Source organism: Nicotiana tabacum, chromosome 14 (genome assembly GCF_000715075.1).
Source record: "Nicotiana tabacum cultivar K326 chromosome 14, ASM71507v2, whole genome shotgun sequence".
Lineage (NCBI taxonomy): Eukaryota > Viridiplantae > Streptophyta > Magnoliopsida > Solanales > Solanaceae > Nicotiana > Nicotiana tabacum.
This window is the reverse complement of record NC_134093.1, coordinates 116,525,241-116,637,221: the sequence shown is the minus strand read 5'-3', so window position 1 is coordinate 116,637,221 and position 111,981 is coordinate 116,525,241. Positions and strand designations below refer to the sequence as shown.

The 111,981-nt window shown below is 38.1% G+C and overlaps 7 protein-coding genes, 1 long non-coding RNA gene and 2 other non-coding genes across 13 annotated transcripts; 7 read left to right on the top strand and 3 right to left on the bottom strand.

Annotated features, from left to right (window-relative positions):
- The first annotated feature begins 9,913 nt into the window (after positions 1–9,913).
- LOC107814015 (uncharacterized) lies at positions 9,914–10,495 on the top strand. Its single transcript, XM_016639338.1, has one exon. It carries the CDS (start codon positions 9,914–9,916, stop codon positions 10,493–10,495), a length of 582 nt encoding a protein of 193 aa, XP_016494824.1.
- A 4,808-nt stretch (positions 10,496–15,303) lies between these two features.
- Positions 15,304–20,475, top strand: LOC107774126 (uncharacterized). Its single transcript, XR_001645441.2, has 3 exons — positions 15,304–15,746; positions 18,407–20,082; positions 20,246–20,475. It is a non-coding gene; the product is annotated as an uncharacterized LOC107774126 (long non-coding RNA).
- Positions 20,476–27,028: 6,553 nt separating this feature from the next.
- Positions 27,029–28,287, bottom strand: LOC142169105 (uncharacterized). The gene is made up of 3 exons (XM_075230316.1): positions 27,426–28,287; positions 27,268–27,368; positions 27,029–27,124 (listed from the first exon to the last, which is right to left on the bottom strand). Exons 1-3 carry the CDS (start codon positions 28,285–28,287, stop codon positions 27,029–27,031), a joined length of 1,059 nt encoding a protein of 352 aa, XP_075086417.1.
- A 1,505-nt stretch (positions 28,288–29,792) lies between these two features.
- LOC107774124 (uncharacterized) lies at positions 29,793–33,420 on the top strand. The gene is made up of 7 exons (XM_016593594.2): positions 29,793–29,947; positions 30,101–30,141; positions 31,440–31,497; positions 32,126–32,219; positions 32,435–32,519; positions 32,595–32,660; positions 32,954–33,420. Exons 1-7 carry the CDS (start codon positions 29,869–29,871, stop codon positions 33,065–33,067), a joined length of 537 nt encoding a protein of 178 aa, XP_016449080.1. The 5' UTR covers positions 29,793–29,868; the 3' UTR covers positions 33,068–33,420.
- Positions 33,421–33,552: 132 nt separating this feature from the next.
- Positions 33,553–33,653, top strand: LOC142169227 (U6 spliceosomal RNA). The gene has a single exon (XR_012698939.1). It is a non-coding gene; the product is annotated as a U6 spliceosomal RNA (small nuclear RNA).
- A 2,005-nt stretch (positions 33,654–35,658) lies between these two features.
- Positions 35,659–39,299, top strand: LOC107774123 (50S ribosomal protein L27, chloroplastic). 2 transcript variants are annotated; one of them, NM_001405188.1, is made up of 4 exons: positions 35,659–35,763; positions 35,888–36,178; positions 38,743–38,844; positions 38,918–39,280. In NM_001405188.1, the coding sequence occupies exons 2-4, from the start codon at positions 35,897–35,899 to the stop codon at positions 39,104–39,106; spliced, it is 573 nt and encodes a 190-aa protein (NP_001392117.1). In that variant the 5' UTR covers positions 35,659–35,763; positions 35,888–35,896; the 3' UTR covers positions 39,107–39,280. The 2 variants fall into 2 exon arrangements, with proteins under 2 accessions (NP_001392117.1, NP_001392118.1); NM_001405189.1 differs by having other exon boundaries at positions 35,762–36,178; positions 38,918–39,299.
- LOC107774122 (protein NUCLEAR FUSION DEFECTIVE 4) lies at positions 38,916–43,392 on the bottom strand. 3 transcript variants are annotated; one of them, XM_016593592.2, is made up of 3 exons: positions 42,570–43,392; positions 40,757–41,691; positions 38,916–40,677 (listed from the first exon to the last, which is right to left on the bottom strand). In XM_016593592.2, exons 1-3 carry the CDS (start codon positions 42,903–42,905, stop codon positions 40,170–40,172), a joined length of 1,779 nt encoding a protein of 592 aa, XP_016449078.1. In that variant the 5' UTR covers positions 42,906–43,392; the 3' UTR covers positions 38,916–40,169. The 3 variants fall into 3 exon arrangements, with proteins under 3 accessions (XP_016449078.1, XP_075086029.1, XP_075086030.1); XM_075229928.1 differs by having other exon boundaries at positions 40,757–41,767; positions 42,570–42,700; XM_075229929.1 differs by having other exon boundaries at positions 40,757–41,749; positions 42,570–42,691.
- A 2,699-nt stretch (positions 43,393–46,091) lies between these two features.
- TRNAS-UGA (transfer RNA serine (anticodon UGA)) lies at positions 46,092–46,173 on the top strand. Its single transcript has one exon. It is a non-coding gene; the product is annotated as a tRNA-Ser (tRNA).
- A 19,458-nt stretch (positions 46,174–65,631) lies between these two features.
- LOC107774121 (nuclear transport factor 2A-like) lies at positions 65,632–69,005 on the top strand. The gene is made up of 2 exons (XM_016593591.2): positions 65,632–66,074; positions 68,680–69,005. The coding sequence occupies exons 1-2, from the start codon at positions 65,778–65,780 to the stop codon at positions 68,752–68,754; spliced, it is 372 nt and encodes a 123-aa protein (XP_016449077.1). The 5' UTR covers positions 65,632–65,777; the 3' UTR covers positions 68,755–69,005.
- Positions 69,006–98,600: 29,595 nt separating this feature from the next.
- Positions 98,601–100,880, bottom strand: LOC107774128 (uncharacterized). Its single transcript, XM_075230315.1, has 3 exons — positions 100,076–100,880; positions 99,725–100,006; positions 98,601–99,445 (listed from the first exon to the last, which is right to left on the bottom strand). The coding sequence occupies exons 1-3, from the start codon at positions 100,878–100,880 to the stop codon at positions 98,601–98,603; spliced, it is 1,932 nt and encodes a 643-aa protein (XP_075086416.1).
- Between the last annotated feature and the right edge of the window lie 11,101 nt (positions 100,881–111,981).

Sequence of the window (111,981 nt, the reverse complement as noted above, 5' to 3'; positions counted from 1 at the left end):
AGTCTCTTCTTCATGTACAATTTATTTTGACTATTTTTCTTCAAAAATTTATCCTCCAGTGCTTTCCATAATTTACTTGCAGAAATTTCCTTTGTGTATGGATATTTCTGCTCTCTAGCAAGGTAGGATCGAATGGTACCGCAAGCAACACGATTGATAATTTTCCAATCTTCTTCTCCAATAACATCTGGCTTCTTTTCTTGAATGGCAAGATCTAGCCCTTGTTGAAAAAGAATATCTAGAACCTCGCCTTGCCACATCCCAAAATGTCCTGACCCGTCAAAAATTTCTACCGCAAATTTCGCATTTGACACAATTCTTGTCATAAGCGAAGATGCCAATGATGACGTATTATTGACACTTGATGTAGATTCTTCTTGTTTACTGTCTCCCATTTTGACACAAATATTATTTAGTAGCTGACGACACAAATCAAGATTATTTCCTTTCTGGTGTGGAAGATCAGACTAAGCTGCAACCACAGAGCATACTCAGATAGAACCTTGACTCAGTTACCAAGATAGATCTTTTCTGATGTGGAAGATCAGACTATGCTGCAACCACAGAGCATACTTAGACAGTACCTTGGCTTTGATACCAATTGTTGCGGAAGCCAAATGTATATAGTGTGAATGAGTCACAACTACCATACCAAAAATTATGACAACCACTAAATAATAAACAAGACAATAAGACAACAATAAAAGAACACCAGAATTTACGAGGTTCGGCCAATTTTGCCTACTTCCTCGGACACAATCAATATTTTATTCCACTCCAAAATTACAAGTGAAATAATACTAAAGAGAGAAGATACAAATGCCTTAAGAAGATAAAAGGCAAATGAGAGGTGTATATAAATCCTAAACATTAGGCCTCCTTTTATAGGGTGAAATTCTCATTCAAAAATTGTCATCCACCGATGTGGTACTTTTGCCAATTTCAACAGATATTGGTGTGCTATTGGGCATTGTTTCAAAACTATGTAAGAAATCAAAAAGGACTGCATCTTCCTTTTAAAAAATAAAGGATAATAAAACAGATTCCTGCAATATTAAATTTAGTCTCAATTCTGTTTCATGTGCTCTACAGACTACAATGTTCAGGCCACATCCATTGTTCCACATGTTGATGAGCTGGGGAGTGGTTGGGGCATTATATAATTTTGTTAAACCCAAGTTATTCCTTAAGCTAGCATTATATTAGTGTTATTATTGGTTTAATCTTAAGTTATTAACCATTAATCGGTGGGGATTCGAATAAGAATATAATTGCGCTTTATAAATTACATTTCATAAATGTGATATATGCTGAATTTATATATGCTTATAAATAGCAGTTGATGAATGCGGTTTATAAATCGCAATAATTAAATGCAACTTATTTATAACTTATAAATTTCAACATATTTAAATCGCAATAAGTGAAAGCGACATATAATCGGAGATGTTGAATGCAATTTATAATTGCAATAGACTAATTAGATTTATAAATTGCAATTGACTAATGTGATTTATAAAACGTAATCGTCAATACGATTTATAATCTAATCGATGAATGCGATTGATAAATCAACAACAACATACATACCCAGTGTAATTTCACATAGTGGGTTTAGGGAGGGTAGTGTGTACGCATACCTTATCCCTACTTTGTGGAGATGCAAAGACTGTTTTCAGTGTACCCTCGACTCAAAAGCATATGCGAAATGCAATTTATAAATCGCTATCCATGAATGCGATTTAAGATGCGATTTAAAAATCGTAATCCATTAATGCGATTCATAAATCGTGATGGGGAATGCGATTTATAACTCTGCAATTACAGCATCCGGCTTATGGGTTGCTCTCTACAAATGCGATTGCGTTGACACCCCAAATTAAAGTAGTCTGAGCTCTGAAATACTTTCAGCTGGAGGAAGTACTTTCTTGTTATTTACTTTGTAATTTTGTTGTTTACTGCATGTATATATTGACGCTATACTAAACCTGGAGAAGCATTGGAGGTTAATCCAGAAAAGCATGACGCTTTGTGGTGCTTCGCGAATGCACATACATCTCATGCATTTTTAAATCCTTATCAAGATGAGGCCAAGGTTTACTTTGACAAGGCATCTCAGTGCTTCGAGCAGGAAGATGATGATGTTATCAATCTATTTTAATTATAAAATTAAGAAACGGTAAATTTTTCTGTAACAGAAAACAGATACAGAAAATCAGCAGTAAAACAGAATCTGGAAAAATAAATTTTGGAATAAAATCGAACCCGTTGAATGCACAGTGTGTCCTTAAGGAAATTATTCCCCTCAAGTACCCGAGGTGTATGAATATTATCCTCCCAGAATATAATGATTTAACTCACCAGTGTATCGGTACCTAAAACTCTATTGAACTGCGAACCACTTAATAATTGTAAATCATACTCGAATTTATTTGTGCAAAAGAAGGAGAAGAAGTTCAGAAAATTTCGTAAGGAAAAATTCTAGGATCAAGGCGAATTTATAGCCATTTCCTGACACTGTTTCTGAAAATTTGCAACCTTTAAGAAACAACCATAGTTGTTGGAACAGGCGAGAACGTTAAAAATATTCCGGGAAAAGAATTTAAAATAATTCGGAAAAAGAAACGGATCAGGTCGCGTCGCGCACGGGTCCTGGGTTTATTCCGGGTTGACTTTTCGATAATTAATTAAACAATTGAAAAATATTTGTCCAATCAATCTTTGACCAAATCCGAATCTGAATCCAAAGGCGAAGCCGAGCCCGAGCGAGTGACGGCGCGATGTTTACTTTTTTTCCAACTCATTTAATACCAAGAGAAGTGCTTTCTTAATATAAGCACATTCTCTCTTTTTTTCACCGTCAATGAGGGACAATTGCTCTTTCCAAAGCATAAGGGAACTCACTTTTCCTTCATATTTCTTCCCTCCATTTTTCATTCACGAACCTTCAATCCCAACATTCCCCCACATGAATGGGGAATGGCTATAAGACAAAGGAATGCACGGACGAGTGTGTAATTTATAAGTAAGGATTAATTGCATCTGGATAAGTAGGTTTCCCTTTGAGTTTTATTGAACTTATATCGGATATACTCGGTCAATCGGTAGATTTGATATCTTTGAACCGTCGAGCTTTGTTGTATACCTAGACAACATGCGTCACACAATCAACCCTTAACCATCTATGGTTCTCACGGTTATGTTCATTTCAGCCATGAACACCGCCTGATTTTATGAGTTCTTAGAGAATGGGCCTCTATTTTTATTCCCCTTGAAGCGGCTTACACTTCACACTCACATAGGTGATTTCTAAACGTGTAGTCCTATAGACACACTATTTGGTCATTTTCTACCAGACTTAGCAAATCATTAAGAAGCTTTAAGCTTTATTGACTCATCAAAAAGCCTTAATGTTTTACCCTGATTTATGAACATTGTCTTCATCACGAGAATAGGTTGAGTTATTTGACAATGTTGAATCGTTATTCATGACTTTGTTTGATCTCTTTGAACCTAGCTCTTGGGATCTCCAGTCTGCTAGGTAGAGTTACCGCCATGATGACTTGTCCTAGGCCTTAACCTCATTCCCTTCGATTATCTTTTAACTGCCTCTCTAGATAGGCCTTTGTAAGTGGATCCGACACATTATCCCTTGACTTCACGTAGTCAATTATGATAACACCACTAGAGAGTAGTTGTCTAACGATATTATGTCACCGCCGTATATGACGAGATTTTCCGTTATACATAACGCTCCATGCCCTACCTATTGTTGCTTGACTATCACAATGTATACATATAGGTGCAAAAGATGTGGGCCAAAATGGAATATCTTCCAAGAAATTCCGGAGCCATTCAACTTCTTCACCGGCGTTGTCTAAAGCTATGAATTCAGATTCTATCGTAAAAAGGGCGTTGCACATTTGTTTGGATGATTTTCAAGACACTGGTCCACCCCTAATTGTGAAAACATATCCACTGGTGGATTTAACTTCAGATGATTCGGTGATCCAATTTGCATCACTATATCCCTCAACCAAGGAGGGATATTTGTTATAATGTAGAGCATAGTCTTGGGTATATTTCAGATACCCCAAAACTCATTTTATTGCCATCCAATGTATTTGATTGGGATTACATATAAACCGACTCAGTTTTGTAATAGCACATGCTATATCGGGTCGTGTACAATTCATGATATACATCAAACTTCCCAATACTCTTGCATAGTCCAGTTGTGAGTCACTTTCACCTTCATTCTTTTGAAGTGCATAACTCACGTCAATTGGAGTCTTGAAAATCTTGAAATCCAAATACTTGAACTTATCAAGTACTTTTTCAATGTAGTGAGACTGTGATAATGCTAGACCTTGTGGATTCTTGTGAATTCTGATTCCTAAGGTCACATCAGCAACTCCTAAGTCTTTCATGTCGAATTCGCTAGCCAGCATGCGCTTAGTAGCATTTATATCTGTCATATCTTTGTTGATTATCAATATGTCATCAACATATAAACAAACAATGACTTCATGACCTTGAGTGTTTTTAATGTACACACATTTGTCACACTCGTTGATTTTAAAATCATTTGCCGACATTGTTTGGTCAAATTTAGCATGCCATTGTTTGGGTGCTTGTTTAAGTCCATAAAGCGACTTAACTAGTTTGCACACTTTCTTTTCTTTACCAGGAACCACAAAACCCTCAGGTTGTTCCATGTAAATTTCTTCCTCCAACTCTCCATTTAAGAAAGTTGTTTTAACATCCATTGATGGATTTCAAGACCATACACGGCCTCCAGTGCCACTAAAACCCTAATAGATGTTATCCTTGTCATTGGCGAGTAAGTGTCAAAGTAATCAAAACCTTCCTTTTGTCTATAACTTTTGACAACAAGTCTTTTCCTATATTTGTCAATAGTGCCATCAACTTTCATTTTCCTCTTAAAGATCCATTTCGAACCTAAAGACTTCTTTCCCGGAGGAAGATCAACCAATTCTCATGTATGGTTATCCAAAATTGATTGAATCTCACTATTGACTGCCTCTTTCCAAAATGTCAAATCAAAAGATGACATAGCTACTTTGAAAGTTTGAGGCTCATTTTCAAGCAAGAATGTCACAAAATCTGGTCCAAAAAAGGTAGATGTTCTTTGACATTTGATACGCCTTGGATCCTCTTCACTTGGAGTATTTTCCTTTGGTTCTTCCCGTGGTCGTTTAGATCTTTTACTTGACTACTCACATTCAGTTTTATACGGATAAATATTTTTACAGAATTCAGCATTGTCCGATTCAATTACCTTATTAACATGAATTTCGGGATTATCAAATTTATGAACCAAAAACTGACATGCTTTACTATTTGTAGCATATTCAATAAAAATACAATCCACAGTTTTTGATCCGATTTTTACCCTTTTGGGTAAAGGTACTTGTACCTTTGCTAAATAACCCCACACTTTGAAATATTTCAAGTTGGATTTTCTTCCTTTCCATTTTTTATATGGAATAAACTGTATTTTGTTGTGGGGTACTCTGTTGAGTATTCGGTTAGCTGTAAGGATAGCTTTCCCCCACAAACTCTGCGGTAAGCCGAAACTTATTAATAAAGCATTCATCATTTCCTTTAATGTCCGATTTTTCCTTTCCGCAATTCTATTGGATTGAGGTATGTAGGGGGCAGTAGTTTGATGGATAATTCCATATTCCAAACATATTTCTGCAAAAGGAGATTCGTATTCTCCACCCTATCACTTCTAATCATTTTAATCTTTTTATTCAATTGATTCTCTACTTCATTCTTTTATTGCTTAAATGCTTCAATTGCTTCATCCTTGCTATTAAGTAAATAAACATAACAATATCGAGTACAATCATCAATAAAAATTATAAAATACTTTTTTCTACTACGAGATGGTGTTGACTTCGTATCACAAATGTTAGTATGAATTAAGTTTAAAGGATTTAAATTCCTTTCAACAGACTTTTAAGGATATTTGATAAACTTAGATTCTAATACATATTTGACATTTTGATTTATTACACTCGAATTTAGGTAATACTTCTAAATTAATTAACTTCCGTAAGGTTTTGTAAATGACATGTCATAAACGAACATGCCATAAATCATTTGACTCTAATAAATAAAAAGAAGCTGAAATTTTATTAATAATGTCAACAACTATTACATTGAGTTTAAAAAGGCCTTTTGTGAGGTAACTCGTTCCAACATACATATCATTCTTGCTTACAAATATTTTGTCAGATACAAATACACATTTGAATCCATTCTTAACAAGTAGAGAAGTTGAAACTAAATTTTTTCTAATAGTAAGAACATGAAGAACGTTGTTGAGTGCTAACACTTTGCCGGAAGTCATCTTCAGGAATATCTTCCCATAACCCTCAATCTTGGCTGTTGCAGTATTTCCCATGGAAAACTCTTCTTCGGGACTAGCAGTAGAGTAAGTAGCAAATGCTTGTTTTATAGCACAAACATATTGAGTGACTCCAGAGTCAATCCACCACTCCTTCGGATTTCCAACTAAGTTACATTCTAAAAGCATTGCACGCATATCATCAATGTCATCATTCTTCTCCACTATGTTGACATGTCCCTTTTTCTTATCCTTTTCGGGGGAGAAGACAGTCATGGGCTTTGTGACCAGCTTTTCCACAATTATAGTAGTTGCCCTTAAATTTTTTTTTGTTCTGCTCCTTTGTCTGTCCAGAAGACCTTTTCCTTTTCTTACTTTTTGGAGCAGCCTCTTCAACGATATTCACTCCTATAATCGTTGAATTTCCATGCGATTTCTTCTCGGTTGTTTTGTTATCTTCCTCAATCTTGAGGCGAATAACAAGATCTTCCAACTTCATTTCTTTGCACTTGTGCTTTAGATAATTTTTAAAATCTCTCCACGAAGGAGGCAACTTTTCAATCACTGTAGCCACTTTAAATGCTTCATTCACTACCATGCCTTCAGTAATAAGGTCGTGAAAAATAAGTTGAAGCTCTTGAATTTGAGCTCCAACTGTTTTGCTATCTATCATTTTATAGTCAAGAACCTTGGTAACCACAAACCTTTTCAAGCACGCATCTTCAGTGTTATACTTCTTCTCAAATGCATCCCATAATTCTTTCGAAGTATTCATAGCACTATAGACATTGTACAAATCATCTTCCAAAGCACTTAGGATATAGTCTTTGCAAAAAATATCTGTGTGTTTCCACGCCTCAACAATCATAAACTTTTTATTGTCTTGCATGTCGGAGGCATGCACTGGAGGGTCTTCACTGATGAATTTCTGTATACCAAACATGGTAAGCCAAAAGAACATCCTTTGCTGCCATCCTTTGAAGTTGGCTCCAGAAAATTTTTCCGATTTTTCGGCCGGTGTCACAACAGCTCGGCTTAACGAGGCGATTGTCGTTGCCGCAACGGTCGCAGAAGGATTTTCATTTTCAATTGTAATTTCTCACCGTCAACAATAGAATAATTCAATTAATGGAAGAAAATAAAACAGTAAACAGTATTGTAACTAACAATAAACAGTACGTTTAATAAACAAAAATCGAAGTTTTTATATACCGTTTCATAAGAAAACGATGAATTTTTTATGTTCTTCAAATCGTTTCTGAATTTTAATACTCGGATGAAGTTTTTATATCTTCAAATCAAAAATAGAAAAATTCAAAAGGAGTAGAAAACCACAAAGGTTTTAATCTTGAAAAACATAATACAGATTATAGTATAAATATAATTTTTTTAAGATTGTTATCAATCTTTATTAATTATAAAATTAGAAAACAGTAAATTTTCTGTAACAGAAACCAGAAACAGAAAATCAACAGTAAAACAGAATCTCGTAATAATCAAAACAGAATCTGAAAAAATAAATTTGGAATGAAATTGAGCCCACTGAATGCACAGTGTGTCCTTAAGAAAATTATTTCTCTTAAGTACCCGAGGTGTTGGAATATTATCCTCCCAGGATAGAACGGTTGCAACCTTTCAGAAACAGCCATGGTTGTTGGAACATAAATGGACCAGGTCGCGTCACGCGCGGGTCCAGAGTTATTTCGGGTCGATAATTAATTAAATTATTAAAAGAAATTTTGTCCAAAAAAATTAATCAATCCGAAGCCAAATCGAGCGAGCGACGATGACGGCGCGGGACTTACCTTCTTTCCAACCCATTTAATACCAAGAGAAGTGCTTTCTTAATATAAGCACATTCATTTTTCTTTCCACCACCAATGAGGGACAATTGCTCTTTCCAAAACATAAGAGAACTCACTTTCTCTTCACATTTCTTCCCTCCATTTCACATTCACCAACCTTCAATCCCATAAGATGAGCCTAAACTTTTTGTTCTCTTCGATTGCATGATATATCCAAGCAATGACCTGTACCGCAAATCTTTGGAAGTTACGTTGCTGCTAAGGTAATTTGTCTCATTTTAGCTAATAAGGTTTCTTAAGTCAAGTGTGCTGCCTGAAATATGGCATTTAAATATTCCCCATGATTGCCCAAAATTAATGAGTTATGAGGAGCCAGTAACTCTGACGTTTCGATCTATTAGTGATATGACTCTCTCACTTAGCTTCGCAAGCCAGCTTTTAAGTGTGGACTAGCACATGAATTAAGGCATTAGCTTATCTCACACATTATATTTCGTTAATCAGAAGTAAAAAATACTAAATTATTTGTATGAGTTAAAAGGAAAATGTTTATATGAACTATTGTTGAAGAAATGGCTTAAAAATAGTGATTATTTGCAAAGTGTGTCAAGGAATTGAGCCTTGCAAACATGAAGTAACTAGAGAAGGATCGATGTAGTATGAAGTTATATATATGGATGGAAAATGAGAAGGTTAAAATGGATGAGTAAATGAATGAAGGAAGAAGCAATTTGGAAGATATCAATGTATTGATGTGACCTCGCTATGATTAAACTGAAGCAAAATTATGTTAAAATATGGACAAATAAAGATTGTTTTAATAGTATTGTCATGGATATTAATCTAATTAATGAACTTGTTTGATTGTGCCTATCATTTGAATTATGAAGAAGAAGAAAAACAAGAAAAAGAAGATATTGTGCCTATCATTGTATTTACTAACATAGTAATGAGAGATACTGAAAAAATCTCGGTATCTATGGCTAGTCAAAAAACTCTTTCTAACGTGAGCCTCTAATCGGGATGGGGATAGGAAGACCCCGGTATAGCGTAAACAAGGTTCCAAGTACGGATCCAAGGCTGACTGATGAACGAAAGCTAGGGAAGGGCATAACTACATCTCCAAAAGGAGTAGTACTTGAGGTGGGTGGAGAAAAGGGCTCACCGATGGCCATGGTGAATGAGCAAAAAATCCAACATGCATGAGCAACACCTAGTCCAGGGAAGCAAACTTCAATCATAATTGGGAATAATTCCAGTTCAACCGGTGGTAATTCATCAAGGGAAGTAATAGGAGGAGGAAAGAATATACTAGCGCTCATGATAAAGGAACAGGACTGTTCAGTCCACAGAGGTGGAGACAAGCATAGGAAAACTGAAATTGACTACGACTGAAGGTAATTCCAGGCCGATTGATGCTAAATCAGTGGAGAAAGTACATAGTGGACTAGGGATTAAAGCTGGAATGGGTGGAGATAATTGTAAAACAAGGGCAGGCGAGGTGCAAAGGAAAACTGAACTGAACCCTACTAATTCTGGTACATAATCATGGGTTGGTGTGGTTACAAGTAACAAAATGGCTTCGAGGGGTATGAATTTGTAATTTATAGCGTCGCTGATTCACAAAGGGGAAAAAATAGTTCAACTTGATCCAGAAGACATTGAGAATGAGAAGTGGAGCTCAGCTATAATCCTATATGTTATTGGAGAATCTCTAACAATATGAGCCATGGAAAGGTTTCTGGTGTCACAGTGGAAATTTGCAATGAAGCCACAAATTTACTACCATAATGAAGATTACTTTGTGATTGGATTCCAGAACTTGGAGGAGAGAAATGAGGTATTGTACTCGAGGCCTCACACTATTAACAGCCGACCAGTAATAATGAAAGCTTGGACTCCAGATTTCAATCTATACGAGGAAGTTTTAAATACTATTCCATTATGGATTAAGTTACCAAACTTGCCTCTTAATTGTTGGACCATGAAGTCTTTTAGCAAGATTGGTAGTGCGCTTGGCAACCCTCTATATGCAGATGATTGTACAACTAGCTCTGCTAGAATATCATATTCTAGGCTATTTGTGGAGATGGATGTTACAAGACCCTTGCCGAAAAGTGTTAAAGTACAAGATCCCAATGGTGGAGCATTTAAACAAGAGGTTGCGTATGAATGGGAACCTGCTTACTGTGTTACTTACCTAAAAATTGGGCATACTTATGCTCTTGAGAATAACCAAAAACCCCGAATTCACCCCGCGGGAAGAAGAAATGACAGACCTAAGCTAGCTTGGAGGAATAAGGAAACATGAGTAACAGTGAATGTTGCACCCATAGTGAAATCATGACCTGTTAATGTCCAAACAAAGCAAATGAATAAAGAGAAGGCATGGGAAGATTCTGGTTTGAAGTAGGGAGAGGGGTAGCAAATTGTTACAGTCAAATCAACTGCTAAACCTTTTAAAACAACCACAACTGATGAAAGAAGCATTTAAGTAATGTCTTTAATCTTCTGACTGAACCAAAGAATCAACTCGCAGGAACTAGCAATACTAATGGTGTAGCAGTGGACTATAATCAGCGTGTTACTGATTATTATAGAGGAATTGCTGAAATGAAGTAGTAGTAATAGAGGTTCTGAGGGGTTGGCTAGTTCTTCATTCATTCCAACATCAATTTATTTACATGAAATATGAGAGGTGAATAAGGCATAATAGCAGAAGGAGTTGAAAGTAGCTACTAAAGAGAATAAAATGGATCTATTTGCCATCCTAGAACATAGAGTAGCAACACAAAATGAGACAAAAATAATCCAAAAAATAGTTTCTGGGTGGAAATGGATATCAAACTATAGTATGAATAATAAAGGGAGAATCTGGTTAGTTTGGGATCCTAGAGTTGTGGAGTTTACACTAATTGAAATGGATGCACAATATATACATAGTCAAGTAAGAATCTTTGAATTGAAGCTGGACTTTGCTTTTACTGCTATATATGGGCTTCACACAATACAAGACAGAAGACACTTATGGGATAAACTCCAGATATTGGTGAACACACAACAAGGACCATGGATTGCCATTGGCGATTTCAATGTTGTGCTGAATCAGGAGGACAGATTACATGGGACACAAGTTCAAGATTATGAAACAAGGGACTTTAGGGAGTTCATGGTGGATAATGGTTTGGTACAACTGCAAACTATCGGTAGGGAACATACTTGGACAAATAACCATACTTTTAGCAGGATCGACAAAGCTATAGTAAATGCTGCATAGATGAATAATATGACAACATTGATAATCTAGATATTAGAGCCGCATATTTCTGATCACTCTCCTTTGAGGATCAACTTTGCTGGACAAATAGATAGAAGAGGGAAACCATTCAAGTTTTTCAATTGCATAGCTGAGCATAAACAATTCTTAACAGTAGTAGAGGAAGGTTGACATACATATACCGAAGAAAACCACGTGAAAAAAGTGTGGAATAGGTTGGAACTAATTAAACAAGGGTTGAAGAAACTCAATTTTGAACAATTTCATGGAGTGGATAGAAGGATGAAACAAATAAGAAAACAGTTGAATGAAGTTCAGGAGAAGCTGGGATAATCTATCCAGGAAGGTGATTCAAACTCGGCTTATTTCTTTGCAAATATGAAGAGTATATATTTCTAAAATTACACTAGAAGTCTGACAAACACTCAAGGAGATATAATTCATTCTGAAGCATAAATAAAAGATGAAGTCATAGAATTTTACAAGAAGCTACTTGGGACAACAACATCTACACTATTTGCTATTAATCCTACTGTCATGAAACAAGGTCCTGCATTGAATAGGGAACAACAGAGAGATTTGATCAGACCAGTTACCAGAGATGAAGTATACCATGCTCTATTGGATATAGATGATATGAAAGCCCCTGGCTGTGATGGATTGAATGCTTTCTTCTTCAAAAACGCATGGACAATTATAGGTAATGGGGTTACAGAAGCTGTCTTAGATTTCTTCAAGACTGCTACTATATTTAGAGCTGCGAATTGCACTTCAGTAACACTGATTCGAAAGGTAAAAAAATCCAGCATCCATAAAAGAATATAGGCCTATTTCATGCTGCGCTACCGTATACAAACTCATTTCTAAGATATTAACGAAGAGTCTACAGATAGTTATGAATGATTTGGTGGACAATTGCTAGTCGGCTTTTGTGCCAGGCAGGATGATCACAGATAATATAATACTTAGCCATGAATTAGTTAAGGGTTATGGAAGAAAAGGAATTTCACCAAGATGCACGATGAAATTGGATATGCAGAAGGCGCACGATTCTCTTGAGTGGATGTTTGTAGAACAAATTCTAATTGGTATGCCATTCCCGGATATGTTTGTAAAATGGGTTATGAGTTGTGTCAATACAGTGTCTTATTCTATCCTACTGAATGGAAAACCAACACCACATTTTGATGACAGGAGAGGACTAAGACAAGGAGATCTTTTGCCGCCATTTCTCTTTTGTATTATTAATGGAATACCTAACCAGAAACCTGAAGACCTTGAGGAAAATACATGATTTCAACTATCACCCAGATGTGATAAATGCAAATAGTGCAGCTTGGGTTTGCCAATGATCTTCTCTTGTTTTGCAGGGGTGATAGAGGATCAGTAAAATTATTATATGACTGTTTTCTGCAATTTTCCCATGCCTCACGTCTAATAGTCAACAAGCATAAAAGTTTCATCTTCTTTGGTAGAGTTTCTGATGATAAGAAGAAGGAAATTATGGAAGTTTTGGGAATCTCTGAAGGCGAGTTACCAGTAAGATATCTAGGAATGCCCCTCAGTACTAAGAGATTATCAGTTTCACAATGTCAGCCTTTACTAGACAAAATGGTAGGAATAATCACTTCATGGACTTCAAAATTCCTGTCATATGCGAGAAGGCTACAACTGATAAAAAGTATTATTTTCTCTAGGCAAACGTTTTGGTGCCAGATATTTATCATGCCAAAAAGGATCATACAACAAATTGAAGTTGTGTGTAAAAGATTTCTCTGGACTGGAGGAAACGAGATAACCAGGAAGGCATTAGTTTCATGGGACAAAGTCTGCCCAAATCAGTTGAAGTTTTTAATGTGATTGATATCTATATATGGAATAAGGCTTCTATATGCAAATACTTTTGGGATTTATGTAAGAAAAAAAGATAGATTATGGATCAAGTGGATCCATAATTACTATGTGAAGAGAAAACACTCATGGGAGGTTAAACCTAGAAATGCTTCTTAGATGGTGGTCAAGGTGTTTAAGGCAAAGAAGACTGTTGAAGCTGCTGGCTACACATATGAAGATCTGATGGATTGCAAGGCCCCGTAAAATTTAGTAAAAGAATTTAAGGTTTCGTGGTGCAGAGGTAGGCTTACGTATTTGAGGATTGTAGAAATTCTTCGCGGCTCGCAAGCTCACCGCGGTACGAACTTTTTGGGTTGAAGAATGCACTGAGAGTTGATGGAAATTTTTTGGCAAAAGAAAGCGATTCTGCGGTCACGTTTGCGACCGCAGAATAAGTTTGCGGGCCGCATAACGATCGCATAGTTGAGCAAAGAGTTGTTGGATTTTGAAAGTTATTTTGCGCCAATTCTGCGGTCGCATAATTCATTTTGCGACGACATAAGTGGTCTGCGGACTGCAGAACGGTCGCAGACCTGACCAGTGCAACCCAGTTCTGGGCATCAGCTTTGCGGTCCATTTTGCGGACCGCATACCTATTATGCGGTCCATTCTGCAACCGCAGACCTGAGTTCGGAGGGTCCATTTTCTGATTTTTATAACCCGACCTCATTTTTATAAATAGCCTTTGGGGCTTATTTTTGGACGATTATGTGATGATTTTAGAGATAAGTGAGAGTGTTGTAGAGAGAGGAAGAAGCTCAAGTTCTTTGTTCATCAAGATCTTGTCCAAGCTTTGAAATCCAACACAAAAATCTCATAAGATCTTCACTCAATAGGTAAGGTTCTAACCCTAATCTTCAATTTCGAGTTTAGGGTAAAAGATTGGTGATTGGGAGTATGATTCTTGGGTGTGAGAGTATTATGTATACACGTATGTACCAATAAGGTTTGTGGGAAGATTGTTGAGCTCAAATAAGTAAAGATTGTGTTGTAGAATGAAGAAAATCTTGTAGAAGAACCTTGTGGCCAAATGTGCACACCTAGTGTTTGATAAAATGCTCAAATGAGCTGAAACAATGAATATCTTCCTAATTTGTGTTCAATTTTGTTATGTCTCAAAATAGATTGGAATTTCTAGGATTTTCGGAATGTTGTAGTAATTTAAGGAAAGCTCAAAGCGAGGTATGTTGGCTAAATTCCTCTCTTAAAAACTGAATCACACGGTATTCGTGTAATTTATGTAAGTCCCGAGTTGTTCATTATAAAATTAACTATTCTGAATAAGCTTGTGTTGAAAGATATATGATCAATATGTATCCCAAATACTTTTATCGTGTTATGTTATCATTTGAGAATGTGTTCAAAGTATGGGTTGTGCATTAAAAATGTTTCGACTTCAAGTCAAAGTCAAACGAAGGCTATTATGACAAACCTCTACGTGCTTAACTCTTAATTGCTCATATGTGTACTGAAAACTGTAAGCACGTAATTTTTGATCCGGCACGTTTTTGAGCTATTTTAGTGTTTAAAATATTTATTTAACTTAACTTTAATTTTTATAGAGTTTCAATCAATTTTTACTTCAAATTACAATTTAAAAACTCAAAAATATTTTCATTTTTAGTTTAAGGTCAGTTAGTATATTTATGTTTATAGTATTTTAATTTTACCATGACTTTAGCCTATTTTCTCTATTTTTACTTTATTATAACATTTAAAAATATAAAAATATAGTTTTACTTTTAATATTTAATTTTATTTTAGTAGTTTATTAGGAGTGATTTTTATAAATACATTACATTATTTTAGTCTTCTTAGCCCAAAATTAAAACCCAACAAGACATGGACCCAACCCAATTTCCTAAATCCAAGCCCAATCCCTTAACCATAAGTTCTCCCTACCTAAAGATAAATACACACCTCACCCACAAAAAAAGAAAAAGAAGGACTACTATCTCACCCTCACCATCTTCAACATAGAATCAGAGACCCCCCCCCCCCCCAAAAGAGGGACTCCTCTTCTACACTCAAAAAACCTGAGTCGTCCCCTTAATCTCATCCCTCACCTCGCGATTCACAGACCTCACTCCCACACTCTCCTCTCCTCTTATACACAGAAACTCACAATCAAAAAAACTTTGGATTTCAGATCTGGAAAAATACAAAAAAGAAAAAGAAAAAAGGAAACAGATTAGAAAGGGAAATTATGAAACTCTTGTTTCCGTCAAACTTCAGTTCATCTACTTGTTAGTTTTGGGGTTCTTGAGTTTAAGTTGTTGAAGGTTGATTTTGCCGTGGACTGCTTCCGTTGCTGTTGATGTCTTGTTGATCTTCATTTGGCCCTTTTGTCTAGCCTTTATTTGGCGTTTCTAGCCAATTCCTAAGCGATTAGGTACACATCTCCAACTTGTACTTTTTCCTTGATTTGCAATGAAATTTTGGCTTTCTCCTCCTAAATTCTCTTGTCGTGAATGATTGAATCTGTTGTCAATTTTGGTTTTAATATAAGTGGAACGTGTGTGAACTTATTTGAAATGCTAGATCTAGCTAATACTTAAATATGCTATAGATTCAAGTGACATGGCAGAATGTTTAGGAAAATCATTTTTGTGCTTTATGTGAATGATTCGTGGCTTAAGATGATTTTTAGCATGAATTGAGGCATACTGTTTTCACATGTTTAGCCTAGACTCAATCGAGACTTTTGTGTTTAGCATAATGATCGAGTATATGATTTGGGATGTTATTATTTAGGACCTGATTTTAACATTGAGTAATTAATCTGTGCTTGCCCAAAGATTTTGTAAGCTATGAAGTGTGACTGGACTTGTTTGAGTAGGAATTTGTGGATTTAGCTTTTCCCAGTATGGGCCTATTAATTGGCCTAACGAGGCTGCATGCCCAATTTGGGGCCTAATGGTTTCCACACTATATTATCATTTGGGCTCAATTGTAAGCCCACAAACGTTTACAACAGACCTGGTTAAGGTTTAAATGTGAGTCTTTCCTCATGCATAACTCACGATTTTGTGAAAACCAACTATCAACCATATTATTAATAAGGTAAATCCATCGAAGGCATTTGAACTCAAGACCTTCACATAATCCCAAAATATAGGAAGAAATAATCATAAATGCGCTAGTTGCTTTAGGCGCGATTAATAAATCATTGTGGCTATGGGTACGGTTTCCGTGGCATAGTCACGATACATAATCTCCAAGTCGAGTGTGCGTTTCACGTGACTCGACCATCACTTCAAATAATAATAAAAATTAACATGTTGTAAATCGCGGGTGCGTTTCATGTGGCGCGATTCACAATGTGTACAAAAACAAACGAGTGCGCGACATCGCGACTTGTTCAAACAAATTCCATAAATACCAAAAGCGGTTTAAAAGGTAAAAATACACGATAGGTCTCAAATATGTATTAAATCAGATAATTTGGCCAATTATTAATAGTTGAGCGACTATGCTAGAACCACAGAATTCGGGAGTGCCTCACACCTTCTTTCGGGTTAACAGAATTCCTTACCCGGTCTTCTGTATTCGCAGACCATAAATAAGAGTCAATTTCCTCGATTTGGGATTTAAAATAAACCGGTGACTTGGGATAACATAAATATTCCAAGTGGCGACTCTGATTAAACAAATAATCCCATTTCGAACATTGTCACTTTAATTGAAAAAACTCCCTATCCCCTAATACCCCCTTCGGGAAAAAGGAGGTGTGACAAAAACCTTGATTGAAACGCCTTGTTATTGATGATGATGATGATGTTTGAAAGTGAAAAAGGTGAGCATGAAATACTAAATACGGTCGGCGTGCCAAGAATAATTTTATAATTGTGGCTAATAGTGCTAATAAAATGAAAGAATGTGTGAAACATTATGAGATGAGTTTTGACTCCTTTTTATAATAAATGTCATTAATGTCCTATGATCACCCGTGATTAGTACAAGTACGGGGTAGTATGAACATGAACTGTGGCAGTTGCGAAAAACAAAAAAATCATGAACTTAGTTAGTGACCCAAGATGACAAAGAGGTATATAATGAGGTGTAAAAGAGACGTCCTATACTAAATGATGACGAACCTTAAGGAAAGAAATTGGGTCTATGTACCATTGAAATCTACTTAATGATTGGCCATGCATGTATTAATGTAATGAGCTATGTTTTTCCATGATGAGCATGAACATGAAGTGTTCCAATGATCCGGGAACTTACGACCTTAAAAGTAGCGTTAGTCATGTCGCTTGAGTTTATACACAGTTATGTGCATAATGATGTGTTATGAACCCTATGGACAGTCTATGAAATGCATAAGTATAATGTGTTATGAACCCTATGAACTGTCTATGAAACACATAGGTGTATTGTGTTATGAATCCTATGGACGGTCTATGAAACACATAGGCGCATTGTGTATGGAGTCCTATGGACGGTCTATGAAACGCATAGGTATATTGTGTTATGAATCCTATGGACGATCTATGAAACGTATAGGCATATTGTGTATGGAATCCTATGGACGGTCTAAAAACGCATATGTATATTATGTATAGAACACTATGGACGGTCTATGAAATGCATAGGTGTATTGTGTATAAAATATATAGGTGTACGGTATGAATAAACACTATAGATAGTTTATGAGACACATAGGTGTATAATATGATATGTAAATGTATGGTCGTAAAATAAGAGAGGGATATGGACGATCTAGTGAGACGCTTTATTAACACAGGCATAGGTGCCACTTTCATTGGCGTTGTTCGTACATGTTGTTTCAATAAAATTATATTATGTATTCCACGTATAGTTCATATGGCTCGGTTAATCCTAAAAGAGGTTTAAAATGATGTAAGTATAATAAGACTTGAAATTTAAATCTATGTGATGTTTCGTAGTTCCTTGATGTCCTTTATTTACCTCTTATTTGAGTTACCGTATTTTCATATGTTGTTCTGTCTGCCTTACATACGAGTACTATTCCACATGTACTCACGTATCTTTTGCCGGGGGCGCTACATCTTTTAATGGATGCAGGTGCTTCCATAGCAGGTGACATCGATCTGTGATAGCAGTATATTCTCCTCTCAGCTACTTGGTGAGCCCCATTTCATATCGGGGTCATGTACCATTTGTTTTCTCATGTATTGTGTTTTGAGGTATAGCCGGGGCCTTGTTGCCGATATTATCCTAGCACTCTCTTGTACCCGTTAGAGGCTCCGTAGACATGGTGTGGATTGTACATTGGTATTGGGAAGATGAAGCTAATGATACTGTAATTGTATCACATGCTCCACTTCTAAACTAAGGATGTGTAATGTACGATTTTGAGGACTTTAAAATGAAGTAACTAATGGTAATGAATTGGTATTGTACACATGATCTCTTTATTGTCTAATTAATGAAAATGTATCTTTATTCATAAGTGAGTTTGGGTAGAAAGTATCTAACATGCTTGCTTGATCGGGTTCACTTGGTTGAGCGCCGGTCGCGCTCCCCGAGTTCGGGGCGTGACATGGATGTTACTCAGTTCTCAATTAAGAAGTTCTATCACATGTTAAGAGGTGACTTTCACAAGGTTAGCTGGAGAAGACTAGTATGTAATAATCCTGGATGCAACAAATGGACATTTATCGTGCAACTCGTAGATCTTGGGAGAATATATACGAAGGACATGTTGCTTAAGTAGGGTGTAGTAACAAACTTACAGTGTCCTCTATGCAACACTGAAGATGAATCCATAGAACATTTGTTCTTCAACTGCAAGTTCTCTGCAGAATTATTGACCAAACTGCTCAATTGACAAGGCATCAACAAATTACCTATGGGATGGAGTCAAGAAGTTAACTAGGCAGTCAATCATGCTAAAAGAAAAAATGCCAAAGCTGGTATATTTAGGATGGTGATGGCTGGTTGTATCTACTATTTATTGCAAGAGAGGAACCAAAGGACTTTCTTGGGCAAACAAAGAAGTGTTGTAGGCCTTGGTAAATTGATAGTACAAGACATGCATGGAAGAGGACAATGGAACAGTAGGATAGTTGAAATTTTGAGAAATATGAACTATTACCCCTAAGTTTGCTCGGAAACATGTTGTAAAAAGGGATGGGGGATGTTAAGGAGATAGTTGTTCTAAAGTTGAGGCTGTCCAGCTTTAGGGGTTTCGATTTGTTTGTACATATTTTTTTCCTTAATAAAATTTGACTAATTACCAAAAAAAAAAAGAAGAGATAATGACATTTTCTAGCTAATCTTTCATGATCTTAATTTTTCTTGAGTAACTATTCATATCATCACATGTTGCATGCTTAAAGTCGATATACTTTTTTTTTGATAACTAACTTAATTTTATTAATCACCAAAGAAACAGTTACAAAGCCACAACTAAGCCAACAAAGCTAGCTATTTAATAAAGGAAAACCTATGTATAGTGACTTAGCCCTAACTCCTACTTATCTATCAGTTCAGTTCAAAATTAGATATTTCAATAGCTTAGTTTGGTGTGCATATGTTTCAATAGTTCTCCATCCGACATGACTTTCTTAGGGTCCGAGATGGCAAAGAAATTGAATGTGATCTTTCCTTGAATTTTTTGATGTTTGTGACCTATTCTTAAATTGCATTCCTCTTTCTTGCTTTCTTTAATTTTTTGTTGCTCAGTTCACAAAACATAATCGCTTTGCTTTATTAATCCGTTCTCTCTTTCGTAAAAGGTATGAAACTGTACTCATCATCCTTTTTTTGAAAAGAAAAGCTATAATAGGCCGTTTAAGAACAAGTTCTAAAGATAATTTTTGAGTGGGGTGGAAAATTTAGTCTCAGTTTTTCATATTTTTTTGTTGTTAGTTAACAATTCATCTGCTCTTTGTATTCCAGAGTTCAAAGAAGAAGAAGAAGAAGAAGAGCAGTGTTCTCAAGTATGACACTTTTGGATGGATAATACTTGCTCTTGGCTTTGTTGCATAGGTAGGATTATATTTAAAACCAGAATATGCACTTTGCGGGTAAAAATACATACTCTAGTTTCTCCTTGCATTAGGAGCTTTAGACGTTCATACATGCCATTTAGTTCCTAGCTGTCGGCATTTAAGCTAGTTATGTAATTTTAAGATTAATAACTTAATTGTAAAAATTATATATATATATATATATATATATATATATATTAATGCATCATTTTAAACTTATTTGGGTCCTTTTTTTGGTTTCTTCTTTTTCTTTCTTCTATTCAATAACTATAGTTGGGTAGGATTATATTTGTGATGTTCTATAATTTTCACATAACTTTTATTTTATTTAGCAGAAAAGAAAGAAAAAATAAAAAGGTGAGAAAGTTGTGCGATCATTGCAATATCTATAAAAAAGGAATTATGTACAGTGGCTTATCAATTTACTGCTGTCTGTTCCTTGTTAATTTGGATGTTTTTTGAGTCAAGAATTGCGCCTAAAAAAATGTCAAAAACAGCTAATCTGCACTTGGAGCCTCAAGCTCGACAAGGAAACTTCTAGAAAGAAGAAGAAGAGAGCATTTTGGATAAAATGAGTGTATGTCTTCATTAGCAAATCCTCCGAAAGACTATATACAAAGCTATACAAAGCTCCACTAACTCCACTAACTAACTCTTAACTTACCAATAGGCCGCTGCCATGTCACCTCTAACTAACCAATCTGCCAACTAATTATCAGCTAAAAAACTATTAACAGACTATATGTGATGACCCAAAATATCATCTTTAAATTTAATAATTAATTATGTGATATAAGCACTATTTACCATTACTCGACTTGCATGTGCAGTTCGCAAAAATTTTTCGGAAAGTTTTCAGGTGAAAAATAGATTAAAATGTGAATTAGATGTTTAAAACACAACTGAGTTGACTTTGGTCAATATTTTGAGCAAACGGACTCGGATCAGTATTTTGACAGTTCTGATAGGTCTGTATCGTGAATTGGGACTTGGGCGTATGCCCGGAACCAAATTCCGAGGTCCCTAGCCCAAGATATGGAATTTTGATAAAAAGTTTAAAGTTTGAGTTTAAATAGTGACCGAATATCGAATTATATGCAAATGACTCCAGAATAGAATTTTGATGATTCCAACAGCTCCGTATGATGATTTTGGACTTAGGAGCGTGATCGGAATTTTATTTGGAAGTCCGTAGTGAAATTAGAGTTGAAATGGCTAAAATAGAAATTTAAAGTTTGAAAGTTTGACCGGGGAGTTGACTTTTTGATATCGGGATCGGAATCCAGTTCTGAAATTTTTTACAGCTCTGTTATATCATTTATGACTTGGGTGCAAAATTTGAGGTCAATCGGACTTGATTTGATAGGTTTCGACATCGAATGTAGAAGTTGGAAATTCTAAGTTTCATTAAGCTTGAATTGGAGCATGATTCATGATTTTAGCATTGTTTGATGTGATTTGAGGTTTCAAATAAGTTTGTATGATATTTTAGGACTTGTTGATATTTTGGGTTGAGGTCCCGAGGGCCTCGGGTGAGTTTCGGATGGTTAACGGATCAAAAGTGGGACTTAGTTGTTGCAAAAGCTGCTGCAATTTTTCTGCTGGAAATACTTTCAAAATCGGGATGCCTGTCAAAATCGAGCTCCCTGAATAAATCGAGCTTTCGATCCCTGACAAATCGAGGTCCCTGACAAAATCGAGATCCCTGACAAAATCGAGGTCCCTGATCGAACTGGACAGATCGAGCTCCCAAGATCGAACTGGACATATCTGTAAGTTATAAAAATAATGGCATTCAACATTTGCCATTTTTGACAAACTTGAGCTTGAACAGAGGCGACCTTTGACAGATTTTCAAGGAAAGACATTTGGGGTAAGTGATTCCAACTCGGATTTGGTCTATATACACAAAAATATCATTGTTTTCACCATTTAATTAGTGTTTTGAGATTGAAATTTGAAAAATTTTAGAAATCTCATAGAAATAAATTTTTTAGATTTCGGTGTTGATCCGGAGTTCGATTGGAGTGAAACTGGTATAGTTGGACTCGTAATTGAATGGGTTGTCGGATTTTATAAGTTTCGCCGGATTCCGAGATGTGGGCCCCACGGGCAAATTTTGAGCTAATTTCGGATTTTATTGAAAAATATAATATTTTCTTATGAAATTGATTCCTATAATTTTTGTTGATTGTATCGAATTACTTATGACTAGATACGAGTCGATCGGAGTCGAAAAATTGAGGAAAAAGCATAATACTTGGTTAAATTGGAGCAAGTCGAGGCAAGTGACTTGTCTAACCTTGTGTGAGGGAAATTTTCCTAGGATTGGTATTAATTGTAATGTGATGAAAGTCATATACACGAGGTGACAAGTGTGTACACGGACCTAATGTGAAGGATTATGTGTTCAAATTATGAAGATCACTGTTACATATTAATTAAATTATTAAATCTTGTTATATTCTCCATTAATGATTTGATTTGTATACCTTAAATTTTCTTGACATTTTCCTGCTAATTATTTTACTTGTTTGATTAAAACTTGGTTTCTTTTATACTGTGCATTATTTGAAGGTTGATTTTCTTTAAATTAAGTATTATTAATATGAAATATTATTTTCCTGAATTATTTTATTCCTGATTATTTTCGCAAGATTTTTGGTACTCATTGTGATGGAGCCGTGAGCTCTTTATTGTGGAAAATATTATTTTTGGATTATTTTGGCATGAGCCGTGAGCTCTTTATTATTGAAAAATATTGTTGTTGATTTATTTTTGGAAAATTGAAATATTGGGCACTTGAGGTAAAAATTGTGATATATTGTGATATTGATACGCATGCGGTGGTATAAGGTGTGGGGATTGAAACGCATGCGGTGAGATAAGGGTGGCTTGATACGCGTGACTAGTAGGGGTGACTACTAGAAGTCATGCGGTGTGATAAGGGAGGCTAAAATGCGGGATGCTATTTCGGAAAAAAGATTTTTTTAAAATAAATTGTGAAGGCTCCCGCGGTGATATAAGAAAATGAGATATTGTGAATTTATTTATGATTTGGGACTACGAGGTGGTACCTCAGTAGTGCCCTTGTTGATATTAATTTATGGTCATAGTTGCCTTCGATTAATTGTTGTGATTTTCATAAAGCTGAAAGGAAATTCTGTTTTGATTCCACGAGATATTATTTGCAATTAATTGGTGTCATTAAATGTGACATACTATTTGATTCATTTTCTCAGTCATTTTTATCTTATTAAATTGTTTAAATATTTTTCCATGTCATTATCTATTCTCCAGTAGGGCTGACCTGACCTCGTCACTACTCTATTGAGATTAGGCTTGGCACTTACTGGATACCGCTGTGATGTACTCATACTATGCTTCTGCACATCTTTTTGTGCAGATCCAGGTACATCTTACCAGTTTAGACGTCAGTGAAGCTACCTGCGCACGGAGACTTTGAGGTATATCTGCCAGCGTCCGCAGACTCCGGAGTCCCCTTCTATCATTTTATGTTGCTTCCTTATTTTTCTTTAGACCTTGATACATAAAAATATTGAGAATAAATTTTAGAAGCTTGTGACTTATTTCTACCGGGTTTTGGGAGTTGTAATTATTTGAATTGTAGTTTATTTATTTCAGATATTTATGATTATTCCGCATTGATAGGCTTACTTAGTCTTAGAGACTAGGTACCATCACGACCTCCTACGGAGGGAATTTAGGGTTGTGACACTATCACTAACAACTAACAATACAAATCATATCAGCTAAGAAACTATTAAAAGACTATCAGTAATAACTAACAATACAAATCATAGTAGTCCCCCTCAAGTTGAAGGGTGCAAAATGTTTAGCACACCAAGCTTGCCTAGAAGATACAGGTGCTGAGCTTGACATAACCCTTTGGCGAGCAAGTCAGCTAGTTGGTCTCGAGTGATCACATAAACTGTCTTGACAACACCATTTTTTATCTTGTCTAGAAATGAAATGACAGTCAATTTCTATATGCTTCGTACGCTCATGGAAGATGGGGTTAGCTGCTATTTGCATAGCAGACTTGCTGTCACTAAACACTGTAATTGGGGTCTGAATGGTCACTCCGAGCTCCTTGAACAAACCAAGCAACCAAGTAACTTCCGCTAGAACTGAAGCCATGCTTCTATACGCAGCTTCAGCAGAACTTCTGGACACTGTTTGCTATTTTTTTGACTTTTAAGATATCAAGGATTCTCCAAATTTAATGGCATAGCCTGTGATTGATCTGCGGGTATTTGGGCATACTGCCCAGTCTGAACCACACCAACAACTTAACTCAGTAGCAGCCCCAACTTTCAGCCACACACCTTGACCTGTAGCATTCTTCAAATATCTCACCACTCGTAGTGCAGTTTTCCAGTATGATCTCTTAGGATGCTGCATGAATTGGCTCAATGTTTGGATAGTATAACTGATGTATGGCCGTGTAATTGTAGCATACATAAGCTTCCCAATCAGCTTCTGGTACAATGTAGGATCATGCAATGTTATATCTCCCATAATGGCTGTGATCTTATCATATTCCACTGTAGTCAACTTTAGATTGGTTTGCATATGAGTGATAGCAGGTTTGGCTCCACTGAGGCCCATGTCAGAGATTAGCTCAAGTACATATTTTCTTTGGTTTAGTATAATGCTAGATTTTGATCTAAGAATCTCAATGCCCAAGAAGTATTTGAGTTCCCCTAAATCCTTTAGTTTGAATTTCTGATGGAGCACCTGCTTGGCTTCAATGATCAAGTCTGCATTGCTGCCTGTAATGAGCATATCATCTATATAGACTAAAATGACCACTATGCCACCCTTTTTCTTCAAGGTGAATAGGGAAGAGTCATGACTACTCTAAGCAAATCCTGCTTCAAGAAATGCCTCTGTCAATTTGATGTTCCATTGCCTAGAGGCTTGCTTAAGTCCATATAAGGATTTGAGTAACTTGCAAACCTTCTACTCCCCTGTCTCCTAAAACCTTCAGGTAGTTTCGCGTACACTTCCTCACAGAGATCACCTTGCAAGAAAGCATTGTGCACATCCATTTGGTACAAATACCATCCTCTGGACACTGCTAGTGCTATCACAGACCTGACTATGACCATCTTGGCCACAGGTAAAAAAGTGTCATGATAGTCAAGGCCTTCCTGCTGACTGTATTCTTTGGCAACCAACCTAGCCTTAAACCTCTCAACTTCTCCATTGGTATGATATTTGATCTTATATACCCAGTTAGAGCCCACAATGTTCTTTCCTGCAGGTAAATCAACAACTTCCCAAGTGTGATTGTCCTGTAGAGCTTGGATTTCTTGTTACATAGCTTGAATCCATCTAGTGTCTTTGGTTGCTTGTCTGAAAGTCTTTGGTTCCACCAGGCTTGAAATTTTAGACAAGTATTTGCAGTAAGTGGGGGGCAACATTATCATAAGAGAGATAATTTACCAAAGGATATTTACTGGAAGCTTTGTTTGGTGCTATGTAGTCCTTCATCCAAATGGGCTCTTTGGACTCCCTAGCAGATCTTCTAACAACTGCTGGTGGTGTTGGTGTTGTTTCTGCTACTTGTGGTGCCATTTCCTGCATTGTCTCTTCCTGTGATGCTGTAACATGTTCAGGTTCAGCACCTTCAGTGACTGATTCTGCAGGTTCAAGATCATCAACTGTATTAGGTGTGTGAGTTGTAGTAATAAGTGTTTGAACTTCTTGCACATCCTGACTTTGTACATTATCAGGCATGTCAAGAAACCAGGATTGCTCTATATCTAAGTTTGCAGCAAAAGGAAATTCTGATTCCTTGAAAACTACATCCCTACTCACAAATAATTGTTTGCTATCCAATTCCAGTGATAGATAGCCTTTCTGTCTCTCAAAATAGCCCATAAGAACTGTAGATCTAGCTCTTACAACAAACTTATCACCTTTGGGTACAATGGTTGCATAACATAAGCATCCAATTACCCTCAAATGCTTCAGAGATGGAGACTTGGAGTGTAGCATTTGATAGGGACTTTCCTTTGATGGCTACAGATGGTAGCCTATTAATCAAGTACACGACAGTTGTAACACAAATGCCCCAGTACTTAGTTGGCATTTTGGACTAAAACTTTAAAGCTCTTGCTACCTCTAATATATATCCATGTTTCCTCTCCATAACACCATTCTGTTGTGGAGTATGTGTGCAACTACTCTGATGTATTACACATAGATCTTGCAAGAGTGATTTACACTGAGAATTAAATAATTTTGTTCCATTGTTAGATCTTATTATCTTCACCATAGTCCCAAACTGATTTTTAATCATCAAGAGAAAGTTCTTAATAACAAAAATGACTTCTGGTTTAAGTTGTAGTAGATGAATCCATTTATAACGACTAAAATCATCTACAATAGTCAAGAAGTAGCATTTCTTATCATAGGTAGCAACTTTATAAGGGCTCCAAAGATCCATATGAACAAGAGCAAAAGGGAATTCAGTTCTGGAATTGCTAGTAGGAAATACTAGTCTAGCTTGCTTAGCTAGTGGGCAAACAGGACACTTATTGAACACTTTATTATTTTCAGCACTTTCTAAGTTCATACTCTTCATAGCAGTTGGTGAGGGATGTCCAAGCCTCATATGCCACAGTCTGCAGTCTTCTCCTTTTACTGCAGCAGCCAACCTCTAATTCTCGACCTTATTTTTGCCAATTGCTTCTCTCAAAATGTACAGTCCAGCATTTCCCTTAACAATCCCCTTCACCCTGCCACTGGAAAGGTCCTGAAACAAGACAAAGTCAGGGAAGAAATTGACTGAACATGAGAGCTGCTTGGTTAACTTGGATACTGACAACAAATTGAATTTGAAGTCAGGTATGAACAATACATCACTAATGGATTCAGTTCCAAACAAACGAGACTAACCTTATCTTCTGTAGGCCGATGTACACTATCCTTAGAGGCTTTCCTAGTATGAGCTTCATCTTTTAATAAGTTTTCAGTTGCTGTTATGTGGTGTGTAGCACCTGAATCGACAATTCATTCATTTGCAAAGCTACTAGTCATTAAGCAAGTAACAATACCTGCTATATTAGCTTGAGCATCAACGCTGTCTTTGCTTAGCATTCCCAGAATTCGTTTGTATTGATCCTCAGTGAAGTTTGGTCCTTTTCCAGCTAAAGTAGTATGTAAATCATCACTTGTTGAAGAACTTTGGGATTGAACCTCAGCACTTGCAGCATTTCCACATACATTATTCACAGCATTGATAGATTGTTGATTTCCAAATTGTCCTCTAAAATTGCCATTACCTCTACGAGGCTGTCCACCAAAGTTGCTATTATTAAACTTCTTCTTTCCTTTAAAATCTTCAGGATATCCTATGATTTTGTAATAGTTTTTCTTTGTGTGACCTCTAAGCCCACAATGCTCACACTGTATAAAGGGCTTCTTTCCCCTGTAACCTTGACCCCTGCCAACTTGCATTGCCATTGGATCAATTTTTTCATTCAAACCAGAAGATGAGTGTTGGGACTCATCCTCAATTACCATAGCATACGCCTGATTAAGAGATGGCTCATTTGATTGTAGCAAAAATTGTCTCCTGACTTGGTCATATGAGTCATTTAGGCCACTTAGAAATTGTAGCAACCTTTGTTGTTGTAAGTGTTCAGCATACTCTCTCGAATTAGAGGCAGGTACTATGTCATCATACTCTTTCCACAAACCTTTCAACTTAGTGAAGTAAGTAGAGACAAAGTTTGTACCTTGAGATAGAGTAGCAATAGCTCTGTGAATCTGAAAAATCCTCATGCAATTGACCTTGTCAAACCGTTCTCTTAGATCTTCCCAGACCAAATGAGTATTTGAAGCATACACAATTCCACTAAGGAGCTCTGTCGATACTGTGTTCATGAGCCATGAGAGAACAATTGCATTACACATTTCTCACTGTTCATGCAATTCTGTCTCACATGACTCCTTTGAGCAGGTGCCAGTCACAAACCTTAGCTTTCTCTTCCCAATAATGCGATCTTCATTGTCTTGCTCCAAAGACCATAATTCTCTAATCCTACTAACTTCACAGAGATTAGAACAATGCCAGGAATGTCGGATGTACCAAGGTATAATGGATGTGTATAGGAGATTGCTGTTTCTGCCAGTGAAGAATTCAATTTTCAAAAAACACTCAGTGAATGAAGGATCGATAGACTCGAGGATGCCGTAGATTACATTGATAAACATGCACAGATTATCAGTAGCTCCTGCTCTGATACAATGTCAAAAATAGTGCTAATCTACACTTGGAGCCTCAAGCTCGACAAGTCCTCTAATGGAGGAAGCTTCTAGAGAGGAGGAGAAGAAGAGAGCATTTTGGATAAAATGAGTGTATATCTTCATTAGCAAATCCTCGAGAAGACTATATACAAAGCTATACAAAGCTCCACTAACTCCACTAACTAACTCTTAACTTACCAATAGGTCGTTGGCACGTCACCTTTAACTAACCAATCTGCTAACTAACTATCAGCTAATAAACTATTAACATACTATCATTAACAACTAACAATACAAATCATATCAGCTAACAAACTATTAACAGACTATCACTAACAACTAACAATACAAATCACTATAAAAAAATCAGTGAAAAAGTATAATCTTCCACGCCTGAGATTCAACTACTAGGAAGTACTGCAAATGTGTGTTATAAGTCGCAATTGACGAATGCGATATATCGCAGTCGATGAATACTAAAATTGACTAATGCGATATATAAATCATAATTTCGGAACGCGGTGTATAAGTCGTAATTGATGAATGCGATATATAAGTCTCAATCGATGAATGAGATTTATAAGAAAATTGACTAATGCGAGCTATAAATCGCTTTTACAATTGCGACTTATAAATCGTAAATAGTAAATGTGCCTTATAAATCGTTATTGGTAAACGCAACTTATCATCGCAATACTTGTACTTTAAGCCACTATTAAGCTGGTCACAATAAATGTAACTCGGAAGCTTCAATGTCGACGCTTAAAAAAAGAAAAATAAGAGAGCGATCAGTCCTCCGGGCTCCGGCAATCACTAACCGTCTTTATAAATCACAATTGAATAATACGACTTGTAAATTACTATTGAGAAATACATCTTATAAATCAATTGACAAGTGTATTTTATAATTTGCAATCATAAACGCGATTTATAGTAATTGACAAATGAGATTTATATATCAAAATCGCATATTCTCATTAAAATAGTCAAAATCGCATATATTAACTTATAGTAATCGTTATTATAAATTACATTAAATAAAAAAAAGAGAATGTGGAGGAAAAGGATTTTGAAGAGTGGGCCCCGCTGGACGCTAACATTGATTTCAGTTTGCCTTGGGCCACACAAGCGCAAAAGGCTAATATGAAGCAAACGAAACGTCGTCGTCACCCTGGAAATAGTCACTGTACTTGAGCTATACATTCCAATTTTAGTCTCTGCTTTTTTTCTGGCAATCGGCGCACGAAAATGGCAGCCTCAGAAATGCTATCAAAGGAGCAATTGCTTCATCTTTTTGATCGCTTCGCGTTCCTCACCTCCCAACCTGGTACAGACCTCTTCCCTTCTTCAACTTCATTTGCATCTTCACCTTTTCCTTGTTTTTTTTATTTTTATTTTTATTTTTTTATAACTATATGTAAGAGATGTGTCATTTATCCTTACTTTTCTTACTGCTAAGAGTATTTTAATTCCTCAACAGATGTCAAGAAAAGGATTGCTGATGCTGTCAGCGACAAGCAGGTGAAAATTTCGTCTTTGAAAATTACTGTTTCTTCAACTTTATTTAAGAGTAATTAGATTGTTGAATTTATGCATCTGTATCAGCTTAAGTTTTAAGCAGTTGATTCTGTGTAGCTATATATATCAAAGGTGCTTTTATAAGTTCTATTAAGCAAATGCTGAAGCAGCTAAAAACTCAAAAAGGCTTATATGAAAGAATTTTGGTAATTGTTTGAAACAGAATGTTGCTATGTAGTGAAAGAATGCTCTTCTTATTCACTTTTGGCATGCTTTTGAAAAAAAAAAAATTCTTTCTGCTTTTGTTACTTTGTGCTCGATTCTTAAGAAATAAGGTTTCTTAAAGGTTTTATCTTTATGTGAAGTTACTTTACCATTCATAAAGTTTTTCCTCAATATTCAAATTAACTTTTTTATTGCAACATTTTTGCTAGTTAAGTTTTTGGATATAATTATAATTGGGCCCTGAAACTGCAGTATGCATGTGGAGTGTGGACGAAATGAGTTGTGCAGATGTATGATAAGTGAAGAATGATAACTTATTAGTTTACTATTTTACTGTACTAGAGTCTTTTCTAGTTAACAAATGGTTGATTTAATGATTGATTTTGCGGGAAATGCTTGTGGCATTTACTATGAGAAGGTCCCGTTTTTGAATTTCCTTTTGAAGGACCTATTGAAATAAATGAGTGGACAAATTATCACATAAGATATGCACAAACATTTGTTTCCACATCCATGAATTTAATCAAACTCCTTTTGGAAAGCATCAAATCTGTTTCTCCGCTTGGAAAAGGCCATAATGAGCCCCTGAGCCCAAGTGTATATTCCCCACTCCTAAGGGATAGGACGTCATGGGACTTCTGTTCATCTTGTATGTACTACATTGGCGCATGAACTACCTATGCACTCAAAGGAAGTCCCTAGTTGGTTTTGTTCCTCTCGATATCCTCTATTGGGGAATCAAAACCTAAATGGAGCATTATAAGGTGCAACAATGTATTGCCAATGGTGCCTTAATGGAAAATGTTAGAACAAGAGTATCTCATGTGAACTCTTAAGGAAACAGATACCATGTCATGTTGGACTTGGGAGGATCATTTGTGAATGGCTTCTTATTTCTGTATCAATACGGTAAGACTTGATTTTTGGAGAGTCAAAAATGCCTTTCTCATGAATATCATAGTTGTGATCTCCATTGACTTGTTTAATGTCAATATCTTCCATATTCTATCAATAGTTAATTTTCTCCATTTACGGCTGTGCTTTGAAATTGAAAGATGGAACATCGTTGTATGCAGGAGGCTGTTGCTGTTACCACTGCTATCCAAGAGGAGATATTTTCCGAGATGGGAATTGGTGAGCTTTAAATTACTCGTGCTTTACTTCAAGGACGGTTCAACTTAGGCAATTGTTGAGTATTAAAGAGCAAGTGCTCTTTTCTGCTGTATATCATACGTATGTTCGTCTGTACATATGTTCGAGCATGCGTGCAAAGACGAAGCACTTTTTACTCTAATCTAGTTGAACCGTGTCGCTTGGTCATTATATAGTGGTCCTTGTTTTTCAAAAAAGAGATGCCAAGCACCAGTTTTGCAGATAGAGCTGGGCAGAATTGCAGATCTGTTACAATGTGATTTTGCAGAAGTGGTTAATATATACTTGTGATGCTGATGGTGTTTCTGCTGTTTCATAAAATTGTATGTTTAGCTTGGAAGAAGAACTGTATTGCCCACTTTCTACAGGATGATAATCTTGTCATTTTTCTTGTTTCTTAGTTTAATTTGATAAGAAGTTAGATTGAGTTTCTGCTCTCTTTTTGTTATTTTCATTGGTTCAAAAACTAATACTAAAGTTTACCATTGGTGATATGCGGTGTCATCTAATAAATGCGGAAAAAACATACCTCCAATCGTTATTCATGCGTCATATAGTTATATCATTATAATACTATAACCAACGGGAGATCTTTATTTCTCTGCTGCAGATCCAAGATTTGGTCTTACTTGCTTGGGGAAAATAAACATGACCTATGAGAGTGATCGAGACCTGATGATTCGTTTTTATGAATTTGTTGCAAAGTAAGATTAGCCTATTCCATCTGCGTATTGTTAAGATGAACTTCCATTTTGTGTTTATTTCTCCTTTATACCTTTTGAAGAAAATTTCTTGGCACAGTGTTCAATAGGATATTGAGGCCATTCTTGCTAACAAATCCAATACAGATGTAATGAATGTTGAGTTCTCTGAAGAAAATAACTTGGATTTTGTTCCTTCTATTTTACTGGCCATGAAGAGAAGAAATGGCTTGTGAAGAGGCCGAGTTTGGTCCAGACAGGTTTGCTGAAAGATTAAAGATGCAACAAAATTTACAAGAGCAGGTAAGAGATCTCTTCTCTTGATGCTTAATGATGCTATAGATGTGGTAATAAGAGTGGAAATAAACATTTTGACAGCAACTGGAGATGCTGAAGTACATGCGCAACTTTCACATGGATGATCAGTCTGCAATACTTGAGAAGGTAATGATGAAAAACTACATATTAAGACGATCTCCCCATGAATGAAGATGCTGGTTTCATAAATAGAACATTAAAAAAAATGAAATCTCTGCTTGAATAAGTCTAGATAACATTTGTAGAAGTTAAAAAGTACCTGAAGCAATGGGGTTTGTTGACCACGAGCTTTTGTTGTCAGAGTTTACAACTCCATAAAAGTGATGGAACTTACAAAATTAGATTTCCATACCAATTAGCAACTTATTTTGCATGCTGTACCTATGTTGTTCTTCCAAATTGACTGGCATGTTTGACAGATTCACCAGCAGTTGGAGAAGGCCAACTTTGACACTGAAGCTTCTGTGCTGACAGTGGAGCAGATGCAGGATGTTGTTCGACGGAGAGTATCACCTTTGTTCCAGCCCAGATAATCACGGAGCTTTCGTGGAGTTTCTAGTTTTTACTTGCATTTTAATTCGACTGTGCCATTAGATGTTGAACCATGGCCCCCCCTGTCACACCAAGAGGAAGAAGAAATCGAGTGAAGAATAGCAGCTGCTTGCTTTGCTGCAATGAAATGGTTAGGGGAAATTTTCTGCTCTGCTGTCTAGTATATACTGGCTGAAACCCAGGAAGCTGAGGGCTGTAGTTTCAGTTTGTTTACTTGAAAGTAGCGTGACATTTTACTTGAATGAAGTAGTAGTATTAATTTCGTCTGTATTTCAAAGTCTATATGATGTGGTTTAAGTAGACATTTGTTATCTATTTAAGTAAACATTTGGAACAATAGGGACTTAAGATAACTATTAGAGATACGAAAAGCAATCGTTGCGGCATATAATCCAAAAGTAGTTGAACTGAAACAATGTTTTTGCTTGTGAATTCCATTTATTTAGCGATTCTAAAGGAAATATTGGTCCCTTAAGACATCCAACAAAATTGTAACGATACGGAGAATATTAGCATGGCCCATGTGCAACGATCGCAGGCACAAATAGAGAAATAGTCCAAATTTTTTAAAAAAGAAAATATTGAAAGTGGAAATTGGGCAATCTCAACGAGTGATTAACGCAACAAAGAAATGATGACGATGATGGACATTCTTAATTGAACAAAATTCATTTATAGCCACTCGGGCCAAACTTATATCACCCAATAGTCACAAAATGACCCATACAAGTCATAGCCTAAAAACAATAAACGGCTAGTAACTGAAAAATTTGAAAGTGGTGCCACTAAGGAAAATCGGAGCCGCGGCGGCAAGAATTAGTAAACATGAAGATAGCAGAGGCAAGAGAGAAGCAGAAGGAAGCAAATCGGAAGACGATAATCAAAATATTGAAACGCCGGACCTTGTGTACGGACACTGTAAGTGAAAGTGTGACGGCGACGGCGACGACATATCACTATATTCAAGAAACAATGACAGATTAAGAGACTTCATAGTTATATGTAGGCAACAAAATCTTATCTAGTACTCAAAGAAAGATGCACACAACAAAAAGAAGATCTTTTTCTTCCGTTTTCCTTTTGGGATTAGTCTTTTATTCCAGAAAAATGATGATCATGCCACAGAAAAAGCTAAAGGAACAAAGAGTTCGTGAATCTAATACCAAAGACGACACCTTTTTCTTTACAATGAAACTTTTTCAAATTTTCATCTTGTAATCCAGTATATGCATCTCAATCTAATTAGACAACAAGACACCCTTTGCCAAGTCTTATTATAAATGTACACATAATTCTGAACAAATAAAAATTTCCAAATACTAGGAAAAAAGGGAACTGAAATTTAAAGGGGGTTTTCCAAAAAGAAAATAGAAACTCATCATCGTCTTTTTCTTTTCTTTTTTCTTTATCTTTTAGTGAATTAACGGTGCATTGATAAATAACATGAAGAAATGGAAAAGTAAGAAGCTTTTAGTGTTGTATTTCAATGGAGCTGCAGGGTTTTGAGTTGGGAGTTTGAAGTCACGGGAAATAACAGGAAGTTTTATGGTTGTTCTTTCTCACATAACTATGTATAACGTTGAAATATATACAAAATAGACTGTCACTATATAAAATATATATTAAATAGACTGTCACCATACAATTTATATACAATAGACTGTCACTATACAAAATGTATACAAAATAGACCGTCACTATACAAAATGTATACAAAATAGACCGTCACTATACAAAATATATACAATAGACTGTCACTATACAATTTATATATAATAGACTGTCACAATACAAAATATATACAAAATAGACTGTCACTTTACAAAAAAATATATAAAATAGACTGTCACTGTACAATTTATATACAATAGACTGTCACTATAAAAAAATATACTAAATAGACTGTCACTATACAAAATATATACAAAATACACTGTCACTATACAAAAATATACAAAATAGACTGTCAGTTTGTCACTATACAAAAAATATACAAAATAAACTATCACTATATAAAAAATATACAAAATAGATATTTCGAACTATTAGATGTAATATGTTTGGGCATGAGGGACATTTCGTGTCAATGAAAAAAAATATGGGCTATTAAAATTTTGAGGGGCTATAGACAGCGGCGGAGCCACCTTATAGGAAATTTGACACCCATTCGCGGAAAAAATGCATTGTGTAGGTAGGTAAAAATAATAATTGATATATATATATACTATGTGTTGACTCCCCTTAATTTTCTGGTATGTTTACTTTTATATATTTTGACACTCCTTAACCAAAATTCAGGCTCCGCCACTGGCTATAGAGGGTCATTTTCTCTTCTTAATTGGCAACAACTTAAATAAGATCACACCTCCGAATCTCGGGTCTTATTAGTAATAAAAATTATAAGTGTAGCTAAACCACTTTAATAATCTAGAAATTGAATGGAAAATCATATGAGTTAAAATTTTCTTCTATTTTTCCTTTCATACTCTTAAAAAACTTGAACTTGCAGGCTGTAATTTTGCCCAAAAAAACAGTGCGTATAAATCAATTGGGAGGGAGAAAAGGATTTGGTGCGACGAGGTCACACATCCATAAGTGGATAAGCGATAAGGTCTTTTAATATCACTCACTCTCTCGTCTTTTCTTTTGGCAACGTCAGTCCCTTCCCCCTCTGAGAGTAAGCTTCACAATTCCACTTCCCCCCCACCCAACCAAAAAAACCAAAACCCCAAACCCCAATCTTCGACCTCCATTTACGTACTGAACAATTTTATCTTCATTTGTTGTTTTTTCTTTTGCAGCGTGTAAAAATGGCAGTGAGTTTTAGTTTAGTTGGAGCATTCAAAGGACTCTCTTTAGCTTCTTCCTCTTCTTTCCTTAAAGGTGACTTTGGTGCTGCTTTTCCCGTCGCTCCAAAGTTCTCGGTCTCCTTTCCGTTGAAATCTCCGTTGACAATTGAGTCTGCTCACAAGAAAGGAGCTGGTAGCACTAAGAACGGTCGAGATTCTCCTGGTCAGAGACTTGGTGTTAAGATTTTTGGTGACCAAGTTGCAAAGCCCGGTTCTATTATCGTTCGTCAGCGTGGTACCAAGGTCTCAATTTTACTTCTTTATTATGGGTTTCCTCTATTTTCTGCCAATTTTTGCTAAAAAGTTCATATTTTTGTATGTATTTTCACAACTCTGTCGGGTTATTCAGACTTAAAATCACTCATTCTTTGTGCTTAAAAAAGAATCGAAATGCAATTAAAGAGATATAAAAATGGGGTAGTAGTCCAATGCAGAGGAGAGCTAGGATTTTAACTATATGTGTTCTGGATTTTAGAACGACGACTTTAAGTGCTAATAATTGGGTTCTAAAATTTAATATTGGTACATATTTAAAGAATTACTTATCAGAAATACACTGTTTGAGCAGAAGCTATTGGGTTCGGTGGAACTCATAGCCGGGTTTCTAGCTCGGCCCCTGGTCCAACGTTCTACAATTCAAAGAAACTGGGTGGAGCTTGTAGCTCAGTGGATGAGAGCATGTGGCTACAAAGCACGGTGTCAGGAATTGAATCTGATAAGCAATGAACCTTGGGCCTAACTCAGCCTCAAAAGCTAGCTCATGAGGTGAGAATTGCCCAAGACTGAATAAGGAGTCAAATTATCCCATCCCACACCAATGTGGGACTCTAACATAATCCCTCCATGTTCGAAACAATATATATCATCTGAAAAGAGGAAAAAACCGAGTCTTTTTGTGTAAAGAATCACCCTTTGTCATTCTTGGACAAATTTCTCCTTTCATTTTTTTGGTTTGTCTTGCTGGAGCCTGGACATATGTTGTTTCTACCTGTAATGTTCTGTCTCTATAGGTATGAATATCTCTTTATATCTTTCGTGTTTCTCCTTCCATGAATTTGAAAGTATATCTTTCTATCTTTTTTATACGTGATGCGCACAAAATGAGCCATTGCCTCAACTAGTGCCTCCAAAATGTTAGTAGTATATTTTTTGGAATGAGGATGGTCTCCCTTTTGCAATCAATCGTGATTTCTAGGGATGTCAATGGGGCGGTGTGGGTTTGAACGTTAGCGGGGCGGGGCGGGTTTGGGAGTTTGCGGGGAGGGGCGGGGCGGGGCGGGTTCAATTTTTAAATTAAAAAAATCATGCGGGGCGGGGCGGGTCGCAGGTTGTTGGACTCAAGATCTCCACGATCGATTTGTTGAGTGTGTAAACCGCTTTGGAGGCGCTGACAGTAAGTAATTTCAAAGAGGCCTTTCTATTTTCAGTTTGGTCCTGACCATTTTTATTAAGAATTTGATTCATTCATCTTATCAGAGGCAACACCAAAGGCAATACTGAAGCTGATGGAGTCAGATGGCTTGACCATTTTCCATTTACTGGTGTCGAGGTTCTATATACAAATTTAAGATGTTGTGTAGATGTTTGTGGCGTCTTTATATAATGCAACTATTAGCAAAAAAACCACAAAAAAAGAGAGAATTTTTATTAAAAAAATTTGCGGGGTGGGTGAACGCGGGTGGAGTGTGGGCCGGGTGGATGCGGGTTTAAATCCTATGCGGGGCGGGGCGGGTTGAAATTGTGCGGGTTTAAATCCTATGCGGGGCACCGCCTGCCATTCCTAGTGATTTCAAGCCTGCGTGAGCTATAACTCTTCGGTGAAGTCTTTAAAAGACACGAGTAATTGATGTCTAGCTACACATAATAAGCTAGTAGGTGAGTAATGAACAAGTAGGTCATCTATAATGCAATTCCTTCTTTTGCAGTTAGGGATTTGCAAGGAAGAACGCTTACATCTTTCTTATAAATGGTGTTCTGGAAGTTGTGATATTTTCTGTTAAAAAATAGATTTTGGGACTAACTTAACCCCAAAAGCTAGCTCAAAGGGTGAGGATTGCCCCAAACCATATAACGAGACAACAACCCATTTACTCCACCAATGTGGGACACTTAACAGTTCCTTTTGTTGTTTAATGGTGATTGAAATGAATTCAGATGGACCAGTTCAAGTGGAGTATGTTTCAATGTAGTTCCAGTTTTGTTGCCCAATGTCTCACAAACATATATGTGCCTATTAAGTTCTGATGTCCTGATTAGCATTTGATTAAATTTTATTTGTTGGCAATCTGTGGATTGCTTATGGGCGGATAAATTAACTACAAAATGAGGTATTAGAGGGTTAACTGGATACTTCTTTTGCTGTTGTCATTTGAAGGAACAAATTGCTAGAATTTTAAGGTTCTGAGCTCTGATATATCTGACCTTACATGAAAACATAAAATTGGAAGTTTCCTGAAACAAATGACAGAAGGAAGTGTAAAGCATATGTGATTCTTTTGGTATTTCAAGGCTCCACACTTGTATATAATTGCCGAATTGAGTTGTTCTTTTATCAGAAGTGCGACTTTCTGATAATAAGATGCTTATGTTGAGCTGCATAAATTAGTTTTGGGTATATTTATATCTATCAGTTAGGTAATAAATGGGTTAGTGCCAATGATTGGTATTATATTTTGCTCAGAATGACCCCTGTTATAGTTGGCTTGTTCGATTTAAGATAGTTCAGAAGTTGTATTTCTCCATCTAGCATTGCCCTGTATTCTGTTTTCATGATGATTTACTAATTGTCCTCTTGGTGATGCTTCCAGTTCCACCCAGGAAAGAATGTTGGACTTGGCAAGGATCACACAATCTTTTCTTTGATTGATGGACTAGTCAAATTCGAGAAGTTTGGGCCTGATAGAAAAAAGGTTGAGTTCTCTTGCTTACCGCTTGTATATGTGGCACACCAGTGCGATTAACTGGATATGAATAATTGTGCAGATAAGTGTTTATCCACGTGAGGTGCAACCTGAAAACCCCAACAGTTATAGAAACCGAAAGAGAGAGTCCTTCAGATTACAGCGTGAACGCAGAAAGGCACGACGAGAGGGCGTCATCCTTCAGCCTCAGTTGATACTTGCTTCTGCTGCTGCTGAATCCTCTGAGGACAATGCAAGTCCTACTTGCTGATATTGGTCTTTTGATGTTTAACAATTCTGTTGTCATTTTGGTTATTTGTTAGCATTCACTTGGGAACATATGTAGGCCACGTTTCTACATTGTTCTTCTTCCATTGGTCTCTTTTGTTTGTAAATTGCATTACTATAAGCATGAGTAACAATTCTGTTGGTCTTTTGATGTTTAACAATTCTGTTGTCATTTTGGTTATTTGTTAGCATTCACTTGGGAACATATGTAGGCCACATTTCTACATTGTGCTTCTTCCATTGGTCTCTTTTGTTTGTAAATTGCATTACCAGAAGCATGAGTCCTTGTCACAGGTTGCATAAGTAAAGAATGAAATGGCTGATCTGGATTCTTTACTCCTTTACTAAATTGGCTCCATAACTCTAATTTCCTTTCTGTCTAGGGCTAAATTCCCTTCAAATGCAAGACACCCAACTGATAAAAGTCATAAAGACAATGATATTTCGAGGTGGCCACAAGCTCAGAGGATAACAGGAGGCTTAAGTTTTTCTAGGACATATCTTTTCAGCAAGCTAGTATGATTAAATACAGTAAGGTGGTCAATACAAGGGACCGAAACACAAAAATATGCCTTAAGATCAGCTTATAGGCTATAAGCTAAGAGAATAAGACCCTTGGTCTAATGGTCCAGAACTTAATTAATGAAAAGATCTTAAGATATGCGAGAGATAATACTGACAGTGTATAGTTGAGGGAAGTAACATTTAAACGGAAATCATACAATGTTGGCAGCAGAAAATGATCAGCACTGCGTGAAACAGTTGGTGGAAGTCGACAATCAACATTCCAAAGTTTCAAGTTTGACAACAAAATATACAGCAATCAAGACTTGCAAGACAATCTTTTATCTCACTCAAAAACAGAGAGCTTCCAACAGCAAAGGCAGCTGTCCCGTCTCCTTTATCGCTTGACCTCAGCCTGGAGGAGTGCTAATAGTGTTGGCTTGCAGTTTCACCTCCCTAAAATGGTCTCGGAAGCATAAGTTCATTGATAGTGTGTCTTCTGAAAACTAAATTTTCTACCCCTGTTTCACGCGATGGATGAATTATCCACGAGATTTTCCATAGAGATGAGCATATACAATCTTTGTCCGGTGCACCAGAATCATGCTTAGAACAACTGCAATAATGCAGAGTCCAGACATTATCATGGAAGTAAGGAAGAAGCATATAGCACCTTCACACTTCAGAGGTTCATCTACAGAAAGAAAGCTAGACAAAACTGATGCCAAATTTGATTCAGTGCCACGATACTCATGAGCTTGCTTTGCAGCTTCCATATCATATATACTACTAGCAATAACACCTGAGAATACCATTGAACCAGCAGGATTTGCAAGAGTGAGGAAATTGTATAAAGCCCCAAAATTTCTCAAGCCAAACAATTCAGAAGCTGCAGCTGGTACGATTGCCCAATGAGCTCCATAACCAAGTCCAACCAAAAGAGTACCAATGTGCATAGCTCCAGGCCAACCCATTGCAAAGAAGAAATGCCCAATGGCCATTATGACTTGAGCAACAGCCATTGCTGCATGTCTCGGATAGGCATAATCCCTGTCGTAAAAAGAACAATGTTATACGAGGAAAAATTTCTTAGGACTGAACATTCATGTAAGAAGTGAATGTTATGTACCTGACGATTATTTCAGAAAAGTAACCACCGCCAATACGACCAAGGAAGTTCCATATGCTGATCATAGAAACAAATACATGTGTGTTATCATATCCTAAAGATTGGCTTATCTGACCCAAGTTATCGATCACAGTCAAACCAGATCCAGAACCAAAAAGTAGTGAGAAAAACATAAGCCAAAAATCTGCCTTTATTAAAGCCTGCATTAAGGTGAAGTCCTCTCCCCTATGAGGTCCCCTTCTTCTTTTGATCCTCACTGCTCCTTTTGCAGCTGCCTGAGCTAGTTTTGCTTGCAGTTGTGCAATTCTTCTTTGCCTTTCTGAAGCTGGAAGCGCGTCCACTTCCTTAGGCTTCTCGTCTTCCACTTCACTAAATATTATTTCATGACCATCACCAAGCTCAGATTTGCTAGTTTCTTGTTTCTTTGACTCAGATAGAAGTCCCTCTTCTACTGGTTCTCTTGGATCTTGAAAAAAACTCGAGGAGATAGGGATCACGATAGGAATTGCCAAGAGGATAAACAATATAGCCGTGAAGATTGTAATGACAATGTGGCTTAAATCAATAAGGTCTTCAACAAGCATAACTCCCATCAAGTAAGAAGCCAAGAGGAGGCATATGCTGTAAATAAACGAAAAGTTTAACCCATCCGAAGGCCTGACTTGTTTGTGGCCTCCAACAGGCCTGATTATAAACATGAGCGCGATAATTACCATTGCCGGTCCAACAGCTATCATAAATATAAGTGAAGCATGATCTGGAGAATGGATCACTGCATATATCTGAGTCAAAATTGCACCACCCAATCCTGCAAATCCCTTGAGTATCCCCACCACAGGGCCGCGACTTTTAGGGAAATTTTGCACACATGATACCAGAGCTGCTGTGTTAAAGTAGGTCTCGCCATTTGTTCCGATAAATATCAGAATACACATCTGGAAGGAAGCAGCTAAAACTATGTCAATTGTTAGACCAAACTAGGAGTCCACAACACTGCATGATCAACATGGTCTGTAAATAAGTGAGTTTGCTCCAATCAGAATAGAATATCTAACAGAACATCTCCAAATGAATGATCAAATAAAAAACCTTCTTACATTCTAAAGATTGTTGATAAACAAGAAAATAAGCATAGTTCTTGTCAGATGAAGAAAATTGGATAACTATCAAGATCTGAAACACTTTCTATAGTTAATTGATGCAAAAGAAAACATGACTACAGAAGGGAAAAAAACACTCCCAAGGGGATTTTCATTAATCAAAATTTGTCACTCAGTTAAACAGCTGTGCAACCTTATACCTTCTTGGCCCATAATTCAATGTATAGCATCCAAAATAGGCTATAAAAGGGCAGCCCGGTGTACTAAGGGGTCCGGGGAAGGACCGGACTACAAGGGTCTATTGTACGTAGTCTTACCCTGCATTTCTGCAAGAGTCTGTTTCCACGGATCCAAAATAGGCTATAGTAGACTAATAAAGAATGGATTTAAGTTTTGTACACCGACGGTATAAAAAAATTCTTCATACTATCGGTGCAATTTAGCAGATTATCAATCTATTTACTATATTAAACTTGATATGAAGAATTACTAATTGTTGCAGGTCATATTTACCTGATAGGGTAAAAAGTTAATACAAACTTAATTCATAAAGAATTCAATAAACGGATTTACCATACCATAGTTAATAGAAAGGATAGTCAAACAGAGCAGACCTTTTCAACTAAAAACTACTAGAAATTAAGCAAGAAAGTTTGGCACTTTTGAAATCAGAATTAAACAGATTGGATGAAGATAAAAGATGGGGTACTCACAGCCCATAATGGCAAAGAAGGAGCACGAGAAGTGACAATGAGCCAAACCCAACCATAGCCAATGAAGTTTTGAATAGCACCCACAAGAAGTGCAGCCCACAAAGGCAAGATTTCACACAAAGTTCCAGCCAAGAATCCAACACTATCACCCAAATCTTTAGCCACACCCAACCTCGCAATTTGCCTCTGATTATAATTCAGAGACTTCTTAATCGTTGGAGAAATGCTGCCGAATAAATATCCAATGCCAGCACATGTCTGAATCCACATTGCAGCTACAAAAACGAGCCATCTGTTGTTAAAGAGGAAACCAACACTCTCTTTCAAATGAACCATTATTACAAGAGTCTTGAGATAGATATTCTTAAGCTTATGATCAACTATTGTTTTTAATCAAAGGACCACAGACCTTGCTTTTATCATGTATGTACGGTCACTTTCTTAACCTTTTTTTTTCTTTCTTATAGCAGTGATTGAGAAGAGCAGGGGATAAAGGTCGGGGACAGAGTATATCAGTATTACTTTCTAGTAAGTATGATGTTTTGTCGGGTTGTAATGTACCATAATTTATGTAACTGAAAAGAAAAGAATCTAGCGGAAAGGGTGGGAGATAAAGATCGAAGTACTGCTCTTTATCTATGATCCATGTATTTAGTACTTGAGACAGTAAAGGTTTGCACTAATTTCGCGGAATTCAAGAAAAGACCAGAAGACCAAGGAACTACTTGACACAGTAGAAGAAAACAAATTAAAGAGAGGGCAGTACTTCCGCATGTTACAACTAACAAGAAGAGAGACGACACAGTTAAGTGGTGTGCCCCGCGCCAAACATTACCGCAGCTTCCTGCATGCTATACTTAATTTGTGTTTACGTGGGGGCTTATATTGGCCTCCTCCTCATCACTAGTCATCACTCACCATATGTCTTCAGCAGTCTAAAGCTTTTCTTTTTTCTTTTTAATTTACTATTCGTGTCTTGGATTAACGTTAAATTGTCTCTTTATGACCTACAGGTTACAAATTCAGCCAATAATACTTGCATTAATATAGACTATTTACATCATTAGTCGCTTGTTTTCTCTCTCTATATGCTCTAGTACAACTCCGAATATCGTAAACTTATTAGAGATTGAAATATCTTATTGCTCTATTCATTTCAATTAATTATGTGAACCTATTTAATTGAATACAGAGTTTAAGAAAAAATTAGTAAGACTTTTAAAATATGTGATTTTAAACAAACCACAACAATTGTGTGAATATAATTCTTTTGATAGTTGTGGTCTTAAATATGTCATAGTATTTGTGTGACTCTAAAATCATCTTATTAAGGGTAAGTTTAAGTTAAATTATTTTTAAATTTATAAAAAAAATTACTATTTTTGGAACAGGCGAAAAAAGAAATAAATTGACATAAACTGGAGAAATATAATTATTTTAAGTTCAATGGGTATTTTGCATAAATTGCTCAATATTTTGAGCTTCTGCATAAACACGTTTACACAATTCAACAATTTCAAAATGAGCAATTTATGTAAAATACCCATTGAACTTAAAATAATTATCATTCTCGAAAACTATTTACAATATATGTCTATCTAGTTAAAACTAATTACCTAACTTAATTTAGCTTGATTTGGTTTGGCTTGAATCGGCTTGGCAATTAGCAATTTAGTAGCTTAGTCCTTTGGGTGCGTTAAAAAAAACTGAGTAGGGGAAAAGGGCATGAGTAGGGCGGGTAATTATTTTCCATGAGATGGGTATTTGCTAAACTTCCCCCCAAATAATAAGAGGTGAAACTTTTATCCATTTATTTTATCTTCAAAATTTAACGTAAAAACAATGCATAAAGCTTTGACGATACTGAGTTGCTTCTTTTCCTTTTTGTTTTCAAATAATTTCCTCTTTCGTTGGCTAACCACGCCTAGCTGACAGGCACTGATGAAAAAACCAGGATAAAGTAAAAAAGATCAAACGTTACATTTGGATCTGAAGCTAATAATAACGTAGAAAAAATATGTTCATTAAAACTCTTCGAGGACAGATATCTCAAACAGATAATGACTATTAACTAAGAGAATTTTGGTTGTTAAAAATAATTATACAATTATCGAAGGGACTATCGGTCGCTAGCCGAATTGACTTAATACATTGTTGTCATTCGAGACTTTTAACAACCGGATAACAAATTAGCGACATGTATAACGATCGAAAATTATGCCGTCGCTAAAGAACCTTTAACGACCAAATTGTAAACTGGTCGTTAACTTTTAACGTCGGAACTTTTAACGACCGATGACGATCGGATTTTTTCCGGTCGTTATCAATTTATAACGACCGGAATCGGACTTTTAAGGACTAGGCTAAAGTCCCATTTTCTTGTAGTGATACGTAACTCATGCTGTTTTTCTTTTCTTGGACGATTCTTAACTCGTGCTGTTGATTCTCCAATGTATATAGTAGCTATCAGACCTGTTGAATCAGATTCTCCCTCCTTAAAAAACAAGAATTGGCAAGGTCTGCAAAGAAATAAATGATCATATACGCAATAAAATATTGTTCCTTCTCTTTCGATTTAGATAACATATTTTGTTTATCGAGAATTAGTTTGATTAAACTTTAAAGTTAAATTAGATTAGTTCAACTCATAATTTTAAAATTTAAATTTAAATATTCAAAAACTATACGAAAAGTACTATAATTAAGTTGCAACTTTTCTCATGTCAATATGATAAAAAAATTATTTTAAAATATTGGTCAAACTTTACATAATTTGACTCTGGATATAAATGTATCATCCAAATTGAAAAGGGAAATAAGTAATAATGACGCATTTTAATTAAAAATCTATGAACCATTATTCGAACCTAAGCTTTTCTTGAAACACTTGTTGTTTGTGCGGTTTTGAAGAAAAGAAACAAAACGAAAAGTGAAAAAGAGAACTGAAAAGAATGTTTTTCATCATATCATCAGCTCACTTTAATTTCACTTTTAAAAAAAAGGAGTATTAAAATAATTTTAGAGGATGGTGCATGCCCAGCTGTTAATGAACTGCTATTTGCAAATACGCATAGCATAAAAATTCAGCATAAGGCGTTGCGGTTAGCAAAATTAGGAGGTTGGAAAAGTCTGAATACAAAGGAAAATTAGAAAGAATTAAAAAGTTAGAATAGTGTATAACTTTAGAACATTTAACACCCAATTCATATCCTTAATTATTCAAAATCCATTTCACTGGCCAACTTACTTAAAAATGCCCCACACATATAAGTAAATGGAACATATATCGTACAACTGTATTATATGTTAAGTTATTAAACATTGATTCATTGCTAAATTTGATTATTACTAATAAACGATCAATAATATCAAACATGAATCATTTCATCTGGCCTATACTTGTCTCTAAACTCAAAATTTTGATAAACTAATCAAGGATGGCATTTGATAAATCGTATTGTTGTAAGAACTTTACACTATATTTGTAAATATATAATTATAATATTGAATGTAACCTCAAAAGTCGATATGTCCGAGTGGTTAAGGAGACAGACTTGAAATCTGTTGGGCTTCGCCCGCGCAGGTTCGAACCCTGCTGTCGACGCATTTATTTTCTTTTACATTATCTTAAAGCTTTTAACGTGGTTAAATGAAAAGCCATTTTCAGGGAAAAATAACAACATGATTATCAGTCCCTTGGATTGAAGAGTTAAACCTTCATCAGAAAAGCAAAAGCAGAAGCGGATCAATGATTTAAGTTTTATAAGTTCAATCTTTAAGGTTTTTAGTATTAAATTCATTTTTTATTTTTTTTATAATTATGAGTTTATATTGCTATATATTATAATATTAATGATTGTTTACATATAAATTTATACTCCATATTAAAAATATTATTTTCAGTTGAACCGGTGCCGATACATTTCATCCGCCTCGATTCATGTCATGAGAAACATTCCACCATTATTTACACCCAAAAGTTCCTAAGTGACTTTCGATTGATAGATATTCTAAGTTTTAGTCATTGACAATTTTTGTATTTATTTAAATGAAAATAACTTTTGTACTTGTTTAGTTCACACGATCTACTCGGAGGTTTATATTGCTATATATTATAATATTAATGATTGTTTACATATAAATTTATACTCCATATCAAAAATATTATTTTCAGTTGAACCGGTGCCGATACATTTCATCCGCCTCGGTTCATGTCATGAGAAACATTCCACCATTATTTACACCCAAAAGTTCCTAAGTGACTTTCGATTGATAGATATTCTAAGTTTTAGTCATTGACAATTTTTGTATTTATTTTAAATGAAAATAACTTTTGTACTTGTTTAGTTCACACGATCTACTCGGAGGTATTTCACTAATAAAATATCACAAAGCAAACAAATAGAAAAAAACGGTTATAAAATAAAGACTATAAAGTAAAGACAAGTATAGAGAGAAATTGATATATTATTCAATTTCAAACTGATATACATAATGAACTGAAATCTCCTCTATTTATAGAAGAAAGGAAGTTCCTGTGTAAGATGCTATTAGGGGTGGCAAACGGGCGGATCGGGTCGGGTCGGATATGGGACGGATCAAAATGGGTAATGAAAAAATGGATAAATTATCCGACCCGACCCATATTTAATACAGATAAAAAACGGGTTAACCGGCGGATAATATGAGTAACCATATTATCCATGGATTCTTGAATATGATCACTTTTGGGAGAATTTCTAGTCTCCCAAACTTGAGGAACCCCCAATTTGAGGTTTTAGAAATGTAAAAGTTAAACTCATTAGTTATCCATTTTCTAAATGGATAATATGGTTCTTTATCCATATTTGACCTGTTTTTTAAAAGTTCATTATCCAACCCATTTTTAGTGGATAATATGGATGGTTAACTATTTTCTTTGAACCATTTTGTCACCCCTAGCCGCTAGTGCAAGCTGCTACTGCAAATTGCTATGTAAACTGCTACTGCAAACTGTTGTATAAGATGTTATTGTACCAGATATAGATAATCTTCTACCGAAGGTAATATTTATCCAGAATGGAGTACCGAAAAAATAAGTTTCTTCAGGAGACTTATTTCCAATAGAGTAATAAATAGATAAACATATTTACGGCGGAGTTCCATATGGATAAGCTTCTCCAAGAAGCTTATTTACAACAGAGTACTAAATGAACATCCATAATATAATATATTTATAACACTCCCCCTTTGATGTTCATTAAAAGATAATGTACTTCATTAAAACCTTACTAGGAAAAACCTTGTGGAAAAAAAAATTCTAGTGACGGAAAAAGAGTACACATATTTAGTAATACACATAACTAGTTGTCGCGTTAAAAACCTTATAAGGAAAACCCTATGGAAAAAACCTTAGTACGGAGAAAAGAGTATAACGCGTATTTTACTTCCCCTGATAAAAATTTTATTTTAAATATTTGAGTCTCCGCATTCCATTCTTGTATACCATCTTCTCAAAGTTGAAGTTGGCAAAGATTTAGTGAATACATCTGTCAGATTGTCACTTAAACGGATTTATTGCACATCAATGTCACCATTTTTCTGAAGATCATGTGTGTAGAATAATTTTGGTGAAATGTGCTTCGTTCTATCTTCTTTTATAAATCCTCCATTTAATTGGGCTATGCATGCAACATTGTCTTCGTATAAAATTGTGGATCTTTTATCACATTCCAAACCACATCTTTCTTGAATAAAATGAATCACTAATCTCAACCATACGCATTCCCTACTTGCTTCATGAATAGCTATTATCTCGACATGATTTAAAGAAGTAGCAACAATAGATTGATTTGTGGAGCGCCATGATATGACAATACCTCCATATGTAATCATGTACCCGATTTGAGATCGAGCTTTATGTAGATCAGATAAATAACATGCATCTGCATAACCAACAAGATCTGCACTACCTTTGTTAGAATAAAATATACCCATATCAAGAGTTTCCTTTAAATATCGCAATATATGCTTAATCTCGTTCCAATATCTCTGTGTAGGAGAAGAGCTATATCTTGCTAGTAAATTAACAGAAAATGCTATGTCAAACCTTGCAGCATTAGCAAGATTCATAAGTGCAACAATTGCACTAAGATAAGGTATTTTGGGACCAAGAAGTTCTTCTAGAGGTCAGAACAAATCCTTATTCACTTCAAGTGATTGAACAACCATTGGTGTACTCAATGGGTGTGCTTTGTCCATGTAAAAGTGTTTTAAGAGCCTTTCTGTATAGGCAGATTGATGGATAAAGATCATGTCTGCTAAATGTTCAATTTGCATACCAAGACAAAGTTTTGTCTTTCCAAGATCTTTCATTTCAAATTCTTTTTTAAGATATTCAATTGCATTTTGGAGATCTTTTGGAGTTTCAACAAGATTTATGTCATCAACATAAATTGCAAGTATAACAAATTCTAATGCCATTTTCTTTATAAAAATACATGGATAAATAATATCATTTGTGTAACCCTCTTTCAGCAAATATTCACTAAGGCGATTTTACTACATGCGCCCAGATTGCTTTAAACTGTACAAAGATCTTTGTAATCTGATTGAATATATTTTTCGAGATTTTGAATTTTCTTTAGGCATTTTAAATCCTTCATGTATTTTCATATAAATTTTATTATCAAGTGAACCGTACAGATAAGTTGTAACTACATCCATTAGATGCATTTCAAGCTTTTCATGTAGTGCTAAACTGATGAGATAACAAAATGTTATGGCATCCATAACAGGTAAATATGTTTCATCAAAATTACTCTAGGTCGTTGTGATAATTCTTGTGCAACAAAGAGAGCTTTGTATCTTTCAATTTTATTTTTATCATTTCTTTTTCGCACAAAAACCCATTTATGACCAATTTATTTTATACCAGCAGGTGTTTGGACTTCTGGTCCAAAGACCTCTCTTTTAGCAAGTGCGTTCAATTCTGATAGAATTGCCTCTTGCCATTTTGGCCAATCAGATATTTGTCAACATTCTTCAATAGATCGGGGTTCAAGATCCTCACTATCTTGCATAATATTAAGTGCAACATTATATGCAAAAATATTATCCACTGCTATTTCTGATCTATTTAAATTAATCCCATCACTAGTAGAACTTATTAAAGTTCCTCACTCACTTAAGTCTCGGGTTCATTGATTTCTTTAGGAATCTCAGAACTAATCAGATCTTGGGTCTCTCCAGGAGATCCCTTCATAGTATCGTTTTTATCATTTGTCGATTTTCTTTTTCGAGAATTTCGATCCTTAGAACCCAAAGTCCTACCACGCTTCAAGCGTGCTTTAGGTTCACTAGCTCTCATGATAGTAGATGGTCCTGTTGGGACATCAATTCGGATAGGCACATTCTCTGTAGAGATATGTGACTTAGTGATCCTTTTCAAATCAGTAAATGCGTCTGGCATTTGATTTGCTATATTTTATAAATTGATGATCTTCTGAACCTCCTGATTACATATACGGGTGTGTAGATCAAAATGAGATAATGATGAAACTTTTCACACAATTTATCTTTTGATTTTCTTTTTCTCCCCACCTAATTGTGGGAAATTTGTTTCATCAAACTGATAATCTGCAAATCGAGAAGTAAATAAATCTCATATCAATGGTTCAAGATAGCGAATATGTTTCAATTATTCGCTATCTTGAACCACACAATTTCTCTTTTGATTTTCATTTTCTCCCCACCTAATTGTGGGAAATTTGTTTTATCAAACCGATAATCTGCAAATCGAGAAGTAAATAAATCTCCTATCAATGGTTCAAGATAGCGAATAATAGAGGGTGATTCAAACCCAACATATATTCCTAGCCTTCTCTGTGGGCACATCTTACTGCGATGTGGTGGTGCTACTAGCATATTTATTTGGTTCATGACCAAAAAATAATTATGACGGAGAATATTTATTATAATGTGTCGGTCTGAGACGGATAAATGATGCTACATTCAAGATAGCATGGCCCCAAACAGTAGTGGACAATTTTGTTTTCATAAGTAGTGGTCTTGCTATCAATTACAGACGTTTAATAAATGACTTTGCAAGGCCATTTTGAGTATGAACATAAGCTACATGATGTTCAACTTTTATCCCAACTGATAGACAATAATCATCAAAAGCTTGAGATGAGTATTCTCCAGCATTATCAAGGCGAATAGCCTTTATAGGATAATTTGGGAATTGTGCCCTTAATCGAATTATTTGGTCTAATAGCTTTGCAAACGCCAGGTTGCGAGATGATAGTAGGCACATATGAGACCATCTTGAAGATGCATCTATTAGGACCATAAAGTATCTAAATAACCCACTTAGTGGGTGAATAGATACATATATATTCCTATATATATGTTCTAAAAAGGCAGGGGATTCAATGCCAACCTTCATTGGTGATGGACTAGTGATCATTTTTCCTTGATAACAAGCATCACAAGAAAATTCATCATTTGTAAGAATTTTTAGGTTCTTTAATGGATTCCCACTTGAATTTTCAGTGATTCGTCTCATCATTATTGATCCAAGATGGGCCAAACGGCCATGCCAAAACACAAAAATATTTGAATCAGTAAACTTCTGGTTTACGATAGAGTGTGCTTCAACTGTACTAATCTTTGAATAGTATACGCGAGAAGATAAAGTTGGTAACTTTTCTACAATGCACTTCTGGCTAGAAACATTCTTTGTAATACAAAGATAATCCACATTCATTTCATCTATCGTCTCAACATGATACCCATTTCGGCGGATATGTATAAATCTCAACATGTTTCTTTGAGATTTGAAGGAGAATAATGCATTGTCTATAATAACTTTTGTTCCTTTAGACAGAAATATAGTGGCTCTTTCAGAGCCTTCAATCAAACTTATATTACTAGAAATTGTTGAACCATTTGCTTTTTCCTTATGCAAATAAGAAAAATATTTCTGATCTTTGAATATGGCATGAGTTGTTCCACTATAAATTATACAAATATCTTCATAATTAATTGGTCTTTGATCCAAACATAATTTGAGGATTATCCATATTCTTCAAAATGATATATACAAAAAACATATGATAGTAAATATCATTATTAATGCACAACTTTTATTTATGTACAACAATTACATAACCATACTATCTACTACAATCAACAAAAATTAAAATATTTACATTTCTTCATATTCATCACCGATCGCATGACTTGTTTCTCCACCCGGGAGTGCAAAGTAGTCAGCTACATTCAAATGCATCAAGTCTAAATTATCTTCAGAAATAAAATTTGTTTCAATATTTTTCTCTGTCTTCTTTAGGGAGGCTTGATAAAACTCAACTAGGTGCTTTGGCGTACGACAAGTACGTGACCAGTTCCCTTTTCCTCCACATCTATAGCAAGCATTTTCTACATATGTTACTTACACCGCTTCATGCTTTTATTCCTTCCTTTTACACTGCTGGTGGTGATGAGGGTTCTTTGGTGTATTATTATTACCATGATTAGAATTTCTTTCCCGACTACGGCCATAACCACGACTGGGGCCACGACCTCTTCCACGCTTAGCTTGGTGAAAGTTCGTCTCATTTACTTTAGGGAATGGATAAGAACCAGTAGGTCGACTTTCATGATTTTTCATTAATAGCCCATTATGTTGCTCGGCTATAAGAAAATGTGAGATAAGTTCAGAATATATTTTGAATCCCATCTCTCGATATTGCTGCTGCAGGAGCATATTTGAGGCATGAAAAGTGGTGAAAGTTTTCTCCAACATATCATGATCAGTAATATTATCACCACATAATTTTAATTGGGAAATAATTCTGAACATAGCATAATTATACTCACTGATAGATTTAAAATTTTATAGCCTTAGATGAGTCCAGTTATAACGTTCCTGTGGAAGAACGACCATCTTCAGGTGGTCATATCTATCTTTCAAATTATTCCACAGTATGACTGGATCTTTAACAGTGAGATATTTCATTTTCAAGCCTTCATCAAGGTGATGACGTAGGAATATCATTGCTTTGGCACAGTCTTGGTTTGATGCTTGATTTTTGTCCTTGATGGTGTCTGCGAGACCTATCGCATCAAGATGAATTTCAGCATCAACCACCCAAGACATGTAGCTTTTTGCCCGATATATCCAGGGCTACAAATTCAAGTTTAGAAAGATTTAACATTATTTAGAAAAACAAAGTTCGTACCTATGATACTTTCAAAGTATTTGCTCGAGATGACAGAGTCTCGTGCTGATATCGTGTTATAAAATAAAGACTGTAATGTAAAGACAAGTATAGAGAGAAACTGATATATTATTCAATTTCAAACTGATGTACATCATGAACTGCAAATATCCTATATTTATAGAAGAAAAGAACATGTTGTGTAATCTGCTACTGCAAGCTGTTGTGTAAGGTGATATTGTACCATATATAAATAATATTCTAACAGGGGTAATATTTATCCATAACGGAGTATCGAAAGGATAATCCCATTGTACTAGATATAGATAATCTTTTATCGGGGATAATATTTATCTATAACGGAGTACCGAAATGATAAGCTTCTTTACGAGGCTTATTTCCAATAGGGTAATAAACAGATAAAAATATTTATGGCGGAGTCCCATATGGATAAGTTTTCTTAGGAAGCTTATTTACAACAGAGTACTAAATGAACATCCATAATATAATTTATTTATAACAAAACTAACTTTCAGTAATATTTTTTATTTTATTTTACTTAACTAAAATTAATATTGGGATTTATGGTTGTTTACCCGAAAAACGGATAGAGTTGAATTTGTACGTAGTTCTAAGAATACATGGTATAACTTAACACAAAATTGTAAAGATAAATAAAAATTATCAAATACAGATTGTAAAGAATGGAAGATACACAAGGTTGGAAAGAAGATGATTTAAGGACTAAGCAAGATGAATCAATCTATGAAGCCAAAAAGAATAATCCTTCGATATAAGAGTGTATGATATCTCAGTTACAATGTATGCCAAAACTTGGTACTTACAGAAATAATAACCATCCCCTTTATAGTAGAGGGGTCTTACTTTAAATATAATTAAAAATATATAGTGGGAGATCCATGATAAATCAACTTTTTCATAATTCCTGCCAAGATTCTCTCCTCTAGTGGGATTGCAACGGCTCTTGTCTATGAGCTCGATATTGATTCGAGCTCTCGGTCTTGACTCGAGCTCGATTCTGACTCGGATCCCTGTATTGATTCGGGGTCAGTGTTGGTTGGTCTCTGCCTCATAAGCTCGATAATCTTCACTTTGCATCATAGTTCGACTTGGATTCGAGCTCGATAATGACATCGAGCTCGACATTGATCGGTCCCTTGGGCTCGAAGCTTGGTGATCTGACTTCGGAGCTCGACCTGATACTATGAAGACGCTTCTCCGATCCAATGTATTACCATTTAAACCAGTTCATACGAAGGACTAGCCGGTTTTTACCGTATACAGATAGTCCCATTGTTTCTCAGGAAGGATGTAGCGAGAAACGACATGATTTCACAACGGCTCGATTAGATATAAGTTGACGTTCATATTGGGCTCGATCATGATGCACATGATAGTTGTCCCATCGGTTTAGTTTTTCAAGGCATTTAATGTGTGTCAAACGATGGTCGGCCATTATCGAAATTGAACCGCCATTGCTATACCTATAAATAACCCTTTTTCACTTTTAATTACTTTTACATCTTCAAACTCTAAGTTTTCTAACTTCTTTCTCATACTTTCTAAATTCACTCACAAATCTGTGATTCTTCTCTGCAAAAACCTTTCTTCAAAAATACCAAATCTTTGTCACCTCATTCAATTCTTGATCTTTAAATCCAAATAATGGAGAAAAAATCAAAAACCACTCCTCAGAAAGAAAAAGCTTCTTCTTCACAGCCTGCCTCCGACAAAACACTGATGGAGCCACGACCTGAGGAATGCGTTCCTGGGGCGTGTGTTCTTATGTCTGATTTTAAGGTCGACAAAGGCTCGTCGGTTCCCGGCTGATGTGAGCCTGTCTCAAGGTATATGTATTCGATAACCGAGAGGCACCTCGAAATGGTAAAGAAAGATTGGAATTGGGAGAACAAAGAAATAGTAATCCCGTCTTCTGAAGAAGATATCACCACTTACGTGAAATGGTTTTTAAGTGTGTATACTTACTCTTTCACGTTACGTCCCCTTGACCCTGTTATTATTGACTTCTTCCGTCAATACCAAATAACCCTAGGTCAGATCCATCCTTCCTTTTGGAGGAACGTTATTTTGATCCGTTACTTCGTGAACAAAATCGAGGTGATGCCTTTCACCCTCGACTATCTCATCCGATTGTACTATCCTCGTCTCTTTCGAGGCAGGTTAATAAAACTTTAGCGTCGGGCTACCAAGGTTCTGTTGTCGAGTATAGATGAGGATAGGGATCGAGGCTGGATGGGCAGGTTCATTCGAGTAAAGACTTCAGGCCTGATTTCGACTGAAAAGATGCCCTTTCCCGAGGAGCGGAACATGAAGCGTAAGTGCAATTCTACTGTTATCTCCTACTGTTTTGCCTCTTAATTTCTTTTCTCATCGATATCCTCCTTCTTGTGATGTAGCGGTTCCCTGGATGCCTGATGCAGTCCCCGATCTCAAGAATTGGGTACGGGATCTAGCTTCAACCTCCACACATGTCGAGCGTTTATGGCGTGATTTGTCCAAGGGCCGATGGGAGGCCAAATATCATGGTGAGCCTCTTTCTTGTATCTTTGGTAGTTCGAACGAGATGCTTTCTATATGCTTAAATCAATTTTCCCGTATGTAGGTGTGGGCAAAGATGCGGTTTTGAGGCCCTCATCCGTTGAGGAAGAGGCTTCAGCCTCTGATCCAAAGCCGGTGAAAGATAATAAGAGAAAAATGGTCTATGCTTTCGAAGACCCAAAACTGAAGACGAGGCTGGCTCGTAAGTCGAGGAAGAATACCATCCCTTTAACCATGGAATCATTTCTGCGTCTAAGGGATGAAGACGAGGAAGAAGAAGAAAATGATGAGTCTGTGCTGGTGGCCCGAACGAAGAAAACCGTCGATGCCCCTAAGGAAGCCGCGTCGATGGTGATATATAAAGCTCTTCCTCGGGCTGAGAAGATATCCGAGGAAGGTTCAGTCAAAGTCCCCAAACCGTTAGAGATCGAGGATGCTTCCTACCGAAGTCAACAATCGGGGGGTATATCAAAAGCGACCGATCCTGAAGCTCTCAAAACTGAGGAGAACGCCCCAAGCGAGTCGCTTGTGGCAATAGTAATCGGGGACTCGCCTAATCTCCCTGTTTTTTCCGAAGGGGCGATTTGTGATGTCCAAGCTTTAGGGGCCCATGAGATAAACCGATCACATAAAGGGGAGGACCCCTTCTGTGATTTGTTTACTGGTGTCGAGGACGTTGTTGGCCCCAGTGATGTTTCAGGACTTTTTTGTGAAGTGCAACAAGCTCTAAATGGGGTAAGCTCTAACTCCCTTCGTAGATACCACTTTCATGTTCGCTATTCTATTATAACTTCTTTTCTTCTTTCTTCGTAGGACGCAACAGCTCATTGAGAAGTATGTTATCGGTCTCGAGACGAGCTGCGTCGATACGAGGCCGACCTTCAAGGGGTCATGGGGGAGAGGAACGCCCTCAGACTCCTTTCCGATCAAAGAGAAGAAGAGATCAAAGGCCTTCGAGCTGAGCTGGCCAAGGCTCATCAAGACCAGACCGAGCAGGTAATTATAATAGTAAGAACTCATGAGTTTGATTCAGGATCAGAGGCTAATATTTCGATCTTAGAGCTGCAGCAGAAACTCGAGACGATCGGGCAACTTTGTGAAGAAGTTGATATAATAAGGGCGGAGACCATGGGATGGAAATATGGCATGGACCGTCTTACTTCAGAAAAGGAGATTGTTCGGGCCCAATTGTCATCGACTGTAAGCTAACTTCAAGGCATGAAGGAGAAGAGCTCGGTTCAAGCAAGAAGAATTGAGGAACTTGAGGCTCAGTTGGCCTTCGAACTTGCCAAGGCCAAATCTGATGCTGAAAAGGCAAAGGCCTATGCGGATGCATTAGTGGCCGTCTATCGAACGGATGCTGAAGCTGCTCAGGTACAAGAAAGAGAGGCAGCCGAGTCTGCCACTACTCGAGCATATTGGGTTGCCGAACTTGCTAAATGCCGATCTTAGAGGGAGATCCTCGAAGAGGTCCATGCTCGAGGCTTCAATCTTATTGAAGAGATAAAAAGAGCAAAAGAGCTTGAAGCCGATGCTGAAGCCTTGGCTTCCGATGATGATGATGGCAATGATGGGAGCAAGAGTGGGTCCGAGAGCGGGGAGGAGCCCGATGAAGAATAGACTGCCCCCGTAGATAACCAAGAAACGTAGCCCTTAGTTTTCATTTTGTTTTGTGTAGTGTCCTGTTCGGATATTTTAAACATTCTTGTATATATAAAGATCTTTTCTTTTCCTGATTCACCTCCGTTTTATTCTCTGCCTTGCGAAGATTTTGTTTTATTCATGCCTTATGAAGGTTTTCATAAGGTTTTAGGCAATTTGATCGAATTTGGATCTTATAGCCTTCATAACCGAGTGAGTGTTTGCTCAAAACTCGAAATAAGGTAGCCCATAGGCTTAGTAGTCGAGTTGAGTGATTGTTTGAACTTGAAGTAATGTAGCCCTTAGACTTGATGATCGAGTGAGAGTTTTGCTCGAACTTGAAATAAGAGTAGCCCGTAGTCTTAGTAGTCGAGTGAGTGATTCGAACTCGAGGTAATGTAGCCCGTAGGTTTATTAGTCGAGTGAGTGATTCGAACTCGAAGTAATGTAGACCGTAGGCTTAATGGTCAAGTGAGAGTTTGCTCAAATGCAAAATAAGAGTAGCCCATAGGCTTAGTAGTAGAGTGAGTGATTCGAACTCGATGTAATGTAGCCCGTAGTCTTATTAGTTGAGTGAGTGGTTCGAACTCGAAATAAGAGTAGCCTGTAGACTTAGTAGTCGAGTGAGTGATTCGAACTCGAGGTAATGTAGCCCGTAGGCTTATTAGTCGAGTGAGTGGTTCGAACTCGAAATAAGAATAGCCCCTAGACTTAGTAGTCGAGTGAGTGTTTGCTTGAACTCGAAGTGATGTAGCCCGTAGGCTTAATGATCGAGTGAGTGATTCGAACTCGAAGTAATGCAGCCCGTAGGCTTAATAATCGAGTGAGTGATTCGAACTCGAAGTAATGTAGCCCGTAGGATTAATGGTCGAGTGAGTGTTTGCTCGAACTCGAAATAAGAGTAGCTCGTAGGCTTAGTAGTCGAGTGAGTGCTTGATCGAACTCGAAGTGATGTAGCCCGTAGGCTTATTAGTCGAGTGAGTGATTCGAACTCGAAGTAATGTAGCCCGTAGGCTTAATGGTCGAGTGAGTGATTGCTCGAACTCGAAATAAGAGTAGCACATAGTCTTAATGGTCGAGTGAGTGATTTCTCGAACTCGATATAAGAGTAGCCCGTATGCTTAGTAGTATAGTGAGTGATTCGAACTCGAAGTAATGTAGCTCGTAGGCTTAATGATCGAGTGAGTGATTCGAACTCAAAGTAATATAGCCCGTAGGCTTAATGGTAGTGAGTGATTGCTCGAACTCAAAGTAAGATAGCCCTTAGGCTTAATATTCGAGTGAGTGATTGCTAGAACTCGAAGTATTGTAGCCCGTAGACTTTATTGTGTAAGTTTTTTCAAAACTCCTTCGGTAGTGGTCAGTCCTTAAGCCTATTTGAATCATGAAGCAGAATGAAAATTTTCAAAATATGAGTTATCGGTAAAGAGGTCGTTATACATATGTTCGTATTTTGTGCCAGGGCTCGAGCAAAACAATGCGGGCATGGTTTATTTTGACCATTTGGCCCTTAAACGTTTTCCCTATCGATACCCTGTTTGATATGACTTTGGTACGAAATAACTTTCTTGTATCGAACTCGATTTATTCGATGGTAAAGATCCCCATTATTCGAGGTTGATTGTAAAGAAGCCTTGGATACTATTGAAATGTCCTCAGGTAGTACATAGTTGTTGTCTCGTTAAAACCCTTGCCGAAAAAATCCGGTTGGGACAAAAACCAATCTAAGGGAAAAAGAGTGCAACACGTACTTTAAAACCTGAGGTCTCGATGTTTTTGGTTGAACTCCTGCAATGCGTTAGTATCCAATAAATATAGACGAAAGAAGGGAGAAAATCGTACCTTAACAATAATATCGTTTGAGGTGTGACACGTTCCAATTTCTTGGTAGTTGTTCGCCATTTATAATACCGAGTTTGTAGGATCCTTTATCGACGTTTTCGAGTACTTGATACGGTCCTTCCCAGTTCATTCGTTTGGATTTCGGGTATTGAGGGTGACTTTCCTTAGCACTATGTCCCCGATTTTAAAATGGCGAAGCTTGGTTCTTCGATTATAGTATCTTTCGATCCGCTGCTTTTGGGCGGCCAATCGGACGAGAGTGGTTTCTCGTTTTTCATCCAATAATTTGAGGCTAGTATTCATAGCCTCGTGATTTGACTCTTCTGTTGTATATCGGAACCTGGAACTGGGTTCTCCAACTTCGACTGGAATCAAGGCTTCGGAGCCATATATTAAGGAGAATGGGGTTTCCCCCGTACTGGATTTTGATGTTGTTCGATATGCCCAAAGAACTTCGGGTAGGATGTCTCTCCATTTCCCCTTAGCGTTGTTCAACCTTTTCTTTAGATTTTGAATGATTGTTTTGTTCGTCGATTCAGCCTGTTCGTTCCCACTAGGGTGATACGGTGTTGATAATATCCATTTTATCTTATGGTCTTCGAGGAATTTTGTCACTTTGCTGCCGGTAAATTATTTTCCATTGTCACACACTATTTCGGCGGCTATCCCAAATCTGCATACGATATGATCCCAGATGAAGTCTATAACCTCTTTCTCTCTAACTTTTTCGAACGCATGTGCTTCAACCCATTTAGCGAAATAGTCAGTCATAAATAAGATGAATTTAGCTTTACTTGGGGCTGATGGCAGAGGGCCGACGATATCCATACCCCATTTCATGAATGGCCATGGGGATAGGACTGAGTGAAGTTGCTCTCCGGGCAAATGGATCATCAGTGCAAACCTTTGACATTTGTCACATTTTCGAACAAACTCATTTGTATATTTGTCCATATCGATCCAATAATATCCTGCTCTGATTATTTTTCGGACTAATGAATCGGTACCGGAATGATTTCTACAAGTGCCCTCGTGAATCTCACGTAGGACGTAATCGGTGTCCCCTGGTCCTAAACATACTGCCAATGGTACATCGAATGTCCTTCAGTATAATGTTCCATCTGCAGTCAATATGAACCGAGCAACTTTGGTTCGTAGGGCCCTCAGAGTTTTAGGGTCTGATGGGAGCTTTCCGTTCTTCAAGTATTCAATATACTTATTCCTCCAATCCCAGGTTAAGCTTGTAGAGTTAATCTCGGCGTGACCTTCCTCGATCACAGATATCGAGAGTTGAACGATAGTCCTCGAGCTGATCTCATCTTCCCCGACCGATGATCCCAAATTTGCAAGTGCATCGGCCTCACTGTTTTGTTCTCGAGGTACATGCTGTAAGGTCCATTCTTTGAAACAATGCAAAGTTACCTGCAGTTTGTCCAAATACCTTTGCATTCTATCTTCTTGAACTTCGAAAGTTTTGTTTACTTGATTTACCACCAGCAAAGGGTCACACTTAGCTTCAATGACTTCTGCTCCCAAGCTTTTAGCTAGCTCGAGACCTGCAATCATGGCCTCATACTCGGCCTCATTGTTAGTTAACCTAGTAGTTTTGATAGATTGTCTAATAGTGTTGCCCGTGGGCGGCTTTAAAACTATGCCTAACCCAGACCCCTTCACGTTCGAAGCCATGTTCATGAAAAGGGTCCATACCCTCGATGATGTACCCGATTTCAATAAGAGTTGTTTTTAAATTTTGGGTACGAGGGTCGGCGTGAAATCGGCCACGAAGTCCGCTAAAATTTGAGACTTGATGGTCATACGAGGTTGATATTCGATATCGTACCCATTGAGTTCGACGACCCATTTGGCCAATCGACCTGATAGTTCGGGCTTGTGCAAAATATTTCGAAACGGGTAAGTGGTTAATACGCATATGGGGTGACATTGAAAGTGCGGTCTTAACTTTCTAGAGGCGCTTATCAGTACAAGTGTCAATTTTTTTAGGTTTGGATATCTAGTTTTTGTTTCTCCTAAGGTTCGACTTACATAATAAACGGAAAATTGCGTACCTTGCTCTTCTCGAACTAGGACACCACTTACCGCGATTTCCCATACTGTCAAGTACAAGCAAAGTTTTTTGTCTATTTTTGGAGTATGAAGCAGTGGTAGGCTTGATAGATAATTCTTTAATTCCTCTAATGCCTGTTGGCATTCCGGGGTCCAAGCAAAATCGTTCTTCTTTTTTAGTAGAGAGAAAAATCTGTGACTTCGATCTGACGACCTTGAAATGAATCGGCCTAAGGCAACAATCCGTCTCGTTAGCCTCTGTATGGCTTTTACACTGTCCACGATGGCGATGTCTTCGATTGCCTTGATTTTATCGGGGTTAATCTCGATCCCCCGATTTGATACCATAAAGCCGAGGAACTTGCCCGAACCGACCCCGAAAGCATATTTCTCGGGGTTGAGTTTCATGTTGTATTTCCTTAAAATTTCGAATGTTTCCTGCAAATGAGCCAAATGGTCCTCTGCGCGCAGGGACTTAACTAGCGTTTCATCAATATAAACCTCCATTGATTTACCTATTTGTTCCTCGAATATTTTATTTACTAGGCATTGGTAAGTAGCTCCTGCATTTTTTTAGCCCGAAGAGCATCACATTATAACAATATGTTCCATACTTGGTGACAAATGAAGTGTTTTTCTGGTCTTTCAGGTTCATTTGGATTTGATTATACATGGAATAGGCATCGAAAAATGTAAGTACCTCGTGGCCGTCCGTGGCATCGATCATGCGATCGATGTTGGGTAGCAGAAAAGAATCTTTATGGCATGCCTTGTTTAAATCCTTATAATCTACACACATTCTAAGTTTGTTCCCCTTTTTTAGGGACTACAACTACATTGGCTAACCATTCGGGATATTTCACCTCCCGAATGGACCCTATTTTGAGAAGTTTAGTTACCTCGTCCTTTATGAATGCGTGTTTTACCTCGTACTGGGGTCTTCTTTTCTGCTTCACCAGTTTGAACCTAGGGTCCTGTTTTAGCCGATGCGTCATTATATCTGGTGGGATCCCTGTTATATCTAAATGGGACCAAGAAAAACAATCTATGTTATCGATAATAAATTGAATAATCCTTTTCCTGAGTTTGGGGGTTAATCTCGTTCCCAGGTATACCTTTCGTTCGGGCAAACACTCGATTAGTATGACTTGCTCCAATTCTTCAATCATTGATTGGGTTGCGTCGGAATCATCAGGAATCACGCAGGATCAATGGATCCTTTGATCATCATCTTCACCGATCTTCTGATTTTTTGGTTGGGTTAAAGCTGATGTTTGTGATTGCTATTTGGCATCTCGTTCCCCTTTTGAGTCCGATCCTTTTATTGACGAAGGTGAGGATATCAGATTCGCTTCCTCGACGGCAAACATTTCTCTTGCGGCCGCTTGTTCTCCGTACACTGTTTTGACTCCCCTCGATGTTGGGAATGTAAGAACCTGGTGTAGGGTCAAAGGTACAACTCTCATGTTGTGGATCCATGGCCTTCCAAAAAGGGCGTTGTACCTCATGTATCCTTTGATTACATGGAACTTCGTTTCCTAGATAGTCCTGGCCACATTTATCGGTAGAATTATCTCGCCTTTGGTGGTTTCACATGCCATATTGAATCCGTTTAGAACTAGGGTTGCAGGTACGACCTGGTCCTGTAGACCGAGTTGTTCTACAACCTTCGATCTAATGATGTTGGCCGAGCTACCTGGATCAATTAACACACGCTTAACTTTAGTTTTATTCATAAGTACGGATATTACTAGTGCATCGTTATGAGGTTGTATGACTCCTTCTGTATCTTCATCATTGAAGGACAAAGTTTCTCTGGGTGTGTAATCCTGAGTTCAAGGTCATTTTTCTCTCATAATCGATATCTTAGTGCGTTTAAGCACCGGCCCTTGAGGGGTGTCGACACCGCCGATGATCATGTGGATGACGTGTTGTGGTTCTTCTTGTTCGTTGTGTTTGCCGAAATTCCTGTTTTTGAATGGTTCTTCGCCCTATCGCTTAAAAATTCTCGAAGGTGCCCTTTATTGAATAACTAGGCTACTTCCTCTCTTAGTTGCCTGCAATCTTCCGTTTTGTGGCCATGAGTGACATGATATTTGCATATTTGATTGGGATTCCTCTAGGCAGGATCGGTCTGCATGGTCGAGGCCATTTAGTGTCTTTGATACGTCTGATATCGGACACGATGGTGGATGCATCAATACTGAAGTTATACTCCGATAACCGTGGTGCTTCCTTAGATCTGGTAGGCCTGTCGAACCCACTTCTGTTCATCAGCCCCCGAGACCCTTGACCTCGATCACTTCTTTTATTGCTTTGTCCGAGGTTACGTCTTGATTCATTGATTCTGTGGTTTCTACTATACGGTCGGTATCGGTCCCTGATCGGACCTTGTTCTCGATTGATATCCCTTCGAGCAGCGGGTACAACCCCCAACTGATCATCTTTGACTCTAATTTTTGATTGGTACCGATTGTGCATGTCGGCCCAAGTGATAACTGTGTACTCGATCAGGTTATGCTTCAACCGTCGTGAAGCCATCGAACTTAGTTTGTTCAAACCTTGAGTGAAAGCCTGAACAACCCAATCGTCTGTGACTGGTGGAAGATCCATTCGTTCCATTTTAAAACGAGATACGAACTCCCTTAGCATCTCGTTATCCTTTTGTCTTACCTTGAACATGTCCGACTTCCTGGTCCTGACTTTTATGGCTTCGGCGTGTGCTTTTACAAAGGAATTTGCAAGCATAGCGAAAGAATCGATAGAATTAGATGGCAAATTATGATACCATATAATTGCTCCATTTGATAGGGTTTCACCGAATTTCTTCAATAATATGGATTCGATCTCATCATCCTCTCGATCGTTTCCTTCGATGGCACATGTGTATGAGGGGACATATTCGTTGGGGTCGGTAGTTCCGTTATATTTAGGAATCTCGGGCATGCGGAACTTCTTTGGGATCGGTTTAGGAGCCGCACTTGGGGGGAAAGGCTTTTGTATGAATTTTTTGGAATCTAAGCCCTTCAATATTGGTGGTGCCCCCAGGATCTGATCAACCCTGGAGTTGTATGTTTTCACCTTTTTATCGTTTGCTTCGATCCTCTTTTCTCCCGATTCTATTCGTTTTGTCAGTTCTTCGAACATCTTAGCAATTTCGGGATTAGTCCCCGACTCCTGCTCACTCGATTGTATTATAGCTGGTTCCGTTGCATGGGCGATTTCTCGGAGTTGACTGGGCTCCGGCCTGCTCGGTATCTGGGTTTGACTCTGCAACTGAGCTATCGCTGCCTGTTGAGCTTGCAACATTTCGAAAAGCATACGCAAGCTGACGCTGTTTTCCTCGACGTTATGGGTATCTCGAGCTGCAGATCGGGTGCCACCATGTATGTTATTTTCAGGTTCAGAATGCAGGTTCGCCTCAATGGCCACATGCGAATTGATGTCTATCGGCACTTCGATTTGAGCTCCAACGGCGTTGATAAGCGGCCTTTCGGTACTGGGTGTCAAATTGTTGTTCTCATCTTGAAGACCAACTTCGTTGTCGATAGGTAAGACCATTTAATTGATAGTTTAGTCGTTGCTAATCCGAAATCAAAGACACTTCCGGAAACAAGCGCAAAACGGCGTATTTTTGCAGATTCGTATCAAATAACCACTGTTATCCTTAGCCCCACGGTGAGCGTCAAACTCTTTATCCGAAAAACGGATAGAGTTAAATTTATACGTAGTTCTAAGGATACATGGTATAACTTAACACAAATCGTAAGGATAATTAGAAATTATCAAATACGGATTGTGAAGAATGGAAGATACACAAGGTTAGAAAGAAGATTATTGAAGGACTAAGCAAGATGAATCAATCTATGAAGCCAAAAAGAATAATCCTTCGATATAGGAGTGTATGATATCTCAGTTACAATGTATGCCAAAACTTGGTGCTTACAGAAATAATAACCATCCCCTTTATAGTAGAAGGGTCTTACTTTAAATATAATTAAAAATATATAGTGGGAGACCCATGATAAATCAACTTTTCCGTAATTCCTGTCAGGATTCTCTCTTCTAGTGGGATTGCAACGGCTCTTGTCTATGAGCTCGATATTGATTCGAGCTCTCGGTCTTGACTCGAGCTCTCGATCTTGACTCGAGCTCGATTCTGACTTGGATCCCTGTATTGATTCGGGGTCAGTATTGGTTGGTCTCTGCCTCATAAGCTCGATAATCTTCACTTTGCATCATAGTTCGACTTGGATTCGAGCTCGATAATGACATCGAGCTCGACATTGATCGGTCCCTTGGGCTCGAAGCTTGGTGATCTGACTTCGGAGCTCGACCTGATACTATGAAGACGCTTCTCCGATCCAATGTATTACCATTTAAACCAGTTCATACGAAGGACTAACGAGTTTTTACCGTATACAATGGTTAAACAAGTATAACATATACTTCGTATAACTCAATAGCCAGAATTTGACAAATGCAATTTACAAATCGCAATAGTGCGACTTACTTCATAAATCTCAGTTATAAATTATAATTGTAATATTAGCGACTTATATTCTCTTTGATTAAATTCGACTTATAAATTACATTGGCGACTCGCATTAGAAAATGCGACTTATAAATGGCGTTAGCCGACTTATAAATCACACTAACTTATAACTCTATTAGGCAATTGCGAGTTATAACTAGCATTTGCCAATTACTTCTTACGTGTTTGCTTTATGCCGCTTCTCGTGAGAGTCCCTTCCGATCCAAAACACTTTAGCGTAATATCGCAGCGACACCAGAGGGGGTAATATTCGAATTTTGTGTGTTTAAAAAGGAGGAGAAAAGAAAAGGTAGAGGCGTAGTGCGAAAACCAAATTGCAAAATGGATCCAGATGATGTGGCGACGGCATTCGTGAAGCACTACTACTCCACCTTCGACTCCAATCGGGTCGGGCTTTCTAACCTCTACCAAGAAGGCTCCATGTTAACCTTCGAAGGCGAGAAGCATCAGGGCTCTCAGAACATCGTCAACAAGCTGACCGGTCTCCCTTTTCAGCAGTGCAAGCACAATATCAGCACCGTCGATTCCCAGCCCTCTGGTCCCGGTGGCGCCATGCTTGTCTTTGTCAGCGGTAATCTCCAACTCCCTGGCGAACAGCATCCCCTCAAGTTCAGTCAGGTATTTTCACAAACACTTCCCCTACATGTTGTGTACTATAGTGTGCAATGTGCTTGCTTTCCCGGTTCATTTTCTGTTTACAGTAGTTTAACTCAGTTACATCGATGTGTTTGCACCCAAGCGTGTGGCCTTGTGATCAATGAAATGGGGAGAACCATGAGGTCTTAAGTTTGAATCCCAAGTCTAAAAGCACTAGGTTATTTCTTCCCATGTGTCCAAGCCTGGGTGGTAGCAGGTATAGTCAGGTGCACGCAAGCTAGCCTGGACATCGCTATCATAAAAAATAATTCGTGTGCGATGTGCTTGTTTTACCATTTCTATTAGATGTTATCTGTCGACGTGTTTTAAGTAGTTTACTCAGTTACATCGATCTGCCATGTGATTTGGATTAAAGTTGCTTTTGTGTGTGAGACGTGATTTGGTTTAAGTTTGTTTTGATTTCTGTTTGGTTGTTGTATATGGAGGAGAGGTGAGCCGATATGAGATAAGGCATTTCAGCTTAGCACTTGAGATGCTAAGTGAGAAGAAACGTGGCTTAATGTGAACATATGATGCAAAATACCTGTAGTAATTTTTTATAACCTGTAATATTGCTTTGATCATTCTATAGTTTTAAATAGTTGCTAGAATGGCTATGGTGACAATGGTCTTGCGGTGTTATTAAAGGCTTAAGGAGCCAGAAAAAGGTCTTTTGACATCCCTAGTTGTTTTTGGAATTATGATATACTAACCTACCTAGATATTCTCCTATATCATCTCGTGCACTCAAGTTTTGTCCTTTGGCCCTTGGTTTGTATTATTCATTCATTTGGGATGTTAACCAATGATATTATAAAAATCAGGCGTAGATTTTGTTTGTATTTTGATTAGAAATGCCTGAGATGTCACCAATCATATCTCTTATCTTTCGGACCATTTTGTTTTGAAGCGTACAAGTTGCTTACTAGAAGAAGACTACGGTCAACGAGATAGCTTGTTAGATACGCAATTACACGTGAATTCTGCTGTATCGGAACACAAGTCTAATTCATATGCTTAATGCTCTTTCTCCCTATAGTTTTCTTTGTCACTATCTTTAACTAGGCCACTAAACGTGTCTCTTTGAAAAGGTAAATAGTCATATGACTTTACAAGATTTGATTTTGCTTGTTGGAGCATGGGGCATCAAAATCTGAACAAACAGTTGGAATGATGCAACTTGAAAGAATTGCTAATATATTCCTGCCAGAGAAAGAGCAAAACTACAAATTCTTGGCTCTCGACATTGTGAATACCTTGATCATCTTCCTTTTTCACTTTTTTTGTTTCGGCTAAGTTTACAGCCTCTTTGAGCAACCCAGAGTCTATTGGAAAAAAATATATGTTCCATTAGGCCAGATGAAAGAATGTCAACCACAATCTTTTAAACATGCATTTTTGATAACCGTGTTGTCCGGGTCAGTTTACGAGCACCTCGACTAATTCCACGCGGTATCTGCTACCTCTCATCATTGGATAACTCTAGTCCACCAAGATCTTCTAAACATGTATTTTACTTGAAGTTAGTTATAAACTGCTCAAGATTCTCTTGTACATGTTATATTTTGGAATGAGCACCGCAGGGTATCATACATCAGCCTCACGAGAATCTATATACCTCTGGGATTGGTGAGACTATTGTGTTAGAACATTCAAGCCCATATAGATTTCGCCCTTTGGAAGCTTATGGGCATTATGACCGTTGTAGGTGAAACTTGTTGAGGTCATGTGGCAGTGATACCTCATTTATACAACAGTTGTACACGTGTGGAGAGAAAAAAAAAAACCCGAGGGTAAAGAGTGGTTTGGCAGAGCTTTGGAAGTATTAGCTTCATTCGCTAGTCAAAAGGGTTATTTGCACTTGCCTTCCTGAGTGTGGTGCAGGGTGAGGTGGGTTTTGTAGCTTTGCTGACTGTCAACCTACTGGGTTTTTTTAGGAGCCCGAGCAGATATGATTTTATGGACCCGGTTTTGTTTTATCATCTTTAATTTGATAGATGGTAGAGAGAAATTAAAAGTTTTAGACTACCTTCAACTATTATCTTTCTTTCTTTGTTGAATACCTTCAGTGGCTATAATTGGCAGACGTGATTTGACTGGGTTTTGAGTTATTCTCGTGCACTCAGATCTAGCATTAACTCTCTCATGTTCTTTTCTGACATAGTGGGAGCTTAGTGCACCGGGCTGCCCTTTTTTGTCTTTTCTGAGAGAAGTCTGTTTATTTTCTTCTATTCTCATTTTAGAGCACCCTCATCTGCGTTTATCTTGCATTTTATCGTCTACACACTTAACGAGATAAGAAAATAAAGGATATTTGATTGTTTATTTTCTTTTTTCCTTCCTTCTTCATGTCCAGTCTTTTTTAATCATTGTGAAAGTTTTTGCTTCTCAATAGTGACAATGCTGCATTTGGCGGGGATATGTGGAGAGAATATGGCCATTAAAGGCTCATATGGGTTCTGGGATTTGAAGTTTAATTCTATGCAACTGCGCGTTTTTGATCCCTTCATACTTCGTGAACATTAGACTTCCGAACTTTGCATCTCAAATTTCTTATATGACTAATTTCTTCTTTCTTGGCCTGCAGATGTTTCATTTGATGCCAACACCGCAAGGAGGTTATTATGTGCTCAATGACATATTTCGTTTGAATTATGCATGAAGGTTGCTGGGTTGAATTGACTCTTCGTCATGTTTTCATGATTGATTTGTCCAAAACTGAACAAATTTACAGAATATCATATCATGATTGATTTGTCCAAAACTGAACAAATTTACAGAATATCATATTCTAGGAGTTGAAAGACATCAACCTCTAAAAGACTAGTTCTTCTGTGTTGTGGGGCAAGTTGATAGATGGACTCGGTTATGCTTTTGAGTTTTATGAAATTTAATGAGCTCTACCTTGTTGCATTATGTCATTCACATAATTCTCTCTCTCTCTCTCTCTCTCTCTCTCTCTCTCTCTCTCTCTCTCTCTCTCTCTCTCTCTCTCTCTCTCTCTCTCTCTCTCTCTCACACACACACACACACACACACTCTCTCTACCTTTCTCTCTTTACAATTTTTTTTGTTAGATGTTGCTTCCCTCTTCACACTTTTTGATTGGATCTTGCTTTTCTCCTTGTTCTTATTGGTACTTTAATCTGTGGGAGCTAGATGATTAGTAGATTTTGAAACATGAAAAGTGGTATTAGAACTTTTGATGCCTAAATTTGGTGGTCCATTACCACTAAAATAGTGGTATTGAATAGCCTTTTAAAAGGCTTTTCTGGGACTCGCATCGAGGTTCGTCCTGGGGAGGGCACTATCAAAACGCCTTGAGCCTCATGTGTGGGGCTTAGTTTTGTGAGGCTTACGCCCCCAAGTGACCGACTATACGCCCTAAACGCGCCTAACGCTCAACGCTCGGGACTCGCCCAACAGTTCTTATGTTAATCATGTGTTGAATTCACTAATTAGCACTGTTGACTTTCAAAATTCTTTAACAAATGAATGATTAGAGTTATTTTTATACTTAGAAATATGAAGATTGTGAATAACTCAAATAATGAATCATAGTATTGCAATTTACCAATTGAGAATATCGAGAGGGTGAATATCATTTGAATATTTCTTCCGAAGATAGATAACGAAAATTTATATCTTTACTTGATAGATCTTCATGTCTTAGTTCTATGTCTCTCAAAATTATTATATATTTATTATTTTACTATTAAAAAATAATTTTATATTTACTCATGAAGGAGTAATATTTTAAATTACAGTATGGATAAAATTTATTGAGTATTCACTTTTAAGGGGGAAAATATGTAGTTTGATAATATTTGATAAGAAATTATGATTTTTAATTGTTTGAAAGTTGAGACGCCGTAGTTTATTTATATTTTATAGTAACTTTAGTAGTATTGCATTATTTATACTTGTAAAACATGCTAGATATTTTATTTTATATGAGTTTGTTTAGTTCTTTTTAGTTTTCTTGAACTTTTAATGTGTCTTTTATATTTTTTTGTATTATAATACTGTATACCCTAAAATTTCGAGTAACAATTAAACTTATTTAGTGGTTTCAAGGATAAGTGATTTAATCTAATACTAATTGATAAACAAGGAATTAAATAGATAATTTGAATAGTAAAATAAATCGAACCGTGTTCTAGTAGTGGTTTCGACTTCGATTCAAGATGGTCTCGAGGTTGGGTAACAAGAATGATAAAGAACAGAAAATAAACAGTGGTGAGCAGTAGTAGATAGTAAGTGAAATAGAGAAAGCAGTGTATGTGTATATGTTTATCAATAAATCAATCCCCCTTACAAATGAATGGGGTCCCTCTTTTTATAGTAGAGGAATGCTAAATAAGGTACACTTCTAATAACAGAAACAAATTCCATGATTGGCGTCAATAACCGCTTGATTCGATCTGTTCCGGGATTTTTGCCGAGATCTTCGGTCGGTTGCTAATATCTCGCCATTCCGTTATTTTGCCTTACTCGAAGTCGGTCATGCACGGTCTCGATCTTCAGCGAGCACTTCGATCTTCATGCTCCATACTCTGCCATTGGGCTCGAGCCTGGTCTATTACGAGCTTACTCTCGAGGCAGCTCCTCGTGTCTATGAAATCGGACATGCCCGATTTCGACCGTATACAGATAGTCCTCGTGTTTCTTGGAATAAAATGATAAGAAACAGTTTGAGCCTTGATTTTTCAAAACCTCGATTATGACGTCGTCCTCATGACGTAAGTGACATATATGATCAAAGCGTCCCGTCAGTTCAGTTCCCCAAATCATTCATGCCTATCAGTTAGCGGTCGGCCACTAGCGCCACAGAACCGTCGCTGTGAGCCTATAAATACCCGCTCCTTCATTGAATCAAACTTTACTTTTGCTCTAATCAAACCTCTAAGTCTTCTCACTCTTTCGTCTCCTCCTTTTCGCCGTCTGTAGAGCCACATTCGTTAGCACCGAAACCTCCAACTTTTCATCTTCTATCGCTCTTCTTTACTTATACAAATGGCGAAAACCACAAAGACCGTACCGCAGAAGGAGAAAGCTTCCTGCTCCTCTTCTCGGCCGTCCGGCGGCAAGGCGCCGGTGGAACCGCTTCCCCACGAGTATGTTCTCGGCCAATGTACTCTAAAATCCGATTTCAAGGTCGAAAACCCTTCATCGATCCCGGGTCGATGTGAGCATGTGTCGATGTACATGTGCTCGATAACAAAGAGCCATCTCGAGATCGTGAAGAGGGACTGCATATGGGGTTCCGAGGTGGTGGTGCAAATTCTTGTTCCCGAAGAGAGCATCACCGCTTATGTCGAGGGGGTTCCTAAGTGTTTGCACTTACCCCTTCACATTGGGTCCCCTCGACCCAGTGATTATTGATCTCTGTAAAAGATATCAGGTCACCTTCGGCCAAATCCACCCCTCTCTATGGCGCATAGTAATCATGCTGCGCTTCTCTAGCAAGGCCGATGGGCTAGAGTTTACTCTAAATCACCTCATGCGGTTGTACCGGGCAACGAAGGCCTTGATCTCGAGCATCGATGAGGACAAGGATCGGGGTTGGATGAGCCGTTTTATACGGGTGAGGACCCGCGACATTATCCCGGAAGAGAAGATGTCGTTCCCTGAGGAGTGGAACTTCGACCGTAAGTGATCTTTTAAACTTTGTTCTTCGTACCTTCTTTGACTTTGCCTGATATCCCCTTTCGACATGCAACTATTCCTTGGATGCCTCAAGCGGTACTTGACCTCAAAGATTGGGTTCGGAAGTTAGCCTCAACTTTCACTTATGCCGAACGCGCATGGCGTGATTTGGCAAGGGGCAGATGGGAGGCCAAGAACCACGGTAAGGATCTCCTTTTTCACGTTCTGAAACACTTTTTATACTTCATTCATCACTAATTTCCTTTCATGCAGGCCTGATCAAGGATGCCATTTTGAGGCCTTCAAGTGGCGAGGAAGAAACCAAGTCCTCGGTTCCGAAGCCGGGGGAAGACAAGAAGAGGAAAACTACCTCGGAGTCCGAGGACCCCAAGCCGAAACCTCGAAGGATGAGGAGGAAAGTAATCGCTCTCACGATAGACTCGGTCCAAAAATTGAGAGATGAAGAAGAGGAAGAAGAGGAAAATGCCTCGGCACTGACAGTTCGACCTAGGAAAGCCGTCGAGGTCACCAAACATTCTGAGCCGACGGCGGCTACTAAAATCAAGCCTCGTGTCGAGGAGGATTCCAAAAAGAAATCGGGTGAGGATCCCGAATTGCCAGAGGTCGAGATCGTTTCTCGGCCATCTGCAACTACATCTGACGGGGCCGGTTAAGAGACCCCGAAGATCGATTAGGGAATCTCGAGCGACTTGCTTGGGACCATGACAACAAGTCACTTGCCTTCTCTTCCGACTTTTTCTGAGGAGGCACTAAGGGAAGCTCGAGATTTGAAGACCCCTGATATAGGCGGAGGCTCTAGTATAGGGGATCCCTTTCGGGATTGCTTTACTGGAGTCGATGACGCCTCTGATATTAGTGACACTTCTATTCTTTTAGAAGAGGCCCAACGTCTCTTATCTCAGGTAAGAATCAGTTTACTGCACTTTTTTTCTTTACTCTTTTTTTTTTCTTTCTAAATCTGACCTGTGTTTTCCTTTTTTGTATAGGCCTTCACCAAGTTTCGAGCTGACCTCAGCCAATGTGAAACCGAGTTCCAAAAGGTCCCGGAGGAGAGGAACGCTCTGAAGCTTCTTTGCGGCCAAAAAGACGAAACTATAAAGGACCTTCAAGCGGATTTGGCCATGGCTCGTGAGGAAGAGCCCGAGCTAGATAAGCAGGTGAGTATACTTTTGATAAAGTATGGACTCGACCCAACTGTGGAGGCTAATACTTCATTATCTCAGCTGCAACAAAAGGTTGAAAGGATCGAGCTGCTTCGGAGAGAAGTCGATCAGGTAAAGGCCGATTGTGATCGGTGGAAGGAGAATATGGATCGCCTGGCTGCGGAAAAAGAAACTACCTTGGCCAAAATGTCATCGGCCGAGGTTCAACTTTGGGGCATCAAATAGAAAAGTTCGACCCAAGCCAAGAGAATCAAGGAGCTTGAAACGAGGCTTGCTGAGGCCAAGGCGGAGATCGAGAAGACAAAGGTCATAGTGGACAAGTCCATTGCCATGTACCGGGCCGATGCTGAGGCTGCTGAAATGCAGCTAAGAGAGGCTTCTGACCGAGAGCAATGAATCATTGACTCGGCAAAGTGTCAATCCCGGAGGGAAACCCTCGAGGAAATCCATACTCGAGGTTTTGATCTCTCCGAGGAGATAGCCCTAGCCAAGGTGCTTGAAGCTGAAGCTAGGCAGCTTGCCTTCTTCGATGACGAAGACGATGATGAAGAAGGCAGTCGAGGCGGGTCCGATGAGGGGCCTGAAGGAGAAGTTGCTCCCGGAGAAGAGGTCGAAACCGGCCGTAGTTAGGACTTAGTTTCTCTTTTTGTAAGATCTTGATCGGTCTCTTGTACATAACCGATATATAATAGAAAAACTTCTTTTGAATGTCTTCTCAGTTTTATGTTCAAACGTGTTTTGTGCTTTTGGCTTGTGAAAATTTTGTTGTTGCAGCCTCTGTAATCGAGTGAACACTAATTCGAACTTAGAACAAACCCTTATATTTTTTTTAGACACGCAAGGGCGAGTCTCCGAGCTCAATAATATGTTCGAGATTTCGGATGGCTTGAACGATGTCATGACTGCACTATTTTTATAACTAAGTTCGAGTATGTTTCGAACTTAGAATAGAACAAACCCTTAGGTATTTTTTACCAAATAATGGGTAATTTTCGAACTTATAGTAACATACCCCTTAAGGTTTTATGGCGGATCCTGTAGCTAAATTCAAGTCAAATTTATTTGAACTCGGAATAGTGAAACCCTTAGGTCCGAGTTGAGTGAGAACAAAGTCTCAAACTCTAAATGTATTGGCCCTTAGGCCCTTTTAGGCTGGGCCCATATGACCTCTAAAAGACGGCTATTATTTGCCCTTTTCGGCTTAAAAGCCTTAGCATGTATTTTTTACCCATTGGGTTTTTTGAGGGTCCGATGTCGGTTGAAACCCTTTTGCTTTTTGTGCCTTATCACGTTTGTGTTAAAGATAATTTGATACCTCTTAAGGTTTTTCGAGAGCTAATTTTATCGAAGCCCTTTTGATTATTTGCCGAGGGTAGCCTTTTTTAACCGGATTTTTAGAGAATTTGAAGGCATATCGTTATTGCGGAATTCGGACGTCTCCGAGCCGCGTTATTTAGGCCTTAGCCTTTAGTTTGGTTGTAGCCTTTGAGTATGTATTTTGACCGTAGCCTCTAGTTTGGCCGTAGCCTTCGGGTATGCCTCTTGGGCTTATTTCCCAATAACATTCGAACTTGTTTGAAATGTCAGTCCCCGAGAATGGTGGCCTTGGCCTATAGATCGAGGGGTGCGTCTTTGAGGTCTTATGAATTTGAGTTTAGATAACTCGAATATGCTTATCATCGATGGTAGTCCCCGAGTGTATATTTGCACTTTGGCTTTTGAGCCGTTTCTCACAATATCACAAGCATGAGGTTTGTATAGTAGAGGATTTTCTTCGAGACACAAAATGTTTAAATGAAGAGAGAATGCTTCTTTGAATAGTTTACACATGTGCACATATTTTTCCATCGGGGCTCAACTAATTTATATGGACACGGTTCACTTGACTGTTTGGCCCATTACAAAGCTTCCCTATCGAGGCCCTTTGACATGAAGTACTATTCTCGAGAATATAACATTCGAGGGTGATGCCCTCCAGTATTCGAGGTTGATTGCAAATAAGCCTTGAATACTGTTGAATTGTCCTCAGGTAGCACATAATTGTTGCCTCGTTAAAAACCTCGCCGGAAAACCCATTTGGGATAAAAACCGATCTAAGGGAAAAAGAGTGCAACGCGTACTTTAAAACCCGAGGTCTCTATGTCTTTGGTCGAACTCCTGAAATGATAGCGTCGAGTATATATAAACGAAAGAAGGGAGAAAGTCATACCTTAACAATAATGTCATTTGAGAAGTGATATGTTCCAGTTGTTTGGCAGTGGTTCATTGTCCATCGTTCCGAGTTTATAAGACCCTTTTTTTTGACTATATCGAGGACTTGATAGGGTCCTTCCCAATTCGGGTCGAGCTTCCCTTCATTAGGATCTCGAGTGTTGATGGTGACCTTCCTTAGAACTAAGTCCCCGACCCTGAAGTGGCGAATGTTGGTTCTTCTATTGTAGTACCTTTCGATTTGTTGCTTTTGTGCAGCCATTCGAACGAGTGCCGCTTCTCGTTTTTCATCTAATAATTCGAGGCTAGTATTCATAGCCTCGTGGTTTGATTCCTCCGTTGCATGTCGAAACCTGACGCTGGGTTCTCCAACTGGAATCAAAACTTCTGAGCCATATAGTAAGGAAAATAGAGTTGCACTTGTACTGGACTTCGATGTTGTTCGATATGCCCAAAGGACTTCGGGTAGAATTTCTCTCCACTTCTCTTTAGCTTCGTTCAACCTTTTCTTCAGGTTTTGGATGATAGTCTTGTTCGTTGATTCGGCCTGTCCGTTCCCACTAGGGTGATACGATGTTGACAATATCCTTTTTATTTTATGGTCTTCGAGAAATTTTGTCACTTTACTACCGATAAATTGTTTACCATTGTTGCATACTGTTTCTGCGGGTATCCCAAATCGACACACGATGTGATCCCAGATGAAGTATATAACCTCTTTTTCTCTCACTTTCTCGAACGCATGTGCTTCAACCCATTTAGAGAAATAGTCAGTCATAAATAAAATGAACTTAGCTTTACCTAGGGCCGATGGAATAGGGACGACGATATCCATCCCCCATTTCATGAATGGCCATGAGGATAAGACTGAATGACGTTGCTCTCCGGGCTGATGGGTCATCGGTGCAAACCTTTGACATTTATCACATTTTCAAACAAACTCCTTAGTATCTTTTTCCATGCTATCCCAGTAGCATCCTGCTCTAATGATTTTGTGAATAAGTGATTCGGTGCTGGAGTGGTTCCCACAAGTGCCTTCATGGACCTCTCGAAAAATATAATTGGTGCCTCCTGGTCCCAAACACACTGCCAATGGTCCATCGAATGTTCTTCTGTATAATGTTTCATCTTCAACCAATATGAATCGAGCAACTTTGGTTCGTAGGGTTCTTGACTCTTTAGGGTCCGACGGGAGCTTTCCATTCTTCAAAGTTTAATTATATTTATTTCCTACTTGTTATTGAGTTAATATTATTACTGTGAGACCCCGGGTGTTTCTCTCTTCTCTTACGTAATATACGTAACGTGGCGTGGTTATATTAGGTATATATGATTGGGTATAGCACATTGGGAGAATAAGACTGAAAATGTGTGGTAATATCAAGGAACTAAGCTAAAGCTTTAAGTCAAAGGAATCCCTTAAACAAAGGTTCATGGTTAAAGAAATGGCTCGGGTAGCACCCCGCGCGTTCGGAAGGTTTAAGTTAACTTGCACCTGTGGGATAAGACTAAGAGTGTATAATATGCTAAGAATAATGTGTTATGAGGTATTATAATATCACACTGGTCACATGTTAAGTTTTGGAGTCAAGCAAGTTGCGAAATAAAGGTCGGCAAAAGTTATCGTAAATTTCTCTAATAAATTTTCTAAACTTTGGGTCAAATGTATCAGATCATTTCTCCCAATATATAAAGAGTTATGGGACCCACAACCTACCAAATCGAAGTTCTACGAGTCTATTTTGCAATCAAAGAAATCTCACATCAAACCGACATTGAAGTAAAACGTTATGACTGTTTTACCACGGACTGTCCGGGCTGAAATCGGGTCGCGAACCGGGTCGGGTCAAACAAGTGGTATAAGTCGAAAAATCCGACTTTTAAGACCCCAAAACATTTCATCTTCGTCTCAAAACAGTGAGAAAGCTTAAGAGAGGGTTTCATGGTGTTCTTGAGTGATTAAGGTGCGTTTTTAATGATTTCTATCGTTAAAGTTTGCCCTCGTGCCTAGAAGCGCAATCTCTACGCTTTGCAATCGTTTTTCCCTTCTATTAGCTGTGTTTGGAGCTATTTTTGGAAGATAGAAAATTGTTGTTCTTGCTGGTTCTTCAGGATTTATACTTGGTTTGCCAAGATAATCATCTTGGGACTCTTTTATGATCGTTTTTACAAAGTTCTACGGGTATTTCATCAAGTTAGGGTCATATGGCAAATCTGCCGATTTAAACTCATTTATGAACTATTTATAGGTGCGTATAAGCTGCATATATATAGTGGTTTCGAAGCTTAGGACGTAAGGAACAACTTTCGTGAAGGAACTACAGGCATTCGGACGTTCGTTGGAGAGGTATGTTAAGGCTAAGCTTCGTCCTTCCTTTTAGCACGAATTTTGGGAAATTCCTAAGACGCCAAATGTGATATTTTACTATTCTGTTGCTAGAAAGACCTTCTGTGAAAGGCATTGGCATCGTAGCTAAAGTATTTTTATGATGCTATTAGGTTGATATTCCACTCGTTCGGTTAAAAAGGGTATTCGACATCTATATATGTCATTTTGTCGGCTTTCTTAAATATATGTCCATATATATGAATTCTTATTCGTCTTTGGGTTGTGTGACTTAAAAATAAAGGAATTTAGTATTTGCGATCAGTCCTTCTTCCTTGTTAAAGTGTATTTTAAAATCTCTAAAGTGACACGTCGATTTCAAAATTTTCAAATATAATTTTTATGCTTAAACTACTAAAATATTTGATTTTTTTGAAATATTTTCTTTTACTAATTATCAAGAAATCAGGTATAAGGACTAAGTGAAGCACCTTAAGCTTTTTATGAACATATTCAGAGTTAAGTTATCTTTCTAAAAGTCGAGTTAAGTTTTTAAACTTATAAAAAAAGATATGAGGTTCCACGAGATATTTGTATGCGATACGAAGGTGATTATGAGATTATGAGAATAAGAGTACCAATGAGCCAAGGTTGGCTAAGTTCTTGTTATGGCCTATTATGTGCATTCAAAGTTCATATCATACATGATATATTATGCATGGACTTCGAGCTATAATCGGAGGTAAGGGGCCTATTTGCCCGAAAGACTATATATATTGTACAGATGGCCACAGGTTGGCAATATGATACCGGTTAGCTACCGGGAGAGACCGCCATTGCTAGCATTTGGTTGGGTATGTCATGCATTTACATCAATATATATGTATTCACGACATACGATTACACGAGCATACCATGCATATTTTATTACTATGAGGTCGGATGTCGGCCATGGAGGCTATCAGAGTTTCAGTGTCAGGTGGTATCTTTATTACCTTTTTACATCAGCTATGTATGATTCTACTTTCTGCCTTGCATACCAGTACATTTTTATTCGTACTGATGTCCCGTTGCCTGGGGATACTGCATTTTTGTTTCGTGCGTGCAGGTCCAGGTAGGGACTCTGATCGACCCCTCTGCTAGGATTTCGGGGTTCAGCTGTGAGTTGGTAAGCTCCACCTCTTCCTGGAGCTTTCATAGGATGGTTACTTTGGTTGTATAGTTTGGGTATAGTTGGGGCCTTATCCCGACAGTGCTTATGACACTCTTAGAGGCTATTGTGGACACAATATTCTGGGTTTCTTTTTTTGCTGCTTTCAGTCTCCAGCCTATAGGCTTGGTATGTATATATAGGTGTGTAGGCATGTATGTCTTCAGTCGCGGCCTCGTCGGCCAGCTAGTATTTTATTATTTTGGTTTGTCTACCTATGTTTATATGGCTTATTGTTATTCATGTCATAACCTTACGGTCCAGGCTTAGTATTTCAGATGTTGTGCTGCCCGATCTGTTGGGCCCCCAGTCTAGTTAGCTATTATGTTTAGTAGCTAACTCGATCGAATACAGTATCGATTGCCAGTCGTGCCTCCCCTAGTTTGGGGCGTGACATGACCTTCCTCGATCACAGATCTCGAGAGTTGAACGACAGTCCCCGAGCTGATCTCATTTTCCTTGACCGATGAGCCCAAGTTTACAAGTGCATCAGCCTTACTGTTTTGTTCTCGAGGTACATGCTGTAAAGTCCATTCCTTGAAACAGTGCAAAGTTACCTGCAGCTTGTCCAAATACCTTAGCATTCTATCCTCTCGAACTTCGAAGGTTTTGTTTACTTGGTTCACCACCTGTAAAGAGTCACACTTGGCTTCAATATCTTCTGCCCCCAAGCTTTTATCTAGCTCGAGACCTGCAATCATGGCCTCGTACTCGGACTCATTGTTAGTCAACCTAGAAGTTTTGACAGATAGCCTAATAGTGCTACCCGTGGGTGGCTTCAAAACGATGCCTAGCCTGGACCCCTTCACATTTGAAGCACCGTCTGTGAAAAGGGTCCATACCCCCGATGACGTACCCGATTTTAACAAGAGTTCCTTTTCAACTTCGGGTAGGAGGGTTGGCGTGAAATCGGCCACGAAGACTGCTAAAATTTGAGACTTGATGGCCGTCCGGGGTTGATATTCGATGTCGTACCCACTGAGTTCGACGGCCCATTTGGCCAATTGGCCTGATAGTTCGGGCTTGTGCAAAATATTATGAAGTGGGTAAGTGGTTAATACGCATACTGGGTGACATTGAAAGTATGGTCTTAACTTTCTAGAGGTGCTTATCAATGCAAGTGCCAATTTTTCTAAGTGTGGATATCTAGTTTCTGCTTCTCCTAAGGTTCAACTTACATAATAAATGGAAAATTGCGTACCTTGCTCTTCTCGAACTAGGACACCACTTATCGCGATTTTCGATACTGCCAAGTACAAGTAAAACTTCTCATCTGCCTTTGGAGTGTGAAGCAATGGTAGGCTCGATAGGTATCGCTTCAACTCTTCCAATGCCTGTTGGCTTTCCGGGGTCCAAGCGAAATCATTCTTATTTTTGAGTAAAGAGAAAAATCTGTGGCTTCGATCCGATGACCTCGAAATGAATCGGCCTAAGGCAACTATCTGTCTAGTTAGCCTCTATACAGTTTTTACACTATCCACGACGGCAACGTCTTCGATGGCCTTGATTTTATCGGGGTTGATCTTGATTCCCCGATTCGATACCATGAAGCTAAGGAACTTGCCGAACCAACCCCGAAAGCACATTTCTTGGGGTTGAGCTTCATGTTGTATTTCTTTAAAATCTCGAACGTTTCCTGCAAATGAGCCAAATGGTCCTCTGTGTGCAGGGATTTAACTAGCATGTCATCAATATAAACCTCCATTGATTTACCTATTTGTTCTTCGAACATTTTATTCACTAGGCATTGACAAGTAGCTCCTGTATTTTTTATCCCGAAGAGCATTACATTATAATAATATGTTCCATACTTGGTGATAAATGAAGCTTTTTCTTGGTCTTCCGGGTTCATTTGGATTTGATTTTACCCGGAATAGGCTTCGAGAAAAGTAAGGATCTCGTGGCCGGCCGTGGCATCGATCATGCGATCGATGTTAGGCAGTGGAAAAGAATCTTTGGGGCACGCCTTGTTTAAATCCTTATAATCTACACACATTCTAAGTTTATCCCCCTTTTTAGGGACTACAACTATATTAGCTAACCATTCAGGATATTTTACCTCCCGAATGGATCATATTTTGAGAAGTTTATTTACCTCGTCCTTTATGAATGCGTGCTTTACTTCGGACTGGGATCTTCTCTTTTGTTTCACCGGTTTGAATCTAGGGTCCAGGCTTAGCCGATGTGTCGTTACCTCCGGTGGAATCCTTGTCATGTCTAAATGGGACCAAGCAAAACAATCTATGTTATCAACAAGAAGTTGAATAAGTTTTTTCCTGAGTTCGGGGGTTAATCCTGTTCCTAGGTATACCTTTCGCTCGGGCAGGTATTCGATCAATACAACCTATTCCAACTCTTCGACCGTTGATTTGGTGGCGTCAGTATCTTCGAGATCAACAAAAGTTCGAGGGGTCAGAAAACCCTCATTTTTTTCTTCTATCTCCCGCTTCCCCGATTCGGTCGAGGCTGGTGGCTGTGATTGCTATTTGACTTCATGTTTATCTTTGATGTTCGACCTTTCCGAGGCTGATAGTGTCGATATTGGTGTTACCTCATCGACCGTAAACATTTTCTTTGCAGCATGCTGCTTCCCGTATACTGTTTTTACACCGTTTGATCTCGAAAATTATATCATTTGGTGGAGAGTCGAAGGGACTGCTCTCATATTATGGATCCAAGGACTTCCGAGTAGGGCATTGTACCTCATGTCGTGCTAGATCACGTGGAACTTAGTATCTTGAATGTTTCCAGCCACATTCACCGATAGAATAATCTCCCCTTTAGTTGTTTCACTGGCCATATTGAAGCCATGTAGGACCCGAGCTGCAGGAACAATTTGATTTTATAGGCCGAGCTGCTACACGACCCTCGATCAGATGATATTCGCCGAGCTACCTGGATCCACTAAAACATGCTTAACTTGAACTTTATTTAATAGGATAGAAATTACCAGAGCATCGTTGTGGGGCTGAGAAACGCCTTCTGCTTCTTCGTCATTGAATGATAAAGTACTTTCGGGCACATAATCTCGGGTTCATTTTTTCCTAATGATTGATACCTTAGTGCGTTTGAATATGGGTCCATGTGGAATGTCGACCCCACCGACGATCATATGAATGATATGTTGGGGTTCCTCCTGTTCATTTTTCCTGTTGGCGTCTCTTTCTCTGAAATGATTCTTGGCTCGATCGTTGAGGAACTCTCGAAGGTGGCCCTCATTGAATAGACGGGCTGCCTCCTCCCTTAATTGCCTGCAATCCTCGGTTTTGTGACCATGCGTGCCATGATACTTGCATATCAAATTTGGGTTTCTTTGAGAAGGATCAATAAGTATGGGTTTGGGCCACCTAATATCTTTGATCCTTCCGATTGCCGATACAATGCCTGATGCATCAATGCTAAAGTTATATTTCGATAACCGAGGTGCTTCTGCGGGATCGACATACTTGTCAAAACCACTCTTGCTCATAAATCCCCGAGAATTCTGTCCTCGATCACTTCTCCGATCGTTTCGGGCGGAATTCCGTCCTGAACCATTATCCTTGTTGTTCCTTCGATCTGCGGTATATGGTTGATATCGGTCTCTGTTCGACCTTGGCTCCCTGTCGACGTCCCTCTGGTTTTTAACTGCCGACCTATTTGGATGTGCTGAACCGGAAGGGGCTCCCAATTGATCGTCCTCGACCCTGATCTTCGATTGGTATCGATTGTGCACATCTGCCCAAGTTACTGCTGGATATTCGATCAAATTTTGTTTCAACTGACGTGATGCTATCGAACTCCGCTCGTTCAACCCTTGGGTGAAAGCTTGAACGGCCCAATCATCTGTGACCGGTGGCAACTCCATGCGTTCCATTTAAAATCGGGACATGAACTCCCTCAACATTTCATTATCTCTTTGTCGTACCTTGAAAAGGTCCGATTTCCTCGTTGTGACCTTTATGGCCCCGGCGTCTGCCTTTACAAAAGAATCTGCTAATATAGCAAATGAGTCGATGGAATTTGGTGGCAAGTTATGATACCAGATCATTTCTCCCTTCGAAAGGGTCTTTCCGAATTTTTTTAACAACCACTACAAGAAAATCACATATTACATAGGGATTTTGTTGAGGATTATATAGGAAAATCCGCACCGAATAAATTCTGATGGAAAAATCTTCGTAGGTAATTATTACCTATGAATTTTAAAAATCCCCAGGTAAGTTACTTGTGGATTTTGAATCCGCACGTAAATTACTTGGGATTTTAAATCTGTATGTAAATTACCTGAGGAATTTTCCATAGAAAATTCTAAATATCCGCAAGTAAATACCCATGAAAATCCTCAAGTGCATATGTTGAAATTTTTAGACGAAAAATTAAAATTACTATCATAGTATTTTTAAATGTACATGTAAACCACACCCAATACATTCGGGTTTTTTAAATTCTTACAATTGTTAAGTCAAACATACTAAACCACAAGACGCATATATTGCTACCGAAGCCCATTACCGGTATCGTCGTTCCAACAAGCGTAGTTTATAAAATGCAAAAGCTTACAACTCTTGGCCGATGTGGGACAAGAATGTCCCCACTTCCACTTCCCAATTTAGTAGTACTATTTACTTACTAATGCTTACTTCTTATTTTTTGTTTTTACTTTTTATTTAGTAAAAGGATGCATTATTTGAGGATTCCATAAATCAAATGGAACACTCTTTTCCAAGTAATAACAAATTACACGTATATTACTTCTAATTTTAAGAAATTCTTAGTTATTTTTCAAATTTTCATTTATATTTCTCAAATAACATATTAATTTCTTTTTTATATAAAAAATACATTAATTAAAAAGAATTAAATACATTATACATGATAATTAGTAAGAATTATTTCGCTAATCCTAATAAAGTATACATGATTGAGTTATTTTAATAATGGTAGGATTTAATCAAGAGATGATGTTAGAAAGTTGAATCATAAGATCATTCGATATTAAGTTTCAATACTACCAATCTCAAACTATTTCATTTTATACGTACTATAATTGAATTTTATCTAATTAAATACATGTGAAAAAAATGACATACATAAGATAAAAAGTTAATAAAACTTAGTTACATTTTTATAAATGTGACATAATTTTTCTCTGCTTAGAAATTAAACTTAAATACTTCTCAATCATTTAATTACATTTAATATATTTTCTGATGATATTAGCTGAAATATGTCAAATATAGTCGTATCTTAGTTTTATCATGTCCTTTATACCAACCATATTAAAATTTTAATTGTTAAAATAATTTACTTTTTGATAATTATTTTGTTATTGAATTTACTAAAAAAGGTAATAACCGACTATGTTATGCTTAATGATTTATAATGCCCAATCCAAATATATATACATCATTATGTTTTATATAGTCAAAAAATTTATATTTACATATACATAAATCGACAAAATATAAACATAAAATCAATTCCTATGGATATTTTTTACATATAGAGTTTTTGTAATTTTAGAAAAACATAATTTTTAAATTAAAAAATAACTACTTCTTAAAAATTCATAATATTTTTTAAAAGTATTTAAATAATTTAAAACTTAAATATAGAGTTATAAAATCCTCAAGTAAATTCTCAAATATTATATATCCAACTAAAACAACAACAATAAAATTTCTATCTACATCCTAAGAATAAATCCCCATTTAAACCCGTAGCATGAAACAATCAAGTAAATTCTCAAGAAATAATTTTTATTTAAAATCACACAAATAATCTCTATTTAATTTCTTAGCTAATATTATTTCTAGTTAAATCCCAAGCTATATCATAAAGAATACATTTCTAGCAAGAATTACAACAATATAATCCCATATAATTCCACCAAATAAGTAAATCCCCAAGAAAATAAATTCAACTAAATTCACAACAACAAAATCTCTAGGTAATTTCCAAGGTAAGAAAATTCAGAGGTAAATTCCCAAAAAAATATCCCTAATTAAATTTGCAGCAATAACTTCCCAAGTAATTCCCCAGCTAAAAGAATCCCTAGGTAAATCCTCAAGAAAAAATCCCCAACTAAATTTGTAGCAACAATATCTTTAGGCAATTTCCCAAATAAGTAAATCCTCAGGTAAATTCCCAAGAAAATATCCCCAACTAAATTCGCATGTAGAGTTACCTAGGGATTTTTCTTCGGAATAACATAGGATCTGTTTTTCATTTTCTTTATTTGTTTACCTGCGAATTTTCTTACGAAATTGTACTTGCCGATTCGTTTCCCCAGGTAATTGCCCATGTAATATTTTGGCGCATAACGGCGCCAAAGTTACCTACAGATTTTCCTAGGAAAATAATTTTTGCAGGTAAAATATTTTAAGTTTAAGGATTTTAATGTTTTTCATAAAAATCCGCAGGTATTATCTGCGAATAAAATCCCTAGGTAAATTCCCCATGTAATTAGCACTTTTCTTGTAGTGAACACAGATTCGATTTCATCATCCTCTAAATCGTTACCCTTGATGACGCATGTATATGAAGTAACATGCTCGTTAGGAACGGTGGTACCATTATATTTGGGTATGTCTGGCATACGAAACTTCTTTGGAATAGGTTTTGGAGCCGTACTTGGAGGAAAGGGCTTTTGTACAAACTTCTTTGAATCCATCCCTTTCAAGATTGACGGTACCCCCGGTATCTGATCAACTCGAGAGTTGTATGTCTCCACTTTTTTTTTATCGTTGGCTTCGATTCTCTTCTCCCCTCATTTAATTCTTTTGGTGAGCTCCTCGAGCATTTTAATTATCGCAGGATCAGTCCCTGATTCGTTACCATTCGGCCTCTCCGGTATTGGCTCAGTACAACGAGTAATTTTCGGCTTGACCCTATTCGGAGCTCTATGTTGATTTTGTAATTGAGCAATAACGGCTTGCTGAGCTTGAAGCATTTCGAATATTACTTGGAGACTGACTCCCTCGTCTCCTCTCCCCTGTGTTCTTTGGCCACTAGATCGGTTTTCTCTGCGTACACTCCCATCGATATCTGCGCCTAGGTCCGCATTTAGAGCAACGTGCGAACTGACATCGACGGGGTTGGCAACCGATGCTCCCCCGTGATTAGCCTGTGGCAATTCGATTCCTGAAGCAACCACATTTTCGTTTTCGCCATGGAATCCGAGGCCATTGTCACCGTGTGTGGATGCGTTTTGTGAGTTTGACATGTTTTAACCTGAAAGCAAAGATATTTGACAAGAACAAGCGTAAAATAGTGTGTTTCACCAGAATTAGTACTGAAAAATCATTATCCTTGGCCCCACGGTGGGCGCCAAACTGTTTACCCTAAAATTTCGAGTAACAATTAAACTTATTTAGTGGTTTCAAGGATACGTGATTTAATCCAATACTAATTGATAAATAAAGAATTAAATAGATAATCTGAATAGTAAAATAAATCGAACCAGTGTTCTGGTAGTGCTTTCGACTTCGATTCGAGATGGTCTCGACGTTGGGTAACAAGAATGATAAAGAACATAAAATAAATAGTGATGAGCAGTAGTAGATAGTAAGTGAAATAGAAAAAGCAGTGTATGTGTATATGTTTATCAGTGAATCAATCCCCCTTACAAATGAATGGGGTCCCTCTTTTTATATTAGAGAAATCCTAAATAAGGTACAATTCTAATAACGGAAACAAATCCTATGATTGGCGTCAATAACTGCCTGATTCGATCTGTTCCGTGATTTTCGCCGAGATCTTCGGTCGATTGCTAATATCTCGCCATTCCGTTATTATGCCTTACTTGAAGTCGGTCATGCTCGGTCTCGATCTTCAGCGAGCACTTCGATCTTCATGCTCCATACTCTGCTATTGGGCTCGAGCCTGGTCTATTACGAGCTTACTCTCGAGGTAGCTACTCGTGCCTACGAAATCGGACATGCCCGATTTCGACCGTATACAAATATTATATTATTATTTCATAAATTTTAAAAATTAAAGATCCTCGGGGCTTACGCCCCATGTCTCGAGATTTTTGCTTTGTCCGTATTAAGTAAAACGTCCCGTCTCACGCTCTCGCCTTTTAAAACACTGGTATTGAAGAGTTAGCATATGAGTTTTTTTAATTAAGTGTTGCGCTTCAGTTGTCATACAACCTTATGGCTATAATTTTAGTTTTATTGAAGTGTTAAGTGACACAGAATTGTAGAATTTGGTTACTTATACTCTGATCCAGGCTCCTTACTACAGTTTATAGGAGACTGTTGAGTGCTAGTTTATCTTCAAATGTGTCGTAGCTATGTTGACTTTCTGTCGGAGGAAAGCTATCTCCTTTGGCAACAATATTTTTTTAACTCAATCAAGAACCACAGTAAAATTAGTAGACTACATTTTATCTTCAAAAGGTGTTTGATGTTTTTTTTGGGGGGAGGGGAGGGAGAGGAGGCATGGTTGGCCTCATAGATCAAGAGAATCATAATTCTGATCGCATAAGCAACCAACCTTGAAAGTGCTTGTAACCTTATAAAGCAGCACCTCAGCTAACAGACAAAGTTTGTGATACAAGCAAACGATAAAGTATGAAACAGAATAGCTTCATTTGGCAGCCTTCTGTTTCTTCGTAGCCATTCCATTTTTGATTCAGCTTCCGCTCTACTCTCTTGTTGGCTTGTTGCTCATGAAATCCCCCTTTATAAATTCCGATCTCTACGTACCATTTCTGTTGCCCTGTACAGAAGTAAAGAATTCATATAGACAGAGAAAGAGAGTGCTGCTTTATAGATTGATAACATTAACACAGAGGAAGGAGAGGGAAGATGTCGGATTGGGGTCCGGTGTTTGTAGCGGTGGTGCTGTTCGTGCTGTTATCGCCAGGTTTGCTGATTCAGGCGCCGGGTCGCAACCGATTCGTTGAGTTCAGCAACTTTCAAACAAGTGGGGTGTCCATACTGGTTCACTCTGTTGTCTACTTCGCCCTCATGTGTATCTTCCTATTAGCCATTGGAGTCCACTTATATATGGGTTCCTAGTAAGCCATTTTCCTTTTATGCTTTTCCGGTTGTGTCATCGGTGGTTGTCATATGTCTTGTGTCGTTGGTTTTGGCTTGTGCTTCCGTAGCAACTTATGATGTGATCTGATGTATAATCTATTTTGAGAGCTCTTGTTTTTACGTAATTGCTCTCTTTTTACTCGTGTGAGATGTATGATCTGATGAGAATTAAGATTAATAATAATATTCACTATGTGCGTTGCCCTCTTCTTTTTTTTCCTGTCATAGAAACAGTGCGAAATGAAATAGCTGTTCATCTGACTGTGGTCGTGATGACAGAACTATGACTTTTTCTGCCAACCAAGCAGAGGAAAAAGAGAGGAAAAAAGGGGATTGGTTAAGGATTTAAAACGACAACATTTGAAATTTCCCGGAAATCTGCAAATAGTGATGGCCAAATGAATATTAGCGGGTCCCTAGATTTATCAAGATAAACAAGTTTTTGATCTAATATATTTATAGAAGAAATGAAATAAGGCTTTTCAGAAAGCCGATGTGAGATTTTTCTTGAACTACTTGTAAGCTGTCTGTATGAACTGTTCACAATTTGGTTGTTTAATAAGAAACTGATCAGCTGCTTGAAGATAAATTTCAATGAAGTACTAAATCGATAACCATCTTCAGAAAAATTATCTATATCCGAGTAATAAATGGACATCCATATATATATAAATTAGAAGTTTGAATAGCTTAAGCACCAAGTTGGTGCTTGCCACTGGCTAATTTGATCAGACAGCACTTTGACTTTGAAGGCAGTGTGAGATGAGTCTATCAAGACCTCTAGATGAGATAAAAATAGAGATAAGAAGTATACGCAAGCAATGAGAATTTCTAAAATTTGGATCGGCATGTATACATGGATCTTCTGATAAAATAACACTGACGTATTATTACAGTTAAACTTCAATACCTCTTATGCCAAAAAGCGTTCAACATTATTTTAGAAAGAAAAGTATATATAAAGCCAAAGTGCTTCCTTTATGAACCATGCGGCTCTTTATTTCCTTTGAGTGGCTTCATCGGTAAAAGCTTTTTATATTCAGTTGTCTATTCTACGTAACTTTTAACTTGAAAACTGTAGGTGGCTTGTGCTTTAATAAATTCCCTGTGGTTCAAACTGACTCCAGAATCTTAACCAATATATATGCTTGTCTAGATTCTAATACAGTATTCCTCCAAACTAAAGTAGAAGATTCCTAACTCTTTCTTGGCAGTGTCCTTCATAATTAAGCTATCACTGTTAGATTAACTGTGGCTACTACTAGTTCTTGAAACTGTTTTTCCAATTTTCATCCCACGGGAAATAGGTAGTTAGCGCATCTTTTCATCGAGCTGGTTGAATGGCGGACTGGGGACCAGTGATCATTGGGGTGGTACTCTTCATACTGCTGCAGCCGGGGCTTCTGTTTCAGATACCTGGAAATGGCCGATCTCTGGAGGTCGGGGGCATGAAGACCAACGGCAAAGCCATTGCTGTTCACACTCTCATTTTCTTTACTCTCTATGCTATCCTCATTCTTGCCGTTCATGTTCATATCTATACTGGCTGAGCCTTTACTTACCATTTTCGCTGAAGCAATAACATCTGTATTTGATTTTCTTGAGAAAATAAAGAAAGATTTTATGTCTCATTTCTGTTACTGATTGTTTAATATAAAAGAATTCTTCCTTTTCGACTTTTAATTGGGATCTGAACTGCCTACTATTTCCCCTTGTTATCAAAATCTGATTACTAGTACAGTGCCATTCTCCACGAGACTTTGCTAAGGTTTCCGGATTATGCAAGAAAAAGATGGATGCACAACAACAACAAACTCAGTGTATCCCGTGCACAGACCTTACCGCCACCTTCTGATGGATGCACTAGCTCTTTGTTAAAAACATACACAAGAGTACTATCGAGCTCGAGTCAATATCGAGCTCGAGCCAATATCGAGCTATGGCATGACGTAGTACTATCGAACTCAAGAGTCAGAGACCGACCAATATCGAGCTCGAGTCAATATCGAGCTCAAGATCCAAAGATCGACCGATATCGAGACCGATCAAGATCGAGCTAAGAGACAAAGAGCCGTTGTAGCCGCACTAGGGAGAGAATCTCGGCGGGAATTAATGGAAAGCAAATTAATTAATTTATCATGGGATCTCCACTATGTATTTTTTATTATATCCAAAGCATGATTTTTCCACTATATGAAGGGTGATATCATTTTTGTAATGGGCATTCAAGAGAAGAAAACATTGATACACTCACATTCTAAAGATGATTACCATGTATCTTTAGAACTACGTATAAATTCAACTCTATCCGTTTTTCGGATAAACAGTTTGGCGCCCACCGTGGGGCTAAGGATAATAGTGGTTATTTGGTACGAATCTCTGTGAAACACACTATTTTATACTTGTTCTTGGAAGTGTCTCTGATTTCAGGCTGAAAACGAAGAATTCTCAATTAATAGCCCTACCTATCGACAACGAAGCTGGCCTTCAAGATGAAAATAACAACTTAATGTCCGGTGGTGAAAGGCCACTTGTCGATCCCGTTGGAACTCGGGTCGAAGAACCAATAGACGTTAACTCACATGTGGCCATCGAGGCAAACCAACGTTCCGACCCTGAAAATAGCATTCATGGTGGAACTCGATCTGCAGCTCGAAATACCTAAAACGCTAAGAAAAAACGGAATCAGCTTGCGTATGATTTTCAAAATGTTGCAAGCTCAACAAGTAGCAATAGCCCAGTTGCATAGCAAAACCCAGGCACCAACCAGGCTCGAGCACAGTCCACCCCAAGAAGTCAACGACAAAACGGGGCCAGCTGTAGTGAGGTCAAATGAGCAAGAATCGGGGACTAATCCCAAAATTATTTAGATGCTCGAGGAACTAACAAAACGAATAGAGTCAGGGGAAAGGAGGATTGAAGCAAATGACAAAAAGGTGGAAACGTATAACGCCAAGGTTGATTAGATCCCGAGGGCACCACCGATATTGAAAGGCTTGGATTCCAAAAAATTCGTACAAAAGCCTTTCCTCCCGAGCGCAGCTCAAAAACCGATCCCCAAGAAGTTCTGCATGCCCGGAATTCCTAAGTATAATGGAACAACCGACCCCAACGAACACGTCACCTCTTACACATGTGCCATTAAAAGGAACGATCTAGAAGACGACGAGATCGAATCTGTATTATTGAAAAAATTCGGTGAAACCCTGTCAAAGGGAGCAATGATATGGTATCATAATTTATCGTCTAACTCTATCAATTCTTTTGCTATGCTTGCATATTCTTTCATAAAAGCACACGCTGGAGTCATAAAGGTCGAAACCAGGAAGTCAGACCTTTTTAAGGTAAGACTAAAGGATAACGAGATGATGAGAGAATTCGTATCTCGTTTCCAAATGGAACGAATGGACCTACCACCAGTCACAGACACTCAAGGTCTGAACGAACGAAGCTCGATAGCTTCACGACGGTTGAAGCACAACCTGATCGAGTACCCAGCTGTTACCTGGGCCGATGTTCACAATCGGTACCAATCGAAGACGGGTAGTTGGGTTTTGGGTCCGTTATTAAAAGGGACATCAATAGAGAACAAAGGCCGATCAAGGACCGATACCGGCCGTATAGTGGAGATTCTAGGGGTAACGAGCCAAGAAGTAACCTCGTACAAAACTATAAAAGAAGTGATCGAGGCCAAGGGTCTCGGGGGCTGATGAACAAGAACGGGTTTGACATGCATATTGGACCTAAGGAAGCACCGATGTTATCGTAATATAACTTCAACATCGATGCATCCGCCATCGTGTCGGCGGACACATCAAAGATACTAAATGGCCTCGACCTCTGCAGACCAATCCAGCCCAGAGGAATCCCAATCAAATATGCGAATATCATGGCACCCATGGCCACATAATGGAAGATTGCAGGCAATTGAGAGAGGTAGTAGCACGATTATTCAATAAAGGACACCTTCGAGAATTTTTAAGTGACCGGGCCACAGATCATTTCAAAAACAGGGATTTCAGAAGACAAAACGAACAAGAAAAGCCACAACACATCATCCACATGATCATCGGTGGGATCGATATTCCCCGAGGGCCGGTGCTTAAACGTATTAAGATATCGATTGAAAGAGAGAAGCGATCTCGGTTTCAGGATTACACACCTAAAGGAACCTTGTCCTTTAGTGATGAAGACGCAAAAGAAATCATGCAACCCCATAACGATGCACTGGTAATATATGTACTTATGAATAAAACTCAAGTTAAGCGTGTGTTAATTAATCCAGGTAGTTCGGCCAACATTATTAGATCAAAGGCCGTAGAGCAGCTCGGTCTACAGGACCAGGTCGTGCCCGCAACCTTGGTTCTAAACAGATTCAATATGGCACGTGAAACTACAAAGGGCGAGATAATCATGCTAATAAATGTGGTCGGGACCATCCAAGAAACGAAGTTCCACGTAATCGAAGGCGACATGAGGTATAACACTATTTTTGGAAAGTCGTGGATCCACAATATAAGAGTTGTACCCCCGACCCCCCATCAAGTTCTGAAATTCCCAACATCGAAGGGAGTCAAAATGGTCTACGGAGAGCAACCGGCCGCAAAATAAATGTTTTCCATCGATGAAGTAATTCTGATATCTACACTATCATCGATAAAGGGATCAGATTCGAAGGGTGAACATGATACCAAATAGCAATCACAAATGTCAGCCTGGACCCAACTAGAGAATCAAAAGACTGACGAAGAGGATGACTATGGGATCCCTAGATCCTTTGTGGTCCCTGATGACACCGATGCTACCCAGTCAACGGTCGAAGAACTGGAGCAAATCATGCTAGTCGAACATCTGCCCGAGCAAAAGGTATATCTGGGCACGGGGTTAGATCCCGAGCTTAGGAAAAAGCTTATTCAATTTCTTATAGCTAACATGAATTATTTTGCTTGGTCTCATATATACATAACAGGGATCCCACTGGAGATAGCCACTCATAGACTAAGCTTAGATCCAAAATTCCATCCGACAAAGCAAAAAAGAAGGCCCCAGTCCGAGGTCAAACACGCCTTCATCAAGGACGAGGTAACCAAACTTCTTAAAATAGGATCCATTCGAGAGGTTAAATACCCCGAATGGCTAGCAAATGTGGTGGTGGTCCCTAAGAAAGGAAATAAACTTAGAATGTGTATAGATTATAAAGACTTGAACAAATCATGCCCTAAGGATTCCTTTCCTTTGCCTAGCATCGATCGTATGATCGATGCCATGGCTGGCCACGAGACTCTCTGTTTTCTCGATGCATACTCTGGGTACAACCAGATACAAATGAACCTGGAAGATCAAGAAAAGACCTCGTTTGTCACTAAGTACGGCACCTATTGTTATAACGTAATGCCATTCGGTCAAAAAAATGCTGGCAACTTATCAACGCCTAGTAAATCGAATGTTCGAAAATAAATAGGAAAATCAATGGAAGTTTATAGTTATGACATGTTAGTTAAGTCCTTGCAAGTAGAGGACCATTTAAAGCATTTGCATGACACTTTCGACGTGCTAAAGAAGTACAATATTAAGCTCAACCCCGAAAAATATACATTCGGGGTTGAGTCGGACAAGTTTCTTGGTTTCATGGTGAAAGTACAGGGGGGGGGGAATTGTGGTTTATTGAAAATTAGTCGACTAACAATGATTTTAGTTGACTAAACACAGTGCAGAATGAAAGATAATAGTAATTAAAAAGTAAATAACACACAACAATTTTATACTGGTTCGGTACCATTGTGGTACTTATATTCAGTTTCCCTTGGGTCACAAGGGTTTCCTTTAGATCTTGAAAGTTAATATACAGATGGTTTTGACTTGTTCTCCACTAACGAAAAATGGCAACAATGAATTCTGAATGTTTGACAGAACTCTCTTTTGTGTTCTAATTCTTCCTATCTTTTGAGACACTGATAAACTAAGGATTACAGTGTTTAGGCTAAGAAGTAAAGAGACTTAGAAGATAATGTGTGTAGTTGCGCAAGCCTTCCCTTTGATCTTAGCAGTCTTCTTATAGGAGAGAAAAAGGGTCGTTGAGTCTTGACCGAAATTAGAGGCACGAGATCATCAAAGGGATTTGACCCAAGGGGTGCCTCTTTGAATCCTTCTCTTGGGAGAGCCCAGATTCGATCGTGACTTTCCTTGTCACATGCTTGTATTGAGGAGTTATTCAAGCATTTGAGAGCTTATTTTTGGATACTGAATATTTGTTGGAGAAGGCTTCCTTGATTAGCAATCTAAACTCCTTAGATTGAGGTCTAATAAATGTGATGCAATAAAGTCCCTTTTTCTTGTCCATTAATTTAGCAATCATATCTTTGGATAGCATCTCATTCTTTTCTTTTTGCTTGTTTCGAATCCTGCAATCCTGCAAACTAACATAAGATGGAATTGTTATCATTGAAACTTTGAAACTTAACAATCTCCCCCTTTTTGATGATGACAATCAAGAGAGAGTAAACATAAAGTAAACATAAACTATGAGACTTCCCTTTTTTTTATATGTTCCTCCCCCTGAATAATTGAATAAATGTTGTCTCCTGATGTGCTGAGTTTCTCCTGCTGAGGTGTTTACTTCTCTACATATTTCTCCCCCTTTTTGATGATGAAAATCAAGAGAGAGTAAACATAAAGTAAACATAAACTATGAGACTTCCTTTTTTTATATGTTGCTCCCCTTGAATAATTGAATAAATGATGTCTCCTGATGTGCTGAGTTTTTCCTAGTGAGGTGTTTAGTTCTCTACATATTTCTCCCTCTTTGACATCAATGAAAAAGAAAATAAAAACACAGAGAACAAATAATATATGAAATAATATACATACTAGTTAGGGGATTAGAGCAGCAAAAGTAGTGCCTTCAACAGAGGCTTAGCTAGTTCAGACCCAAGCAAATGATTGTTTTAAAAAAAATCAACAAGCAAGCATAAAAAAAAGGCAAAAAAAATTGTTTGTAACACCATCACATAGAGTCTCATTAACTTCTTCCCATGAAGTACTTGAGAGTGTTGATCACTTTGGTGCAGAAGGAGTCATAAGAATTTTCAACATCTTTGACAAGTTTGTCCATCTTTTTACTCATGGAATTGAAAGCCCTGGTTCCTTGCCTCCGTGTGGCTCCCATATCCATCTTGAATTTAGCCATATCCGTACTTGTATCCTTGGTAACTTCCCTAATTTTGTCTACATGTTCCTTCATCTCAATTAGTAGCAGTTTTACCGCATCTAGATAATGCTGAATTTGCTAAAGATTTTGAGAGGCAGTCGACTGAGATGCTGGTTGTTCAGTTTGAACTTCAACTGGCACTAGAATACTTTCAACTTTGGCATGCTTTACCCATCGATCATCACCCAGGGTGTAACCCATCATCGAGAAGGCTGTCTTATCACAAGTGCTGGTAATGTGCTTGGATGTAAAAGGTGCCAAATCTACATTCATGACCTCGAGAACATGTGAGATGAGAAGACCGTAGGGCAAACATGCAGCAGAAGAAGATATATCCCTGATGCTTTCAAGCATGTATTGACTAATCCACACAAACCAATCAAGTCTTTTATTGTTAACCAGAAAGTAAAGGACAAAAACATATCTAGTGGACAAAGAGCTAAGGGACCCAGTTCTGGGGAGGAGAGTAGTAGCAATCATATAGGCCAAGACACGATGTTCAAACTTAAGATTCTTGGGACCAATGTCAGGATGATTATCAGACAAAAAGGTTTTTGCTTCATCAAAGGAAACTTCAAAGTCTTTGGGCCACGAATTTTGTACAAACACATCAAACCCACTAAACTTAGCAGAGAAAATCTTTTCAAATTGATAAGAGTCCAAAATAATTCTGGTGCCTAAAACCATAGATTCCAAGTCATATTTATCATTCACCAAAAGGTTTGCATAAAACATCCTTACTGGTTCTTCATAAACAGAGTTTCCAATGATATCAAATAGATAGGAAAGGTGCTGAAAATTGAAAATAGAAGTCACATCACAGTGAAAATTTTTCACGAGAGAGAGACTTACAGAGCGTCCATAAACCATATATTTTGACTTGTAGGACTCAAACCTTGCTTTTTCACTGGGACCATAGAAGATTAACTTATCCTCAGGACCAAATTCCATGTTCTCCACTTTACCTTTCTTGCATGCAACCTTTTTGGGAGTTTGCTCCATTGGTCTTTTGCTAGCCTTTTTCTGACTAATGAGAGGATTTTCAGACGATTCACTGCTTTTATTGTCTGTTCTGAGGAAATCTGAGTCAATAGACGACTCCACATCCACAAGTTCTTTAGTGTTAAGGGATTTTTGAAATATTCAACTGTGTCTGAAGTAGAAGAGGAGGGATTTCTTTTGGCCATGGTGTGAAGGATTGCTTTGAAGAGAATAAGGAGAGTACTGGAGAAGGAAGGGTTTTATGGATACTTTTGGGAGGAACGAAGGGACGTCTTGGTTAAAGGAAAGGGTAGGTTCAGAAGTAAGTGATGCTTATGAAGTGACTGATCGGCGGTACTGAGAAGAGGTAATAATTACACTTACACACAAAATTAATAAAGCCACACATAATTAAGGAAATAAAATATATTAGAACAAGGTAAAATATTTAAAAGTATGGTAAAATATTTGATTTACAAATTTGGCACAATGCCAATTATTTTTCTGAGTAGATAAAATCTTTCTTCCAAAGCCTTTCCAGGTCATCTTGAAAAAGGATGGATAAACTTTATAAGTGATTTTGTAAAAATATCAGCAAGTTGAGAATCAGTACTAATAAATTTTAAAACAATGTCACCTTTTACAACATGATCACGGATAAAATGATGTTTAATTTCTATATGCTTTGCTCTAGAATGATGCACAAATTTTTTTGATAAAAAGATAGCACTGGTATTATCACAGAATATAGGAGTAGATGTAAGAGATAAATCATAGTCAAGAAGTTTATGCATAATCCATAGAACTTGTGTGCAACAGCTTCCAACGGCTAAGTATTATGCCTCAGTTGTGGATAGTGCAACACAATTTTATTTCTTGCTATGCCAAGATACTAAGGCATTTCCTAGCAATTGACATGTCCCACTAATGCTCTTTCTATCAATCTTGTCACCTGCAAAATCTGCATCTGAAAAGCCTTTTAGAGAAAAATTGTTAGAACGATCATACCATAATCCTAGCTCAGAGGTACCAATTAAGTATCTAATAATCCGTTTAACAATAGAAAGATGGGATTCCTTAGGAGCTGACTGAAATCTTGCACATTTGCACACACCAAACATAATATCCAGTTGACTAGCAGTTTGATATAATAGAGATCTAATCATTCCTCTATAAATGGTTTCATCAACCTTTTTTCTATTGCTTTCTTCATCGAGCATTGTAGTTGGAATCATTGGAGTGCCAATTGACTTAGTATTTTCCATGCCAAACTTTTTGAAAAGCTCCTTAGTGTACTTGGTTTGGCTAATGAAAATCCCCTTAGTAGATTGCTTGATTCGAAGACCAAGAAAGAAAGTCAGTTCTCCCATCATACTCATCTCAAATTCTCCTTTCATGGAAAGAGCAAATTCTTCACAAAGAACAGAGTTAGGGATGCCAAAAATAATATCATCTATATATATTTGAGTCATAAGATTACCTGAACTGGAGTGCTTAATAAAAAGAGTTGTATCGATATTACCTCTTTTAAACCCTTGATTTAGAAGAAAAGAACTTAACCTTTCATACCATGCACGAGGGGATTTTTTGAGACCGTACAAAGCTTTAGTCAACTTGTATACATGATTAGGAAAGGTGATGTTTGCAAATCCGGGTGGTTTCTTCACATATACTTCTTAAGAGATGTAGCCATTTAGGAACACACTTTTAACATTCATTTGAAATAGCTTGAATCCTTTGTGAGCATCGAAAGCAAGTAATATTCGTATGGATTCAAATCTTGCTACAGGCGCAAAGGTTTCATTGTAGTCAATTCCTTCTTTTTGAGAGTAAACATGAGAAACCAGCCTTGCTTTATTTCGAACCACTTGACCTGATTCATTCAATTTGTTTCTGAAAATCCACTTAGTTCCAATGATAGAGGAGTTTGGAGGTCTTGGAACCAATTCCCATACTTTATTTCTTTCAAATTGATATAGTTCCTCTTTCATAGAACTTATCCAGTGAGTATCTTTGAGAGCTTCATCCACTTTCTTTGGCTCAAATTGAGAAATAAGAGCTATATGAGATTTGTTCTTTTGTGACCTTCTCATAGTGATTCCTTCATGTGGATCTCCTATAATGAATTTGTGAGGATATCCCGTTTCACTTTTCCATTCATTTGGAGTGTTTGAGGGAGGTTCTCTTTCTTCAATAGTCAACTAATCTACTTGAGGTAGTTCGAGATCTTCTGTGGGTACTTCAGCTGGTTGAGCCTGTTGAACAACTCACTCATTTTGATGATCCTTTCCTACAATAACAGATTTAGGGACACAAGAAATTTCCTCATCTTTAGGAATTTGTTCATTCCTTGGGCGAGGGTTAGTATCAACAAAAACAACATGAATAAATTCTTCAATGCACAAAGTTATTTTATTGTAGACTCTTTATGCTCTACTTGAAGGAGAGTGACCAAGAAATATACCTTCATCACTCTTAGGATCAAACTTACCCAGATTGTCCTTTCCATTGTTGTGGATAAAACATTTACATCCAAAAGGGTAAAAATAGCTGATATTTGGTTTCTTACCATTCCATAGCTCATAAGGAGTCTTTTTGAGAATTGGTCGAATCAGACACATGTTGATGATGTGGCATGCTGTACTCACAATTTCTGCCCAGAAATGATGAGGTAGAGAGTTTTTCACAATCATGGTTCTTGCCATGTCCTATAAAGTTCTATTTTTACGCTCTACTACTCCATTTTGCTGCGGTGATCTTGGTGAAGAGAAGTTGTGAGAGATTCCTTGATTGTTGCAAAAATTTTCAGAAGCTCTGCTTTTAAATTCTCCTCCATGATCACTCCTGATAGTAGAGATGTAGTATCCTTTTTCTCGTTGAACCTTCTTACAGAAAACTTCAAAACTCTTAAAAGCATCATCTTTGTGACTTAGAAACATAACCCAGGTAAATCTAGAGAAATCATCTACAATGACAAATGCATATTTCCTACCACCTATGCTAGCAGTTCTAGTAGGACCAAATAAATCCATATGCAATAATTGAAGAGGTTTGGAGGTGAAAACAATGTTTTTAACTTTGAAAGAAGAACGAGTTTGTTTTCCTAGTTGACATGCATCACAAATATGATCTTTTAAAAAATCTAGTTTTGGAAGTCCAATTACAAGATCATGTTTAAAAAGTTTTTGAACAGTATACATGCTGGCATGACCAAGTTTTCTATGCCAAACCCAGGGATCATCAATCATGGAAGTAAGACAAATTTGATCCCCAAGATTTTCTAAGTTACTGATAGTATAGACATTTCTGTCTCTGTTACCTGAAAGAATGATTTTACCTAATTCATATTCTCTAAACCAACCATGTTTCTTAAAATGAACCTCATAGTCGTTGTCACATAGTTGACTAATGCTGAGAAGATTATAGCCAAGTTCATCAACCATGTAGACTTCATCTATATCACATGTTGAGCTTAGAGAAACTTTTCCAACACCAATTACATTTCCTTCGGATTTGTCTCCAAAAGTAATTGTTCCTCCATCTAGTTTGGTGACTGATTTGAACAATTATTTGTCACCAGTCATATGTCTGGAACACGCACTGTCGAGATACCATTTTCCTTTCGATTCTTCTTGCGGTGTTCCTGCAAAATAAAATTACTTGTTTTTAGGTAGCCAAGCTTGCTTGGGTCCTAAAAGGTTAGAATGCTGAGTGTTAGTTTGATTTGAAGATTTAGGTCTCCAAACCCATCTCCGGTTATCTTTGAACCTGTAACGATTTGAGGTATGACCTCGTTTACCACAATAAAAACATGATGGACTGTTAGAGTTACCAGAGCCTCTTTCTGCTCTAATTTTGTTCATGCATTGGTTAGTACTATGGCCGTTTTTACCACAAAAGGAATAGGCAGGAATTTTCTGTTTGTGATGAACAGTCTGATTTGATTTGACTGAGCTGTGACTCGTGGATTTTTGCAATCCATTCAATTGAAGTTGAAGTTCATTTACTTCATCTTGTAGGATATCACGCTCAATCTCACATACTTCTAGTTTCAAGGCCCAGTCTTTCTTTTCTCTCTTGATTCTTCTAAGTTCATTCACGACTCTTTCTATATCTGCAAGAGCAATATCAACAAATTCTTAGAGTTCATAACAATTAGAGCATAAGATAGTACGTACCTCACTAGTTCCTTTGTCCGCCATGAGACCAAGTTCTCTTGAGTCGTCTTCCTCATCATTGTTGTCTGCCATTAGTCCAAGTTCTCCTGAATATTCATTTTCATTCATAGCCATGAAATATATGTTAGCAATTTCCTCATGATCAGACTCTTCTTCATCACTCCATGCTCCGAAGGATTTCTTCTTTTGCATGTTTGTGCCGAGTTTATTTTTTAGTTCAGGACAATCAGCTTGAATGTGACCAAACTTTCCACATTTGTAGCACCTTCCATCATTTTTATTAGCTTCATTTCTTATCCTTCCTTTCCTGAAGTTAGGCTTCTCTCTTCTGCTATTCCTGTTTTTCCTCATCATGCTTGTTACAACTTGAGAGAGCATGGCAATGTTTTCGTCTTGTTCTCCTCCTTCTTCTTCCTCTTCATTTTCTGGTTCAACCACAGTTGCCTTAAAAGCAACAATTTTCTTCTTCTCTTGAATTTTTCTATCCAAGTGATTTTTCTCAAAAGCAATTAGATCACCTCTGAGTTCATCGTAGGAAATTTTGTCTAGATCTTGACATTCCAAGGCGATAACTTTTGGCTGCCAAATGGCGGGTAAGCTCCTGAGAATCTTTCTAACATGTTCACCACTCTTGATAGGTTTACCAAAATATTTCAGATCTCCAAGAATTTTGCTAAATCTGGAGAACATGTCTTCCACTGATTCTCCATCCTTCATTTGGAATAACTCGTAGTCCCAAACCAGAAGATTTATCCTAGTTTCTTTCACTTTGTTGGTTCCTTCGTAAGTAACCTCCAGTTTGTCCCACATTTCTTTGGCCGTTTCACAACTTGATATCTTTTCATACTCTTCTCCACTGATAGCATTGTACAATAGATTTTTTGCTTTGGTATTTTACAGTTATGGTAGCAGCTTGTTCATCAGTGTAATCATCCAAGTCCAGAGGATCAGTTGATACGATGACTTGACCATTTGCATCCTTCTTAGGAGGGATTGAAAGATTTTCCTTTTTGATCACACGCCAAACTTTGATGTCATATGACATTGTGTAAGTTTCCATGCGTACTTTCCAGTGAGAAAAGTGCTGACCATTGAAATAAGGAGGTCAAACCTGAGAGGTTCCTTCTTGAAATAGAGCACCAACAACAGTGTTAGATCCCATGATCTTTTTCTCACAAGTTGTTAAGCAAAGATTGTGAGCCTTGCTCTGATACCAATTGAAAGTACAGGGGGGGGGGAGGGGGGAGGAATTGTGGTTTATTGAAAATTAGTCGACTAACAATGATTTTAGTTGACTAAACACAATGCAGAATAAAAGATAACAATAATTAAAAAGTAAATAATACACAACAATTTTATACTGGTTCGGTACCGTTGTGGTACTTACATCCAGTTTTCCTTGGGTCACAAGGGTTCCCTTTAGATCTTGAAAGTATTACAATACAGATGGTTTTGACCTGTTCTCCACCAACGAAAAATAGCAACAGTGAATTCTGAATGTTTGACACAACTCTCTTTTGTGTTCTAATTATTCCTATCTTTTGAGACACTGATAAACTAAGGATTACAGTGTTTAGGCTAAGAAGTAGAGAGACTTATAAGATAATGTGTGTAGTTGTGCAAGCCTTCCATTTGATCTTAGCAGTCTTCTTATAGGAGAGAAAAAGGGTCGTTGAGTCTTGACCGAAATTAGAGGCACGAGATCATCAAAGGGATTTGACCCAAGGGGTGCATCTTCGAATCCTGCTCTTAGGAGAGCCCAAATTCGATCGTGACTTTCCTTGTCACATGCTTATATTGAGGAGTTATTCAAGCCTTGATTGAGAGCTTATTTTTGGATACAGAATATTTGCTGTTGGAGGCTTCCTTGATTAGCAATCTGAACTCCTTAGATTGAGGTCTAATAAATGTGCTGCAATGAAGTCCCTTTTTCTTGTCCATTAATTTAGTAATCATATATTTGGATAGCATCTCATTCTTTCCTTTTTGCTTGTTTCGAATCCTGCAATCCTGCAAACTAACATAAGATGGAATTATCATCATTGAAACTTTGAAACTTAACACATGGTATCCAACCAAGGAATCGAAATCAACCCTGATAAAATCAAAGATATTGAGGACATCACGGTAGTGGATAATGTGAAGGTCATGCAAAGGCTAACAGGGAGAATAGCCGCCTTGGGACGATTCATTTCGAGATCCTTAGATAGGAGCCACCGATATTTCTCACTGTTTAAGAAGAAAAACAACTTTGTATGGACTCCGGAATGCCAACACGCTTTGGAAAAACTAAAGCAGTATTTATTGAGCCTGCCTCTGCTTCATACCCCGAAAGTGGACGAACAACTTTACTTGTATTTAAGCTGTCTCGGAGATAGCGGTAAGTGGAGTCCTGGTTCGAGAAGAACGAGGTACGCAATTCCCTATTTATTATGTCAGTCGGACCTTAGGCAAGGCCGAAACTAGATATCCACACTTAAAAAAATTAGCGCTTGCTTTAATAAGCGCCTCTAGGAAATTAAAACCATATTTCCAATCTCACCCGATACATGTTGTAACAAATTATCCTCTTCGAAACATTTTGTGCAAACTCGAGCTTTTGGGTCGATTGGCCAAATGGGCTATAGAAATCGGCGGGTACGATATTGAGTATCGGCCCCGAACCGCTATCAAGTCTCAAATCTTGGCAGACTTCGTGGCTAACTTTTCACCAACCCTCGTGCCCGAGATTGAAAGAGAGCTACTTATAAAATCAGGAACCTCTTCGGGAGTCTGGACCCTTTTTACGGACGGTGCCTCGAACGCGAAGGGGTCCGGATTAGACATTGTACTAAAATCACACAGAGGTAATGTAATTAGACAGTCTATCAGAACTACAAAATTGACTAACAATGAGGCCGAGTATGAGTCCATGATTGCAGGTCTCGAACTAGCTAGAAGCTTGGTAGCAGAGATCATAGAAGTTAAGTGTGATTCTCTCCTCGTGGTAAACCAAGTTAACGGGACTTTTGAAGTCCCAGAAAATCAAATACAAAGGTACTTGGATAAATTACAGGTGACTTTATATCAATTTAAAGAATGGACTTTGCAACATGTACTCCGAGAACAGAACAGAGAGGCCGACACTCTTGCGAACTTAGGTTCATCGGTCGAAGATGACGAACTCAACTCGGGGACTATCGTACAACTCATAAAATTGGTGATCGAAGAAGGTCACGCCGAGATAAATTCCACAAGTCTAACCTGGGATTGGAGAAACAAATATATAGAGTACTTCAAGAACGGGAAGCTTCCATCAGATTCAAAGGAATCGAGAGCTTTGTGCTCAAAGGCAGCATGATTTACCCTATCCGAAGACGGAACGCTATTTAGATGGACTTTTGATGGACCATTGGCAATATGTCTGGGACCAAGAGATACCGATTACATACTACGGGAAATTCACGAGGGCACTTATGGAAACCATTCTGGTGCCGATTCGCTGGTCCTCAAAGCGATCAGAGCAGGGTATTACTGGATCGATATGAGCAAAGATGCGAAGGAGTTCGTTCGAAAATGTGACAAATGCCAAAGACATGCGCCCATGATTCATCAACCCGAGGAGCTACTCCATTCGGTCCTATCTCCATGTCCTTTCATGAAATGGGGGATGGACATCGTCGTCCCCCTCCCATCGGCCCCAGGTAAAGCTCGATTTATTTTGTTTATGACTGATTATTTTTCTAAATGGGTTGAAGCACATGGTTTCGAGAAAGTCAGAGAAAAAAAGTGATAGACTTCGTTTGGGACCACATCATATGTTGATAGGGGTGCCAGCCAAGATTGTATGTGATAATGGAAAATAATTCATCGACAGCAAAGTAACTAAATTTCTCGAGGATCACAAGATCAAAAGGATCCTATCAACACCGTACCATCCCAGCGGAAACGGACAAGCCGAATCGACCAACAAAACCATCATCCAAAATCTTAAGAAGAGATTGACCGACGCCAAAGGAAAATGGAGAGAAATACTGCCCGAGGTCCTATGGGCACATCGCACAACATTGAAATCCAGTATCGGAGCAACGCCATTGTCGTTGGTCCTTGGCGCCGAAGCTTTGGTTCCGGAGAACCTAATATCAAGTTTCGATATGCAACAAAGGAGTCGATTAACGAAACCATGAACACGAGCCTAGAATTATTGGACAAAAGATGAGAGTCCGCTCTCGTCCGATTGGCTGCCCAAAAATAGCGAATCAAAAGATACTACAATCGAAGAACCAATTTTTGATATTTTAAAATCGGAGACTTAGTACTAAGGAAAGTCACTCTCAACACCCGAAATCCGAATGAAGGAAAACTGGGTCCGAACTAGGAAGGACCATATCAGGTCCTCGAAATCGTCGAAAAGGGGTCCTACAAGCTCGGCATGATAAACGACAAACAACTACCGAGCAATTGGAACGTTTCACACCTAAAACGATATTACTGCTAAGGTACGACCCTCCCATGTTCATTTATATTTTGAAATTAACCCTTGCAGGTGCTCGACCAGAAACAAGGATGGATTATTCAACCCGAAGCCTTTAGGTATGAAAGCACGTGTTGTACTATTTTTCCCTTAGACCGGTTTTATCCCAAATGGGTTTTTCGACAAGGTTTTTAATGAGGCAACCATTGATCGTGCTAACTAAGAACATTTCAACAGTATCCGAGGCCTCTTTACAATCAACCTCGAATACTGGGGGCATTACCCTCGAATATATTAAGTTCGATGCAAGAAAGTTACTTCATGGCAATAGGGTTTAGATAGGAAAAATAGTAAGGGCCAAATGGTCAAAACGAACCATGCCCGTATAGTTTGCTCGAGCCCTGGCACAAAACATGAACACATGTATAATGACTTGTAAAGAGAAATTTCTTCTTTACCGATATCTCATATATCGAAAAGATTCTTCTATTTTATGATCTATTATGCAAACAGGCTCAAAGGCCGACCATGACCGGAGTTTGAAAAATTACTCCATAAATCGGGGACTGCCAACCGAAAAATCAACGAGATTAAGCTCCACGTAAGCCTAAGGGCTACATTACTTCGAGTTCGAGCAAACACTCACTCGACCATCGAGCCCAAGGGCTGCCATTAATTCGAGTTCGAGAAATCATTCTCACTCGACTACAAAGCCCAAGGGCTACCTTATGTCGAGTTCGAGCGAGTCCTCACTCGACCACTAAGCCTAAGGGCTATTCTTATTTTTAGTTTGAGCAAACACTCACTCGACTATAAAGCCTAAGGGATACCCTAACTCGAGTTGGAGCAACCATTCTCACTCGGGGACTATCTATTGAGCTCAAGGGCTGCCATTAATTCGAGTTCGAGAAATCATTCTCACTCGACTGAAAAGCCTAAGGGCTACCTTAATTTGAGTTCGAGAAATAATTCTCACTCGACTACAAAGCCTAAGGGCTACCATATTTCGAGTTCGAGAAAGTCCTCACTCGACCACTAAGCCTAAGGGCTATTCTTATTTCGAGTTCGAGCAAACACTCACTCGACTATAAAGCCTAAGAGATACCCTAACTTGAGTTTGAGCAACCATTCTCACTCAGGGACTATCTATCGAGCCCAAGGACTTCCATTAATTCTAGTTCGAGAAATCATTCTCAATCGACTACAAAGCCTAAGGGCTACAATATTTCGAGTTCGAGCAAGTCCTCACTCGATCACTAAGCCTAAGGGCTATTCTTATTTTGAGTTCGAGAAAACACTCACTCGATTATAAAGCCTAAGGGCTACCCTAACTCGAGTTCGAGCAATCACTCTCACTCGGCGACTATCTATCGAGCCCAAGGGCTGCCATTAATTCGAGTTCGAAAAATCATTCTCACTCGACTGAAGAGCCTAAGGGCTACCTTAATTCGAGTTTGAGAAATCATTCTCGCTTGACTACAAAGCCTAAAGGCTACCATATTTCGAGTTCGAGCAAGTACTCACTCGACCACTAAGCCTAAGGGCTACTCTTATTTCAAGTTCGATCAAATCCTCACTCGACTATAAAGCTTAAGGGATACCCTAACTCGAGTTCGAGAAACCATTCTCACTCGAGGACTATCTATTGAGCCCAAGGATTGCCATTAATTCGAGTTCAAGAAATCATTCTCACTCTACTACAAAGCCCAAGGGCTACCTTATTTCGAGTTCGAGCAAGTCCTCACTCGGCCACTAAGCCTAAGGGATATTCTTATTCTGAGATCGAGTAAAAACTCACTCATAAAGCCTAAAGGGCTACATTACTCCAAGTTCGAGCAAGTACTCACTCGACTAGTCTGATTTCGATCAAATTACCTAAAGCCTCGAACTTATGAATAAAATTTTCATAAGACATGAATGAAATAAAATTTTCACAAGGCACAAAATGAAATAAAGGCAAGACGGAAAAGAAAGGGATCTTTATATATATGAAGATATTTACATGGTCCGATCAAGACCCTACACAAAAGATCAAAAATGAAAAATCCTAAGGTTCCTGATTTTCTCCGGGGGTAGTTTCTTCTCCATCAAGGTCCTCCCCGCTCTTGGACCCGCTTTTGCTCCTGTCATCATCATCTTCATCATCGGAGGCCAGCGCTGCAACTTTGGTTTCACACTCTTTAGCCTTTATTATCTCGTCGGCGAGATCGAAACCTCGAGCGTGGATCTCCTCGAGGGTTTCCCTCCTAGTTAGGGTGGATCTCCTCGAGGGTTTCCCACCGTTGGCTCATTATGGTGGGAGGTATCTTCAATCCTCGATAACTCGGGGACTTCGCCCGAGTTTCTTCCCGAGACCCCCTCATCTCGAGACGGAATCTCTGCAGACTTCATCGATTCAATGGCTTTTTGGGCCTCGGTGCTCATTCCTACCGGGCTACCAGCCCGGAGTCGTCTTCTTCCTCTCCTTCGTCTTCATCCCTTAGACGCTGAACAAAGTCTTCGGTTAGGAGGATGATATTCTTTCTCGGCTTACGAGCTGCCCTCTTCTTAGGTTCAGGATCCTCTGGGGTTGAGATTATTTTCCTCTTTCTGTCCTTCACCGGTTTCGGTGCCGGGATTGAAGTCTCCCCCTCAGCAGATAAGGGCCTCATGACAATATCTTTGCCAAGGCATGTATGAAAGGAAATTAAGTAAGAAATGCTTCAAACAAAATCGTCAAAGACGCAAAAACGGGGCTTACCATGAGTTTTAGCCTCCCATCGGCCCTTTAATAGATCGCGCCATGAGAGCTCGACATACGTAGAGGTCGAAGCAAGGTCCTGAACCCAGCTCTTAAGGTTAGGAATTGTACCGGGCATCCAAGCGATCGCTACATCACGGAAAAGGATATCGATGAGAAGAAGCAAAGGAGCAAAACAATTAATAGGAACTAACTAGGGATTATACTTACGCTTCATGTTCCATTGCTCGGGAAAAGGCATCTTCTCGACTGGGATTAGGTCGGAAGTCCTCACTCGAACGAACCGACCCATCCAGCCTTGGTCCTAGTCCTCGTCTATGCTCAAGAACAACACTTTGGTAGCCCGACATAGGAGTTTTATTAACCCACCTCGATAGAGGCGGGGGATGTACAATTTGATGAGGTGGTTGAGGGTGAAAGGCATCCCCTCGACTTTGTTCACGAAGAAGCGGATCAGAATACCGATTCGCCAAAAAGAAGGATGGATTTGGCCTAGGGTTATTTGGTATTGGCGGCAAAAATCGATGACAACGGGGTCGAGGGGGCCCAACGTGAAAGGATAAGTGTAAATACTTAAAAACTCTTTCACATGAGTAGTAATATCTTTTTCGGGAGCCGGGATTATCACTTCTTTGTTCTCCCAGTTGCAATCTTTCCTTACCTGTTTAAGGTATCCCCAAGTTATCGAGTACATATACCTCGATACTGGCTCGCATCGACCGGGAACCGACGAGGCTTTGTCGGTCTTAAAATCAGAAGTGAGAACGTACCCCTGGGGAACGCACTACTCAGGTCGTGGCTCCACCGGTGTTTTATCGCCAGCCGGCCGCGATGAAGAAGCGCTTTCTTTTTTAGGAACAGTTTTTGACGTTTTCTCCATTTTAGATTTGAAGATTAAAAATAGAAGGAGATGATAAGATTTGGTGTTTTAAGAAGAGGTTAGTAGTGAAAATCGCAGATTTGCAAATGAAAAACTCAGAAGATGCAAAAAAGAACTTAGTAAATTTGGAGATTGGAAGTTTAAAAAGTAAAAAATGGTGAAGAGAGGAGCTATTTATAGAGTTGGCGATAACGGTTCAATATCAGTAGTGGACGACCATCGTCTGATGCACATTTAATGCCTTGGTAACTGAATCGACAGGACATTTATCACGTACGTCATGGTCGGGCTCGATGCAGACGTTAGTGTGTATCTAGTCATGTCGTTGAAAAATCATATCGTTTCTCGCCACATTATTTCTGAGAAACGAGGGGACTATTTGTATACGGTCAAATACGAGTTTGCCCTTCATATAATTAGTCGAGATTGGAACGTGATGAACCGATGGTCGTCATTGTAACGACGAGATCAGAATTAAAGCCCGGTTATCGAGCTCAAGATACCGAGCTCGATTCAATATCGAGCTCGAGTCAATATCGAGCTCGAGCCAATATCGAGCTATGGCATGACGCAGTATTATCGAACTCAAGAGTCAGAGACCGGCCAATACCGAGCTCAAGTCAATATTGAGCTCGAGTCAATATCGAGACCGGCCAAGATCGAGCTAAGAGACAAAGAGCCGTTATAGCCGCACCAAAGAGAGAATCTCGGCGGAAATTAAGGAAAAGCTAATTAATTAATCTATCATGAGATCTCCACTATGTATTTTTTAATTATATCCAAAGCATGATTTTTCCACTATATGAAGGGCAGATATCATTTTTGTAACGGGCATTCAACATCTATAGAAGAAAACATTGATACACTCACATTCTAAAGATTATTACATTGATATACAATTGAGATTATCCTTTTTTGAGCTTGGACATTGATTCATCTTGTTTGTTTATAAATCATTCTCTACTCAATTTGGTTTTTTATTTCATTCTTTTATACAGTCAATATCTGATACATATTTCAACCTACTTTCCCGATTTGTACCAAGTTATACCATGTATCTTTAGAACTACGTATAAATTCAACTCTATCCGTTTTTCGAGTAAACAATTATGAACAAGCGTAAATATACTCCAGTATGAGCATGTATAGGCACTCTGATAGAGTGGCCGGAAGATTTTGTTCATTCCACTTTCATGAATTCGATAAAGATTTATATCAAGCGCATTTATCAGAGTACGCTAGGAATGATGAAAAGTACAAAGATATATGAAACACAAGGAAGGTCTGTAGCTGCCGTTGTTGTCACTTTCAACTATGGGACAATATACATGAAGTAGATGGAGGAAACGTATCAACCAGATCGTATGTGGACACCAATGGCGACTATCAAGATGGTATATATACAGAAGTAAAAGATGGCATGAACTAAGATGGCAATTCCGCTGGTGTACATGTTCCCAAACTCGATGACTCTCGTTCTTGCTGGCAGCTGGCATAGGAGTCCGGGTGACAATAAGATGAACATCACCACCGCCACCACTACTGGTCCCCAATCTACTACCATTTCTATTTTCTATCTTCGTCGCACTCTATTTTCTCTCCTAGAGTAGTTAGTAGACACAGAAAAATAAAGGAAACCTTAGTTTTCTCTCTGGTATATATAGTAGTATTTAGTTCTGGTGTTTGCAAATGAGTAGCAGGAGATTTAAGGCAAATGTAGTGATTTTGCTTAGTGAAGAAGGAGAAAGGGTACTGAACTTGAGGGTCAAAAGCAGGCAGTGTGACGTATTGTGTGGTAGTGGAGATTTTGCTTTATGGAAGTTGACAGAAACTACTGACTTTGTGTATATATTTTTCAATAATTGCATAATTCAAGTTTCTTTTTGCCTTTACTTTAAACATTTTTATTTTCATCAAAGTAGCATACTTTATAAGTATTAAGGGAAAAAAAGCAGGTGGTGTGAGTGGAAAGGCAGATAATGCCGAAGGTTGATAGGTTTTTGAATGCTTTGTTTTTGGCTTACATATTCAAGATGAGCTAACAATGCACATTCATAAAAGGCTTTGAGGATCACATCTGGTAAGAAAGTAAATAATCAAAGCTGCGGATAAGGCAAACCTACTTGAATGATGCAATTGCTTTGCTTTCTATTTGGTAAAGTCCTGGCCCTCTTTCACATTAATTTGTTGTTCGTCTAATTCTCTTTTGATCATGCACAAAGGTAAAGAGCTAGTAGGGACACCAAATATGCAAATGTAATTGTCAAATTCATCCTACCTGGAGTATCCCTCGCCCAAAGTTCACTTATCTACTGCTGAAGAGACTGAAACCTCCTCACATTGCTCATCAGACAGTAGACAGACCGATTAACATGGCTGATTGGGGACCGGTGTTAATAGCAGTGATGTTGTTTGTGCTGTTGACTCCTGGACTTCTGTTCCAACTTCCAGGAAGCAGCAGGTCAATAGAGTTTGCCAATTTCCAGACAAGTGCAATCTCCATCTTCATCCATACTCTTCTCTACTTTGCATTAATTACTATGTTCCTTATCGCCATTGGAGTCCACATTTACTTCGCCTAATATATTCCATCAACAGATCCATCTTCTCCTAAAGGCAAGTTTCACTTCATTTGTTAGTTATATCCAGATTTGTGAGTAACTCCTATGATTTATTACATCACAAATAATAAGCATGACAAAGCATAAGAGGTACTGATCATCAAGCCAAACACATGAGGAACTTATTACAAAATCATCAGGTCAGCATTCGCAAGAGTAAAGATGTAGTGAAGTTTACTTGGCATGTTTCAGACTCTGTATCTTGCAGCTAGAGTTCTCAGCTGCACCTATGCAAACAGGCAGCAAGCTGTAATCTTTTACTAGTTTTTCCATTTCCCATACAGAATTAAAGCAATTGCAATAAGTCATTCTTCCACTATAACTACAACATATGAAAATAACATCCAATAAAGATGCCACGTTGCCACTATTCATACTGTGTTAAGGAAATTTTGTAACAGTAATACATCAAACTACAATACCAAATCTGCTGTCATGTGATGATGTTTCTCAATAACCAGCTCAATAAATCTGACTCAACCACTATGACTACTATATGAGTCTGCTAGAGTAGTGTAACTTTTTACTAGGAATCACTTCAGTCTTAAATTTGCTACAGAAGCAAGTGCCATTACTGAGAATATATATACCATATTGTATTAAGAATAAAGGGAGTAGTTGGTCCATCTGTGTTAGAATGTTGTAACTTCTAACAAGTAAACTACTTACTACAGTACAGTAGTAACCAATTCCATTAAATGATAAATTCAAATGAATCCACAAATGTATTAACCCCTCTTTTGGAGATGAGTAAAATGCTTTCTTTTGCTCAAAAAAATAATGAATCGTCATCGACAACTCTGGGACTATTGACATTTTGTCATACGAAATTTTGGGCTTAACTATGTGGTGATTGGCAATGAAGCCCCGATAATATCAAACAACAATCTTAGGGATGCTATAATTTTGAACTAAAATTTTTAACTTCGGGCTAATTCAGAATATCTTTGAAAAACTGAAATTCAGGACTCATTGGCTAATTCCTAAATAGCAACCCTTCAGAGTGGCTAGCTGGTGTCATTTCCACAGCGGTATCACTAGGGTAAAAATAGCACGGGCTAGCCAGTTTTCAGACTGGTAATTCAAAAATAGCCACCGTTTGCAAAGTCATTGAAAGATAGCCACTATTTTGCTGCAACACGGACCGATTCAGCATAATATACTGGAGATTGATGCACCTGTATATGAACTTCCAGCATATTATGTTGGAACTGCAA

Coding starts and splice junctions, on each gene's coding strand:
- LOC107814015 (XM_016639338.1), top strand. CDS start 9,914: ATGGAAAGGTTTCTGGTGTCACAGTGGAAATTTGCAATGAAGCCACAA.
- LOC142169105 (XM_075230316.1), bottom strand. CDS start 28,287: ATGTGTAATGCAATTGTTCTCTCATGGCTCATGAACACAGTATCGACA. Junction 27,369..27,425: donor TGCTCAAGCTAATATAGCAG/GTATTGTTACTT, acceptor TTGTCGATTCAG/GTGCTACACACCACATAACA. Junction 27,125..27,267: donor ATCGGCCTACAGAAGATAAG/GTTAGTCTCGTT, acceptor GTCTTGTTTCAG/GACCTTTCCAGTGGCAGGGT.
- LOC107774124 (XM_016593594.2), top strand. CDS start 29,869: ATGGCAGCCTCAGAAATGCTATCAAAGGAGCAATTGCTTCATCTTTTT. Junction 31,498..32,125: donor ATTTTCCGAGATGGGAATTG/GTGAGCTTTAAA, acceptor TCTCTGCTGCAG/ATCCAAGATTTGGTCTTACT. Junction 32,220..32,434: donor TTTTATGAATTTGTTGCAAA/GTAAGATTAGCC, acceptor CTGGCCATGAAG/AGAAGAAATGGCTTGTGAAG.
- LOC107774123 (NM_001405189.1), top strand. CDS start 35,897: ATGGCAGTGAGTTTTAGTTTAGTTGGAGCATTCAAAGGACTCTCTTTA. Junction 36,179..38,742: donor TTCGTCAGCGTGGTACCAAG/GTCTCAATTTTA, acceptor TGATGCTTCCAG/TTCCACCCAGGAAAGAATGT. Junction 38,845..38,917: donor TTGGGCCTGATAGAAAAAAG/GTTGAGTTCTCT, acceptor ATAATTGTGCAG/ATAAGTGTTTATCCACGTGA.
- LOC107774122 (XM_016593592.2), bottom strand. CDS start 42,905: ATGGTTCATTTGAAAGAGAGTGTTGGTTTCCTCTTTAACAACAGATGG. Junction 41,692..42,569: donor CTTCTTTGCCATTATGGGCT/GTGAGTACCCCA, acceptor GCTTCCTTCCAG/ATGTGTATTCTGATATTTAT. Junction 40,678..40,756: donor TTTTCTGAAATAATCGTCAG/GTACATAACATT, acceptor TTTTTACGACAG/GGATTATGCCTATCCGAGAC.
- LOC107774121 (XM_016593591.2), top strand. CDS start 65,778: ATGGATCCAGATGATGTGGCGACGGCATTCGTGAAGCACTACTACTCC. Junction 66,075..68,679: donor ATCCCCTCAAGTTCAGTCAG/GTATTTTCACAA, acceptor CTTGGCCTGCAG/ATGTTTCATTTGATGCCAAC.
- LOC107774128 (XM_075230315.1), bottom strand. CDS start 100,880: ATGTGGGACAAACTGGAGGTTACTTACGAAGGAACCAACAAAGTGAAA. Junction 100,007..100,075: donor CATGGCGGACAAAGGAACTA/GTGAGGTACGTA, acceptor TTGCTCTTGCAG/ATATAGAAAGAGTCGTGAAT. Junction 99,446..99,724: donor TAGAGCAGAAAGAGGCTCTG/GTAACTCTAACA, acceptor TGTTCAAATCAG/TCACCAAACTAGATGGAGGA.